Here is a 129,850-nt window from a genome sequence, read left to right as displayed (position 1 = left end):
AGACATCCTCCGAAAATAAGACCTACTTACAGGTTTTCTTCTGAGTGAAATATAAGGCATCCCCCTGAAAATAAGGCCCCCCTCGGCTAAACATGAGAGATTTGGTCCACTGATTCTGAAAGAAATGGAGTCACAAGAAATTCACCAGGAAATTTAGGAATTGGATTGTTATGATGATGTTCCAGAAGATGATGACACGATTGTCATTGAATAAATGAGTAAATTCTTGATAATGTAGGATTCACAGTTTGTCTGGTTTATGTTGACAACTACCATACTACCGTACCATATACAGGTAATGAATTTCCTTTATTTTCATTTAACAATAAATGTGTACCATATTCTTCTTCATGGAAAAATAAGACATCCCCTGAAAATAAGACCTAGCGCATCTTTGGGAGCAAAAATTTATATAAGACACTGTCTTATTTTTGGGGGAAACAGAGTAGATCAACACTTCAATAAACCTTCTATCTACTTCCTGCTGGTTACTTGCCTCAGGGCGGGCAATTTCAAAAGAACTTCTTTAGAAACTAGCTTTAATTTATCTCCCAGTTCATCTCCACCATCCTTAAAGCTCATTCTGTATACGGAAGAGTTAAGCCCAGCCCAAAACTATGCGCACTCGTTTTGAACCGGCCTTTCTGCCTTACATGAGTACAGAAATCTCCGATGCCTAAAAGATGGTGAGTATGAGGACTCTTCTCCCCTTCCCCACCTCCTACCTGCTCTGGGGGAAAGAGTCAGCAAATTACAAACAAAAGCAAACTCAAACCCTTACTTATACAAACATATAAACGGGGAACAAACAGACTGAGGGCCCCTAAGAACAGTCTTACGACAGCCTCATGCCGACTGGTGCCCCTCTGACAGTTAAAGCTGGCCACTCACTAGAACAACAAGTCTGCCATTGGCTCTTCTAGACCTCCACACTAACACAACAACCAACAAGAAAAGGGCGCCCAACATCAACGCCCCAACTCAAAACTAGACCTGGGAGAGGTTTCCACCCCTCTCCTGCCGGTGAGACTTCAGCCTGATGCCGCTTGCCTTGTCCTAGAAGGTCGGAATGTCTTCTGAACCCTCCGGCCCATGGTCTTCCAGCAATGCGCCCATCTACCGACACGAGGTGTTTGGGCACTACCAACACGAGGTGTTTCCTCATCCCTACAGAGCTCTCACACAAGCACACAGACACCACAGACTTACCGCGGCCAGTCACGCTCTTCGGATCGGGGTCCCTCAGGGTCTTGGGGATCCCAGACGAACCCCCAAATGTTACACCCAGATTTGTGATCCCTAAGGCCCACCAGAGAGCCGAGTTCAATGCAGTAGTAGAAAGTCTGAATTCCATGCTAGCATGGGCTCTGTCCCAATCTCGCCAACAGCATGGCAGAAGAGAGGACAAGCTTCAACAGGTCAAAGGTTTTATAGGGGTGGTGATGTCACTACTTTGGCTGATCCTGATTGGTTGGCTGAGGGCTAGGGTCCAGTTACAAAATGGAGGATAGCTCTGTCCTGCCCTACAGTACAAAATGGAGTCAGGAGTTAGCCTCACCTGGCCCTGTCCTCTCAAACTCATGCTAAATACAAATTCTGGATGTTTATAGAAAATAAACATAAAACTTTTAAAATGAAAAAAAAAAAAAGGATTATTGAGGAGAGAAACCAAGATGGTGGCATAGGTAAATGTCTAACCACAGCCTTGCACAACAAGTTAAAAAAATACAACTAAATTACAAAATGGACATTATCTAGAACTACAGGAAAGTTGACTGTCTGGAAATTCTACAACTAGAAGAAAAGAGAAAACCAGAAGGGAAATCAGAGAAGCTGTAAAAGCCTAAGGTACGGAGACAAGGTGCACTGGAGAGGATGGAGCTGGAGAGGAGGGGCAGCTGAGTGCCTGGCTGGCGTTCCCTAGTGGGAAGGAGATAAAAGCTCCAAACTGAGCTGAACCTCAGTTCCGACTGCACTGAACCCCAGTTCTGGGTGAAACCCTGGGGACCCAGGCTCATAGAGAGGGAATCTGGGCTATAAGGTGGAAACTCAGGAGAGCGGTGAAAGGCACAGCCCCAGAGTTGCACACGTTGCATCCAGAGGATGGACTGTTGACTGTGCTGCTGGATTTCCCTAGCAAGAAGACAAAAGCTCCAGACTGCACTGAACTCCACTTCCAACCCCACTTACAACAACACTGAACCCCAGTTCTGGGCTCACTGGGGGAGAGACTAGACTGTCTGATAGCAGGTGAAACTCGAGGGCTCCTTTCTCTCAGAGGTGCTTGCAGTAAGTACCGAAGCAGTGAGTACCGAAGGACACTGAAAAACCCTGAGACACAGGAACCTCATTGGATGGGGCTGACAGGAAGCCATGGCTGTAGGCTCCACCCTGAAACTCTGCCCCATCCAAGCCTAACACAGAGGCTTTTGCAATCTTCCAAGTCTAGTAGAATAAGGCTTTCTCCCAGCATAGACACAGCTGATCCACACAACCACTTGGCCTGGAGGTTAGTTCCTCCCAGTGATACCAACAACAATCAAGACTTAACTACAATAAGGCTGTACACACAGTCCACAAAGGGGTACACCAAGAGTGCCCACCTCAGGAAACTGGGAGGCTGACCCATAGAACCATATAGGATATCTTAACACACAAAGCCACCCTACCAACTCAGGGAAGCTGTGAAAATGCCGAGACAAGGAAACAGATTACAAACGAAAGAAATGGAGGACTAAAAGAGACTGGATATAGAATTCAAAACCACGGTTACAAGGTTTTTCAAGAATTTCCTAGAAAAGGCTGATAAAATAAATGAGACCTATGAGGATATGAAAAGGGATCAACTAGAAATAAAGAATACATTGTCTGAAATAAAAAATATTATACAGAGTCCTAAAAACAGAATGGTAGATCACAAGAATCAAGTCAAAGATTTGGAACACAAAGAGCCAGACGACACCCCTCCACAGAAGCAAGAAGGCAAGAGAATCCAGAAAGTTGAAGATAGTGTAAGAAACCTCTGGGACAACTTCAAGCTAACCAACATCAGAATTATGGGGGTCCCAGAAGAAGAGAGAGAGCAAGATACCGAAAACATATTGAAAGAAATAGTGATGGAAAACATTCCCCACCTGGTAAAAGAAATAGACTTGGAAGTCCAGGAAGTGCACAGAACCCCAAACAAAAGGAATCCAAAGAGGACCACACCAAGACACATCATAATTAAAATTCCAAGAGCAAAAGACAAAGAGAGAATATTAAAAGCAGCAAGAGAAAAGCAGGTAGTTACCTATAATATAAAGGAGCACCCATACGATTGTCAGCTGATTTCTCAACAGAAACCATGCAGGCCAGATGGGAATGGCAAGACATATTCAAGGTGATGAATAGCAAGAACCCACAGCCAAAAATACTCTACCCAGCAAAGCTATCACTCAGAATCGAAGGCCAGATAAAGAGCTTCAGTAATAAAAAAAAAAAGCTAAAGGAATTCATCACTGCCAAACCAGAATTATATGAATTGCTGAAGGGGGTTATTTAGGAAGAGGAAGAAGATAAAATAAAAATTATGAACAACAAATACATAACTATCAACAAATGAATCTAAAATCCAAGGGAATTAAAAAACCTGATGAACAATATTAACTGGTGAATATAATAGAATCAGAGGTATGGAAGGGGAGTGAACTGACGATTCTCGGGGAAAAGGGAAGTGGGGAATGGGGGAAGAGACTGAACATAAGCTGTGCACCTATGGATAAGGTCAATGGGGGGTGGGGAAAGGGCAGAGGGTGGGTGGGAATCTAATGGAGGGGAGCAATGGAGGGAAAAATGAGGAACATTTGTAATAATGAACAATAAAGATTTATTAAAGAGAGAGAGAGAGAGAGAGAGAGAGAGAGAGAGAGAGAGAGAGAGAGAGAGACTGGGAATAACAGCCTTTGGCAAAAGCAATGGCCCCACCCTGTTGAAAAACTCTCATCACACCTTGATGGTTGTCTGAGGACTATTCAAGACTGAACCCAACCAGTCTGCACGTTGAGGTAGTCTTTGGAGACTCTGAGTACTTGTTTGATCTAATTAGTAAAAAAGTGTTTGTTACTGTCCTGCACTAGAGATTGAGAGGTGTAGCAGAGTTACTTAATATATACCCTGCTTCCCCGAAAATAAGACAGTGTCTTATATTAATTTTTTCTCCCAAAGTTGTGCTAGGTCTTATTTTCGGAGGATGTGTTATTTTCAGGGAAACACGGTAGGCACAAACTCAAACAGGCAGCCAAAATGGGGAGACAAAAAACCAACCCCAAAATGAAAGAACAAGAGAATTATCCAGAAGAAGAGATAAATGAAATGGATATAAGAAATTTATGTAATATTGAGTTTAGAATAATGATGGTAAAGATTCTCAACAGCATGAGAAAAGATATAATAATAATGAAAACAGAAATAAAGAATGACAGCACAAATAAAGGACACATTGGAAGGAATACACAGCAGATTAGGGGAAGCTGAGGATTGCATAAGTGAACGATAAGACAAGGTAGAAAAAAAGTATGAAATATTCATGGTAATAAAAAGTAAGGTTTTAAAACCATGTTTACTATATCCAATAAGGCTAGCATTCAAAATGGTAAAATAGATCTTCCCAGACAAAAAAGGGCTAAAGGTGTTTATCACCACCAAAACACATTACAAGAAATGCTAGAGGGATTGCTGCAAGGAAAAGAAATAGAGAGAAACATAGGCATAAAGACCTAAAATGGCAAAAATAAGTACCTATCAATAATAACATTAAATGTAAATGGATTAAATTCTCCAATCAAAAGACACAGATACCTAAATAGATTAACATGACCCAATTACATGCTGTCTACAAGAAACAAATCTCAGCCAAACTGGTTTGGTTCAGTGAATAGAGCGTCAGAAAGGTCCCAGGTTCGATTCTGGTCAAGGGCATGTACATTGGTTGCGGGCACATCCCCAGTAGGGGGTGTGCAGGAGGCAGCTTGTCGATGATTCTCATTGATGTTTCTAACTATTTATCCCTCTTCCTTCCTTTCTGTGAAAAATCAATAAAATACATATATAAAAAAAGAGAAAAACGATTTAAAAAAAAAGAAACAAATCTATGAACAAAAGACTCACATAGGAAAACAGTGAAGGGATGGGAAAAAGTTTTCTATGCAAATGGAAACAAACAAAAAAGCTGGAGTAGAAATACTCATGTGACAAAATGCACTTCATAATGAAGGCCATCACAAGAGACAACAAAGGCCACTTCACAATACTAAATGGAGGAAGCCAACAAGAGGATATAAACCTAGTAAACATATAAGCACCCAAAATAGGAGTACCTAAATATGTAAAAACTTCTAGATGACTTTCATGGAGAGATTGACAGCAATACAGTCATGGTAGTGAGACAAAAAAATCAACAAGGAAACAGTGAATCTAAGAACACGCTGGATTAGATGGTTTTAATTTTCATTTATAAAACATTTCAACCCAAAGCTGCAGAATATACGTTTTTCATATGTGCACATGGGTGATTTACAAAGATAGACCACATTTAGGACACAAAACAAATCTCTACATGTTTAAAAAGAATGAAATCACATCAAGCATCTTCTCACATCACAATGAAATCAAATTAGAAATCAACTACAGTTAAAATACTAAAAAATATTCAAACAAATAGAGGCTAAATAGCATGTTATTATATAATGAATGGGTTACCAATGAGATCAAGAAAGAAATTTAAAAAAAACTTCCTGGAAACAAATTAAAATGAACACACAACAAAACCATGAACACAGTGAAAGCAGTCCTGGGAGAGAAGTTCATAGCACTACAGGCCTACCTCAAAAAAGAAGAAAAACTAATAATAAACTATTTAACCTTACAACTTAAAAAATTAGAAAGAGTACAACAATAAAATCCCAAAGTAAGTATAAGGAAGAAAATAATAAAGATAAGAACAGGCATAAATGACATAGAGGCTAAAAAACAAACAAACAAACAAAAAAACAAAAGGTCAATGAAACCAAGAGCTGGTTTTTTGAAAAGTTAAACAAGATTTATGAACTATTAGCTATACTCATCTAGAAACAAAGAGAGAGAATCCAAAAAATAAAATCAGAAATGAAAGTAGCAAAGTAATAACTGATACTACAGACATACAAAGGATTATAAGAAAATACTATGAACAACTATATGCCAACAAACTGGACAATGTGGACAATTTCCTACAAAAATATAACCTTCCAAATTGTCCAGGAAGAATTAGAAAACCTAATTAGGCCAATAACAACTGATGAAATAAAATCAATAGTCACAAAAGAACCAAGATGGTGGCATAGGTAAATGCCTATACTAGCTACCTCTCACAGCCACATCAAATTTACAACTAAAATACAGAACAACCATCATTCAGAACTTCCTGAAAGCTGGCTGAATGAAAGTCCTATGACAAGACAAGTAAAGAAGAAAGCACACTGAGACTGGTAGGAGAGGTAGAGGGGTGGAATGGGATGGTCTTATACCAACGTGTGCTGTTTGTTTGTTTTTTTAATCTTTTTTAAAAAATATATTTTATTGATTTTTTTTACAGAGAGTAATGGAGATAGTCAGAAACATGGATGAGAGAGAAACATCGACTAGCTGCCTCCCACACACCTCCCACCAGGAATGTACCTGCAACCAAGGTACATGCCCTTGACAGGAATTAAACCTGGGACTTCTTAGTCCACAGGCTGATGCTCTATCCACTGAGTCAAAGCAGTTAGGGCTGTTGTTTTTTTTTTTGTTTGTTTTGTTTTTAATTTGGAAGAAGATTGTTTCTGTGGAGGCCACCAATGAGGAGCAAGGTATCCCAGTCTCACACCAGACCCCCCAGTCCAGGATTCCAGAGTTGGGAAGAGAAGTCCTTGCAACTACAGACTGTAAAAACCAGTGGGGATTATGGCTGAGTGATATAGAGGCTGCTGGAGACCCAGGTCTTTCATCTAATGGGCCAACATATGTATTAACTTGGGCTCCCAGCACCAGGTTGCTTTGGGGAACCAGACACATACTTGAAGAACATGATTGTTTGGCATAGAGGCTGGAACTCAGGGGTGGCTTTCTTCCAGAGAGGGGTGCTCTTAGGGGTCTTGTTCCTGTGTTGGGATCTCCCACATTCTAGACCTGACTGGCAGCCATATCTGACTTTCCATCAGCCTGAAGCACACTGTTTGCCCCACCCTGGAGAGTCCCTGAGATCCAATTTGCAGCCCCACCCAAGCAGTTTGCAGCAGCTTTCCCATATGAATGGCTTGTTCTGGCTCATGCTTCAAACTTTGCTAAAATCTCTCAAACAAGCTGAAGCTCATGACAGCATGCCCCAAATCCTATATAATAAAAGCTCAATATATTCAGTGTCCAGTTGGTCATCCAACCAATCAAAGCGAATTATGATAGTGATATGCTAAGGCCACTCAACTGCTCACTATGACATGAACTGGCCACCAGGGGACAGACACTGACTGGTGGCTAGCTTGCTGCTGGGGTCTGGCTGATTGGGACTGAATGAGAAGAGCTGGACATGCCCTGAGACCCTCCTGTGTCCCTCCCTGGCTGGCCAATCTGCAATGTCTCTCCCTGTCCCTGATTGTGCACTGGTGGGGTCCCTTGGGCTGGCCTGCATGCTCTCACAATCTGGGTTCCCTCGGGAGATGTCGGAGAACCACTTTTGGCCCAACGCAGAACAATTGGTTGCTATGATGCACACTGACCACCAGGGAGTAGACACCCAACACAGGAGCTGACCCCTTGTGGTCAGTGTGCTCCCATAGGGGAAGCACCTCTCAGCCAGAAGCTGGGCTCATGACTGGGAAGTTCAGCGTCAGTGGCAGGAACCTCTCTCGCCTCCACAGCACTGCTAAGGATGTCAGACCACCGGCTTAGGCTCGCTCTGAGGACTCCTGGACAGGGAGAGGGCACGGCCAGGCTGAGGACCCCCCACACCCCGCAAGTGCATAAATTTCATGTACGAGGCCTCTAGTTTATGGATAAAAGGCCCAAGATCAGCACTAGCACCAGGCTTTTTCCTTCACAGCTGGGTCTCACCTGAGACCTCTAAGCCCAAAACAAATAGCAACAATAGTCATCTGCAGATCTCTCTGTATCTCCTGTGGGTGGCCACAGGCAGTGTTTGACATTGTACCTTTCTAGAGGCCGTAGAGCCAGAGCATCCAGTGGAAAGCTTCAGGCCATAACAGATTACAACTCTACACATCCACAAACAATCTACTTAAGAGGCAGACTTCAGTGAGCATGAAAACCCTACTGAAACAAATCCTGCTCTATAGAGGTGTTTCCTACATAGGAACTCTCCCACTGTAGTTTCAGCTAGTCCTCACAGCTAATTGGTTGGAGGTCAACTCCTCCGAGTGATGCCAACAGCAATTAAGGCTCAATTACAACAAGGCTGTACACACAGTGGCACATCTAGAGACTGGGGAGGCTGAATCACTGGGCCCTATAGGACACCTACTACACAAGGCCACTCTACCAATTCCAGGAGACATAGAAGCTCTACCCAATACATAGAAACAAACACAGAGATCATCCAAATTGCAGAGACAAAGAAACCTGTCACAAATGAAAGGAATGGAAGCAAGCAAACTAGTGGATACAGAGTTCAAAACCATGGTTATAAGTTACTCAAGGGTCTTCATGAGACTTTCAAGGATCATAGTGAGAATGCCAAAGACATGAAAAAAGACCAGTCAGAAATTAAGCATACACTAATTGAAATAAAGAATAATTTACAGGGATTCAATGGTAGAGTAGAGGATTTGGAATGAATATGAGGAAGCAAAACACAATTAGAAGAGCAAAATGAATAAAAAAAACAAAAACATGAATATAGTGTAAGGAGCCTCTGGGACAACTTCAAGGGTACCTTGCTCAAGAGAGAGAACAAGATATTGAAAACCTATTTGAAGAAATAATGACAGAAAGCCTCCCCTATTGGTGAAACAAATAGTCTTACAAGTACAAGAAGTGTAGAGTCCCAAATAAGAGGAACACAAAGAGTCTCACACCAAGGCACATCATAATTAAAATGCCAAGGTTAAAGCCAAAGAGAGAATCTTAAAAGCACTGGGTTCCAGCACTGGCTGTGGGTGCAAGTGGTGACTCCTGTGCCAGCAGTAGGTGCTAATGGGGCTGTCACTGGAAGCAGGTGCAAGAGGTGGCTGCTAGCCCCAATCACCCCTCAGGAGCAGGGGAAGGTGAAGCACTGAGGGGTTATTGGGGCTGGGCACTGGCAGCGGGTGTGAGCAGGGCCAGTGTTGGCAGCAGGTGCAAGTGCTGGGTGGGACCATGGCTCATGAGAGAAAATAATTTTCAGTAACCACCAGAGGCTAGCCCTGATGACAACTGGTGCTCCACCTTGGTCTGGTGCCCCTACTCACCTGCTCCACCATACTACCATGACTGAACACCTGCCATGTTCCATGTGCACACCTTGATGTCCCTACATATGTCATAGCGACTGGTTGTTTGGTTGTTCAGTTCCACCGTTGTCTATTTGCATATTAGCCTTTTATTATACAGGACTAGAGGTCCAGTGCATGAAATTTGTGTGTGTGTGTGTGTGTGTGTGTCAGCCCAGCCTGCATCCTCTCCAATCTGGGACATCCCTCTCACAATCCAGGACTGCTAGCTCCCAACTAGTCACCTGCTTGCCCCTAACCACTGCTGCCTGTCAGCCTGATCACTCCCTAACCACTCCCATGTCAGCCTAATTGATGCTTAATTGCTCCCCTGCCAGCCTGATTGCCCCTAACTGCCACCCCCTGCAGGCCTGGTCACCCCCAATTGCTTTTCCCTGCAGGCCTGGGTCCCCCCAACTACCCTTCCCTGCAGGCCTGGTCACACCCAACACCCCTCCTTTGCCAACCTGGTCACCCCTAACTGACCTCCCTGTTGGTCATCTTGTGGTGGCTGTCTTATGTCCACATTGGGGCAGCCATCTTTGACTGCATCGGGAAAGCCATCTTGTGTGTTGGAGTGATGATCAATTTGCATATTACTCTTTTATTAGATAAGATAGAGGCCTGGTGCACAGGTGGGCTCCTGCTGGTTTTCCTTGAAGGGTGCCCTGGATCAGGGTTGGGGTCCCCTTGGGGCATGTGGCAGCCTGGGTGAGTGGCCTGTGGTAGTTTGCAGGCTGGTCACACCACCCAGCGACTCAAGCAGAGGCCCTGGTATCTGGGATTTATTTATCCTCTATAATTGAAACTTTGTAGCCTTGAGTGGAGACCAAGGCAGGCCAGGGCTGCGGGAGCTTGGCTTCCTCCATCACTAGGGGCAACCCTAGCCTCCTCTCTCTCCAGCACTGTGGCTTCTGCCATTTTTGTTGGGATTTATTTATCTTCTATAATTGAAACTTTGTAGCTTTGAGGGGAGGCCAGAGCCAGCCAGGGCGGGCCAGATTGCTTCCTCCATTGCCAGGGAAACCCAAGCCTCCTGCTAGCTCTGTGACTTCAACCATCTTGGTTGGGTGAATTTGCATACTCGCTCCTAATTGGCTGGTAGGCAGAGCAGAGGTATGGTAAATTTGCATGTTTCTCTTTTATTAGTGTAGATTTTAAATACACTCTTACTTTCAATAAAATACACCTTAAATAAAGCACAAGACATTACATCAAAAGTTACAAATCCACTTTATAGACTTTCTGTAATAAAAAGCTAAAAAGCAGGTGAACTTAAAGTTATATAACAATTAATGTTTTATTTTAAAATATTTAAATGTTCAATAAGTTTTATTATTTAACCCAGCAATGCTTCAATTTTTTAAGTCACCAAAGACTTTGAAATCTATGTATAGGCTTATATAACCACCACTAAAAAACTATTAAAAATCCTTCACAGTGTTGATTTAAAAACACTGAAATTTCTAAAGAATTTTTGTGAGTTTATGTGAGCAAAACTGTCAACAATTGCTGGGAAGCAGTATCTCAACAGATTGGAATAGTACTCCAGAGAATGGCACACAGTTTCTCATCTATTTTTATGCATGACGATCAAAGGAGGGAATGTATATGGGAAAGTACAGGACTTGCTTGGAATGTTTGTAGGGAGTATTCTCTGAAAAGTTGGGGGTGTCTGAGGAGACCTTGTCAAAGGCAATAGCTCCTACCTTGACTTTTCCAAACAATTCCAATCCCCCGGAGTGTTTAGCTAGAATCTCTATGTTTAGTCTTTAAAGACCCATTCTTGCTTAAAGGATGCATGCATTTTCTCAAGAATGCTTACCCTGCTAATAGTATCTAATAGTTAAATTTAGCTCAAGTTGTTGACCAATAAAGGCCAAAGGAGGAAGGTGAACAGGGCTACTTGGTGGTGCTAGCCAAGTAGTGCTTTAGCCCTCTCTTTCACAGAAATGTGTGTTAGAGCAATCTGTTCATCCATCACTCAGGCAGATGTAGGTGGGTTACATGAAATCCACTGGTGATAGATTAAATAGGCAGGAGAAAGCAAAGGGGGATTGGATAAAAAGTAAAATGATAGACACATAGGTGGATGCAGGATAGTCAACAATTTACATGATAACAATAATAATGAAGCATCCTGGGGTCCAGAAAAAGGGAAGTTACAAGTTACCCAGACATTTCAAGGATATCCTATGTAATAGAAGCCTAATATGAGCAGCCAGGTAGGGAGTGGCCAGACCCGGAGCAGCCGGGCCCAGAACAGCTGGGTTGGGAGCCGCCAGGCTCAGAGCAGCAGCAGCCAGGCCCGGAGCAGCAGCAGCCAGGCCCTGAGCGGCCGGGCCCGGAGCAGCTGGTCCCAGAGCAGCTGGGTCGGGAGCAGCCAGGTGCAGAGCAGCAGCAGCCAGGCCCAGAGAAGCCAGGCCGGAAGCAGCCAGGCCCGGAGCAGCAGCAGCCAGGACCAGAGTGGCAACAGCTGGGCCTGGAGCAGCAGCGGCCAGGCCCAAAGCAGCCAGGCCAGGAGCGGCCAGGCCAGGAGCAGCAGCATCCAGACCCGGAGCAGCTGGTTATGGTGAAGATCAGAGCAACAGAGGCCAGGCCCGGAGCAGCCCAGCCTGAAACAGCTCACTCATCGCCTGCCCATGCCCCAGGGCTGCTTCTTGGACATGGCTGGAAACTTTTGGGGGAACTGGAGGGTCTGCTGGATCGGGTGATGAAGGCTTAGATCTGGGTGTGTTGAGTTGTTGTGGCGCTGGGGTGTTGATCTGTGGGTGCCTTGTGTGGGGTCTGGATGAGGTTGGTTGATCTATTTGGAAGTGTCTTTTGTGTGAAGTGTATCCTTGGGCATGTGGAGGTATTATTGATTTGAGAAAATGCTAAGTTACTGATTTACTATCTGAAAAATTTAAAGTTCTGACAGTTTAAGGTCTCTTGCCAAAAAGAGGTTTTAAAGCTAACACCTTAATTTTAATGAAGGGGAGGACAAGCCCTTCCCACCCAGAACAGGTAATCCAAATCCAGCCAGCAGCTATCTTTAAACAATATGTTCATTTACATTTGAATGGCTATGCCTTTTGATAGCCTAAGGGCAAGTTTACATGTAAACAAGTTTGCTTCTCAGTTCCCAGGGAAGAAAAAAGGTTTAAAATTATTAGATTTCAGGGTTTGTTCTTGGAAATATAAAAGTTTATTAATTAAAAAAACACACACAAAAAACCCAAACCAAAAACAAAAAACAAGGAAATTAAAAAAACTGATGAACAATATTAACTGTTGAATATAATAGAATCAGAGATAAGGGAGGAGAGTGGACTGACAATTCTTGGGGAAAAGAGGAGTGGTGGATGTGGGAAGAGACTGAACATAAACTGTGCAACTATGGATGAGGACAATGGGAGGTGGGGAAAGGGCAGAGGGTGGGGTGGGAACCTAGTGGAGGGAGGAAGAAATGAAGAACTTTTGTAATAATATGAACAATAAAGATTGATTTAAAAAAAAAAATAGAAGCCTAATATGAAAATCAAGTAAATGGCAGAACAACAGTTTACTATGATGAGTACTAACCACTAGCAGGCTGATACTCAATGGAGGAGCTGCCCCCTGATGGTCAGTGCACTCCCACAAGGGGAGTGCTGCTCATCCAGAAGCCAAGCTCATGGCTGGTGAGCATAGAGGCAGTGGTGGGAGCCTCTCCTGCCTCTGCAGCCCTAAGGATGTTCGACTACTGGATAAGGCCCACTCTCCAGGACTTGTACATCCCCTGAGGGCTCCTGTACTGTGAAAGGGCATAGGCTGGGCTGAGGGACCAACCCTGAGTGCAGGAATTTCATGCACCAGGCCTCTAGTGTTATCATAGATGCAAAAAAACAGATACGCTCAGTTAAGGTAAAGGTTGACTGTAAATATCTCTTTTCCACATCCAGTGCAGTTAGAGATTGGACTGGTCCCTGGATAGGGGAGGCTGGGGATTGAGAAAATGAAAGAAAAAGACAGCTACAGAGATGGAAGGAAAAAGATGGGGTCAGGTGGGACCACTGTTCTCTGAAGGAGTGACAGGGACCCAGACCCAATGCACCGTGTTTATTTTATACAGCAAAACCCAGGAAATTTTACTAAAGGTCAAGTCAAAGGAGATTATGTGCATTCTTTGGTAGGCCCAAGTTGTATTCATTCCTGGTGCTTGGATGGATTTAGATAATGAAACCCACTCCCTGGTGGTACCTGGTCTGAAGCTGGCAAGGTGTATTTCCAGGACATGGCTCTGCCAATGCCACTGGATTCAGCAACATAATTTAAAAAAAAGCCCTTGTCAGTGAAGATACAGGCTTAGGATGTAACTACTCACCATAATAGCTTTCAGTTAAAGTTTAATTTTAGAATATCCATTGTGGTTACTTTTATTTATTATATTTGTTAATTTATTTTTCCACAAGCCTTCCCTACCTCCTGTCGCATATCTTCCTCACCCCCACCCCCAGTGTCTGTGTCCATTGGTTGCACTTCTATGCATGCATACAAGTCCTTTGGTTGATCTCTTCCCTCTTCAGCCTTTCTGCTGTAATTTTACAGTCTGTTCAATGCTTTACTGCATTTGTATCTATCTTTTTGTTAATGAGGTTATAATGTTCTTCATTTTCCATAAACGAGTGAGACCATGTGGTATTTTTCTTTCATTGCCTAGCTTATTTCACTAAATATTCTCCAGTTCAATTTATGCTGCTGCAAATGGTAAGAATTCTTTTTTATAGCAGCATAATATTCCATTGTATAGATGTACCATAGTTTTCTAATCCAATCATAGGCTGTTTCCAAATCCTAGCTATAGTGAATTGTGCTGCTATGAACATAGAGGTACATATATCCTTTCTGATTGTTTTTAGTTCCTTGGGATATATTCCTAGAAGTGGGATTACTGGGTAAAATGGGAGTTCCATTTTTAAAATTTTGAGGAAATTCCATACTGTTCTCCACAGAGGCTGCACCAGTCTGCATTACCACCAGCAGTGCACAAGGGTTCCTTCTCTGCATCCTCTCCAGCTCTTGTTGTTTGATTTGTTGATGATAGCAACTCTGAGAGGTGTGAGAAGTGTCATTTTGATTTGCATCTCTTGGATAATTAGTGACTTTGAGCATGTTTTCATATGTCTCTTGGGCTTCCATCTGTCTTATTTTGAAAAGTACCTATTTAAAAAAAGGTCTGTGCCCCTCCCCCCCTTTTTTATAGGACATTTATCTTTCTTTTATTAAGTTGTATGAGTTCCCTGTAAATGTTAAAGATTTATCAGTGATAATACTGGCAAATATGTTCTCCCATTCAGTGGGTTTTCTTGTTGTTTTGTTGATGGTTTCTTTTGCTGTGAAAAAGCTTTTTGTTTTAATGTAGTCCCATTTGTTACTTTTCTCTTTAGTTTCCATTGCCCTAGGAGCGGTATAGAAGAAATTGCTTTGATGTATGTCTGAGATTTTGCTGCCTGTGGATTCCTCTAGTATTTTTATGGTTTCCCGTCTTATGTTTAAGTTCTTTATCCATTTTGTGTTTATTTTTGTGTATACTGTAAGTTGGTCTAGTTCCATCTTTTTTGCATGTATCTGTCCAATTTTCCCAACACCATTTATTGAAGAGAATATCTTGACTCCATTGTATGTTCATGCCTCCTTTGTCAAATATCAATTGAGCATAGTGGTTTGGGTTGTTATCTGGGTTCTCTATTCTATTCCATTGGTCTCTATGTCTGTTCTTGTGCCAGTACCAGGTTGTTTTGAGAAGAGTGGCTTTGTAATACAGCTTGAAATCTAGTATTGAGACCCACCTATTTTATACTTCTTTCTCAAGATTGCTTTGGCTATTGGGGGGTCTTTTTTTTTTTTTTCCCATATGAATTTTTGGAGAGTTATTTCTAGGTCTATGAAATATGTCATTGGTATTTTAATGGGGATTGTGTTGAATCTATAGATTGCTTTGGGTAGTATGGACATTTTAATGACGTTGATTCTACCAATCCATGAACATGGTATGTTCTTCCATTTGTTTACATCTTCCTCCATTTCTTTTTTCAGTGTCCTGTATTTTTCCATGATTAGGTAGGTCTTTTACTTACTCAGTTAATTCTATTTCTAAGTATCTTAATTTCTAGGTCTCTCTTTCTGTAAGTTCACTATTGGTGTATAGAAATGTCATAGATTTCTTGGTGTCAATTTTGTATTCTTCTACATTGCTAAATTCATTTATTAAGTCTAATAGTTTTTTGCTGGAATTTTTAGATTTTTTTTAATGTACAATATCATGTCACATGTGAATAAGGACAGTTTTACTTCTTTTCCAATTTGGATGCCTTTTATTTCTTCTTCTTGTCTGATTGCAATGGTTAGTACTTTCAGCACTATGTTGAACATGAGTGGTGAGAGTGGGCATCCCTGTCTTCATCCTGTTGTTAGGATAAATTGTTTTAGTTTTTACCCATTAAGTATGATGTTGGCTGTGGATTTGTCATATATGACTTTTATTATGTTGAAGTATGATCCTTCTATTCCCACCTTGCTGAGAGTTTTTATCAAGAAAGAGTAATGGATTTTTTTTCAGAAGCATTTTATGCATCAATTGATATGACTGTGATTTCTTTAAAAATATATTTTATTAATTTTTTTTTACAGAGAGAGGGATAGAAAGTTAGAAACATCGATGAGAGAGAATCAATCAGGGATGCTCCTGCAATCAAGGTACATGCCCTTGACTGGAATCGAACCTGGGACCTTTCAGTCTGCAGGCCGAGGCTCTATCCATTGATCCAAATTGGTTTTGGCAATGACTGTGATGTTTATTTCTCAATTTGTTTATATGATGTATCACATTTTTTGATTTGCAGATATTGTACCATTCTTGCATCCCTGGGATAAATCCTACTTGGTCATGGTGTATGATCTTTCTGATGTGCTGCTGGATCTGATTTGCTAGAATTTTGTTGAGGATTTTGGCACTTATGTTCATGAGGGATATTGGCCTGTTGGCCTGCCTGCCTGATTGCCCATAACTGCTTCTGCCTGCTAGCCTGATCAATCTCTAACCACTCCCCTACCAGCGTGATTAATACTTAACTGCTCCCCTGCCAGCCTGATTGCATCTGCCCTCCCCTGCAGGCCTGGTTCCTCACCCTCCACCCAACTGCCCTTCCTTGCAGGCCTGGTTGCCCCCAACTTCCCTCCTCTGCCATCCTGATCACCCCTAACTGCCCTCCCCTGCAGGCTTGATTGCCCTCAACTGACCTCACTTGCAGGCCTGGTCCCTCCCAACTGTCCTCCTCTGCTGGCCATGTTCTGTCCACATGGGGACAGCCATCTTATATTTGAGTGATGGTCAATTTGCATATTACTCTTTTATTAGATAGGACAGGAATTATATATAGCATTACTTATACATATTTACCGTAACTATGTCTTCTGTAATAACTATACTCCCAAATTTTACTCACCTATGTTCCTTCTTAACCTTTATGTCTCTTGTATGAATTCTCTGATGTTGGATTAGGTGTAAACTATGCCTAAAATTACTCTTTTAATCATGACAATTATAGGATTCCCTCCAAAAACATTGTGTAAGGTTTCAGACACAACTAAAGATCTTTCTACATTAATGATATTCATATATGCATGACTAATATTCTCACAATTATGACATAAGAATTTGATTTAATAGGAATTCTCCAGTTGAATGATTGCTAAAGACCTTCCTCCACATTGATTACAATCAGAGCTGTTACTTTTCAAAGTGCATCATTTCATGTTGAGAAAGGTCTGAGATATTTGACAGTGTCTATCATAAATTGAAAAAGCTTACATCTCCCTTTGGATGGGGTAATTCCAGTCTTAATATAAAACCACCAGAAATACACACATGCACAAAGAAATATACAATAATACTTATTATAGCATCTTTATTATAACACAAAATTATAAAAAATACAAATAACCATCAAAAGGATAAACAGCAGGATATTCTTAAAGTGGAATACTATACAAAATGAATATGAAAACACTTCTGCCACATACAATAATGTATTAATCTTCAGAATGTTGAGTGAAAAAAGACACAAAAGAATTCATGATGCATGATAAAATTAGGTAAAGACATGCAAAAACTATTTCATGATGTTATAAGCCAGGGAAGTGATAATCTTTGGGGAAGTAGTAACTATGGTTTTCTATTTCCACCAAATGCAATGAGAAATATAGTTCATATTTCATTTCTCTTATGGAAACTAATGCTTATAGCCATTTAAAAACCTTGCCCTCCATGTATAAGTTTTTAAAAAGTAAATTGAGTCAGCAGAACTTGAAAACAAAAATTAGATTCACTGCTGATAGTTCAGTAACAATGATCATACCTATTTTTATGCTACTAAACAGTACAAAAGTTATGCTGTATGATACTTTAAATTAATAACATGTGATTAAAATGACATTAGCATGATTTTAAAAACTAAAGTTTTACAATAACTTGGGAAGGCTTCCCAAAGAAATAACATTTTATTGCATGTCCATTTTTTCTCCCTTGTGAGTTCTCTGGTGGACAATGAGGTTTCTCTTATAACTAAAGGACTTACCACACTCATTACAAATATAGGGTTTCTCCCCTGAGTGAGTTCTCTGATGTACAATGAGATTTGTCTTTTGGCGAAAGCACTTTTCACATTCATTGCACTTGTATGGTTTCTCTCCTGTATGAGTTCTTTGATGATGAACGAGATATGACTTCCTGCTAAAGGCTTTCCCACACTGAGAACATTCATATGATTTCTGACCTGTATGTATTTTGTGATGTACAGTGAGGGTTGCTTTCTGGCGAAAGGACTTCCCACATTCATTACAAACATAGGGTTTTTCCCCTGTATGGATTCTCTGATGTAGATTGAGATTTGTCTTCTGACTGAAGGATTTACCACATTCATTACATTCATATGGTTTCTCTCCTGTGTGAGTTCTGTGATGATCAATGAGATATGACTTCATTCTAAAGGCCTTCCCACAGTGAGGGCATTCATAAGATTTTTCCCCAGTATGTGTTCTCTGATGTAATACAAGGGTTGTCTTCTGGCGGAAGGACTTTTCACATTCATTACAAATGTAGGGTTTCTCCTTATTATGAGTTTTCTCATGAAGAGCAAGAGTTGTCTTCTGGGAAAAGGATTTCCCACATTCATTACAAATATAAGGCTTTTCCCCTGTATGAGTTCTCTGATGTACAGTAAGGTTTGCCTTCTGGTGAAATGACTTCCCACATTCAACACAAATATAAGGCTTCTCACCTGTATGAATTCTCTGATGTAGAGAGAGGGTTGTCTTCTGGCGGAAAGACTTCCCACAGTCATTACACTCATATGGTTTCTCTCCTGTATGAGTTCTCTGATGACGGATGAGATGTGACTTCAATCTGAAGGCATTCCTACACTGTAGACATTCATATGATTTCTCCCCTGTATGTGTTCTTTGATGATCAGTGAGAGCTGTCTTTAAACGAAAGGACTTACCACATTCATTACAAACAAAGGGTTTCTCTCCTGTGTGTGTTCTCTGATGATCAGTGAGATATGACTTTCTTCTAAATGAACTTCCACACTGATGACATTGATAGGGTTTTTCCTCTGTGTGAATTCCCTGATGCAGAATCAATACTGACTTCCTGCAGAAGGACTTTCCACATTCAGTGCAAATATGTTTTTTTTCAATATTAGTTGCTCTTCTCCTTTTATTATATTCAGATGTGTTTTCTCTTATGTATGTTCTCTGATATGTAAGTAAGCTTTCCTTTTTAAGCAATAATTTCTCGCAGTCATTATATCCAAATGACTGAGCTGGAGTTTCCATCTTATGATATTGCATACAAACTTCATTATGACTGATAGCCCTACCATTTTGATTATGAGATTTGACTCCATTGTGAGCTGTCTCTGATTTAGCACTAAAAAGTGACTTCTCATATCCATCATACTCACTATGCCTCTTTCTTGCAGGACTTATATTACTGATGACTAATTCTGATACATTTTTAAAAATATTTCCATGATGGTTATATTCAGGAATTAGATTTTTTGAATCTATAGGGTTTTTGCTTAATGTAACTCTGTTGTCATATGCATTATTGTTCTCCTTAATCAGTTTTTTATGACTGATGAATACAGATGATCTAGAATACTTCTGTTGGTGTTTCTTGAATTTCACTAAAATGTCTTCGGCTTTCCATTTTTTTTCTAGAAAAGAATATAATTAGTAATAACTTGTGAATATTCACACATTTGCTATGAAAAGGAATTGAACTAGGGTCTATTATGTAAGGCAAAATAATACCTCAGACAAATTACTCACTGCATGGGACACAAAAGCTAAATAAAACATCTGCTTCAGTGTGGAAAAGAATAAAAAAAATAAGCAGTGAATGCCAATAACTCTTCCCATTTTCACTAGAACATCATACATAAAGTTGACCAAACAAAAGAAGCAGTGAAGAGGAAACAAAAATGGTGGAAGAGGAATTGATGTTTTGATAGGTAGGTTCATAGGCAACAAAGTGAAACTATCAAGGGCATTGAGCTTTTAGTAGGATGGACAAGATTAGTAGAAAAGCTTATTTAGGGAAACTATTAGAAAAAGGATTACTTCGGGAGGACTCAGATCAGAGGCTATACTTTTATTTATCACTTTTAGATTGCAAGGTAAAACACTTCCAGTTGTTCTGCCACTCCTGTCCTTGTAGCCATCAATAATTAAGAATTCTAAGCATCAATTAATTTCCTAGTGTTTAGAAAAACTAGCCTATAATCTAGGTCTAATTCTCCATATAGCTGAGAATCATATTCTTTTCTGAAACACACACACACACACACACACACACACACACACACAAAACAAAACAAAACAAAATTAAGCTGGGACCGGTTTGGCTCAGTGGATAGAGCGTCGGCCTGCGGACTGAAAGGCTCGAATCCGGGCAAGGGCATGTATCTTGGTTGCAGGCACATCCCCAGTAGGGGGTGTGCAAGAGGCAGCTGATCGATGATTCTCTCTCATCGATGTTTCTAACTTTTTATCTCTCTCTTCTTTTCTGTGAAAAATCAATAAAATATATTTAAAAAAACAAACAAACAAAAAAATAAAACAAAACAAAATTAAGAGAATACAACAGGAAATTTAAAACAGACTAGGGTTATACTCACTGGTGTATTCAGATTGCTGTACAATAATAAAAAAAAACCCCTCTCATAACCATAAATTATAAAAAAAATTCCTTTTTTAATAGCTGACTTACTTTTTCAGATGTAAAGAAACTGTTCAAGTCTTTCTCCAATTTACAGTAACATTCCCAACTCCAGATGAGATGGTTTATTCTGGTTCTAGTTTGTTCTTTAATTTTTACCTTCATTTCTTTTATAAGGTTACAGCTATATTTGACTTCTGCTACTTTGCTATCATCCAAATCTAGTGGGGCAATGCTAAACCTAGGCCTTGAGTCCATTACCATCAATACTAACATACAAGGAATTTTTCTATAAATAAAACTTTACATCCCTATAATCATTATTTATATCGATATTCAAATTTTAAGAGTTGTTCCTATATCTGACAAATCTCAGCCATAAAAAGTTTACATTGATGTTATGTGTCATAGGTAGTGTTTAGTAAAAATAAAACATTTCACTTAGAATGTATACTGCCATGGCCTAAACAGGTATATCCTGAAAGGAACTTATAAGTACAAGTAGTCCTCAGGTTATGTCGGACTCAATGTACGTTGTTTCATTGTTACATAGCCATCTCCTATTTATTTATAAAAAAGAGAAACTTCCATCATTTTGATGTATATACATGTGTGCTTTATGTTTTTTATTATTTATTTACCACAAATAAAGGTCAGGAATTGTTATCTTTCTTTAAAATTTTTTACTGTTTCAGTTCATTACTGCTATGTATGTGCTCCATGTGAATGACACAGGCGCTTATGTAGTTAGGTTCCAACTTACGACAAGAATCGCGTTAGGTCGCACTGTAGGAACAGATCTGAATAACCTGAGGGCCTACTGTACATGCTTTCTGAATGAGGGAAACAAGATATCTCCCCTGTACAGCTCCACAAACAGTTTATGAGGCAAATACTAAATACCTAACATGTTATATACTACAGCAAATTCTGAAACAAGGGATCTTATCTTTGAGGGAAAGAATTCTTAAGCATCAACCAAGTACAATCAGATATTACACTATATAATCATATACAACTACTATATATGTCATAATTCTTAAGTAGCAAGGGAATTCACTGAAAAAAACACAACAGTGGATATGAGGAGTGGGCAAGCAATAATTCATGGAGAAGAAATCTCATGACTGAATCATAAGATACACAGTTTGTGAAAGTGAGAATACAATACAATGAAAAACACAGATATGACAAATCCTACATTGTTGGAAAAAAGTTAATAGACTGGAATAAGTGGAAATTAGAAAGAGTTTCCAAGAGAGAAATAAATTTGAAAAGAACAGATTAAGACTTACTATGTTAGTCCTTGAATAATTAAGAATTTCAATTTCATATAAAAAACAAATAATAACAAGTGATAGATATCTTGTCACTAACTTCATAACCATTTAAACATTTCTTTTCCACTAGTTTCATTTGCCTGAGAGTCAGAAATTCACCTAAGTAGGTCTGACCTGTCAACGATGTCCATGGCTCTTCTCCTTGTTCCAACTTCAGGATCACATCAGGCTTGGTCATGTGACACCCTGATAAGGAAATATTTGGATTAAGTTGCTCAAGGTTCAATATACTTGGAAAAACTAGTAAGGTTTTTTTTTTTTTTTTAAATAAATCTTTATTGTTCAGATTATTACAAATGTGATCCTCTTCCCCCCCTCAATTGCTCCCCTTCACCACATTCCCACCCCACCCTCTGTCCTTTTCCCATCCCCCATTGTCCTCATCCATAGGTGCAATTTTTGTTCAGTCTCTTCCCGCACCCCCACTCCCCTTTTCCCTGAGAATCATCAGTCCACTCCCCTTCCATACCTCTGATTCTATTATATTCACCAGTTAATATTGTTCATCAGATTTTTAAATTCTCTTGGTTTTTAGATTCACTTGTTGATAGCTACGTATTTGTTGATCATAATTTTTATCTTTATCTTCTTCCTCTTCCTAAATAACCTCCTTCAGCAATTCATATAATTCTGGTTTGGTGGTGATGGACTCTTTTAGCTTTTTTTTATTTGTGAAGCTCTTTATCTGTCCTTTGATTCTGAGTGATAGCTTTGCTGGGTAGAGTATTTTTGGCTGTAGGTTCTTGTTATTCATCACCTTGAATATTTCTTGCCATTCCCGTCTGGCCTGCATGGTTTCTGTTGAGAAATCAGCTGACAATCTTATGGGTGCTCCTTTATAGGTCACTACCTGCTTTTCTCTTGCTGCTTTTAATATTCTCTGTCTTTTGCTCTTGGAATTTTAATTATAATATGTCTTGGTGTGGTCCTCCTTGGATTCCTTTTGTTTGGGGTTCTGCGGGCTTCCTGGACTTGTAAGTCTATTTCTTTCCCCAAGTGGGGGAAGTTTTCTGTTACTATTTCTTCTAGTACTCTTTCGGTATCTTGCTCTCTCTCTTCTGGAATCCCCATAATTCTAATGTTGGTTCGCTTGAAATTGTCCCAGAGGTTTCTTACACTATCTTCAACTTTCTGGATTCTCTTATCTTCGCCCTTCTGCAGAGGAGTGTCCTCTGGCTCTTTGTGTTCTAAATCTTTGTCTTGATTCTTGCGATCTTCTAGTCTGTTTTTAGGACTTTGAATAATATTTTTTATTTCAGACAATGTTTTCTTCATTTCTTGTTGATCCCTTATTATTTCTAGTTGCTCCCTTTTCATATCCTCATAGGTCTCATTTATTTTATTGGCCTTTTTTAGGATATTGTTGAATAACCTTAAACTGTAGTTTTGAACTCAATGTCCAATCTTTTCTTTTCCTCCATCTCCTTCCTTTGTGTCCTTCTTGTCTGCATTTTAGTTGTTTCCCTGATTTGATGGAATAGCTTTGTGTGCTAGGTGTTCTGGTAGAGCCAGTAGCACAGTCTTCCCAGTTACCTGCATTGGACAGTCTTGGTGTAGCCCTTTGTGGGCTGTGTGTGCAGTCTTGTTGTTAAGCCTTGCTTATTGTTGGTATCACTGGGAAGCGTTGATCTCCAAGCCAATTGGCTGTGAGGATCAGCAGTGTCTCAGCTAGGAGGATTTCCGTACTCTGCTTGAATAGGGCGGGGTCTCGGGGTGGCGCAGACAATCTTTGGTTCCCTGTCAGTCTCGCCTTAGAAAAGTCCTGTTCGTGGAGAGTTTTGGAAGATTGGTTGCAGGCGCGCGCACCTCTTTGGTAAAGGCGCAGACAAGCTTTGGATTCCTGCAAGTCCCTCCTTAGAGAGAGCCAGCCTCTGGGAGAGCTTCTGTGCTCAGCCACAGGTAGGGCGAAGTCTCGGGTTGGTGCAGACAAACTTTGTTTTCCCTTCGGCTCCTCCCCAAGTCCCGCAGTAATGGCCTCTGGCTTCACACACCTCCAAGAGATCTCTGCCCACTGCCTGACAGTCTGGCCTCTCCCTGTCTGGGGCCGTTTATCAGAGCAATAGGGTGATTCTGTTTTCCTCTTGGACAAGAAAGCCAGCCGCGTTAGCTGTTTGCCCTCTCCGCGCCAGGAGTAAGCCAGTAGCGAACTCAGCCCGGCCCGCCCTCTCTGCGTGCAGGGAGTAAGCCAGCAGCAATCTCGGTCCGGCCCTTCCTCTCTGCACCGGGATTAAGCCAGCGCCTTTTCGCGCACACAGTTCTCCGTACCTTCACAGTTCCTGAGGTTCAGCGTGCCTTCTCTCTCCTTCCCAGATGGCAGAGCCTCCTCTCAGCCAGCCGTCTGGCGCTTCAGGGCAATGCCTCCCCTGTTTTTCAGTTCTAAATTCAAATTTGTTGTGGTAGGCTGCATTCGGGTGTCTACCCTATGCCGCCATCTTGGTTTCTTTCTTTCTTTCTTTCTTTTTTTTAAATACTGCATATTAAGATACACCTTTGTGTAACAGTAAACTTAATACCTTGTACTGTGCAAGTGAAAGATACAATCATCCTTTCCATTGACCACAAAGGAATCATCATCTGTTATCTCTGAAATTCAAGATCACACATACTTTAGGCACTTTGAAAGAAAACACATGCTACTTAAAGTGTCAGAAAGGTTTTCTTACCCACAGAAATGAGGTGGCAATAGTTTTCCAACATCACATCCATGTATAGCATCTTCTGAGCAGGATCCAGGTGCTGCCATTCCTCCTGTGTGAAGTCCACAGTCACATCATTGAATGATACTAATTCCTGCAATGGATAGAAACTGTTATCACAAGTTGACTAGATATTAGGTACTAGTTTTGATCCTGTTTCTCTTTGTGGCATTCATAAGAAAACTTGTAAGAAAGCCTATTGTGAGGAAAACAAAATCAAAGTATAAGTACCTGCCACCAAATTTATTTAATAACTAATTTTAAACTATTTACTGTGAATTTACTTTGTACTTCACTGGGATACATTTGCTCACTGGGATGCTAAGACATACAAAACAGCTCAGCCAGTATGGCTCAGTGGTTGAGCATTGACCCATGAACCAATAGGACACTGGTTCGATTCCTGGTCAGGGCACATGCCTAGGTTGTGGGCTTTTCCCCCAATTAATGATGTTTCTCTCTTACTGATATTTCTATCTATCTCTTTCCTTTCATCTCTCTCTAAAAATCAATAAGAACATACTATAAAGAAGACATACAAAACACTGTCCCTGCTTACAAGATGTTACAGTCTCAAAACTTGTAATATATACCTTCAAAAAAGTATATGTAAACAAAAACCTGCAAGGTATTACAAATAGTACAACAAAAGTATGTATAAGACACAATATGTCATAACAGCAGAAAATTTCTCAGCCTTCAACGAAGAGGTTAATTCTCCACCCTTCAAGATTCCTATAAAGCGCAAGAAAAATATGGTTTCGAAATGTATGGGAGTGACTTCTGGCATGAAGGGATAAGTGAAATGGGCAGGAAAACAATCTCTCAGGTATTATATAATAAAAGACTGTTTGTTCAACCATTTGCTATGACACGCATTGACTACCTGGGGGCAGATGGCCCGGCCAGTAGGTTAGCTTGCTGCTGTGGTCCAGCCAATTGGGATTGGGGGAGACAGGCTGGACATGCCCTGGAGCCCTCCTGCGGTCCCTCCCCAGCCAGCCAACTTCCTGAGGTCCCTCCTTGGCCTTCTCTTAAGGTAGAAAATCCAAGAATACTTCTTCAAAAGTGGTACAGAATAGAACTGGATGGCAAACGAGCTGGAGATTAGGGATGAATTCTGAAAGTAAGAGAACTGTAGAACAGATGAGAACTAAAATCTGAGTCTAAATCCTGCCAGAACTCCAGATTGAGTTAAACTAAGCAATTGTTGTATAGATCACAGAGGGCTTAGGAAAAGCAGACATAAAGATATCAGAAAAGAGTTTTAAAAAATAAAAGTGTTCCTAATGAGATTGAAATTTCTGTATTTTTTATATCAGAATTTCACAACTTGTTGATAGCTCAAAGAGAAGAAAAAGTAATTCTTACAGGCTCAGGTTTTACAAATTGAGGCTGACAAAACAGTAAGATAGTATAAAGGGTAAATCCCTGGGAAAAAGAAAATAGTAGAAAGTAAGCCCCCAAATCTATGTAGAAGCACTCATCAATTCATTGCCTGAGAGCTAAAAAAACATGAGGAGGAGACCTACCTCTCCTTAGGGGGCCAGGGTAAAAAGCAGTAGCTGGAGTTTAAAAAACTAAGCTAATATATAAACTGCTTCATACTTGAAGTGGAAATTGAGGATGGGGGTCGGGGGGCACAGTAGGGCAGAATATGAAGCTTGAATCCAACTAAGTGAATCGTCTGCTAGAAAACACACACAATAATCATTAGAATAATAGATATAACTGATTTTTAATTACTATAAGTATTAACAAAGTAATTTTTTTAGAAAAAATTACTGGACATACAAAGAAAACAAAACAAAAATAAAGAAGGAAGAAAATGACCCATATTCAGAAAAAGACAGAGTGACTAAGTCATTAGTGTGCTATTATGTGGTATTTTGCCCAAAAAGACTTCGTATTTGTCTGAAATGTTTCAAAGAAATAATGGAAAAATTGGCATGGAGTGCCAGAATATAAACTATTAAAAAAGTACCAAATAAAATACTAGAATTAAAAGTATAATAACTCATATGAAAAATTCACCACATAGATTCAATAGCAGGTCAGAAATAGAAAAAAAGAATCAGCAACTTTTTAAACAGGTCAATAGAAAGTAAGCAATCTGAATAGAAATAATAAAGAATAAGGAAAAATTAATAGAATCAGAGATCTGAGTCAATTTCAAAATAACCCAACACAGATGTAATTAGTGTGCCACAAAGAGAGAAAAAAAGAGCTTAAAAAAATTTAAGTAATAATGCCTAGCACATTCATTGTTAGCAAAAACTTTAGCTTACGTACCAGTAAAGCATAATGAATCTCAAAAGGACAAAAATAAAAAACCACACCCTGGAAAACCCTAATCAAATTGTTAAAAGTCAAAGATAACGTCAACCAATGATATTTTCAGCAAAATTATCTATTAAAAAAAAGACAACATAAAGCTCTTGTCAAATAAATTCTGAGAGAATTCATCAATAACATTACTGAACCACGTAAAGGAAGTTTTTCAGATTAAAGATAAAAAATGTCACCCAATGTTAACTAAGATCTTTAGGAAGGAATGAAGAGGATAAAAAAATTTATATAAGCAAGACTATAAATATTAATTTCTTTTCTTTTCTTTTCTTTTCTTTTTTTTTTTTTTAAAGATCTCACACATTTATTACTGAACCATCCTACTGTTGCAGAAGGGAAAAAAAAATCAATAGAGCAAAATCACAAGTCCATTAATTCTCCAATTAAAATGCTCCAACAGTCCAGATGGTAGCATCTTTTCAATCATTTAAAGGTGTAGGCAACCTGGATACAGCATAAATATGTGAGTCATCTGTCATGAGTGAGTTCTCATAAGCCCAGTTTGGTTCTTCTCCAATGTCTCCGCTTCGAGTTGTACCTGATTTTATTTTATTTATTTTTTATTATTTTTATTTTATTATTATTTTTTTCTACATATTTTATTGATTTTTTTCACCCCTCCCTCCCTCCCTCCCACTAATCCCCTCCCTCCCCAGAGTTTTATGTCCATTGGTTGTATTTATATGCATGTATACAAGTCCTTCGGTTGATCTATTATCTCCCCCAGATCCTCCTCCCCTCCCCACTGTAATTTGACAGTCTGCTTGTTGCTTTACTGTCTCTATATCTATCTTTTGGTTCATCAGTTTATAATGATCTTTATTATCCACAAATGAGTGGGGTCATGTGGTGTTTCTCTTTCATTGATTGGCTTATTTCACTCAGCATGATGTTCTCCAATTCCATCCAGGTTGCTGCAAATAATGAGAATTCCTTCTTTTTTATGGCAACATAGTATTCCATTGTGTAGATGTACCATAGTTTTTGGATCCAATCATCTGCTGACGGGCACCTAGGCTGTTTCCAAATTCTGGCTATTGTAGATTGTGCTGCTATGAACATAGGGGTGCATATATCCTTTCTGATTGGTGTTTCTAGTTTCTTGGGATATATTCCTAGGAGTGGGATTACTGGGTCAAATGGGAGTTCCATTTTCAGTTTTTTGAGGAAACTCCACACTGTTCTCCACAGTGGTTGCACCAGTCTGCATTCCCACCAGCAGTGCACGAGGGTTCCTTTTTCTCTGCAACCTCGCCAACACTTGTCGTTTGTTGATTTGTTGATGTTGGCCATTCTGACAAGTGTGAGATGGTACTGCATTGTTGTTTTGATTTGCATCTCTCATATAATTAGTGACTTTGAGCATGTTTTCATGTGCTTTTTGGCCTTTCTTCTGTCTTCTTTTGAAAATATTCTATTTAGGTCCATTGCCCATTTCTTAATTGGATCATTCATCTTCCTTTTATTTAGTTGTATCAGCTGTCTGTAGATGTTGGAGATTAAACCTTTATCAGTGGTGTTATTTGCAAATATGTTCTCCCACACCGTGGGCTTTCTTGTTGTTGTTTTGTTGATGGTTTCTTTTGCAGTAAAAAAGCTTTTTATTTTGATGTAGTCCCATTTGTTTATTTTCTCTTTAGCTTCCATTGCCCTAGGGGCAGTATCAGTGAAGAAGTTCTTTTGGCATACGTCTGAGATTTTGCTGCCTGTGGATGCTTCTAGTATTTTTATGGTTTCCCGTCTGATGTTTAAGTCCTGTATCCATTTTGAGTTTATTTTTGTGTATGGTGTAAGTTGGTGATCTAGTTTCATTCTTTTGCATGTGTCTGCCCAATTTTCCCAACACCATTTATTGAAGAAACTGTCTTGACTCCATTGTATATTCGTGCCTCCTTTGTCAAAAATTAATTGAGCATAGTGATTTGGGTTGATATCTGGGTTCTCAATTCTATTCCATTGATCTATATGTCTGTTCTTGTGCCAGTACCAGGCTGTTTTGAGAACAGTGGCTTTGTAATACAGTTTGAAGTCTGGTATTGAGATCCCTCCTACTTTACCCTTCTTTCTCAGGATTGCTGTGGCTATTCGGGGTCTTTTATTGTTCCAAATAAACTTTTGGAGAGTTCTTTCTAGGTCAGTGAAATATGTCGTTGGTATTTTAATGGGGAGTGCATTGAACCTATAGATTGCTTTAGGAAGTATAGACATTTTGATGATGTTGATTCTACCAATCCATGAACATGGTATGTTCTTCCATCTCCTTACATCTTCCTCTATCTCTTTTTTCAGTGTCGTGTAGTATTCTGCATATAGGTCCTTTACTTCCTTAGTTAAATTTATTCCTAAGTATCTTAATTTTTTTGGTGCGATGGTAAATGGAATTGCTTTTTTAGTCTCTGTTTCTGTAGTTTCACTGTTGGTGTATAGAAATGCCATGGATTTCTTGGCGTTAATTTTGTATCCTGCTACATTGCCAAATTCATTTATTAAGTCAATTAGTTTTTTAATGGAGTCTTTTGGGTTTTTTATGTACAATATCATGTCATCTGCAAATAAGGATAACTTTACTTCTTCTTTTCCAATTTGGATGCCTTTTATTTCCTCTTCTTGTCTAATTGCAATGGCTAGCACCTCCAGTACTATGTCAACAGGAGTGGCGAGAGTGGGCATCCCTGCCTTGTTCCTGTTCTTAGAGGGAATGGTTTTAGTTTTTGCCCATTGAGTATAATGTTGGCTGTGGGTTTATCATATATAGCTTTTATTATGTTGAGGTATGATCCTTGTACTCCCACCTTGTTAAGAGTTTTTATCAGGAAACGGTGTTGGATTTTATCAAATGCTTTTTCTGCATCAATTGATACGACTATAATTTTTTATCTTTCAATTTGTTTATGTGATGTATCACGTTTTTTGATTTGCGGATATTGTACCATCCTTGCATTCCTGGAATAAGTCCTACTTGGTCATGGTGTATGATCTTTGTGATGTTCTTCTGGAGTCGATTTGCTAGAATTTTGTTGAGGATTTTGGCATCTATGTTCATGAGGGATATTGGCCTGTAATTCTCTTTCATTGAGTTGTCTTTATCTGGTTTTGGTATTAGGGTGATGCTGGCTTCATAAAAGGAGTTCGGAAGTGTTCCTTCCTCTTGAATTTTTTGGAATAGTCTGAGGAGGATAGGTTTTAGTTCTTCCTTGAATGTTTGGTAAAACTCTCCTGTGAAGCCATCTGGCCCTGGGCTTTTGTTTGCTGGAAGCTTTTGGATGACTGTTTTAATTTCTTCCCAAGTCACTGGTCTATTGAGATTTTTAGATTCTTCCTGATCGAGTTTTGGAAGTTTATATTTTTCTAGGAATATGTCCATTTCCTCCAGGTTGTTCAGTTTGTTGGAATAGAGTTGTTCGTGGTATTTTGTAACAATCCATTGTATTTCGGTAGGGTCTGTTGTTATTTCACCTCTTTCATTTCTGATTTTGTTTATTTGGGTCCTCTCTCTTTGTTTCTTGGTTAGCCTGGCTAGAGGTTCATCTATCTTGTTTATTCTTTCAAAGAACCAGCTCTTGGTTTTGTTGATCTTATGTATTGTTTTTTTGGTCTCTATGTCGTTTATCTGTGCTCTGATTTTTGTTATTTCATTCCTTCTGCTTACACTGGGCTTTTCTTGTTGCTCCTTTTCTAACTCTTTGAGTTGTAGAGTTAGATCATCTGTTACCCTTTTCCTAGTTTTTTGCAATAGGTTTGTAAGGATATGAACTTCCCTCTCAAAACTGCTTTTGCTGTGTCCCATAGATTTTGGATTGTTGTGTTTTCATTGTCATTTGTTTCCAGGATGTTTTTAATTTCTTCCTTGATTTCTCTGGCAACCCAGTCCTTGTTTAATAGCATGCTGTTTAGTCTCCATGTGTTTGATTTCTTTGGATTATTTTTATTGTAGTTAATTTCCAGTTTTATGCCTTTATGGTCTGAGAAGATACTTGATATGATTTCTATCTTCTTGAATTTGAAGAGACTTTGCCTATGTCCCAAAATTTGTTCTATTTTTGAGAATATCCCATGTGCACTTGAGAAGAATGTATATTCTGTGGCTTTGGGGTGGAGTGTTCTAAAGATGTCAATTAATTCCATGTGGTCTAGTGAGTCATTTAGCATTGATATTTCTTTGCTAATTTTTTGTTTAGATGATTTGTCCAGGGGTGACAGTGGGGTATTAAAATCTCCTACTATGATTGTAATGCTATTAATCTCTCTCTTAATGTCCTCCAGCAGTTTTTTTTTTTATGTATTTGGTTGCTCCTGTATATGGTTCATATATATTTACCAGGGTTATTTCTTCTTGTTGAATTGTTCCCTTTAGTATTATGAAGTGGCCTTCATTATCTCTTATTATGTCCTTCACTCTGAGATCTAATTTGTCAGATATAAGTATTGCTACCCCAGCTTTTTTTTCATTTCCATTTGCCTGGAAAACTTTTTTCCATCCCTTCACCCTCAGTCTGTGTGCATCTTTTTTCCTGAGGTGGGTTTCTTGTAGACAACAGATGTATGAGTCTTGTTTTCTTATCCAATCTGTTACCCTATGTCTTTTGATTGGAGTATTTACCGTATTTTTCGAACCATAAGACGCACCGGACCATAGGACGCAGCAGTTTTGAGAGAAGGGATATGAAGAAAAAAAGATTCTGAAACAAATAGTGTCCTAAAATATTTTATGTGCATTAAAACCCAACATCATAAACACATGTAATCAACCCTGTAAAGTAAACAGCAGCATTTAGAACCATTTTAGAGCCGGGCAAGCACACAGAGACCACACAGAGCCGGGGAAGTAAAAAAACTTTTTTTTTAAAGTATATGTGTAGGCTATATTTGGACCATAAGACGCAGGGACTTGTTCCCCCCAGTTCTGGGGGAAAAAAAGTGCGTCTTATGGTCTGAAAAATACGGTAATCCATTTACATTTAAGGTTATTATTGATAGGTACACATTTGACGCCATTTTTATTCTATACCTGTGTTCCTTCTTCACTTCCTATTTGTTTATTTTTACAGTAGACCCTTTAGCATTTCTTGCATTGCTGGTTTGGTGGAGATAAATTCCTTCAGTCTTTTTTTTGTCTGTGAAGCTCCTGATTTCCCCTTCAATTTTGATTGATAGCCTTGCTGGGTACAGTATTCTTGGATTCAGACCCTTCCTTTGCATGACTTTGTATATTTCATCCCATTCCCTTCTGACCTGATAAGTTTCTGTTGAGAAATCAGTTGCTAGTCTGATGGGGGTTCCTTTGTATGTAACTTTCTGTCTCTCTCTGACTGCTTTTAAGATTCTTACTTTGTCGTTGTTGTTTGCCGATTTGATTATAATGTGCCTTAGAGTCTGTCTGCTGGGATTCATTTTGCATGGGACTCTGTGAGCATCTTGGATTTGTGTGGGTTTTTTCTTCTCTATTTGAGGAAAGTTTTCTGTCATTATTTCTTGAAATACTTTTTCCATGTCTACCTCAGTTTCCTTTCCTTCTGGAACCCCTATTATTCGAATATGATTTTGTTTTGTATTGTCCCAAAGCTCCCGTAGGCTCTCCTCCAGCTTTTTAATCCTTTTTTCTAGAAGCTGCTCTACTTGGGTATTTTTTTCCATCTTATCTTCTAGCTCATTGATGCGGTCCTCTGCTTCATCTAGTCTACTCTTGATGCTTTCTATTGAGTTCTTCATGGTAGCGATGTCATTTTTCATTTCTTCTTGGTTCTTCTTCAATTCCTCATGGTTCTTCTTCAATTCCTCATGGTTCTTCCTCATTTCTTCTTGGTTATTGTCAATTTCTCTTCCATTCTTTTTAGCCATCCTATGATCATTATTCTGAATTCTTGCTATGGTAGGCTGCTTACCTCTGACTCATTTACTTCCTTTTCTGGTGATGCCTGCTTTTCTTTCACGTGCGGACTATGTTTTTGTCTCCCCATGGCCTCTCTTCTCAGGATGTCTGGTTATGTGGTGTTCCTTCTCCTGCGTTGATTTAAAGGTTCAAAATACAACACTACCAGGTACAACACAAGAGGCATTTAACAGGAATGTATTTACAATATTAATAACTTCTAATAAAGGTGACCACTAGAGAAAGGCAACTTAGGGGATAGGAGAGAAGGAAGAAAGGTAAAAATAAAATAAAGAAAAATTTAAAAAAGTAAAAATTAAAATTTTTAAAAAATTAAGTAAATAAAATAAAAAAAAGAGGGATAAAGAGATAGAAAAAGAGTGAAAAAAGTAATGACAAAATTAAGTTGGAAAACAGGGAAATAAAGAAGAGAGATAGAGAGAGAGAGAGAGAGAGAGAGAGAGAGAGAGAGAGAGAGAGAGAAGAAGCAAACTAAAAGAGAAATGGGAAACAAACTATATATATGTCGATAAAATTGCCATAGAACAACCACTGAACCCAGCCAATACCAGTAACAATACTTGGAGATTAATACAAACTACAATATCCCCTATTATTAAAAGTAAGGCTATGATATACAGAAGTAAAAGAAACAAACAAAAACAGAGGATTTTTTTTAAATACAAAGCAACAATAACAACACAGTAATAAGCATAACAATTTCACTAACAAGCATAAAAATTCACAATAATCAACCTTCACTCAAACAATGCGAAAAGGATAGAGGGGAGAACACTTTTTTTTTTTTTTTTTTTTTTTTTTAACTAGTTAATATAGTGCAGAGATTGGTATTTATACACTTGGATCAGGGGTTGGAACTTAGGTCTATAAGTATAGTGAGAGTTTTAGCAGGGGGTATACAGAAAGAATAGAGGAAAAACTAAAGCCGGAAAAGGATAGGATAAACCAGAGACTAAAAGGGTAAAATTTAGTAAGAGAGTGATGGTGTAAAGGTCGAGTTGAGATAGGGTTGAATGATGCTATAGTAGAGATTAAAATAGAATGAAGGTTACTCCCAATGTAAAATAAAAAAATAAAATAAAATGGTACTGGAGTGGAAAAAAGAAAAAAAGAAAAGAAAAAAAACGAAACAAAAATTGCAAAATAGCAGTAGTAATAGTGATGATAGAGATTGAAAAATGTAATAATTAAAAAGGTAAAATCAAGTAAGGAAAAAAGAAAAAAATTGTTTCTTAAGTAAAAGATATAAAAAATGAAAATTAAATAAAAGATATAAAAAATGAAAATAAAATAAAGAATAGTAAAATTAGCATAAAAATGTCCAGTAGTGGTCATTCACTTCCTCTGTTAATGTATTTGGCACTCCTGATTCTCGGCCCAGACAGTCTTGCAGATCCCAGCATTCCACTGCACCTCAGATTTGTAAGGTAATCCTTAATTTTAAGTAGGCTATATCTTAGTTATTTGTGTCCATTTATTTTTTATTAATTAAAAGATAAAAGAAAAGAAAAGAGAAAAAAAAAAAAGGCAGTTTGTAATTCAGTTCTTAGGTGTCAGTGTTACCGGTTTGACCTCCCAGTCTTTTTGGTTGCTCTGGCCTTCTTTCTCTATGGCTCTAGCTGGCAGGGTGCCAGCTGGCTCCCAGACTATCTCTTCTGGCTCAAATCCCTTGTTTCCAGGAAGGCAATTTCCCCCTGCAATTTCCCCGGATATGCCCAACTGGGCAGTCCTTCCCTAGTATTCAGAAGCAAGGGGGTGAAGGGAATCAGGCGCCAAGGTGTCCAGATGTTCCGCCCTTGGCGGGACAGCCGCAATTCTTAACACTCTGTCCAGTGTCCCCTGGCGTTTTAAAAAAGTCCCACTTCTGGGAAGGATTACGTCAAACCCAGCACTAGGTGTCGCTGCAGCCTTCTTTGGGTGCCGCTCGGCGGGCGGTAGTGCGTGCTCCCGGCTACAGTGGGGGAGGGGCCGGAGCTCCCCCGCTACCATAGCTGCCTGCACCGAGGGACCCCGATCCCCCAGGCTGTCCCCGCAAACTCTGATCTTTCCGTGGGTGACCGAAGAACTCCCCCAAATCCACGTGTTTGCGCTGATTCAGGCGTCTCAACTGCTCGACGGACTTCTCCACTGTGGGTTTTCCAGGCCTCAGAGAAGCTCCTCCTTTCCTGGTAAGATGGCGCAGCCTTCCCTCTGGGAGAGCTTGCCGGGAGAGCTCGCCGTGGCCGCGGCAGTGCTGGCCTCTTGGTCAGGAAATCCTGTCCAGCGGACCTTTCCTTACCTTCCTTGATAATTCCGCTGCCCCTTAGCTGCCAATCAACATTCCCTGAGCGATTCAGATGCTGCTTCTATCTGTTCTGGGACCAGAGTCAGAACAAGTCCGACTGTTCGGTCGCCATCTTCAAGCTCCGCCCCGAGTTGTACCTGATTTTATTACCAGTTTTCATCTGAATCCATTGGGGAATGGGCCGATTCTGCTTTTGTTTCTTGGCCAGGAACCTCTTGATCCTGAAAGTCTTGTGGGAAGACATGGTGAGGGAGAGGCAAGCGTGCACCTCGATGGCGGAGAAAGAGAGCTATAAATATTAATTTCTTTCCTTCTTTAAAAGACATGACTATGTTAAGCAGGTGTTGGTGAACATTTTCTGTTCTTTTAGCATAAAGGCAACCATAACAATATATAAAATGAATGAGCAAAGTTGTGTTTCAATAAAATTTCATGTATGGACACTAAATCTGAATTTCATAAAACTTTCATAGAACAGAAATATTTTACTTTTGCACTTTTCAAACATTTGTGAACTATAAAAACCATTCCTAACTTACAGTTTGTACAAAGGCAGATATCAGTTTGGATTTGGCTTGTGGGTTGTAGGTCTTCGATTTAAAATAAGCATTTGAAACTTATTTTTTCAAATTTTATTTATTTATTTTACAAACATAAATATCCCATACATGGCAAAACCAAGACCAAAACAAACCCAAAAAACAAAAGATGGGGATGTCAGGAAACATATCTATAATGTTATAAGATTGATTTATATTCCTTTAGTAATTCAGTATTATCTCTAAGTAAATCAAAATGAGTTAAAGATGCATGCTTTGCCTGGCCGGTGTGCTTAAGTGGGTGAGCATCGATCTATGAACCATTGGGTTGTGGGCTCAATCTCCAGCAAGGGATGTGCAAGAGGCAGCTGATCAATGATTCTCTCTCATCATTGATGTTTCTATCTTTCTCTCTCCTTTCCTCTCTGTAATAAATTTTTTTTTTTAAAGATGCATTTTGTATTCCTTAAAGCAATAACAAAATAATGCAGAGGTAACTAAAATGCCAATAGATAAATAAAAATATATTATTAAAATGTATTTGACACAAAATAAAAGAGAATTAGAAAAAGATGAACAAAAACATGTTAGAAGGAACCTTAATGAATATTATGAAGTGTAAGACATCAATCAAAGGCTACATACTTTATCATTTCAACTATACAAGGCAAAAGCAAATTTATTGAGACAGTAAAAAGATTAGAGGATGCCCGAGATTAGAGGAGAGGAAGTGATGAGTACGTAGAGTACAGAAGATTTTTAGGGCAGTAAAACTGTTCTGTACAATACTATATTGGTGGATAATAACGGTGGATATATGCCATCATACACTTTTCAATATGTATAGAACACACAACAGCAAGAATGAACACTAATGTAAACTATGAACTTTGGGAGATAATGATGTATCAGTGTGGGTTTCTTGATTGTAACAAAGGTATCACTCTGGTGAAAGATGTTAATAGTGGGAGATATTATGCATGTGTAGTAGAGTAGGGGTAAATTGCGACTCTCTCCTCATTTGTACTGTGAACCAAAAACTCCCCTATAATATAAAGCCTATTAAATTTTAAAAAAACCTCAACAGATTAGGCACACAGAAAACAAATACCAAAATGGCAGCCCAAAATCCAACAATACTTTTAAGTGTGTTAAATATAAATGAACTAAACATTGCAATGAAAAGGCAAAAATTATTAGAATGCTTAAAAATCAACATTCAAATATGTTCAGTCTATAAGAGACATATTTTAAATAACATAGTCACAAATAAACTATGAGAAAAAGGATGGAAAACATATAAACAATAACCATGGAAAAATTGATTTGGCTATAGTAAAAGCAAAAAGTCCATGATAAAAGTAAATAAACCATTATGTAGTAAAATATAACAATTACAAATGTATACGTATGAGTGCAGTTTCAAAATACATGAAATAAAAATTGGCAAAGTAAAATGAGACTTTAAAAAGTCCCAAATGAGATTCCAAGATGGTTGCAGAGAGTCTGGAAATGGCATCCACTTGCTCCCAGCCCCAAATCAGATTTATAGCTAAATTACAATTAACTTGAAAAACCACTTAAAGTATAGCTGATCTGGAATATTATAACAAAGGAGTATTGAAAAAGCCATAGAAACTGTTAAAAAGGACAGAGATGGGGAAGGGGAGTTTGCCCTCATGCAGGTGCAGGGGAAGCTGAAAAGCTCAAGGGATATATCACTGTTACATAGCTTCCGCTCCCTAAGAGCATGGGGTCTCAACCCTACACAGGATCCCTAACCCAGCCTGCATAGCATCAACAGTGAAAAAAATTAGTGAGAATTCCATCTGCTTTGGAGACTCTGACCACACCATCTCAGTGAAGGAGTGCTCCTATTGTTTTAGCAAGAGTCTGAAGAGTCTGGAGAGATTGCTCTGGTATCCAACTGCTGGAAAGCCCATGCTGTTGTAACTGGGTCCTGCAGAGGGATCTGTTGGCTAAACCTGGCAGTGACTTGAAGAGGCCCTCTATTTGTGGGTGGAGATCCAAATAGTGAGTGACTAAACTGTGTGGCTTGGGAAAGAACTGTCTTCCTCAACTTGTTGAGCTGCATGGCTGGCTCCAGTCCTGCTAGATTCAGTAGCACAGGGAAATGGTACAGGGCTGGGATATTAGGCCTGTTCTGCTGGGTTTAGAGGCCAAAAGCTGGAAATTTTAGCCCTGGCCTGCTGGGACCAACTTCACAGAGAGAGAGGAATGCTGCATGGGGCTGATTTTTCTCCCACTTCTGCTTGGTTAGGTGGTGAGGGGGTGCAGGAGAGTGATACCAGAGCTGGGATTTTCAGACTGTGTCTCATGAGGAAGCTTCTGTCTAGGAGCCAGATAGGTAAGTGGTGGCCTCTGAGGCTGCTTTGTTGGGAGGAGGGCAAGTTCAGATTCCCCTGTGAGTTTAGCCCATGCCAGCATGGGAAGAAGGAGTGCCATAACCCTCCTATCTGGCATACATAACCACCCCCAATGGTTGACTGTTTGGATGAGCCCTGCCAATACCAGATACTCCACTGGGTACAGTTCAGTGGGGGAATGGGAAAATGGCTCAGAGTGAAGTGTGAGATTCTCCCTGGCTATTGTTTCAGATCTGAGGAAAGTGACTGCCCCTTCCTGTGGGCTGGGCCAGCAACATCCTCAACAGGAGACTTTTGATTTAGCCCAGGGTGGCTGAACTTGCTCCTGCAGAGAATGTTGGCTATACACAACCCTAAACTGCAGTGATCCTTCCAAAGGCGGATTATAGTTGGAGACTACTTTCCCCTCATTGAGTGCCTGAATGCATGATCCCCAAGTAAGATGCCCACTACCTGTATGTGGATAACCTTACTTCATTTTACACTTCCTTGTTGGAAGGCTTTGGAGGAAGACCAGGAAACTCATGGGTGAGGTGGAGTAGCTAACAGGTGGAGAAGGCCCTCAGTGAGCCTCAATCCTGTCAAAATCTGCCACAAGCTGGAAGAAATTGACCCCACCCATGTAAATGCAGATATAGTAGATGCAGACACAATGAACAGTGTGATAGAGACAGGCAGCCCAAGGCCAGTTACATAGCACATCTGACAGCAACCCACACCTGAAGCCCACCCAAGAGCTAAATCCAACTATCTACATGAGTGGCACACCCTAAAGGGGATCCCGATAGGTATCAGACCCTGCTGGAAACAAACTTGCTTCAGGGGGCAGCCCCTGTATAGCATCTCATACACAGTGGTTTACTTATTTATTTATTTTTAAAAAATATATTTTATTGATTTTTTACAGAGAGGAAGGGAGAAGGATAGAGAGTTAGAAACATCGATGAAAGAGAAACATCGATCAGCTGCCTCCTGCACACTCCCCACTGGAGATGTGCCCCCAACCAAGGTACATGCCATTGGCTGGAATCGAACCTGGGACCTTTCAGTCCACAGGCCAATGCTCTATTCACTGAGCCAAACCGGTTTCGGCTATACGATGATTTGTTTATCCTTATATTCACCCAGCCTCTGAAAGGTTAACTGCAACCACAAAAAGGTTAATAGCAATCAAGCCTCAACTAAACAGGGGGTACACATAACTCACAAGAAACATTGCTGGAGTACAGTGCTCAGGTTGTCTGGAAGATGATGCCACAGAGACCAATAAGACATCTTGAGATTGCAGTGGCACAGCAGCCTGTACACGTGGTCAAAGTTAAGCCTGACTATTGTTCCCACCCATGAATGGGTCAATAGTAGTCAAGACCCAATTATACCAGGAGAGCCCACATAATCCACAAAAGGGACATTCCTAGAGAACTCAGCTCAGGAGACCAAGGAGAGCACTCCACTGGTCCGAAGACTCCAGACGGCATCCTTGAAACCATCCAGTGTCTCAAGCAAGGAAACATCAAAGTGTGGTACTCACAGGAGACAAGCAAGGTAGGTCCCAGGGCAGCCATCCCTAGCAGGGAGGGAAGGGAGATGGGTGGGAGGGAAGGGAGATGGATCCCAAGCATCACCACCAGCCTGTTCCACTTGTATGGGTTTAGCCCTGCTGCCCACCTTGTCCGGGATAGGGAGAAATAGGGTGATCAGAACTGGTGGGGGTCCCCCAGCACCTCCCTCAAATGGGTGGCCTTGTGTCAAGAACTGCTAGAGTATTTGGCCCTCATAGCAACACCATGAGTTGGAAACTGAGCAGCTGTGAGCCCCAGAATGCTGGTCCCAGGTGGTGCGAACGCTTGGACTCAAAGGAGCTCTCCACTGCACCACGGAAAGGTCAGATTTCACGGGGATAGGGTGAGTCCTGGCGGAAGACAGAAGCGTGTGCAGGGCACACAGAAGCTGGAGGACTGGGGAGGTGTTTGTTTACAAGGAGAAGCCCCGAGCTGTTGGGCTGGTGTGACCTGTGATTGTGAAAGGGGCTCCTAATAGGGGGAATCTCTAAAGAGCAACCCGTTTTATCTGATGTGGAGGGATAGCCGACGAGTTTCAGGGGAGTGCAGTTTGCTTGGACTTGTCCACCAACCTCCACAAACCAGTTGAGTGTCACAAAGAAAAAAAAAGCTAGAGAGGCCTTAGAGCCCTGGAAGTCAACCCAGAAACACTGCCACCCAGAGGCTGAATCACAAATTGACCCTAATGTAATAAAAAATAAAAGAACACCAGAAATTAAGGCAACGCCTGCTTAAAAATCAGGACTGGATTACAACCCTGAGGACCAGTGAAACGCAGGGAACTATAATACTGTCTGGACTGGGAAACAGGCATGCCAAACAGAACAATAGAGGAAGTGGATGATCTTTACTACTGCACATTTTATTTTACTTTTTTTAAATTTTAAATTTTTTTATTTTCATTATTTGCATCATTTACTCAAGACACTTTTTTTTTTCATTTTCCTCACTTGATTTTACCTTTTTAATTCTTACATTTTTATTTGTAATCAGCATTATTACTACTTCCATTTTATCTTTTTATTTTATTTACTTTTGTTTTTTTCATTATTATTATTTTAAAGTGTCATATTAGTTGCTCTTTATTTTACTTTGGGATTAGTGTTCTACAGTCTATTTTCACCTTTCCTTCACCATTGCTTTATTCTACCTCAACTCTACCTTTATGCCATCACTCTCTTCCTAACCTTTTCCCTTTTGGTGTCCTGTTTATCTTAACCTTTCCTGCTCTAGATTTTCTGTATTCTTTTGGTTTACTCCCTGCTAAAATTTCACCCTACTTATATATATCTAACTTCCAACCCCCTCTCCACACCTCCCTTTTTGCTGTCCTAAAAAAAAAAAAAAAAAAAAAAGCCGAAACCGGTTTGGTTCAGTGGTAGAGCGTCGGTCTGCGGACTGAGGGGTCCCAGGTTCGATTCCAGTCAAGGGCATGTACGTTGGTTGCGGGCACGTCCCCAGTGGGGGGTGTGCAAGAGGCAGCTGGTCGATGTTTCTCTCTCATTGATGTTTCTAGCTCTCTATTTCTCTCCCTTCCTCTCTGTAAAAAATCAATAAAATATATTTTAAAAAATGTTTTTCTCTGACCTTCTGAAGTTGTTTGTTGAATGTTAACTATATTGAAGTTTTATGCTTTTTTTTGTGAGATTGTTTTCCTTATTCTTTTTGTTTGATTGTATGTTTTTGTTAGCTGTGTTTTAGTTAGTTTTTCCTTCTGCTTTCCCTTTCCTCGCTTGATATTAGTTGGTGTTGTAAGTTGTATTAATCTCCAGATACTTGTTGTTGGCATTTGTTGTGATTAAGGGTTGTTCTATTGGAGTTTCCTTCCCATATATATAGTTAGTTCCTCGTTTCTCTCTTAGTATTGTTCTAGTTTCTCTCTCTCTCTCTTTTTTTCTTTCTCCTTCTCCCAATTTCATTTTGCCACTCTTTTTTTGTTTGTTTGTTTGTTTGTTTTTCTCTCCTATCTCTCCTACCTCCCGATTTGCCTTTCTCAAATGGTTACCTTTATTGGAGGTCATTAATATCGATATTACAAACACATTTCTGTTCAGTGCCTTGTGTGTTGTACCTGGTTGTATTGTATTTCGTGCCTTTAAATCAATGCAGGAGAGAACTACATAACCAGACATCCTGAAAAGAGAGATCCTGGGGAGACAAAGAAACAGCCTGCATATAAAAGAAAAGCAGGCATCACCAGAAAAGGAAGTATACAAGTTAGAAGCAAGCAACCTACCAGAGCTTGAATTCAGAGTAATGATCATAAGATGGCTAAAAAGAATGGAAGACAAATTTGACAATATGAGTAAGAACCAAAAGGAAATGAGCAAGAGCCCAAGAAGAAATGAAAAATGACATCACTGCTGTAAAGAATTCAATAGAAAACATCAAGAGTAGACTAAAATAAGGACCACATCAGTGAGCTAGAAGACAAGATGGGAAAAAATACCCAAGTAGAGCAGCTTCTAGAAAAAAATAAAAAAACAGAGGAGAGACTAAGGAAACTTTGGGACAACACAAAACAAAATAACATCTGCATAATAGAGGTTCCAGAAGGAAAGAAAACTAAGGCATAGAAAACCTGTTTCAAGAAATAATGACAGAAAACTTTCCTGACTTAGGGAAGAAAAACCCCACACAAATTTAAGAAGCTCATAGAGTTCCAAGCATAATGAATCCCAAAAGACTGACACCAACGCACATTATAATTAAATTGGCAAAAACCAACAATGAAGTAAGAATCTTAAAAGCGGCCAGAGCGAGACAGAAAGTTACATACAAAGGAACCACCATCAGACTAGCAACTGATTTCTCAACAGAAACTCATCAGACCAGAGGGAATGGAATGAAATATACAAATTCATGCAAAAGAAGGGTCTGAATCCAAGAATTCTGTAACCAACAAGGCTATCAATCAAAATTAAAGGTGAGGAAGCGCTCTGCCTGGGCAGGTGTGGCACTGCGGGTTGACTTCCGTCCCATGTACCAGCGGGTCACCAGTTCGACCCCTGGTGGCGGTCACATGCCCAGGCTTCGAGATCAAGTCACCATCAATGGAAAAAAATCATTCAAAACTAAAGGTGAAATTAGGAGCTTCCCAGACAAAAAAGGACTAAGGGAATTAATTTATCACCACCAAACCAGCAATGCAAGAAATGCTAAAAAGTCTGCTATAAATTAAAAAAAAAAAGAAAAAAAGAAAAAGAAATAGGAAGCAAAAAAGGAACACAGGGGTATAGAGTAAAAATGACCAAAATAAGTACCTACCTTGTTTCCCCGAAAATAAGACAGTGTCTTATATTAATTTTTGCTCCCAAAGATGCGCTAGGTCTTATTTTCAGGGGATGTGTTATTTTTCCATGAAGAATACACATTTATTGTTAAATGAAAATAAAGGAAATTTATTACCTGTATACGGTACGGAAGTACAATAGTTGTCAACACAAACCAGACAAACTGAATCCTACAGTATCAAGAATTTACTCATTTATTCAATGACAATCATGTCATCATCTTCTGGAACATCATCATAACAATCCAATTCTTGAATTTCCTGGTGAATTTCTTGTTACTCTATTTCTTTCAGAATCAGTGGACCAAATCTCTCATGTTTAGCCTAGAGGGGCCTTATTTTTGGGGGGATGCCTTATATTTCACTCAGAAGGAAACCTGTAAGTAGGTCTTATTTTCGGGGAAACACGGCATCAATAATAATTTTAAGCTGAAACCGGTTTGGCTCAGTGGATAGAGCGGCAGCCTGCAGACTGAAGGGTCCCAGGTTTGAGTCCGGTCAAGGGCATGTACCTTGGCTGCGGGCACATCACCAGTAGGGAGTGTGCAAGAGGCAGCTGATTGATGATTCTCTCTCATCAATGTTTCTGACTCTCTATCCCTCTCTCTTCCTCTCTATGAAAAATGAATGAAATATATTTAAAATAATAATAATAATTTTAAATGTAAATGGATTAAATGCCCCAATCAAAAGACACAGGTTAACAGATTGGATAAGAAAACAAGACCCATATATCTTCTGTCTACAAGAAAAAAAGACGCACACAGACTGAGGATGAAGAAATGGAAAATGGTTTCCCAGGCGAATGGCAATGAAAAAAAAAAAAAAAAGCTGTGGTGGCAATACTTATATCTGACAAATTAGATATCAAAGTGAAGGACATAACAAGAGATAAAGAAGACCACTCCATAATACTAAAGGAAGCAATCCAACAAGAAGAAATAACTCTGGTAAACATATATGCACCCAATACAGGAGCATCCAAATACATAAAAAAAAACAACAACAAAAAACAAAAAAACAAAAAACAAAAAACTCCTGGAGGATATCAAGGGAGAGATTAGCAGCAATACAATCATAATAGGAGACTTTAATACCCCACTATCACCAAAGGACAAATCCTCTAAACAAAAAATCAGCAAAGAAACATCAATCCTAAATGACTCACTAGATCAGATAGAATTAATTGACATCTTCAGAACATTTCACCCCAAAGCCACAGAATATACATTCTTCTCAAGTGCACATGGGTCATTTTCAAAGATAAACCACATGTTGGGACATAGGCAAACTCTCTTCAAATTTAAGAAGATAGAAAACATATCAAGCATCTTCTCAGATCGAAGTAGCATAAAACTGGAAATCAACTACAATAAAAACAATCCAAAGAAATCAAACACATGGACACTAAATAGCATGTTATTAAATAATGACTGGGTTACCATAGAGATCAAGGAAGAAATAAAAAACATCATGGAAACAAATAACAATGAAAACACAACAATCCAAAATCTATGGGACACAGCAAAGGAATCTTCAGAGAGAAGTTCATAGCTCTACAAGCCTACTGCAAAAACCAAGAAACAATGGTAATAAATTACCTAACCCTACAACCAAAGAGTTAGAAAGAGAGCAACAAGAAAAGCAAAGTGTAAACAGAAGGAAGGAAATAATTAAGACCAGAGCAGAAATAAAGAAGATAGAGACCAAAGAAACAATACAGCCAAAACTGGTTTGGCTCAATGGATAGAGCGTCGGCTTGGGGACTGAAAGGTCCCAGGTTCGATTCCGGTCAAGGGCATGTACCTTGGTTGCGGGCATATCCCTAGTAGGGGGTGTGCAAGAGGCAGCTGATCGATGATTCTCTCATTGATGTTTCAAACTCTGTATCTCTCTCCCTTCCTCTCTGTACAAAATCAATAAAATATATTAAAAAACAAAAAACAAAACAAAGAAACAATACAAAAGATCAACAAAACCAAGAGCTGGTTCTTTGAAAGGATAAATAAGATTGATGAACCTCTAGCCAGGCTCACCAAGAAGCAAAGAGGACCCAACTAAATAAAATCAGAAATGAAAGAGGTGAAATAACAACAGACCCTGATGAAATACAAAGGATTGTTACAAAATACTATGAACAACTCTATTCCAACAAACTGAACAACCTGGAGGAAATGGATAGATTCCTAGAAAAATATAACCTTCCAAAACTCAATAAGGAAGAATCCAAACAGCTCAATAGGCTAGTAACTATGGAAGAGATTGAAGTAGTCATCAAAAAGCTTCCGGCAAACAAAAGCCTGGGGACAGATGGCTTCACAGGAGAGTTTTACCAAACATTCAAGGAAGAACTAAAACCTATCCTCCTCAGACCATTCCAGAAAATTGACGAGAAAGGAACAATTCCAAGCTCCTTCTATGAAACTAGCATCACCCTAATATCAAAACCAGATAAAGACAACACAATGAAAGAGAATTACAGGCCAATATCCCTCATGAATATAAATGCCAAAATCATCAACAAAATTCTACCAAATGGGCTCCAGCAGTACATCAGAAAGATCAAACATCATGATCAAGTAGGATTTATCCCAGGAATGCAAGGATGGTACAATATCTGCAAATCAATAAACATGATACATCATATAAACAAACTGAGAGATAAAAACCACATAGTCATATCAATTGATGCAGAAAAAGCAGTTGACAAAATCCAACACCCCTTCTTGATAAAACCTCTCAACAAGGTGGGAATAGAAGGAACATACCTCAACATAATAAAAGGTACATATGATAAGCCCACAGCAAACATCATACTCAATGGGCAAAAACTAAAACCATTTCCCCTAAAAACAGAAACAAGACAGGGATGCCCACTCTCACCACTCCTGTTTGACATAGTACTGGAAGTATTAGCCATTGCAATTGGACAAGAAGAAGAAATAAAAGGCATCCAAATTGGAAAAGAAGTAAAACTGTCCTTATTTGCAGATGACATGATATTATACATAAAAAAACCCAAAAAAACTCCATAAAAAAACTAATAGACTTAATAAACGAATTTGGGTCGAAACTGGTTTGGCTCAGTGGATAGAGCTTCGGCCTGCGAAATGAAAGGTCCCAGGTTCAATTCCAGTTAAGGGCATGTACCTTAGTTGCGGGCACATCCCCAGTAGGGGGTGTGCAAGAGGCAGCTGATTGATGATTCTCTCATTGATGTTTCTAACTCTCTATCCCTCTCTCTTTCTCTCTGTAAAAAATCAATAAAATATATTTTAAAAAAAATGAATTCGGCAATGTAGCAGGATACAAAATTAACGCCAATAAATCTATGGCCTTTCTATGCACCAATTGTCAACTTACAAAAAGACTAAAAAAGCAATCTCATTTACCATTGCACCAAAAAAAAATTAAGATACCTAGGAATAAACTTAACTAAGGAGGTAAAAGACCTATATGCAGAAAACTACAGGACACTGAAAAAAGAGGTAGAAGATGACGTAAAAAGATGAAGAATATACCATGTTTGTGGTTTAGTAGAATCAATGTCATTAAAATGTCCATAATATCCAAAAACAATCTATAGATTCAATGCACTCCCCATTAAAATACCAATGGCATACTTCACAGACCTAGAAAGAACTCTCCAAAAATTCATCTGGAATAAAAAAAGACCCCGAATAGCCACAGCAATCCAGAGAAAGAACAAAGTAGGAGGGATCTCAATAACAGACTTCAAGCTGTATTACAAAACAACTGTCCTCAAAACAGCATGGTGCCTGCACAAAAAGACATATAGATCAATGGAATAGAATAGAGAATCCAGATATCAACCCAAATCACTATGCTCAATATTTGACAAAGGAGGCATGAACATACAATGGAGTCAAGACAGTCTCTTCAATAAATGGTGTTGGAAAAATTGGACAGATATATACAAAACAATGAAACTAGATCACCAACTTACACCATACACAAAAATAAACTCAAAATGGATACAGGACTTAAATACTTCTTCACTGATACTGCCCCTAGGGCAATGAAAGCTAAAGAGAAAATAAACAAATGGGACTACATCAAAGTAAAAAGCTTTTTCACAGCAAAAGAAACTGTCAATAAAACAACAAGAATTCCCACTGTATGGGAGAACATATTGTAATGTTAACAATGATAAAGGTTTAGTCCCAAACATGTACAGGCAGCTTATGCAACTTAGTTAAAAGAAGATAAATGATCTAATAAAGAAATTGGCAACAGACCTAAATAGAATCTTTTCAAAAGAAGACAGAAGGAAGGCCAAAAGGCACATGAAAACATGCTCAATTATCACTAATTATCTGAGATATGCAAATCAAAACCACAATGTGGTACCATATCACATCGGCCAGAATGGCTATCATCAACAAATCAACAAATGACAAGTGTTGGCGAGGATCCGAAGAAAAAGGAGTGTGCACTGCTGGTGGAAATTTAGACTGGTGCAGCCATTGTGGAGAACAGTATGGAGTTTTCTCAAAAAACTGATAATGGAACTCCCATTTGACCTAGTAATCCCACTCCTAGGAATATATCCTAAGAAACTAGAAACACCAATAAGAAAGGATATATGCACCCCTATGTTCATAGCAGCACAATTTATAATAGTCAACATTTGGAAACAGCCTAGGTGTCCATCAGCAGATGACTGGATCAGAAAACTATGGTACATCTACACAATGGAATACTATGTTGCCATAAAAAAGAAGGAATTCTCACCATTTGCAGCAACCTGGATGGAATTGGAGAGCATCATGCTGAGTAAAATAAGCCAGTCAATGAAAGAAAAATACCACATGATCTCACTCATTTAAGGATAATAAAGAAAATTATGAACTGCTGAACAAAATGATAGGTACAAAGACAGTAATGCATCAAACAGATTGTCAAATTACAGAGGGAAGGTTAGGGAGAGGTGGGGGAGATAAGAGATCAACCGAGGGACTTGTATGCATGCATATAAGCATAACCAATGGAAGAAACCAAGATGGCTGCATAAGGTAGACACCTGAATGCAGCCTATCACAACAAATTTGAATTTAGAACTGGAAAACAGGGGAAACATCGTCCTGAAGTGCTGGATGGCTGGCTGAGAGGAGGCTCTAACATCTGGGAAGGAGAGAGAAGGCACGCTGAACCTCAGGAACTGTGAAGGTGCGGAGAACTGTGCCCGCGAAAAGGCGGCTGCCAGACTTTGCTGCTAGCTTGCTTGCAGAGTGTGGAGAGGGCGGGCCGAATTCACTGCTGGCTTACTTCCTGCGCGCGGAGAGGATGGACAGCTAATGCAAAGCTGGCTTTCTTATGCGGGAGGAAAACAGAACCACCCTATTGCTCTGATAGATGGCCCCAGACAGGGAGAGGCCAGACTGTCAGGTAGTGGGCAGAGATCTCTCAGAGGTATGTGAAGCCAGTGGCCATTACTGCAGGACTCAAAAACCAGACCCTCGTAGGGAGAAGCTGACTAAAGCTTGTCTGCACCACCCCGAGACTCCACCCCATCCAAGCGAAGCATAGAAGCCCTTCCAGTGGCTAGCTTTCTTGTTCACGGGAATAGGACTCTCCTAGGGAGAGGCAGACAGGAATCTAAAGCTTGTCTGTGCCTATACCAAAGAGGTCTGCGTGCCTGCAACCAATCTTCGGGATTCACCAAAGCTTGGCTGTGCCACCCCGATACTCCACCCCATCCAAGCGGAATACAGAAACCCTCCTAGCTGAGACACTTCTGATCCTCATGGCCAACTGGCTTGGAGATCAACGCTTCCCAGTTATACCAACAACAAGCAAGGCTTAACAACAAGACTGCACACACAACCCACAAAAGGCTACACCAAGACTGTCCACCTCAGGTAACTGGGAGGCTGACCCACTCAACCATATAGAACACCTTAGCACAGAAAGCCACCCTACCAACTCAGGGAAGCTGTGAAAATGCCGAGACAAGGAAAAAAATCACAAACAAAAGAAATGGAGGACAAGAAGCGACTGGATATAGAGTTCAAAACCACACTTATAAGGTTTTTCAAGAGTTTCCTAGAAAAGGCCGATAAAATAAATGAGACTTATGAGGATATGAAAAGGGATCAACTAGAAATAAAGAATACATTGTCTGAAATAAAAAATATTATACAAGAGTCCTGAAAACAAAATGGAAGATCACAAGAATCAAATAAAAGATTTGGAACACAAAGAGCCAGAGGACACTCCTCCACAGAAGCAAGAAGACAAGAGAATCCAGAAAGTTGAAGATAGTGTAAGAAACCTCTGGGACAATTTTAAACGAACCAATATCAGAATAACGGGGGCCCCACAAGAAGAGAGAGAGCAAGATACCAAAAGAATACTGGAAGAAATAGTTACAGCCAAAACCGGTTTGGCTCAATGGATAGAATGTCAGCTTGGGGACTGAAGGGTCCCAGGTTCGATTCCGGTCAAGGGCATGTACCTTGGTTGCGGGCATATCCCCAGTAGGTGGTGTACAAGAGGCAACTGATCGATGACTCTCTCTCATCGATGTTTCTAACTCTGTATCTCTCTCCCTTCCTCTCTGTACAAAATCAATAAAATATATTTAAAAAAAGAAAAAGAAAATGAAATTGTTTCAGAAAACTTCCTCCTGGGGAAAGAATTAGACTTACAAGTCCAGGAAGCGCACAGAACCCCAAACAAAAGGAATCCAAAGAGGACCACATCAAAACACATCATAATTAAAATTCCAAGAGCAAAAGACAAAGAGAGAATATTAAAAGCAGCAAGAAAAAAGCAGGTAGTTACCTATGAAGGAACACTCATACGATTGTCAGCCAATTTCTCAACAGAAACCATGCAGGCCAGATGGGAATGGCAAGAAATATTCAAGGTGATGAATAGCAAGAACCCACAGCCAAAAATACTCTACCCAGCAAAGCTATCACTCAGAATAGAAGGCCAGATAAAGAGCTTCACAAATAAAAAAAAGCTAAAGGAGTTCATCACCACCAAACCAGAATTATATGAATTGCTGAAAGGGGTTCTTTAGGAAGAGGAAGAAGATATAGATAAAAGTTATGATCAACAAATACATAACTATCAACAAGTGAAACTAAAAGCCAAGGGAATTAAAAAACCTGATGAACAATATTAACGGGGAATATAATAGAATCAGAGGTATGGAAGGGGAATTAACTGACAATTCTCGGGGAAAAGGGGAGTGGGGGGATGCGAGAAGAGCCTGAACAAAAACTGTGCACCTATGGATGAGGATAATGGGGTGTGTGGAAAGGGGAGAGGGTGGGGTGGAAACCTGGTGGAGGGAAGCAATGGAGGGGTGGGGGGAATGAGGAACATTTGTAATAATATGAACAATAAAAATTTATTAAAAAAATATCATAACCAATGGACACAAAATTCTGGGGGATGAGGGCATGTATGGGAGTGGGGGGGCAATGGTAAGATATGTACACATATAGTACCTTCTATATATATATATATATTGATCTTTTACAGAGAGGAAAGCAGAGGGACAGAGAGCTAGAAACATCGATGAGAGAGATACATCGACTAGCTGCCTCCTGCATACCCCCCACAAGGGATGTGCCCACAACCAACGTACATGCCCTTGACTGTAATCGAACCTGGGACCCTTCAGTTCACAGGCCGATGCTCTCTTCACTGAGCCAAACCGGTTTCGGCACATATAATACCTTAATAAAAAATGAAAATGAAAAAAAAAAGGAAATGAACCAGTATGTACATATATAGAGGCTAACATCCTACTGAACACATTCGTGACAGCAGTTTCAGAACTATTATAGAAGTTCTATTTCTGTTCCAGGTGACTTTCTCTCCATTACACTATGAAAATCTAGACCAGCATTCCTTAATGCTTTTCAGATGAAGAAGAAAACAAAAGGAAATAACATGAAAAATAAAACTTTTTAAAAAGGAAGAAAAAACCTTAAATTCCTTACTGATTCAACTGCTCCTTTCATGCTGAGGATAGATTATCATGTTGGAGTTCAAAAGAACTAGATCAGAATCCTGGCTCTGCTTCTCAACTGCTGTGCGACTTTGAGAAAGTCACCTAAATTCTCTGAACTTCACCTTCTTCCTAATGATGTGAAGAGTAAGTGAAATAATGCACCTGGATACCCAGCAGAGTCTCTGATATATGTAAAAAGAAGTGCATGTTGTTATTCTAAAGCTTTTAAAGTAGAAAAGAAAACATTGGTATGAGTCCAGTAAAGTAGATAAAATATTATCTCGTGTAGGAAAAATGGAGTAGAAAATAAACTGAATATGACTCACTGAGTATTGCTGTTTCCTTAGATATGAGTGACTAGAGTACTGAGGTTTAGACATGCATCTCGTAGGGGTTAAAATGATCTCCCCACTGATTAAATGGTGTGTTTGTATTGTAACGACTTATCTCATTAAGACAGAATGCTAGAGAAGAAATGATGCTCCAGAACTTGGACCAAATTTTAGTCTTGACTTTACCATTTAAGGGCAAACTTTTACGTTATGTAACTTCAATGCTCCAATTACCTCAAGAAGAATCACACAGAGGGATAAAATCATTTCTAACGTAGCTTCAAGTTCGTTTTTCAAACAGCATACATAGTGACACCCTCTTGCTCTGGCCACATGGTATTAAGATCTGTTTCTGAAGTTTTTTTTTTTTTTAATCAATCTTTATTGTTCATATTATTACAAAGGTTCCTCTTTTCTTCCCCCTTCCACCAGGTTCCCACCCAACCCTCCGCCCCCTCCACATCCCCCATTGTCCTCATCCATAGGTGCAGTTTATGTTCAGTCTCTTCCTCCCTCCCTTTCCCCAATAGTAAATCCCTTTTCAGATAGTAAATCAGTTACTTAGCATTTTCTCATATCAATAATACCACCACATGCCCAATGATACATTTCACACAAAAGACATTTCCAAATAGGTCAACAAGCCTCATCCAGGCCCCATCCAAGGCACTCACAGATCAACACCCCAGCTCTATACTAACTCAACACATCCAGATCTAAGCCTTCATCACTTGATTCAGCAGACCCTCAAGTTCCCACAAAAGTTTCCAGTCATGTCTGAGAGGCAGCTGTGGGGCAGGGGCAGGAGAGGAGCAAGCTGTTCTGGGCCTGGCTGCTCCAGGCCTGGCCTCTGATGCTCTGGTTCGTTCCACAACCAGCTGCTCCGGGTCTGGTCACCGCCGCACCCGACCCGGCTGCTCCGGGCCCGGCTGCTCCGGGCCCGGCTGCTTCGGGCCCGGCCGCTCCGGGCCCGGCCGCTCCCAGCCTGGCAGCCGCTGCTCCGGGCCTGGCCGCACCAGACCCGGCTGCTCCGGGCATGGCCGCTAACAGCCTGGCAGCCGCTGCTCTGGGCCTGGCTGCACCAAACCCGGCTGCTCCGGAACTGGCCGGTCCCAGCCTGGCAGCTGCTGCTCCGGGCCTGGCAACACCCGACCCGGCTGCTCCAGGCCTGGCCGCTCCCAGCTTGGCAGCCGCTGCTCCGGGCCTGGCCGCACCCGACCCGGCTGCTCTGGGCCTGGCCGCTCCCAGCCTGGCAGCCACTACTCCGGGCATGGCCGCTCCCAGCCTGGCAGCTGCTGCTCCAGGCCTGGCTGCACCAGACCCGGCTGCTCCGGGCCTGGCGGCTCCCAGCCTGGCAGCCGCTGCTCCGGGCCTGGCCGCTCTCAACCTGGCAACCGCTGCTTTGGGCTTGGCCGCACCAAACCCAGCTGCTCCGGGCCTGGCCGCTCCCAACCTGGCAACCGCTGCTTTGGGCTTGGCCGCACCAAACCCAGCTGCTCCGGACCTGGCCGCTCCCAGACTGGCAGCCGCTGCTCCGGGCCTGGCCGCACCCGACCCGGCTGCTCCGGGCCTGGCCGCTCCCAGCCTGGCAGCTGCTGCTCCGAGCATGGCCACACCAGACCCGGCTGCTCCAGGCCTGGCCACTCCCAGCCTGGCAGACGCTGCTCCGGGCCTGGCTGCACCAGACCCGGCTGCTCTGGGCCCAGCTGCCCTAGGCCGGGCCGCTCCGAGTCTGGCCGCTCCCAGCCTGGATGCTCCGGGCTTGGCTACTGTTGTTCTGGGCCTGTCTGCTCCCAACCCGGCTGCTCTGGGCACAGCTTCTCCGGGCCCGGCCACTCCGGGTCTGGGTGTTCCTGGACTGGCCACCCTGGGCTTGGCTGCCTCAGCCTCAGGCCTGGCTGCCACTGCCCCAGGTCTGGCTGCTCCAGTGCTGGCTGTGGTTGCTCTGGTTCTGGCTGCTGTTGTTCTGGGGCCTGGCCGTTGCTACTCCGGGCTCGATTGCCACTGCTTTGTGCCTGGGCACTCTAGGCCTGGCCGCCGCTGTTCCAACATTCTGTCTTTTTTTAAAAAAAAAAACACGCATTTATGTTGCAATGTTGGCTGGTGAGTTGAGTTCTGACTTAATCTTTGATTTTTCAAGATCTTCTTTGTATTCTTTCTTAAGTAATTTTACTATCTTTTGCTCTCACTTGATTTCTTCACATTGAGAACTTTGGTTTCTTCCTCCTTGTCCTGGGAGCTCAGCAGGTTGGCCTGTGGCACCCCTTTGTTCTCCGAGGGCTCCTGCGCTGCTTCGGCCTGTTGCCCGGGTAGGCGCCGCCCAGGAAGCAGCCCCCGGCCTTGGCTCCGTTGCCCGTGCTCAGAGGTGGAAGGCTCAGGGGCACCCCCCCCTGGGGGCCCCATCGCCCGGCTCCCTGCCGGGGCCCGGCTGGCTGGTGTCCTGCAGGGGCTCCTGCTCCCTGTCGCATTCCTCCAGTCCGGAGTTTTTTTTTTTTTTTCCTCCTTCCTGCTAGGGGAGTCTAGGATCAGAGTCAACAGACTGTCCTGTGCGAGCAGTGCGCGCGACTCTGGGGGCTCCGCTTTTCGCCACTCCTCTGGGATTCCGCCTCACAGCCCCGTCTCCCCCTGCCCGAGCCTGGGTCCCCAGGGTCTGATCCAGGACTGGGGTTCAGAGCAGTTTGGACTGAGGCTCAGTGCCGCCGGAGGCTTTGTTTCTTCAGGCTAGGGTAATCCAGCATCAGAGTCAACATTCAGTCCTCTGCGCACAATGTGCGCGCAACTCCGGGGGCCCTGCTTTTTGCTGCTCGCTTGGGGTTCTGCCTCACAGCCCCGTCTCCCCCTGCCAGAGCCTGGGTCCCCAGGGTCCGGCTCATATCTGGGGCTCAGCGCTGCCGGTTCGGGGGTTCAGCCCAGGCTGGGGGTTTATTTCCTTCCTGCTAGGGAACGCCAGGCAGCACCCAGCCCTCTCCTCCTCTCCGGCTGCGACCTCTCCGCGCGCAAGCGCGCAGCATGTCTCCGTACCTTAGGCTTTTTTTCAGCTCCTCTGATTTTCCTTCTGGTTTTCTCTTTCCTTCTTGTTGTAGAATTTTCAGTCAGTCGACTACCTGTAGCTCTGAGCGATGTCCACTCTACATTTTAGTTGTATTCCATTGAAATTGTTGTGTGCTGCTGCAGTTAGGTGTCTACCCGAGCAGCCATCTTGGATCCTCCTGTTTCTGCAGTTTTTAATGCAACAAAAACACACCCAGAAAATTTAAAGCACTGGGGGAAGGATGTTTAAAGTACATAAGGCTGAATAATGATTTTAAATGTCAATCATATAAAGTGTAACCAGGAAAACAATGTTGAATAATTATTCTCCATTTTCATAATTTCAAAATACAACTATTTAAATGTCTTCAAATGTTTGGATGCACATAAACTTGCTGTTGTAAAAGTATTAAACAGTACAATAATTTATAACCTCTTCATACTCAAATGTTATAAAATAATGCTAGATTACTATCATTGTTAACTTATTTGACTAATCTAAAGGATTAAAAAGCATAAAGTCATGTCATGTGTGTTTAACAGACACATGAATTACCTATTGGTTTTTTTTCTTTAATCTTTTATGGAAATTTATTTAATGCAACAGCTATTTTAATATCACCAATAAAATTTAAACAGGTATATCTCAAACGAGAGTTATATAGAGTGGACATACATTGGTAGTCTGTACAATGTAACATTACATTAGAAATGGAATCTCCTTTAGCTCACACTCCATATATTTAAATTTTGGGACAGGACTCCAGACTTACTTGGGCTGATTTTAGCATGGTAAACAGATGTTATGATAATTACTAAAATACCTTAAGTTAAAAAAAAAAAATCTATCAAGCAACTTCTCTAAACATAATGGTATGAAATTAGAAAACAACTAAAATAGAGATAATAACATTCAAACACATGAAACCTAAGTAGCATGTTATCTATATATAATATATAAAAGGCTAACATGCAAAGTGTCCCCTTGGGAGTTCGACTGGGAAACCAGGAATTCGATCGCTCATTATGATGTATGCTGACCACCAGGGGGTGGCACAGAACAAAGGCAGGCCCCGGCCAGCAGCTAAGGAAGGAAGGCCCCAGCTGGCAGCTGGAAGGCCCCAATTAGCCCTGATTGCCAGCCAGGCTGAGGACCTTATCCTGTGCATGAATTTCATGCACCAGGCCTCTAGTTAAACAAAATAGGTTACTAATAAAATCAAGAAAGAAAGAAAAAATAACCTAGCCCTAACCAGTTTGGCTCAGTGGATAGAGCATTGGCCTGCAGACTGAAGGGTCCCTTGTTCAATTCCAGTCAGGAGCATGTACCTTGGTTGTGGGCACATCCCCAGTTGGGAGTGTGCAGGAGGCAGCTGATGGATGTTTCTCTCTCTTCAATGTTTCTAACTCTGTCTCCCCTCCTCTCTGTAAAAAATCAATAAAATAAAATATATTTAAAAAAATAACAAAATAACCTGGAAACAAATGAAAATGAACACACAACAACCCCAAATCTGTACATACAGCGAAGGCAGTTATGAGAGGGAATTATCATATAAGCCTACCACAAGAAGAAAAATAAAAATAAAGTAAGTATTCTAACACTACACATTAGAAAAAACACCTAGGAAAGAAAAGGCAATATGAGGCTAGGGTAAATAGAAGCAATTAAATAATAAAGATAAGAAATTTAATAAATGACAGAAAAAAATACAAAAATGAATAAAACCAAGAGCTGGTTCTTTTAAAAGGTATAGAAGATTGATGAATATTTAACAAAACTTATTGAAAAACAAAGAAAGAACATCCAAATCATAAAATCAGAAGTGAAAAGATGAAGTAAAAACTTATATCACAGAAATACAAAAGGATTGTAAGAAAATATTATGAACAACTATTGTGCCAACAAATTGGACAACCTGGGAGAAATGAAAAAATTCCTAGAAACATCTTCTAGAACAGAATCAGGAAGACACGAATAAACAGATAACCACTAATGAAATTTAACAAACATTCCAAGAAAAACTAACATTCAAAGAAAAACAAATACCTATCCTCAAAACTACTGCAAAATTTTCAATTGGACAGATGCCTTCCAAGTTGTTTGTACAAAGCCAGCATTATTCTATTTCCAAAACCAGATGAAGACACTACAAACAAAGAAAATTATAGGACAATATCCCTAGTGAACATAGATGCTAGCACCCTCAACAAAATGTTAGTAAATCGAACCCAGCATTACATTAAAAACATCATACACCATTACAAAATAGGATGTATGCTAGGAATGCAAAGATAGTGTAATATTTGCAAATCAAAAAATTAAATAGATCCATAAACAAAATGAAAGATAAAAATCATATAATCATCAATACATGCAGAAAAAGCATTCAATAAAATCCAGCACCCATTTATGATAAAACCTCTCAGCAAAGTGGAAATAGAAGAACCATACCTCAACATAATGAAGGCCATATATAACAAACCTAGAGTCAACATCATACTCAATGGGCTAAAACTAAAAACATATTCCTGAAGATCAGAATAAATAAGAGGATATCCACTTTCAGCATTCTTATTCAACATAGCAGTGGAAGTACTAGCCACAGTAATCAGATGAGAATAAAAGACATCCAAATTGGAAAGACAAGTAAAACTTCCAATATTTGCAGATAACATATTGAACATAGAAAACCCTAAAGAGTCCACCAAAAAACTACTAGATTTAAAAAACCAATCTGACAAAATAGGATACAAAAATCAACACATAGAAATTAATGGCATTTTTATACACCAATAATAAACTCTTAAGAAAGAGAAACTAAGAAAAGGATCACATTTAAAATTGCAACAACAACAAAAATAAGGTAGTAGACATTTACATAATCAAGGAGATAAATGGCCTGTACTTCAGAAAACGATACGACACTGAAGAATGAGAGGAAGATACAAAAATGTGGAAGAATATACCATGTTCAAGGGGTTGGAGGACTTAGCATAATTAAAATGTCCATACTACCAAAAGCAATCTATAGATTGAATGAAATCCCTAGTACAATACTAATGGCATATTTCAAAGGCCTATAACAAAAATTTATATGAAAACAAAAATGATCTCAAGTAGCTGCAGTAATTTTAAGAAAGAAGAACAAAATTGGAGGGATCACAATACCTGATATAAAACTATACTACAATGCCACTGTAATTAAAATATTATAGCCTGATACTGGCACAAGAACAGGTAGATAGATCAATGGAACAATACAAAGAGCATAAGTGAACTCATGCCTTTATGGTCAATTGATATTTGACAAAGGAGGCAACAACACACAATGGAGTAAAGACAGTCTCAACAAATGGTGTTGGGAAATTGAACAGGTACATGCAAAAAAATGAAATTAGACCACCAATTTGCACCATATATAAGAATAAAAAAAAGACTTAAATGTAAGTAATGAAACCATAAGAATCCTAAAAGAAAACTTTGGCAGTAAAATCTTAGACATATTTTTTGCCAATATGTCTCTGAGGGTGAGGGAAACACAGAAAAAAATAAAGAAATGGTACTATACCAAACTAAAAAGCAAAAGAAACCATCAACAAACAAAAAGGAACCCAACTTATGGGAGAACATATTTGCCAATGATTCATCTGAAAAAAGGTTAATTTTCAAATTTATAAATATAAAGAAATTATACAAATAAAAACCAGAAAGGCAAACAATCCAATTAAAAAATGGACAAAGGACTTGAATAAACACTATTCCAAGGAGGACATATAGCAAATAGACATATAAAAAAAATACTCAAGGACCTTAGTCATCAGGGAAATGCAAATTAAAACTAAAATGATATATCACCTCACACCTGTCAGAATAACTACCAATAAATCAATAAACAACAAGTGATGGCGAAGATGTGTAGAAAATGGAACTGTACTTTTGATGGGAATAGAGACTGAAGAAGCTACTGTGGTATACACTGTGGAGTTTCCTCAAAACATTAAAAATGGAACTGTCTTTTGACCCAGTGATCCTACTTCTGGGAACAGTATGTAGGAAATAGGCCTCTGTGATACAACTTCAGCATAGTCAACTTAAAAAAAAAAAATCTTTATTGTTCATATTATTACAAATGTTCCTCATTCCCCCCTAACCCCCATTGCTACCCTCCACCAGGTTCCCACCCCAACCTCTGCCCTTTCCCCACCTCCCATTGTCCTCATCCATAGGTGCACAGTTTATGTTCAGGTTCTTCCCACACAACCCCCCTTCCCCTTTCCCCCGAGAATCGTCAGTTCACTCCCCTTCCATACCTCTGATTCTATTATATTCACCAGTTAATATTGTTCACCAGATTTTTTAATTCCCTTGGTTTTTAGATTCAGTTGTTGTTAGTTATGTATTTGTTGTTCATAATTTTTATTTTCTTCCTCTTCCTAAATAACCCCCTTCAGCAATTCATATAATTCTGGTTTGGCGGTGATAAACTCCTTTAGCTTTTTTTTATTATTATTACTGAAGCTCTTTATCTGGCCTTCGATTCTGAGTGATAGCTTTGCTGGGTAGAGTATTTCTGGCTATAGGTTCTTGCTATTCATCACCTTGAATATTTCTTGTCATTCCCGTCTGGCCTGCATGGTTTCTGTTGAGAAATCAGCTGACAATTGTATGGGTGCTCCTTTATAGGTAACTACCTGTTTTTTTCTTGCTGCTTTTAATATTTCTCTTTGTCTTTTGCTCTTGGCATTTTAATTATGATGTGTCTTGGTGTGGTCCTCTTTGGATTCCTTTTGTTTGGGGTTCTGTGTGCTTCCTGGATTTGTAAGTATAATTCTTTCACCAGGTGGGGGAAGTTTTCTGTCACTATTTCTTCCAGTATGTTTTTGGTATCTTGCTCTCTCTCATCTTCTGGGACCCCCATAATTCTGATGTTGGTTAACTTAAAGTTGTCCCAGAGGTTTCTTACATTATCTTCAACTTTCTGGATTCTCTTGTCTTCTTGCTTCTGCGGAGTGTCTTCTGGCACTTTATGTTCCAAATCTTTGACTTGATTCTTGTGATCTTCCATTATGTTTTTAGGACTCTGTATAATATTTTTTTTTTTCAGGCAATGTATTCTTTATTTCTAGTTGATCCTCTTTCATATCCTCATAGGTCTCGTTTATTTTATCGGTCTTTTCTAGGAAATTCTTGAAAAACTTTATAACCATGGTTTTGAACTCTATATCCAGTCGCTTTTTGTCCTCCATTTTTTTTGTTTGTGATCTGTTTCCTTGTATCGGCATTTTCTCTGCTCCCTTGAATTGGTAGGGTGGCTTTGTGTGCTAAGGTGTCCTATATGGTTGAGTGGGTCAGTCTCCCAGTTACCTGAGGTGGACACTCTTGGTGCCCCCTTTTGTGGATTGTGTGTACAGCCTGTTGTAGTTAAGTCTTGATTGTTGTTGGTATCACTGGGAGGAACTGACCTCCAGGCCAATTGGCTGTGAAGATCAGCTGTGTCTATGCCAGGAGACAGCCTTATTTGACTAGACTTGGAAATTTGCAAAAGCCTCTGTGCTCAGCTATGATAGGGTGGAATTTCCGGGTGGAGCCTACAGCCTTGGCTTCCGTCAGCCCCGCCCTATGAGGTTCCAGAGTCTCAGTGTCCTTCGGTACTCGCTGCAAGCACCTCTGAGAGAAAGGTGCCCTCGAGTTTTGCCCCCTACCAAATAGTCTAGGCTCTCCCCTAATGAGCCCAGAACTGGGGTTCAGTGCAGTTTGAAGTGGGGTTGAAAGTGGGGCTCAGAGCAGTCTGGAGCTTTTGTCTCCTTCCCCCTAGCGAACACGCCTCTGGGACTGCTTTTCACCGCTCTGCCTTTCAGCCCAGATTCCTTCTATATGAGCCTGGGTCCCCAGGGGCTGGCCTAGAACTGGGGTTCAGTGCAGTTGGAACTGGAGCTCAGCACAGTACAGAGCTTTTGTCTCCTTCCCACTAGGGCAATCCAGCAGCAGAGTCAACAGTCTGTCCTCCACGTGTAAAGTGCACGCCTCTGGGACAGCCTTTCGCTGCTCCCCTGAGTTTCCACCTTACAGCCCAGACTCCGTCCGTATGGACCTGGGTCCCCAGGGTCTCACCCAGAACTGGGGTTCAGTGCTGTCGGAACTGGGGTTCAGCACAGCCCGGAGCTTTCATCTCCTTCCCCCTAGGGAACACCAGCCAGGCACTCAGCCTCCCCCTCCTTTCCGGCTCCGTCTTCTCCTCGAGCATACACCTTGTCTCCGTACCTTAGGCTTTTACAGCTCCTCTGATTTTCCTTCTGGTTTTCAATTTCCTTCTAGGTGTAGAATTTCCAGTCAGTCAACTTTCCTGTAGTTCTGGATAATGTCCATTTTGTATTTTAGTTGTATTTTTTTGAAATTTTTATGTGAGGCTGCAGTTAGGCATTTACATATGCCTCCATCTTGGTTTCTCCCCCAGAACCAGCATAGTCAACTTTTAATGGAAATGGTTGTTTTCTAATTTCCTGACATTATGGAAACAGAATGAAGGGAGGAAGGAAGAAAATGTAAGAGCAATGAGGTGTGGGTGTGGGCTAGCATCATGGTGAAAACATCTCAACTAGACTGCGGGAGGTGGAGGCAACTAGAAAAAGACTTAGTCTAACTTTTTAAAATAGCCCCATGGAAGACAATAAGACCTAGGTAACGTATGAGTAAACAGTACTCAGCCAATGAGGAACCAGAGGGAGGACTGAATAAATGGACTGTGTTCGCTGCCCCACGTTATGCCTGCACAACCAGTTGGACACCCACTCTCAAAGATGTTTAAAAAGTCTTGTTTTCACCCTATCTGGTTTAGCTCAGTGGATAAAGTGTTGGCCTGCGGACTGAAAGGTCCCAGGTTTGATTCTGGTCAAGGGCATGTACCTGGGTTGCAGGCACATTCCCAGTAGTAGGTGTGCAGGAGGCAGCTGATGAATGTTTCTCTCTCATCAATGTTTCTAACTCTCTATCCCTATGTCTTCCTCTCTGTAAAAAATCAATAAAATATACCTTTTAAAAAGTCTCATTTTTGCCATACTTTTGTCTCTGTGTCTGTTATTTGAATTCAGACAGGTGAGCATTTCTCACACTGTCTTAGAGTCCTGAAACACCAATCAGAGAGAATATATGTACCCCTATGTTCATAGAAGAGTTATTTACAACAGTGAGGATCTGGAAAGAGCACAAATTCCCTATCAGTAGATGAGTTGATAAAAATACTGTGGTATAGGGGGCCAAGATGACTGCAGGATAAAAGGAATCTCCAACTGCTTACTCCCAACACTGATGGATATGTGGCTGAAGTTCAGAGAAAGAGGTATGAAAAATCATTTCAGGTAAAGCTGATCTGAAATACTATGAAGAGGGAATGCAGAGAAAAGACTCAGATGCGAAGATCAGTCAACTCGCACAGGTGGGCAGGTGGGAAAACGGAGAGAGATTGTGGCAGCAGAGGCCCTGCCTGCCTGGTAATGCTGGGTCTCAGCACCACCCAGATTACTAATTCAGAAAAATAGAGAAGGGAAGGGTAATTGGTGTTGACCTAGGTGGAAGGAAGCAGTGGAGATTTAGTACTCTTTGGAAGTTCAAACCACAACATCCAGGTAAAGAGCATTCCCTTTGTTGTAGCTTTAGGGATAATCCATTTGACCTGGAATGAGGTAGGGGACATGCTAAAAAGCTCCACATGCAGAACTTGTCTGTGAGGTACACTCGGCAGTGACTCTGAGGACCTCCATCTCCTCATAGAATATTGGGAATAGAGCCAGAGGGCTGATCTATGTGCCTAGAGAGAAATTCACTTCAACTGCAAGTGCACTGACAGCATCCTGCCCATAACTGGGAATTTGGTAAATATGTTATGTTCTGCTGTGATCTGAGCCAAAGGAAACAGTGCAGAGCTAGAAACAGTATAGGGCTTAGTCTGACAATACAAGGGACATGGACATTTCACCGGTTGGATCGCAGGTAGAGGCTCTGCCCAAGGACTGCCAGCAGTGCAGAAAGACTGAAGTGCCAAGAAGGGCTGATTTTTATGTTTGCTTTTTATCCTCCCCTACCTTTTTTGTTGTTGTTGTTGTTGTTTTTTGTTTAAAATATATATATATATATTTTATTGATTTTTTACAGAGATGAAGAGAGAGGGAGAGTTAGAAACATCAATGAGAGAGAATCATCAATCAGCTGCCTCTTGTACACCCCCTACTGTGGATGTGCCCGCAACCAAGGTTGCCCTTGACCGGAATCGAACCCAGGACCTTTCAGTCTGCAGGCTGACACTCTATCCACTGACTGAGCCAAACCGGTTTCAGCTATCCTCCCCTACTTTGAATGGCATCAAGGGGGTGCCATGGAACCAGGTAGAACCAACAGTGTCTGCCCAGTGGATTTCTGTCTGGGAGACAGAGAGGCATCTGCTGGGCCCGTCAGCAGCATTACAGGGAAGGAGATCCAAGCCCCCATGAGAGTACAGCCAGCCCAGCCCTATGAAAGAGGAAATGCCCACCCTCCCCACTACAGATTATAAGCACTACCTCCAACATGAATCTGTTGAAACCACTAGCGCCAGGTCCTGACAGTCTCACAGAGCAAAAATCCATGGGGGAAGGGAGAGCAACTCAGAGCAGCAACATTCAAGGAGCAAGACTTAGGCAGATCCAGTCTCTGGGCATCAGAGGACCCATCCACTGCCTTGGGGCTCTGCCTTGACAAGTGTCAAGACTGTTGGCTGAAAACCAGGCAGAGATAGTGATTCACATTGATTTAATCACAGACCCTACCAGGAGCCTGTGACAGACACACCAAGGGGCCAGTCTTGGACCACAGCAGAGAAACATTCAGCAAGCTCCACAAATAACTGATCCAAAGAATGAATGCAATAAACAGTAGGCACTGAAATCTGGGAAGCTGATCTCCACTTTTTTTTCTTTATTGTTTTTTATATAATGTTCTTTGTATTTTTTTTCACTTGTTTTTGCTTCTCTTTCTCTCTCTCTTATATCCCTATTTCTCTTTCCTTTTCTCTATCTAGTTTTTTTCTTTAATTTTTTTCTTGTTTTTTTCTCTTCCTATTTCCTGTATTCTTTTATTTACTTTTATTACATTCTTTATTACTAGTCCATATACATATGTATATTTTGCTTTCTCTTTTGTATTCTTTTTTCCCTTTCTTTTTCTTCATCTTCTTTCCTTTCACATTCACTTCTTTCATTTCTTTATGCTAGTTCTTCTGGTCTCTTGTATTATAGTATTCCTTCCCCCCCTTCTCTTTTCTCTTTTTTTTTTTTTTTTTAATATATTTTTATTGATTTTACACAGAGAGGAATTGAGAGGGACAGAGAGTTAGAAACGTCGATGAGAGAGAAACATCGACCAGCTGCCTCTTGCACACCCCCCACTGGGGATGTGCCCGCAACCAAGGTACATGCCCTTGACCGGAATCGAACCCGGGACCTTTCAGTCCGCAGGCCGATGCTCTATCCACTGAGCCAAACCGGTCCCGGCTCTCTTTTCTTATTTCTTGTAGTTGGAGAGGTTGTTTTTGTTCTTGTTATCAGTTTTTATTGATTTTTATTGAGAGAGAGTGGAAGGGAGTATGCAGGCTGACATTCTAACCACTAAGCAATGTCAGCCAAGGCTGTATGTGTGTTCTTTTCACTTTGTTCTGTCAACACCTGTATATCAGCTGCCATGACGTGATTGTGATTGAGCCTCAGTCAGCCAGCAAGTCCACCCATGAAAGGGACAACGGCAATCAAGAGCCAATTATAATAGAAGGGTCCACATAACCCACAGAAGGGATATTTCTTTTTTTAAAAATATATTTTATTGATTTTTTACAGAGAGGAAGGGAGAGGGATAGAAAGCTAGAAACATCAATGAGAGAGAAACATCGACCAGCTGCCTCCTGCACACCCACCACTGGGAATGTGCCCGCAACCAAGGTACATGCCCTTGACCGGAATCGAACCCGGGACCTTTCAGTCCGCAGGCTGATGCTCTCTCCACTGAGCCAAACCAGTTTCAGCAGAAGGGATATTTCTAGAGCACCCAGCTCAGAAGATCAAGGAAATGAACACCCAAGACACCTACTACAGAAAACACACTAACAGTAGTTTAAGTCATAGATAACCTGCTTAATAAATAGAAAAAAAAAAAAAAGGCATGAAAAGGCAACCAAAAAGAGGAGACAAAGAAATAGGCCCTATATGAAAGAGCAAGAGAATTCTCCAGAAGAAGAGTTAAATGAAAGGGAGATAAGCATTTTAACAGATATAGAATTAACAGTAATGGTTATAAGGATGCTCAACACCATGAAAGAAGACATAGAAACTATGAAGTTTGAAGAATGACATAGCAGAAATAAAGAATACACTGAGAAGATTAAACAGTAGAGGAAACTGAAAATCAAATCAATGAATTAAAAGAAAGTGTATAGAAAATTCACTCAATCGGAGAAGCAAAGTGAAATAAATAATGAAAAAGCTGGACCACAATGTAAGGGAACTTTGGGACAATACCAAATATAACAAAATCTGTATCATAGGAAAACCAGAAGGATAAGAAAGTGACAAAACCTATTTGAAGAAATAATGGCAGAAAACGTCCCCAACATGGTAAAGGCTAGCAAGGCTATCATTAAAAATAGAAGGTGAAATAAAAGAGCTTCCAAGACCAAAAAAGGGACTAAAGTAGTCATGTACCACCAAACCAGCATTCTAACAAATGTTAAAGGGACTTCGGAAAGAAGAATATATATAGAAACATAGGCATAAAGAATAAAAATGGCACTCAGCTGGCGTGGCTCAGTGGTTGAGTGTCAACCTATGAACCAGGAGATTGTAAGAGAGTGAGAATGTTGGAGCATGCTTCCAGAGAGGCCATGGACTATAGATATAGAGTTACCAGTCCAGGCCTTGAGATACAGTCTCATGGCCCCTTCCTAGCAGGTAGGCCTTCTTTCAAGGGCAGAGCAGGACTGACTCCGTTTTGTACTGTGTAATTGTCTGATATAACTATGTCTCTGACATAACCCCTTTCTGAGAAAGACCACAAAATGTATCAATTACCCAACCCACCCTTAAATCAGCCAATAGAAATACAGAGGGGAGTAACCCAGTGTAACTGGACCCTGGCCCTCACCCCACCAATCAGAACTAGCCAACTCAGTGGTCCAAGCATCACCCCACCACCCAACCCTAAAACCTATAAAAAGACCACACTTTCAGAGCCCGGGGCTCTTTGCATTGTGCCGCTGCGTCGGTAGAGACAGGGAGACCAGACTCGAGTTTGAATAAAGGCTCTTTTGTTTTTACATCGGACTCGGCTCCCTGGTGGTCCTTGGGGATCTTGAAATCTAGGCATAACAGAGGTCACAGTTCAATTATCAGTCAGGGCACATGTTGGAGTCTCAGGCTTGATCTCCAGTAGAGGGTATGCAGGAGACAGCCAGTCAATGACTCTCTTTCATCACTGATGTTTCTCTCTCTCTCTCTCTCTCTCTCTCTCTCTCTCTCTCTCTCTCTCTCTCTCTCTCTCTTTCCCTTCCTCTCTGAAATCAATAAAAAAATTTTTTAATGATAAAAATGGCAATAAATAAGTATCTATTCTACATTATAAAAGAGTAATATGTAAATTAGCCATCACTCTGCTCCACAAGTCAGGCCCACAACCACACCCACCAACCAATCAGAGCAAATATGCAAATAAACCCAACCAAAATGGCTACAGCCACAGAAAGCATGAGGGAGGCGTTTCCCCGGCAACAGAGGAAGCCAAGCTTTCCGCCTGCCCTTGCTGGCATACCTGTCCACTCAAGACTACAAAGTTTCAATTATAGAAGGCACATAAGTCCCAACAGAAATGGCTGCCGCCACGGAGCAAGCAGAAGGCTTGGCTCCGCTCCAGGCTACAAAGTTTCAATTGTAGAAGATAAATAAACCCCAGATACTAGGGCCTCTGCTTGGGTCAATAGGGGGCATTGCTGGCCTGCAAACCACCACAGGCCTCTTGCCCAGGCCACTCCATTCCCCAAGGGAACCCCCAATCTGATCCAGGACACCCTTCAGGGAAAACCAGCTGGCCCCCACCTGTGCACCAGGCCTCTATCCTATCCTATTTAATAAAAGAGTAATATGCAGATTGACCATCACTCCAACACACAATATGGCTGCCCCCATGTGGTCAAAGATTCTGCTCCCATGTGGACACAAGCTGGCCACCACAAGATGGCCAGCAGGAGAGGGCAGTTGGGAAGGACCAGGCCTGCAAGGGAGGGCAGTTGTGGGCGATCAGGCCTGCAGGGGAGGGCAGTTAGGGGTGACCAGGCCTGCAGGGGAGGGCAATTAGGGGCAAACAGGCAGGCAGGGGAGCAGTTATGCATCAATCAGGCTGGTAGGGGTGTGATTAGGGGATGATCAGGCTGGCAGGCAGAAGCAGTTAGGGGCAATCAGGAAAGCAGGCAGGCGAGCAGTTGGGAGCCAGCAGTCCTGGATTGTGAGAGGGATGTCCAACTGCCAGTTTAGTTGGACATCCCTCAAGAGGTCCCAGATTGGAGAGGGTGCAGGCTAGGCTGAGGGACACCCCCCCTTGTATGAATTTCGTGCACCGGGCCTCTAGTAACTAGATAAATCAGACCACCAGCATGGTTCTGTGGGAGGTCACAGCTCGATTTCTGGTCTCAGCATATTCCCAGGTTGTGGGCTCGATCCACAGTGTGAGGTGTGCAGGAGACAGCAGATTAATGATTCTCTCCCTCTCCCTGTCCCTTTCTCTCTGAAATTAATTTAAAAATACATTAAAAATGAGGAACTTCAATTCTACCTTACAAGCATACAAAAGGATTAAGTTGAGAGTTTTTAAAAATATATATTTTATTGATTTTGTACAGAGAGGAAGGGAGAGAGAGAGAGAGAGTTAGAAACATCGATGAGAGAGAATCATCGATCAGCTGCCTCTTGCACACTCCCTACTGGGGATATGCCCACAACCAAGGTACATGCCCTTGACCAGAATCGAACCTGGGACCTTTCAGTCCCCAAGCCGATGCTCTATCCATTGAGCCAAACCGGTTTCGGCCCAAAAGGTTTAAGTTGAAATAGATTATACACTTAAAAGAAAAATCTAAAAGCATGAATCATAAAATTAAAAAAAAAAAACAAACTTGTTAAACTGGGCTTCGTTAAAATTAAAAACTTCAGCTCTGAAAGACACCACTAAGAAAATAAAAAAATCAAATCATAGACTAAGAAAAGATATTCAGAGTTCTTTTATCAGACAAAAGACTTGTATAAAGAACTCTGAAAACAGAAGAATAAGAAAACAACCAATCCACTCAAAAGTTGCAAAAGTTCTGAACTCAGATTATATAAATAACAGAAAAATGCTCACCATTTTCATCATATCAGGGAAATGAAAATTAAAACAATAATGAAACACCATTACACATTTACAAGGATGACTAATAAAGTTATGAAGTGGCCATACCATGTGTTGGTGAGGCTATGAAGCTACTGTAAATCTCATATATCACTGGTGGGAATGTGAAGTATCACAACCTTGCATAACAATTTAACAGTTTCTTATAAAGATAAACATACATTTGTCATACAACTCACTAATTCCACAACTAGGTATTTACCCAAAAGAAATGGAAATATAGTCCATGCAAAGAATATCTTTGCAAATGTTCATAGAAGTGTCATTCATTATAGTAAAAAAGTGGGGAAAATATGTCTACCAAAAAGTGAGTGGAATAAACAAATTGTGGTATATTATTCATTCATATACTGGAATTCAGCAATACAAGGAATATTCTCATATACACAACAAATGAATGAATTTGAAAAACATTATGTTGAGTTAAATAGGCCAATCCCTCGAAAAGCACATAATCTATTATTCCAATTATATGAAATTTGAGAAGAGACAAAACTAATTTATGGCAGAAGCAGATATAGGATTACTGAAGCCTTGGATGGCAGTGGAGCAACTGGATGTATTGGGGCATGAGGAAACTTTTTGGAGTAATGGGAATGTTGTAATCTTGACTATTGTAGTGATTATATTGATCTATATATTTTTCTAAATTCACGAACTCTACACTTAAAATGGTGATTTTCATTGTATGTGAATTATATCTCAATAAAGTTGAATAAAAAAATAAGGGTTGGTTTCCAGGTCTGCTCGGAGAAGCACAAAATAGCTCTTATTTGACTGTTATTGAAGATAAACTCAAACTCCAAGTTAAAAAATGAAAAACTTTAACACCATATCAACATCAGTAAATAGATCTTTCAGACAGACTACCAACAAGCTGCCTTAAATGACACGTTAGACCAGGTAGATTTAATTGATATTTAAATATTTCACCCCAAAGCAGCAAAATATACATTCTTTTTAAGTGCACTTGGAACATACTATGCCACAAAACAAGATTCAACAAATTTAAGAAGACTGAAATCATATAAAGCATCTTTAAAAAAAGATATATATATATATATATATATATATATATATATATATATATATATATATATATTATTGATTCTTTACAGAGAGAGGGATAAAGAGTTATAAACATCAATTAGCTGCCTCTTACACACCCCCTATTGGGGATATGCCCACAACCAAGGTACATGTCCCTGACTGGAATCGAACCTGGGACTCTTCAGTCTGCAGGCTGATGCTCTATCCACTGAGCCAAACTAGTCAGGGCTAAAGCATCTTTTATGACAATGGTATGAAACTAGAAATTAATTTCAGGAAAACAACAACAACAACCACACACACACACACACACACACACACACACAAACACGTGATGGTTAAATAACATGCTACTAAGCAACAAATAACAATGAGATCCTGGAAGATATTAAAAGATACCTTTAGACAAGTGAAAATGAAAACACAAAAACCCCAAATCTCTGGGACACAGCAAAAGCAATCCTAAGAGGGAATTTCCTAGCAAGTCAGGCCTACCTCAAGAAACAAGAAACATCTCAAGTAAATAATCTAACCTTACACCTAAAAGAACTAGGAAAAAACTGTAACAAATAAGGCTCCAAGTGAGCAGAAAGAAGGAAATAATAAAGATCAGAATGGAAATAAAATGAAATATGTAGTTTAAAAAACAAACAAAACCAAGAGCTGGTTCTTTGAAAACATATTTCAAGAGTTAACAATTCCAGTTTGAAAAGATCCACAAGACTAATAAACCTTTAGCTAGACTCATCAAAACAAAAAGAAGAGGATCCCAATACATATAGTCAGAAATGAAAGAAAAGTGACAGCTTAAAACACAGGAATACAAAGGATTATAAGAAAACCCTAGCCAACATAATTATATGCCAACAAACTGGACAATCTGGAAGCTATGAATAAGTTCCTAGAAACATAGAATCTTTTAAGACTGAAGAGAAAATTTGAACAGACTGATTATGACCAACAAAATCAAATTAGCAATTTAAAAAAAAGTCTCAACAAACAAAGCCCTGGACTGGCTTTTACCAAACATTCAAAGAATAATTAACACCTATTGTTCCCAAGGTAATCAAAAAAATTCAAGAGGAGAAAAGGCACCTAAACTCATTTTATGAGGCTAGCATCACCCTGATTCTAAATCCAGACGAAGACATTACAAAAAAAAAAAGAAAAAAAAAAAAAAGAAAAGTTATAGGCCAATATATAATACTGATGAACATAGATGCAAAAATCTTCAACAAAATATTAACAATACATTAAGAAGATAATACAGCATGATTAAGTGGGATATATTCTGGGGATGCAGGGATGGTTCAAAATCTGCAAATCAGTCAACGTGATTAGCCACATAAACAAACTCAGTTAACATAATAAAACACATAAACAAAATCATATTAATATGAATAGATGCAGAAAAAGCATTAGACAAAATCCAGCATCCATTTCTGGACAAAAACTCTCAGCAAAGGGGGAATAGAGGGAATGGAGCTCAACATAATAAATGCCACATATGACAAATCCACAGCTAACATTATTCTCAACAGGGAAAAGCTAAAAGTATTTTCCTTAAGATCAAGAACAAGACAGGAATGTCCAGTTTACCACTGTTATTCAACATAGTATTAGAAATCCTAGCCACAGCAATCAGGCCAGAAAAAATAAATAAAAGGCATCAAATGAGAAAGAAAGACATAAAGATACTATACAGAGAGGATTTTAAGGATTCCACTATAAAACTACTAGAACTGATAAATGAATTCAGTAAAGTAGCAGGATACAAAATTAATATTCAGAAATCAGTTGAATTTTATATGGCAATAATAAACTATCAAAAAGAAAAATGAAAAACAATTCCATTTACAATTGCATCAAAACATAAAATACCTAGCAATACATCTATATGCATAAAGTTATAAGACATTGAAGGAAGAAACTGAAGATATACATCTCATGGAAAGAAAAAGTAACATGGGTTAAATGTCCATATTATCCAAAGCAATCTATAGATTCAATGCAAAGACTATAAAAATACCAATGCATTTTTTAAAGAACTAGAACAAATTCATATGGAACCAAAAATGACACCTCAGTAATCTTAAGAAAGAAGAACAAATTTGGGTATATCAGGCTACCTAATATAAACTATTCTACAAGACTATAGTAATCAAAATGGCATGGTACTGCTATAAAACCAGATACATAGATCAATGGAAAGAATAAAGAGCTCAGAAATAAATCCATATGTATATGGTAGGTTAAGCTATGACAAAGAAGTCTAGACTATACAATGGGGTAATAAAGACAGTCTCTTTAGTAATCAGTTTTGGGAAATTGGACAAATACCTGCAAAAAAAAAAAGAAATATCACCTTCTTACACAATATTAAGAATGAACTCAAAATTATATAATTTTCTAAGCATTATGCTGTACACCTAAAACTAATATAAAATAATATTGAACATCAATTGTAATTAATAAAATAAAAATTTTAAAAAGTTCTGGATATAGTGGTGCTGGCTATACATCAATGTGAATTAATGGCACTGAGTTATACATTTAAAATGGTAATTTTATGGTTTGTCACAATGAAAAAAAAAAGTTAAACACAAAGATTTGTGAGTACTGTAATGAGAGCTTAAAAGACTGGAGAAGGAGCAAAGGTGTTAAATGGAAAGACAAGTGACTGCTATGAAAGAGGCACCCAAATAAATATACATCAATGGTAATCCTATCCTATATAATAAAAGCCAAATATGCTAAGTGTCCAGTTGTCCAGTTCAACCAATCAAAGCATAATATGCTAATGATATGCTAAGGCTGCTCAACTGCTTGCTGTGATGTGCATTGACCACCAGGGGGCAGACAGCTGACCCATCAACCAGTCGCTATTATGTGCCCTGACCACCAGGGGGCAGATGCTCTGACCTGTAGGTTAGCTTGCTGCTAGGGTCCAGCCAATCAGGACTGAGTGAGATGGGCTGGACATGCCCTGGAACCAACCCTCTGCCCCTCCCCAGCTGGCCAACCTCCTGCATCCCTCCCTGGGTCCAATTATGCACCATGTACCGGTGGGGTCCCTTGGCCTGGCCTGTGCCCTCTCGCAATCCAGGAGCCCTCAGAGTATGTGAGAGAGCTGGTTTCAGCCTGATCCTGCAGGCCAGGATAAGGGACCCCATTGGTGCATGAATTCGTGCACCGGGCTTCTAGTGAAGGAATAAGATTCAACATTAAATGGTTTTGCAGTAGAAGTGATACATCTAATTCAAGTTAGCTGTATTAGTAGGTGGGCTGGTGCCATAAGCAGACTAGGCGAGAAACAAAATAGAATGGGCAGGAGTTAATAAATAAATCTTGGGTATGTGCCTAAAGTATATGTGGTACATGCAGGTAATGGTGATATCTATTTGGAGATTGAATATAGTTTTGACACTCAGAATAGCAGTTTTCAATGGAAATTAATTGAGCATCATTAGAGTAACAGTAGTGGATTGTGACTAGGGACAGAGAACTGTAAAGAAAAGCGAACCAATACAGAATCTGGGCAACACTAGTATTTACTAGATCCACATAAAAAGATAAATGTTCTGAAAGAAAACAACAAGACTATTCTCTTTGAAATTAAGGGCAGACTATGTCAAGAGTTACAATTCCAGTTCAGTAGGTGACCTAATCACATACAATTACCTCTCCTTCATCTGCATATATCTAGAAATAGAAGAAATTTTAAAATAGAAATAAATCTATAACATCATTAACATCCTGGGGAGTATTTTTGGCAGGCCACACATTTTAGGAATTGTTAGCACCCATAAGCAAACTTCAAGGATCAACGAGCAGAAATACAGGAAACTCAATTCTGTATATAATTTGTCAAGCACAGATTCTCAAAGCCTCAAGATAGGATTTCCTGTCATTTAATAATCACAATCAATTCCATATCCATCTTGACTGTCTTATCTAAGCAAGACAGGTTGTGCAGTAATATATTCTCACTTACTTATTTATTCAAGGCCCAGTGCATAAAATTCATGTATGGGTGCAGTCTCTAGGCCTGGATGGCAATCGAAGCGGGAGTGTCTGGCATGGAAGGGCAGGTCCCAGTTGACCTCTGAGCCCTCAGGCCTCCATGTGCCCCCCTCTGCCTGAGTATAATATACCCAAGTATATTTTGTCCATTGCTTTTTAGAGAGAATGGAAAGGTGGGAGGAAAAGAGGAAGAGAGGGAGGGAGATAGGGAGAGGGAGAGAGAAACATCAATGTGAGATATACAGATTGGCTGCCTTCTGCATGCTCTCTAGCCCAGGTGCTCTCTGACCTGGGCCTGGATAGAACCTTCAACCCAGATATGTGTCCTTGACCAGGAATCAAACTCATGACCCTTTGGCATGTGGGCAATACTCTATCCATTTAGCAACCCCGGCAAGGGTTATTCTCATTTAATTTGAGGAATTGCATTTTAGTCCCAGCAATGCTTCTGGGTGAAGACTGAGAAAGATGTTGAATGATATACCTTCTTAATGTATAATCACTGGTTAAAATTAGAAGAAGCACTTGTAGAAGATAAATGTTTATCTGGCCAATATGGAAAGAATTGAGAAACACTTCTCTTAAGGGAGAGACAGGCAGAAGGATTTAAAACAAAACAAACAAAAAATCCCACACAGGCTCAAATATCCTTCAAACACAAAACAAAAAAAACTACTTCAGAGAGAAACCATCATCTCACCTGAGCCATGGTTTTCAGATTTGCAAGAGAAACCTGTCTTCCTTTGGGATCCGCTTTGGAAAAGGGGTGGTTCCTAAGAAGGCAAAGCCAAGATGAAAAGATGCCATATTTCACCACACACATACTTACAGCTAAATTAAAATTGCCTCCATTTCCCTTGTTTGGCCCTTGTCAACTGAGAACATCCCACATAAACAGTATGGGGGTGGAGAGATGAGCTAGACAACTCTTATTTTACCCCCAAAGTCAGAGATACAGGCTATTGCGCAACAGGCTAAATTTTGGGAAAGCTCCCCTCCCCTCCAGCACCTTCTTTTCTCGCCTAAGTAGCCTACTGAATATTAACTACTTCCAAGCTGCTCTCCATTAAGGCTCTACCATTTACTGTCACCAGCAATATATGAGAATATGTTACCCCTGATGAATACTGCTGATACAAACTTCTTAATGCTTGCCTATCTAACAGATATAAATTGTGCTTCTAGTTTTTATTTTTCTTACTATGAGAGAAGGTTAAAATTCTTTTCATAAGTTTAAAACCATCTTTAGTTTCTTCTTTCTCAAAATTCTTTCACTTTTCTATTAGATCATTTTTATTTTCTAGATTGATATTAGATCTCTTTTAAAAGATGGAAATTAATTCTGCATTTAGTTAAAGTAATTTTTTATACTTTCTCACTCGACTTTGTGTTTTTCCCACACAAAAATAACTTAAAAAGAAAAAAAAAAAAAGACTATGGACCATTTGGTTATATAATAACCTGTATTTCCTCCACTCACTGAAAACTGCCATCTTTATCATATACTTTATTGCTTTTATGTATGTGACTAGATCTAGAGTTTATATTTAGTTCCACTGATGTGTTCATAATTGCCAAGATCACTCTGCAGTTATTACAATTTTAAAACACATTTAAATACTTCCCTCTTCATTATTTTTCTCTTTCAGAATTTCTGAAAGTTCAAAATTTTAGAAAGTTCAAAATTTTACTGAAATTTTAATGGAGCTGCATGAAATGTTTGGGAGTTTGGACATTTTATCATATGTGTCTTCCTGTGCTTTTACTTGTCTTATTTTTAAGTCTCTTAGGAATATTTTTTAAAAATTTGAACACCTCATGCAATCCTTTATATCTCATATTTTTGATAGCCACTTGTCACTTTCATGTTTTCAGATATATCTATATCTATTATATGTCTATGCAGCTACACACACACACACACACACACACACACACATCTATGCCTTGCTAATGTTTCTTCCCCACAGTAAGCCTCCGAGTTTTCTAATTGTTGTCAGTGTTAATTTTTAACAGGATGGTAATTCAGAAATCTTCTTCCTCAGCTTCAGCGGATGCCCCAAAGATGGTGAGTGAAACAAGTATCCCTCATTCTAAAATACTGTCTTGTAAAGCAGCTGACTATAGTTTTTCTACCATTAATTTAACCCTACTTCAACTGGCTGGAAAAGCTGGGATAAGGGAGTAAATTATTTTTAGAACAGTTTTCCAGGGGGAAGAAAAGTGGGTGTTTCTCCCTTCCTGATAACATACAAAGGGGCCTCTCACATCCTGATGCTACTGGGAACCAAAGTGATGAGAAAATGTGCAGGGAACTTGTTCATGTTTCCAGGATTTAGGAGGGCAAAGTGACTAACGTAGCTAATTCTCACCTGAGCTCTAGGTAAGGAACCCATGCACGAGCCTGCCTGTATTGGTTTGGATCCTCTATCCAAGAGGACTGACTGGAGAGACAAGCCCCACCAGAGCAGATGGGCCACTGCATATCCAGAGGAGATTAATGGGGAGGCAGCTGAAGAAGTGGCTGTGCACATGAGAATAAAAGTATATCTGGAAGTTCCCAGCAGTGGGTTCTCCCAGAAGGTAAGAGATGACTTACACTAAATTACCGTATTTTCCGGCGTATAAGACGACCCCCTAATTTTACAGTTAAAACATAGGTTTAGGCCTATATTCGCTGTATAAGACTACCCCCCACTTCCGAGGCAACACCAGTTCTTTTTTTAATAGACTGCCTCTCTGACTCTGGCCAATCTGAGCAGGCTTTTTACTAGAACACAGTGTCGTCTTATACGCCGGAAAATACGGTTTAACATAACAGGTACCAGCTTCTTCCTGACCCTACTTGTGACTTCGCTTCCCTTTTCCAGCTTCCAATCCATTCTAACTGGAGACTAACCACCTAGAAGGAGTAAAGAGGAGACAAAATAGAGGTTGAGGAATTAGAGAAGATTGCAGGTTTCCAGCAGGAGGGACAGTTTTCTGCTTTTAAAACAAGTTTTGAAGTATTAATTTCTGCAATGAATGTTTTACTTAGCTAAATGACTATTGTAAGATGGGACTGATGCTTAAACAGATTTTTTATTGTCTTCAGAATGACTGAAGAAATTATTAAATCTTCCCAGGAATTCATCCAGCAGCAGCAACAGCAGGAAGGGGGGGGAAAAACAAAAAAACACCCAAATGGAAATTCTGAGAGTGTCAGTTCTGGGTCTACTCATCTATCTACATATATAAAAGTCTAAGCCACCAATCTACATCTCCATCGGTAGCTATGGCGCACACTGACCACTAGGGGGTAGAGGCTGGGAAGGGTAGGTTAGCTTGCTGCTGGGGTCCTGCGGATTGGGACTCAGCCAGACACTGGTCCCTACTCCCCAGATGATGGGGAGGGGTGGTGGAATTTGGGATTGTGAGAGGGTGCAGGCCAGGCCCAGGGACTCCACTGGTGCACTAATTGGTGTAACCAGCCTCTGGTTTCAACATATTAGTCATCAGTCAATACAGGGTTTCCCAATATACTATCCTGCCATCTGAAAATTATTTTATCTCATCTCTCCATTTAAAAAAATCTCTATTTTTTTTTCACTTGTTTAAATTCCAGAGTCAAATTCTACAGGCATATAAAATAACCAATATTCGGATAATCTAAACAATACATATTTAACTATAATCATGCACCCAATTCTCAAGCGTCCCATCTAGTTACACTATAAGCCACATTCATATTAGCCGCGATCTGTGCACACAAAATACTTCAAAAAGTAGACATACGTACAGTTATAGCACTTACTACAATATCACAGATACGTCATGCATAATCTCAGGGTTATTCACAAAGTAGCAAAATCTCACAAGCCCTTTACTGTCGTCTTTCCAAAATCGCATACAGTCTTAAAACACAAATCGACTCGCACCTATTTTAAAAATTAGACAGAGAACCTCTCACTTTCGCAACCAATCGGTGTCACAACGTCACCGAAGTAACACTTGCCCAAATACACACACGGACGGGAACAAAAAACTACACAAACGGAACCCCCGCGTGTGCCGGGCCGCGCGCTCTCTGGGGATTCCTCATACGCGGGTGGGGGGTGGGGGGTGACGGACAAACACAGTTCCCGCCCACGCTGAGCTCAGACCCGCCTGGGCTTCCAGTTCCCTCTTCGGCGCTCTCCCGCCTGGACCGCGGCCGGGCGAGCTCCCGGTTCCCTCCTCGGCGTTCCTGGCCTTGGCTCCCGGTTCCTTCCTCTGCCTAGATTCTCGCTTCCACTCTCGCTCTCTCAAGGGCCAGGACTCGCGCTTTCTTTCCCGGCTTTCTTGGCCTAGGTTCCCTTTTCCTTTCCCGCTTTCCCCAGCCCAGGTTCCCACCCGCCGCCTGGCGTTACCGTGCCAGCCACCACCCGCCGCCTCCGGCCCGCGGGCACCGCCGTCACCTCCGACCGCCAGTCTGCGCCTGCGCACTCTGCCCCCTAGCGCCCTGCGGAGCGGCGCGCTCCCGCCTCAGCGCGCCTCCTGCCCCGTGGTGCCTTTACAGCTTTGAACTACATTTCCCACCGGCCCCGCTGGATGCTTTGGGAAAGAACTTTGATCTCGGTTCAATACTGGTGTCCCTCCAGGAGTCCTCAAATACCTCCTTCTCCTAGTGGTAACCTAGGAATCTGGCCCTCCAGGCGCTCGCGGTGTGCGCGCGCAGTACGAGGGTCGGGAAGGGTGCGGGATTGGTTTGTGTCTTTGTGTCTGTCTCCCCCTTCTCCTCCCCGCACCCCCCAAAAAAAGCGGGACCTTTGGGATGGCCGTAGTTGGCTGTCATGTGGAGTATGTGGCAAGGTGGGGTTTGAGACCATTTATTTTAAAACAGTGCTGCCCTTACTTCGTGTCTTGCGAGAGGCTTTTGACCTTGATCTGTTCATTTCGCTTCTGTCACCGGAATGGAGCTTCATTCCTGCAGTTCTGGCTTTAACAGTTGGGACTGAGAAGTTCTGCTGAAGATCTCTCTGTGGAGGAAATGAGCCACATGCTAGTCTGACAAGCTCAGGGGAGGCCTGCGTGGCAGTCTTGCAAACTCAGAGACCTAAAATAACCACAAAAGATGGTCTGTAAATTAAATATTTAACTACAAACAGGTTTTAATGGATAGTCATGTCCTAGGCTGATATTTTCCCTGACAAAGATAAACTTAGATCTTTCCTGAGCCCATTTGCCTTTTCGCTTCTAAGATAACATATCTGTGAGATGTCTGGTTAACTTGTAACATCCCTTTTTCTGGAGCCTTTTTGGCACAATCAGATGTGGTGGGCACCAGGACAGATCCCCCAAATTTCTTCATTATGTTAATTGTTCCTGTAGCCACCTAAGTATGTATCCATCATTTTACTTTTTATCCAATCCCAGGGGTTTCCCACCATTTGCTTTCTCCCGCCTCCTTAACCCATCACCAATGAATTTCATGTAACCCACCTATGTCCCTCCTTTGATGGCAATGTATAAATAGAAATGTAACCCGCCATTCTTCGGAGCATTATCTGAGTTCATTGAGGTTCTGCTTCCTGGCATATGTTGACAGTTTGGCGCAAATAAACTCACAAAATCCTTTACAGGTTTCAATGTGTTTTCCCCCCTCCCCCCCTCCCCCCTTTCCCCCCGCTGTTAACATCCCTGAGAGTATATCTGACCCTGAAAATGTGGAGGGTGTGTGTGTGTGTGTGTGTGTGTGTGTGTGTGTGTGTGTGAGAGAGAGAGAGAGAGAGAGAGAGAGAGAGAGAGAGAGAGAGAGAGAGAGAGAGAGAGACAAGAGAGAAAGAGAATGTAGTGTCCCCTACCAGGGGCCAATTTTAGCTTCTGTCCTTCGTTAGGATCTGTATTTCCGGGTTTCCTTTTGCTTCCTTTTCTCCCACTTCTCCCAGAATAATGAAGTAATCAATGTCTCTTTGTCTGCATCCACAAACTTTTGCGGTGCTTACACAGCAATAGGTAACTGAAATAGGTGTTTAACTGTAGTCTTTTTTAAATCACCTTATATTGATATAATTATAATGGTCAACCTGTTTTGTAAAATGACTTTTTTGCTGATATTGTATCTTTAAAATATTCTATATCCTTCATTATTTTCTACAACTTTGCATTTGCATATTACAAAGTTATTTTGTAATTTATTTAACCAATAACTTTCGTGAGCAACTCTTTCTCTTTGCTGTTCAGCTCCAATGTCTTCACCAAACTTTACATTTTCTTCCAGGACGTTACGGTGTGTGTGTGTGTGTGTGTGTGTGTGTGTGTGTGTGTGTGTGATGGGTTCCTGCCATTATAGGGGTCTGTAGACTTCAGAGTGTGGCATTGACTTCTGCTGAGTGGAATATTAGATGACTTACCCCACTCAGAGGAATTTGTTCAATGTTGTGTGATATAGAACCTATGCACATTTATTTAACTGATCAATTGGGTCTCCCTGATTACAATAACTTTTTCCTTTTCCAACTCAAAATCTGCATTCTGGAGGCATCTTACTTTTTTTACTGGACTCATTGGAGAATGCAACTCTTTAGAATGCTTAGGTAACTTTCTGAAGGATTGGTTTAAAATTCCCAGAGGTGGAAATGAGCATCTCTACTGTGTTATTTCTAAACTAGAGGCCTGGTGCACAAAATTTGTGCATGGGTACGGTCCCTAGGCCTGGCCTGCCATCAGGATCATCTTCCCTGGCTGCTGGTAACTGGCCCCACCACCCACAGCCACCTACCTCTAGTTACCCATTTGCTTTTGGGCAATCGGAGCCTGCTGGCTGAGGGGAGGAACCAAGAGGTTGGCTGTTCCCACCCACTCACTGGTCCCACACACAGAGGGCGACCCACAGTAGGAGCCTTGGCCTGCCACTGCCCATGGCCCCTGCCACCCACCTCTGGTTCCCCATTCACTATTGGACGATGAGAGCCTGCCAGCCAGGGAAAGGAACTGAGAGGTAGTCAGTGTGCCTCATAGTGACTGGTAAGTGGTCTTTCTGGTTATTGTGCCATTAGGGTCAATTTGCATATTACCCTTTTATTATATAGGATGTCACCATCCCAATCCTTCATATTACTTTTTCAACTTTCTTTCCTGCCTGCGACCAAGGGAATGGTCTGAATTTCTGCATATTCACATCAGTCCTAAGTCCCATCTATAAGAGTCATCCATATTGTTGTACTTAGCAGAAGTTTATAGTTTGACATCGTTATATAGTATATCTTTGTCTGAATATACTATATCCGTTCTCCTGTTGATGGGATATTTGGGTGTTTTCAGTTTTTGGCCAATGTGAGGAAAACTGCTATGAGCATTCTTGTAACAGTCTTTTGGTATACATATGAAATCAGAATTTCTGGGTGGAGAGTACACATATATTTATCTTTAATAGATACTATTAGTATTTGAAGGTAATTGTTCCATTTTATATTCCCACCTACAATGTGGGACATACAGGGATAGATACACCAGGAATTCCAATGTATGAGAATTCCAGTTGTTCCACATAATTGGCATTATTATTATCAGTCTTTTGAATTAAAAAAAAAAATATTGTATTGATTTTTTACAGAGAGGAAAGGAGAGGGATAGAGAGCCAGAAACATCGATGAGAGAAAAACATCGATCAGCTGCCTCTTCCACACCCCCTACTGGGGATGTGCCTGCAACCAAGGTACGTGCCCTTGACCGGAAGCGAACCTGGGACCTATCAGTCCGCAAGCTGAAGCTCTATCCACTGAGCCAAACCGGTTTCGACATCGAATAATTATTTCAGCCACAGAGCTGGAATGAACAAAATGGAAATAAGTGACATTTCACATGTAACCCAGCAAGTGCAGTCTTGGCAGTTTATCCCAGAGAAGTGAAAACTTGTGTTTATACAAATGCCTATAAATGAGTGTTCATAGCAACTTTATTTATAATAACCAAAAAACTGGAAACAACCCAAATATCCTTTAATAGGTAACTGGTTAAATGAAGTAGGGCATATACCATGGAAAAACACTCATCAGTAAAAAGGGGTGAGCCATCGAACCACAACTTAAGTGGATATCAAGTGAATTATGCTGTGTAAGAAAGCAAATCTCATAAAATTACAAACTTAATGATTCCATTTATATTATGTTCTTAATATGACAAAAATACAGAGATGGAGAACGGGAATGAAGAGGAGATGGTATGACTATAAAAGGGTAGCACAAGGGATCCTTGTGAATCATGTTCTGAAGTGATGGAGGTGGTCATGTGATTCTACACATGTAATAAAACTGCATAAAATTAAATATACACAGACATACAAAAATGGGTGCATCTAAAACTGGGAAAATGTGAATAAGGTTTGTAGATTGTATCAATATCACTGTCTTGGGTTATGACATTGTACTATAGTTTTACAAGAAATTAGCATGAAGGAAAATGGATAAAGGTGATCTGGGACTCTCTAGATTATTCCTTTTTTATTCAATTAAAAAAATTCTCACACAAGGATATTTTTTCCATTGATTTTTAGAGAGAATAGAAGGGAGGGAGGAAGGGGAGAGCGAGAGCGTGTGTGCAAGAAAGGGAGAGAGAAACATTGATTTGTTGCCTCCTGCATGCCAGGTGTAGAACCTGCAAACAAAGTACGTACCCTTGATTGGGAATTGAACCTGTAACCTTTTGGTCTACAAGCGGATGCTCTAACCACTGAGCAAGCTGGCCAGGGCTCTATATTATTTCTTTCAACAGCATATAGATTTACAATGATATCAAAATAAAAAGTTAAAATATAAGCAGAAAAATGGAAAAAGTGGTTTGGCATTTGGAAAAATATAAAATTATATCCAGAACTCACATCACACTAAAAGAATAAATTCCAAATAGATCAGGTATATAAACATAAAAAATGAAATCATATAGGAAATCATGGGTGAATTTCTGTTTTAACTTCAGTTTAACATAGTTAGAACTCCCTAACTATGACCCCAAAAATGGACACCATAAAAGAGAATTTTGAAATATTCAAAAGTTTTACTACATTGAAAAACTAAAGTCAAAAGATAAGTTACATATTGGGAGAAAATATTTGTTAAATATGTCATAGATAAAGGGCTAATATTTCAGTATTAGTTTCCTAGGACCGCCATAACAAAAATAACATAGACTAGGTGGTTTAAACAACAGAAATTAATTTTTTTAAGTCTCAGAGGCTGGAAGTCCAAGATGAAGGCATCAATAGGTTTGGCATCTCCTGAGGTCTTATCTCCTTTACTTGAAATAGCTGTTTTCTGTGTCCTCTTATGGCTTTTTATTATTAAAAGGAATCCCGGGTGTATCTCTCCCTGTACATCCTAATCTCTTAGAAAGACAGTACTTAGATTGGAAAAGGCTCTCCCTAACAATCTCATTTTAACTTCATTACCCTTCAAAAGGCCTTATCTCTAGATATAGTCAATCTAAGGTACTGAGATTAGAGCCTCAACATATGAACTTGGAAAGTGGGGGACATAATTTAGTACATCAAATTTCTAATATCAAAAGAACCTTTGTTTCACCATATATACAAATATTGAATCATTATGTCGTACATATGAAACTAATATAATGTCATGTCAATTATACCTCAACTAGAGGCCCGGTGATGAAATTCATGCATGGGGCTGGTGGTGAGGGGGAGGTTGTCTCTCAGCCCAGCCTGCACTCTCTCCAATCTGGGACCCCTCCAGGGATGTCTGACTCCCCGTTAAACTGGCAGTTGGACATCCCTCTCACAATCCAGGACTATTGGCTCCCAACTGCTCGCCTGCCTGCCTTCCTGATTGCCCCTAACCACTTCTGTCTGCCAGCCTGATCACTCCCTAACCACTCCCATGCCAGCCTGACTGATATCTAACTGCTTCCCTGCTAGCCTGTTTGCCCCCAAATTCCCTCCTCTGCCACCTGGTCACCCCTAACTGCCCTCTCCTGCAGGGTTGATCATCTCCAACTGCCCTTCTTTGCAGGCCTGGTCCCTCCTAGCTGCCCTCCCCTGCTGGCCATCTTGTGGTGGCCATCTTGTGTCCACATGGGGGCAGCTATTGTGTGTTGGAGTGATGGTCAATCTGCATACCACTCTTTTATTAGATAGGATAAAAGCTTGGTGCATGGGTGGGGGCCAGCTGGTTTACCCTGAAGGATGTCCCTAATAAGGATGGGGGTTTCCTTGGGGTGTGGGGCAACCTGAAGGAGGGGTCTGTGGTGGTTTGCAGGCCAGCCATGCCCCCTGGTGATCCAAGCTGAGGCCCTGGTATCTGGAATTTATTTACCTTCCACAATTAAAACTTTGTAGCCTGGAGCGGAGCCAAGCCTCCTGCTTATTGTGTGGCTAGCAGCCATTTCTGTTTGGATTTGTTTACCTTCTATAATTAAAACTTTGTAGCCTTGAGTGGAGGCTTAGGCCAGCCAGGGTGTACAGAAAGCTTTGCTTCTTCCATTGCCTGGGAAACTCAAGCCTCCCTCCTACTCTCTGTGGCTGTAACCATCTTGGTTGGGTTTATTTGGATACTCACTCTGATTGGCTGGTGGGTGTGGCTTGGGGTGTAGCAGAGTGATGGTTAATTTGCGTATTGCTCTTTTATTAGGTAGGATTAAAATAAAAAATCCTCTTAAAATTGATGGAAAGATCAAAAACAAACAAACAAACAAAAAACCTCAACAGAAAAAAATGGATAAAAGGCAATTCACAAAATAATATATGAAAGTGGCCCTTAAAATGTATGAAAAGAGAAATGTATATTAATATGATCCTGAAACTGTTTATACTTATTACAATGTCAAAAATTAAAAAATTGAACATTAAAATTAATTAAAAATTAAAACATTCTGTTGGTAAGATGGTATAAAGGGCAGAACAGCAACTTCAAAAAAGATATGTCCATATCCTAATCGCTGGAACTTGTGAATGGTACTTTATTTGAGAAAATGGTCTTTATGAATGTACTTAAGGATCCTGAGGTGAGGAATTCAACCTGGGTTGACTGGGTGGACCTAAATCCAATGACAGGTGTCCTTGTAAGAGTGAGGCAGAGAGAGATTTGATAAAAGGAAACAATGTGATCATGGAGGCTGAAATTGGAGTTATGGGCCCTGGCCAGGTAGTTCAGTTGGTTAGAGCAGTGGTTGGCAAACTGTGGCTCACGAGCTGTGGTTTGTCGCTCTGTTGATTAATGAGTTTGCCTACCACTGGGATAGGGGCTTAATCACAAGGAATACCAACCTGTAATTATTGGAATCGAGAATCTAGGTCAGTGGTTGGGAAACTCAGTCAATGAAACGGCAAATCACAGCTTGCGAGCTGCATGGGGCTCATGAGCCACAATTTGCTGACCACTGGGTTAGAGCATTGTCCTATTTCACTAAGGTTGTGGGTTCGATCCTTGATCAGGGCACATACAATTACCAACCAATGTATGCATGAGAGGGTGGAACAAATTGATGTCTTTGTCTCTCTTCCTCTTTCTCTCTCTAAGCTTCAAATTTTTTTTTAAAAAGGTTAACTTCTATGCTAAAACATGATTTAAAAACATTGGAATTATGGGGCCACAGGTCAAGGAATATGAGGAGCTGGAAGAGATTCTCCCCTAGAGTCTCTCAAGGGAATGAGGCCCTGCTGACATCTTGATTTTGGACTGCTGGCCCCAGAACTGTAAGAGATAATAAATATCTATTGTTTTAGGAGAATCCAAGATGGCTGCTCAGGTAAACACCTAGCTGCAGCCGCACACAACAATTTCAATAAAATACAACTAAAATATAAAATGGACATTACCCAGAACTACAGGAAAGTCGACTGACTGGAAATTCTACAATGAGAAGAAAGGAGTAAACCAGAAGGAAGAGCGGAGGATCTGTAAAAGCCTAAGTACGGAAACAAGAGGCGCGCGCGGAGAGGACGGAGCCAGAGAGGAGGGTGGCTGAGTGCCTGGCTGCCGTTCCCTAGCAGGAAGGAGATAAAAGCTCCGACTGTGTTGGGCCTCAGTTCTGACTGCTCTGAACCCCAGTTCTAGGCCAGACCCCGGGGACCCAGGCTCATCCATAGGGAGCTGGGCTGTAAGGCGGAACCCCGGGGAAGCGGCGAAAGGCAATCCCAGCAGAGTGCACATTGCGCGCAGAGAAGGGACGGTTGGCTGTGCCCCGGAATTGCCCTGGTGAATAGGAGACAGGGGCTCCAGACTGCTCTGAACGCCACCTCCAACTCCACTTCCAACTGAACTGAACCCCAATACAGGGCTCATTGGGGGAAAGCCTAGACTGTTTGGTAGCAGGTGAAAATCGAGGGCACCTTTCTCTCAGAGGCTCTTGCAGCGAGTACTGAAGGACCCTGAGACCCAGGAACAGCATAGGGCGGGGCTGACGGAAGCCAAGGCTGTAGGCTCCACCCTGAAACCCCTCCCCATCTGTAGCTGCAAAATGTGACAACGAAATAGATCACAAACGAAAGAAATGGAGGACAAAAAGCGACTGGATATAGAGTTCAAATTAACGCTTATAAGGTTTTTCAAGAATTTCCTAGAAAAGATGGATAAGACCTATGAGGATATGAAACTCTTTTAATAGAATTAATAAGGAATCAACAAGAAATGATAAGGGATCAACAAAAAATAAAGAATACATTGTCTGAAATAAAAAATATTATACAGAGTCCTAAAGACAGAATGGAAGATAACAAGAATCAAGTCAAAGATTTGGAACATAAAGAGCCAGAAGATACTCCTCCACAGAAGCTAGAAGGCAAGAGAATCCAGAAAATTGAAGCTAATGTAAGAAACCTCTGGGACAACTTCAAGCGAACCAACATCAGAATTATGGGGGTCCCAGAAGATGAGAGAGGGCAAGATACCGAAAACATACTGAAAGAAATAGTGACAGAAAACTTCCCCCACCTGGTGAAAGAATTAGACTTACAAGTCCAGGAAGCATACAGAACTCCAAACAAAAGGAATCCAAAGAGGACCACACCAAGACAAATCATAATTAAAATTCCAAGAGCAAAAGACAAAGAGAGAATATTAAAAGCAGCAAGAGCAAAGAAGGTAGTTACCTATAAAGAAGCACCTATACGATTGTCAGCTGATTTCTCAACAGAAACCATACAGGCCAGATGGGAATGGCAAGAAATATTCAAGGTGATGAATATTAAGAACCTACAGCCAAAGATAATCTATCCAGCAAAGCTATCACTCAGAATCGAAGGTCAGATAAAGAGCTTCACAAATAAAAAAAAGCTAAAGGAGTTCATCAACACCAAACCAGAATTAAATGAATTGCTGAAGGGGGTTCTTTCAGAAGGGAAAGTAAATAAAGATAAAAATTATGAACAACAAATATGTAACTATCAACAAGTGAATCTAAAAACCAAGACAATTTAAAAAAAATCTGATGAACAATATTAACTGTTGAAAATAATAGAATCAGAGGTATGGAAGGGGAGTGAACTGACGATTCTTGGGGAAAAGGGGAGAGGGGGATGTGGGAAGAGACTGAACATAAACTGTGCACCTATGGGTGAGGACAATGGGGAGTGGGGAAAGGGCAGAGGGTGGGGTGGGAACCTGGTGGAGGAGACCAATGGTGGCGGGGGGGGAAAGGAACATTTGTAATAATATGAACAATAAAAATTTATTTTTTAAAAAATATATCTATTGTTTTAAACTACCCACTTTCAGGGGAAGACCTGAAAAAGAGAAAGCCTGAGTTTATAAAGGCAAAAACCAATTTTTCCTATTGGCTATTTAGCTGGATATGATGACTAGTTCAAAAAGGATTGATCAGGCCACTGGGTGAGACTCTGAGGTAAGCCTCTGCATGATAGGGAGGCGAGTTCCAAGATGAGCTTCTATGGCAACACAAAAGTCCAAACCTCATCTGGGTGTAGATGTGTCTGAACCTGACTTTCCTAATGATGTCCTGAGTCCAATTTAGGGCCCCCTGACACCGCTGATTCCATTTTCAGATGATTCTTTTCAGCATGGAGACCAGTTTTTGGGAATTCAGGCTCAAGGGATCTCAGTTCTCTATTCTAGTCTCTGAGAAGAAAGCTGCATAAACATCTTAAACTTTTGACTCTCCACACCAGCTGAATTGCAATGGCTTTCCTCTTCTTGGAGCTTGTCTAGTCATTGCTCTTGCCACTATTCAGAGCTGTCTCCTGCAATGAGGAAATCACATGACTTAGAGATATAAACTCCTGTATATAGAAGAAATTGTCACCCAGCTAACTTTTAGAAAACCCTGCTCTTCCTGAATACTGAAACTATATCATAAGCTGTGCTTGCTTACAGGTGAACTTCTGATAGTTAACCACAACACCTACAAACAGCTCAGACCCAGAGCCAGCCAGATCCAGATCAATGAAGATGGTGTTCAGAACCTGCTAGCCCCACAAGCTCCACTGACCTCCAGTGAACTTGTCCTCATATGCATATTAAAAATCACACCCAGGGAGAAGAAATGGACATTGCTAGGCACAATTAGTCCGTTGTATAAGGGACACATAGCCTAGCTCTCCTTGTACTGCCTAACCAACCCACCTCTACCTTTACCATAGAGAAGATACCTTTCCAACATGAGCTCATTCTGCTCCATTCCTTAACCAAAGAAAAAAAGTTTTTTCTCTGCTTTATTGAACTTGGTCTCTTTCTATTATTAGTATGAATGGTGCTTGGCAGAAGGACCTTGGATTGTGTCCCCAAGAGGGTCAGCAAAAAAATGAGACTGGGCTCTGCTGTGATGATGTCTATCGGGGAAGAGGAATAAAAGGGCCAGAGGAAGACCAAGTCACCTTAGGTGTCAAGCAAAAGAAGCCTCAGTAATGTTAAAATATTGGCACTAATTCAAAGTCAACAAGGGGTGTGACAAAGAAGGAAACTTTATTCAGTGCAAAACAGCTTAATTGTGATATAGTTTGGCTGTGCAAACAGCACAGCTGTAGAACAGCTCTGGGGCCAGCTTAGCTCTGCTCCTCCATGGTCTGCTCAGCTCTGCTCCATGACAATCTGCTATGCTGGTCTGCTCCATTCATGATGGTCTGCTTCATTCATGATGGTCTGCTTCACTCTGCTCCACTTTGTTCTGGTGAGACATCTTTGGTGACTCAGCTCAGCCAGGGGAATTCAGTCTTCATTCATTCAGAGAGAAGTTAGCTGGGCAGAAGTCCCTGTTGGTCTGTCCTCATGCAAATGAGGACTACAAATTTCACAGTTTGACTGGTCCAAAGGCATTGTACTAATTGGTCAGAATAGAACCGCTCTAATTGATAGGAGCAGCGCAACTTGATTGGATGTGGAAACCCTCTGTCCTATTGTTTGAAATAGGACTCCAGGAACTCCTTTCTAAAAGTTAGCTCAGATGGCAGAAACACTGTGCAAGCAGACAGTCCAACAGCAGGTGTAGGCAGGTTAGTGTAGAAGTTTCTCTATGAAGTGCAGTTTGCATGAGAGGCCCTGTGCAGAAAAGGCTGCTAGGCTCTGTTTTAAAAAATTTGAGCCAAGGTCTGGACAGGTGACTCAGTTGGTTGGAGTGTCATCCTGTATACCAAAAAAGTTGTGATTTAGTTCAGCTGGTTGGAGCATCAGCCTGTACACCAAAAGGTTGTGGTTTTGATTCCCAGTCAGGGCACATACCTAGGCTGTGGGTTCAGTCTAGTTGGGGTGCATATAGAAAGCAACCACTGATATTTCTCACTCACATTGATGTTTCTCTCCCCCTTCCTCCCTTTCTAAAGCATCAATAAAAAGCATATATATAGAGCCCAGTTAGCCACCATCCCTTCTCAGTACGTCTTTTTACCCTCCTCAGGGTTCACAGTAATAACAAAATGCAGTTCTTTGTTTCCAGTTATACAAATGTCCAATCAGTTCTTGAAAGACTCTTGAGAGATTCATAATAAAGGAAAATACTTTCAGCAGGAAGATTATCAATAATGAGGTAAAATATTGTTAATTGGCCAAACCAGGATCCAATATCACATCTTCATAGTTACATCCCTCTGAGTAGGGTTCCAGTATTCACTCTCTACCTGGGAGAACTTGATGGACATCCTTGGAAGTGACAGTCCTGTAAATGATAAAAAACACTTCAACTCTACAAAGTTTATTCTCATATGATCCTGGGGAAAAGGGGAGGGTGGGCCAGCCATGGGAACTAGACATCATATAGAAAAGCATTTCTCTGATATGGTTAAGCATTTCTGAGTCAGGCAAAAATATAGTTGCTCCTCGAGTTATTGTCTCCCAATCAGCCCATTGTCAGTTGAAAATGCAACTTGAATACTCTCCCAGCCTACTGAACATCATAGTTTAAGCTAACCTACCTTAAACATGCTCAGAACAATTATATTAGCCTATAGTTGGACAAAATAATCTAACACAGAACCTATTTAATAAAAAAGTGTTGAATATCTCATGTAATTTATTGAATACTAGAGGCCCAATGCTAAAAATTCATGTAAGGGGCTTGGTCCTTGCAGCTCCGGCCAGCCCTTGCAGCTCTGGCTTCATCCAGAAGGTTGTTCGAAAAGACATCCATAAGGTTGTTCAGCTGTTTGGTCTAATTAGCATATTATCTCTTTATTATATAGGATTGTATTGAAAGTGAAAAATAGACTGGTTGTATGCGTATGACTATTGCACCATTGTAAAGTCGAGACATCACAAGTGTACACATCTGTACACTATAAGAAATTCCAGAACCTCCTTGTAATGTGATATTAAGTTGTCATTAAAAATTAGGGAAAAAACCAAGATGGCAGCATAGGTAAACACTTAACTGCAGCCTCACACAACAATTTCTTTTCTTTAAAAAAAAAATATATATTTTATTGATTTTGTACAGAGAGGAAGGGAGAGAGAGAGTTAGAAACATCGATGAGAGTCATCGATCAGCTGCCTCTTGCACACCCCGTACCGGGGATATGCCTGCAACCAAGGTACATGCCCTTGACTGGAATCGAACCCAGGACCCTTCAGTCCCCAAGCCGATGCTCTATCCACTGAGCCAAACCAGTCCCAGCTCACACAACAATTTCAAAAAATACAACTAAATTACAAAATGGACATTGTCCAGAACTACAAAGTTGACTGACTGGAAGGAAAGAGAAAACCAGAAGGAAAATAAGAGGAGCTGTAAAAGCCTAAGGTATGGAAAAAAGGTACACACAGGGAGAGGAAGGAGCCGGAGAGGGGGGGAGGCTGAGTGCCAGACTGGCGTTCCCTAGTGGGAAGGAGATAAAAGCTCCAGACTGTGCTGAATTGCAGTTTCGACAGCACTGAACCCCAGTTCTGGGCGAGACCCTGGGGACCCAGGCTCATATGGAGGGAGACTGGGCTGTAAGGAAACTCAGAGGAGCAGCAAAAGGCAATCCTGGAGGCATGCACATTTTGCGCAGAGAATGGACTGTTGACTCTGCCGCTAGATTACCCTACCGGGAAGGAGACAAAAGTTCCAGACTGCTCTGAACACCACTCCCAACCCCACTTCAAACTGCACTGAACCCCAGTTCTGGGCTCACTGGGGGAGAGCCTAGACTGTTTGGTAGCGGGCAAAACTTGAGGGCACCTTTCTCTCAGAGGTGCTTGCAGCGAGTACCGAAGGACACTGAGGAACACTGAGACTCAGTAACCTCATAGGGTGGGGCTGACGGTAAGCCAAGGCTGTAGGCTCCACCCTGAAACTCTGCTCCATCCAAGCTTTGCAATTTTCCAAGTCTAGTCAAATAAGGCTGTCTCCTGGCATAGACACTGCTGATCCTCACAGCCAATTGGCCTGGAGGTCAGTTCCTCCCAGTGATACCAATAATAATCAAGACTTAGCTACAACAAGGCTGTACACAAAGTCCACAAAAGGGGGCACCAAGAGTGTCCACCTCAGGTAACTGGGAGACTGACCCACTGAACCACATAGGACACCTTAGCACACAAAGGCACCCTACCAACTCAGGGAAGCAGCAAAAATTCTGAGACAAGAAAACAGACACAAATGAAAGAAATGGAAGACAAAAAGGGACTGGATATAGAGTTCACGCTTATAAGGTTTTTCAAGAATTTCCTAGAAAAGGCCGATAAAATAAACGAGACCTAAGAGGATATGAAAAGGACTCAACTAGAAATAAAAAGGGATCAATTAGAAATAAAGAATACATTGTCTGAAATTAAAAAATATTATACAGAGTCCTAAAAACAGAATGGTAGATCACAAGAATCAAGTCAAAGATTTGGAACATAAAGTGCCAGAAGACATTCCTCCGCAGAAGCAAGAAGACAAGAGAATCTAGAAAGTTGAAGATAACATAAGAAACCTCTGAGACAACTTCAAGCGAACCAACATCAAAATTATGGGGGTCCCAGAAGAAGAGAGAGAGCAAGATACCAAAAACATACTGGAAGAAATAGTGACAGAAAACTTCCCCCACCAGGTGAAAGAATTCGACTTACAAGTCCAGGAAGCACACAGAACCCCAAACAAAAGGAATCCAAAGAGGACCACACCAAGACACATCATATTTAAAATGCCAAGAGCAAGGATACATTTTCGAGGATCCAAGATGGCTGCACACGTAAACACCTAACCGCAGCCACACACAACAATTTCAATAAAATACAACTAAAATATCAAATGGACATTGCCCAGTGCTACAAGAAGTCGACTGACTGAAAATTCTACAAGAAGAAGGAAAGAGAAAACCAGAAGGAAAATCAGAGGAGCTGTAAAAGCCTAAGGTACAGAGACACGCTGCACGTGCGCACGGAGAGGATGGAGCCAGAGAGGAGGGGGAGGCTGAGTACCTGGCTGGCATTCCCTAGTGGGAAGGAAATAAAAGCTCTGGACTGGGCTGAACCCCAGTCCAACAGCTCTGAACCCCAGTTCTAGGCCAGACCCTGGGGACCCAGGCTCAAACAGAGGGAGCTGGGGCTGTGAGGAGGAATCCAAGGGGAGCAGCGAAGGGCAGAGCCCCCGGAGTCACGCACATTGAGGACGGACTGTTGACTCTGATGCTAGACTGCCCTGGTGGGAAGGAGACAAAGGCTCTAGGCTGGGAGGAGCGTGATGAGGAGCAGGAGCCGCTGCAGGGCGCCTGCAAGTCGGGCGTCGGCAAAGAGCTGGGCGACAGGGCCCCTTGGGGGGGAGGTGCTTCTGGGCCCTCGACTGCTGATCGCCGGCCACGGAGTCCAGGCCGGGGACTGCTTCCTGGGTGGCACAGACCCCGGCAACAGGCTGAAGCCGAGCAGGAGGCCAAGGAGAACAAAAGCAGCATCCAGCCCCGGAGCGGCAGCAACCGGGCCCCAATCAGCAGCGGCCAGACCCAGAACAGCTGGTTGTGGAGCGGCCCAGAGCAACAGAGGCCAGGCCCGGAGCAGCTGGGCCCGGAACAGCTCGCTCCTCGCCTGCCCATGCCCCAGGGGTGCTTCTCAGACATGGCTGGAAACATTTGGGGGAACTTGAGGGTCTGCTGAATCAAGTGATGAAGGCTTAGATCTAGATGTGTTGAGTTGTTGTAGCGCTGGGGTGTTGATCTGTGGGTGCCTTGTGTGGGGTCTGGATGAGGTTGGTTGATCTATTTGGAAGTGTCTTTTGTGTGAAGTGTATCCTTGGGCATGTGGAGATATTATTGATTTGAGAAAATGCTAAGTAATTGATTTACTACCTGAAAAATTTAAAATTCTGAAAGTTTAAGGTCTCTTGCTACAAAGAGGTTTTAAAGCTAACACCTTAATTTTAATGGAGAAAGGGGAGGACAAGCCCTTTCCACCCAGAACAGATAATCCAATTCCAGCCAGCAGCTATCTTTAAACAATGTGTTCATTTACTTTTGAATGGCTATGCCTTTTGATAGCCTAAGGGCAAGTTTACATGTAAACAAGTTTGCTTCTCAGTTCCCAGGGCAGAAAAAACAAGGTTTAAAATTATTAGATTTTAAAATTTATTCTTAAACATATAAAAGTTTATTAAAACAAACAAACAAAAAAACAATTTAACAAACCTGATGAACAATATTAACTGCTGATTATAATAGAATCAGAGATACAGGAGGGGAGTGGACTGACAATTCTCGGAGAAAAGGGGAGTGGTGGATGCGGAAGAGATTGAACATAAACTGTGCACCTATGGATGAGGACAATGGGGGGTGGGGAAAGGGCAGAGGGTAGGGTGGGAACCTGGTGGAGGGGGGAAGAAATGAGGAACCTTTATAATAATATGAACAATAAAGATTGATTAAAAAAAAATAAAATGCCAAGAGCAAAAGACAAAGCGAGAATATTAAAAGCAGCAAGAGAAAAGCAGGTAGTTACCTATAAAGAAGCACCCATACTATTGTCACCTGATTTCTCATCAGAAACCATTCAGGCCAGATGGGAATGGCAAGAAATATTCAAGGTGATGAATAGCAAGAACCTACAGCCAAAAATACTCTACCCAGCAAAGCTATCACTCAGAATTGAAGGCCAGATAAAGAGCTTCACAAATAAAAAAAAGCTTAAAGAGTTCATCACTACCAAACCAGAATTATATGAATTGCTGAAGGGGGTTTTTTAGGAAGAGGAAAAAGATAAAGATAAAAATTATGAACAACAAATATGTAACTATCAACAAGTGAATCTAAAAACCAAGGGAATTAAAAAATCTGATGAACAATATTAACTGTTGAATATAATAGAATCAGTGGTATGGAAGGGGAGTGAACTGATGATTCTCGGGGAAAAGGGGAGTTTGGGGTGGTGCGGGAAGAGACTGAACATAAACTGTGCACCTATTGATGAGGACAATGGGAGATGAGGAAAGGGCAGAGGTTGGGGTGGAAACCTGGTGGAGGGGCGCAATGGAGGGGGAAAAATGAGGAACATTTGTAATAATATGAACAATAAAGATTTATTAAAAAATATTAGTATGTAGCTGGGACCGGTTTGGCTCAATGGATAGAGTGTTGGCTTGGGAACTGAAGGGTCCCGGGTTCGATTCCAGTCAAGGGCATGTACCTTGGTTGTGGGCATATCCCCAGTAGGGGGTTTGCAGGAGGCAGCTAATTGATGACTCTCTCTCATCAACATTTCTAACTCTCTATCTCTCTCCCTTCCTCTCTGTACAAAATCAATAAAATACAATATATTAAAAAAATATTAGTATGTAGAATAACCAAAAAATATAGAAAAATTCAAAATATACTAATAATGACTAAAGCAGGTTGCTACACATCTATACTAATAAAAGAGTAATATACTAATTAGACTGGGAGACCTTCCATAGACCCTCTGGGCATCCTTCTGGACAAAGCCGGGGGCTTGGCTGGCCTGCAAACCACCCCCAAATAGCTCTCAGCCCCTCACAAAGGCCAGACATACCCCTCAGTGGGGACCCTCAACCTGATGGGGGTGTGGCCAGCCTTCAAATGGCCTTTAGCCCTTGCCCAGGGTGGCTACACCCCCCAGTGGGACCCCTATACTAATCTGGGACTCCCTTCAGGGCAGACCAACCTGCTCAAAAGGGTAATATGCTATTAGGCCGATGTCCTTCTGGACAAAACCATGGTGGCAGAGGCAATTAGGGGTGCTCATGTTGGCAGGAAGAGCAGTTAGGGGGATCAGGCTGGCAGGAGAGAGCAGTTAGGGGGATCGCTGGCAGGGGAGAGCAGTTAGGTAGATCAGGTTGGCAGGGGAAGACAGGGGCAATCAGGTAGGCAGGCATGTGAGAAGTTAGGAGCTAATGGTCCCAGATTGTAAGTTGGGCATCCCCAAGGGGTCTTGGATTGGCTGCCGGGGCAGGGCAGTTAAAGGGATCAGGCTGGCAGGGAGAGCCTTTAGGGGGTTCAGGCCAGCAGGGGAGGGCAGTTAGGGGTGATCAGGCTGGCATAGCAGGGCAGTTAGGGGCAATTAGGCAGGCAGGAATGTGAGCAGTTAGGAGTCAGAAGTCCCAGATTGCAAGTTGGACATCCCCCAAGGGGTCCTGGATTGGCCGGCAGGGGAGAGCAGTTAGGAGGATCAGGCTGGCAGGCAGGTGAGCAGTTAAGAGCCAATGGTCCTGGATTGCGAAAGGGATGACATTCCCTCGAGGGATCCCATGTTAGAGAGGGTGCAGGCTGGGCTGAGGAGCACTCTCCTCTTGTGTACGAATTTAATGCACTGGGCCTCTAGTATAGACATACAACTACCCCATTAATCAAAATTTATATATGTCATTACAGGTAAAATGGCAGACAGCAGCAATAAAAAGAAAAAATATCTGGATTTACATATTTAAATATATTTTAAAAATATATATTTTATTGATTTTTTACAGAGAGAAGGAGAGAGGGAGAGAGAGTTAGAAACATTGGTCAGCTGCCTCATCCACATCACCTACTAGGGATGTGCCCGCAACCAGGGTACATGCCCTTGTCCAGAATAGAACCTGTGACCCTTCAGTCCTAAGGCCGGCACTCTATTCATTAAGCCAAACCAGTTAGGGCTATCAATTTAAATATTAACATTGGTGATTTCTAGGCTGTGATACCGATTTTTTGTTTCAGTATATTTCCATAAATTTAAATTTAATGTATAGTTTCTGTTATCTTTATACGAACCATGAATGGATTATCCTAACTAATAAAAGAGCAATATGCAAGTTGACTGTCTCTCCAACACACAAGATGGCTGCCCCCGTGTGGTCAAATATGGCTGCCCCCATGTGGACATAAGATGGCTGGCAGGCGAGTGCAGTTGTGGGCAATCTGGACTATAGGGGAGGGTAGTTAGGGGTGATCAGGCCAGCAGGGGAGGGTAGTTAAAGGTTACTGGGCTAGCAGGGGAGGACAGTGGGGGTGACCAGGCTGGCAGGGGAGGGCAGTTAGGGGCAGTCGGGCTAGCAGTGGAGCAGTTAGGTGTCAATCAGGATGGTAGGGGAGTGGTTAGGGGGTGATCAGGCTGGCAGGCAAAAGCAGTTAGGGGAAATCAGGCAGGCAGGCAAGTGAGCAGTGTGGAACCAGCAATCAGACATCCCTGAAGGGGTCCCAAATTGGAGAGGGTGCAGGCTAGGCTGAGGGACACACCCTGCCTCTGGTGCACGGATTTCATGCACCGGACCTCTAGTATTGTAGAATATATTTTTAAGGTATTTTATTAAAGAGAAGTTCTTAAGAAAATAGGTAAAAAACTTGCTGTAATTTAACAGTTCAGCATGTTCTAAATACAGTTAGCTATAAGTGATTTCTTTTATAATGTCTTCTAACAAACTATTGGCTTCCAAGCATGTCTGTAAGTGTTATGTCTACAGAAGAAGAGTGAAGAGATTCAAACCTTGGTTTTGCTACTTTGTTTTATATCTTCATGATAGAAGTATTTATTTCATTTCTGAAACATTAGCCATAATACCTTGCAAGCAGTGAGAAAATCACCTTGCCCCATTAGTTTCCCTTTAGGACTAATATCAACAGAATCAAAACTATAGAGCATAAAGTTGTCTAGAGAAAATTCATTCATACCCAGAGTTTTTGTGAATTCCCAATAATTGAGACATTTGCTATAGTTTGAATTCTTTATCAACTCCCACAGTTTATCATCTGTACTTCTCTGGAAGTCTTTGTCATGCTCTGGATTTGACCTATTTTTATTTCTCCTGTTGAATAAGAACAACTACAGAAAGGAACCAATTATACTTATTAATCTGTTTCTTCCAAGTACACATGCATAAATTCTTATATATTGCAAGCATGCCCAATGTCTTATACAGAAATACCATTTCTAGGACACTTTGTCTTAGGAAGAAATAGAAATGAGCAAAAAATTATTACAAGGATGTACATTGAAAAATTCTAGATAATAAGCATAAAAATGTTCTATAATAATGTATTAAATAAAATATGACAAACTACCTTATAATTATGATTTTGGTTCCAAATTAATTATCAAAGAAATACTCATCAGGAGTGGCTTAGTGAAACAGCAGGATACAGAGTAGAAGGCATAGAGTTGGAAAGTTAAAAAATAGAATCTAGTTAAAGAATGAGGTCTTGGAATACAGATTCTGATTTCATTTCAGGTACTCTGCGACACTTCACTAGTTATTCCAGCTCTCTGTGTCTCACTTGACTAATCAGTTTACTGGGTAATAACACTTCCCTCACAAGGTTATCATGAGGACTAATGAGACAATAAATTTAAAATATTTATTTATTTATTTATTTATTTATTTATTTATTACCAGGTTTGAAACCCTGGATTTTTTTTTTAAATAAATCTTTATTGCTCAAATTATTACAATTGTTCCTCCTTCCCCCCCGCCCCCCCATAGCTCCCCTCCACTGGTTCCCGCCCCACCCTCTGCCCTTACCTCCCTCTGCCATTGTCTTCATCCATAGGTATACAATTTTAATCCAGTCTCTTCCTGCACCCCCACACCCCTTTTCCCCTGATAATTATCAATCAACTCCCTTTCTTTGCCCCTGATTCTATTATATTCACCAGTTTATTCTGTTCCTCAGATTTTTAATTCACTTGATTTTTAGATTCACTTGTTGATATATATGTATTTGCTGATCATAATTTTTATCTTTTTTCTTCTTCTCCAAGAATACCTTTCAGCATTTTATATAATACTAGTTTGGTGGTGATGAATTCCTTTAGCTTTTTCTTATCTGTGAAGCTCTTTATCTGCCCTTCAATTCTGAATGATAACTTTCCCCTCCCGCCAGCTAGGCACTCCACTGCCCTTTCTCTCTGCTCGCACATCTCCCCACCTCAGCGCTTTTCGGCTCCCCTGATCCAACCCAAACTGGCTAAGGCTGGGCCCATCTTTCTTGACTCCATCCTACTGGATTTCCTCCTTGTTTTGAATAAAGTTGGTATTGTCCAGCTTTCCTCTAATTTTAAAAAAAATATATATATTTTATTGATTTTTTTTTTTTTTTTTTTTTTTTTTTTTTTTTTTTTTTTTTTTTTTTTTACAGAGGGGAAAAGAGAGAGATAGAGAGTTAGAAACATTGATGAGAGAGAATCATCGATCAGCTGCCTCTTGCACACCCCCTACTGGGGATATGCCCGCAACCAAGGTACATGCCCCTGACAGGAATCGAACCCGGGACTTTTCAGTCACAGGCCAATGCTCTATCCACTGAGCGAAACCAGCTTTGGCATTTCCTCTCATTTTTTATGTATGTGTGATTGGGGCCAGGGAGTAGGAGACATGAAAGGGTAAGAAAAATATCATTCTGAAGTAACACTTTGGAAGCTTAGAGTCAAGATCAACTCATGTTTTTATTTTTTCTGAACTTCTATAATACAAGTACACTATGGAACCAAGACTCCAGCTCATTTAGCTCAGTGGATAGAGTGTCAGCCTGTGGAATGAAGGGTCCCGGTTTGATTCTGGTCAAGAACACATAATTTGGCTGCAGGTTCCCTGGCCCTGATTGGGATGTGTGCAGGAGGCAAACAATCAATGTGTCTAATAGTGATGTTTCTTCTAGGATTATTATGGTTTTGTGACTTACATTTAAGTCCTCTACCAATGTTGAGTTTATTTTTGTGTGTGCTGTAAGTTAGGGTCTAGTCTCAGTTTTTGCATGTACCGGTCCATTTTTTCCAACACTATTTATTGAGGAGACTGTCTTTACTCTCTTGCCATGTTTGTCAAATATTAATTGACCATTCTGGGCTCTCTGTTCTGTTCCATTGATCTAGCTGCCTATTCTTATGCCAGTACCAGGCTGTTTTGATTATAGTGACTTTGTGGTATAGCTTGATATCAAGTATTGTGACACCTCAAACTTTGATCTTATTTTTCCCCCCAATATTTCTGAGGCTATTGTGGTCTTTTTTGGTTTCATATAAATCTTTAGAATATTTCTTGATCTGTGAAATATGCCTTTAGTTTTTTAATAGGAATTGTGTTGAATCTATAGATTGCTTTGCATGGTATGGACATTTCAATATGACAGGCACTCAACTAAGTAACTAGGGCTAGAACAGTAAGTATGGTGAAATGAGACACATACAAAGCATGCTTGTGGAATTTAACTTGTAGTGAGAGAGATAAAATAAATATGTAAATATATAGTGCAAGACAACACAAGAAACAATGATATATATACATATACACACACACATATATATACATACATATAAATATATGCATATATCGATATATAAAATGAACAAAATAATTACATGGTAAACCTAAGACCAATGAGCAAATATGTGCCTTAGGAATAAATGTATATGAGCTTTAGCTCACCTATTAAAAGAAAAAGACTTTCAGATTGAGTCACAAATAAAACTCAACTTTCTATCTGACATTTAAGTGATTCTGTAACTTAGAAATGTTACTTAAAAGCATGGATAAATCATATCAGGTAAATAGAAAGTAAAAAAAAAGCAGAGTAAAATTCAGGCAACATCACATCCTTAAACAAGGCAAAGAAGGAACACTATATAATTCTAAGATTTAAATTTCAAAATGAAGAAATATAGTTATGAATACATATATCCCATCTAATAAACGAGTAATATACAAATTAACCATCACTCCGCTCAACAAGCCACGCCCATCAGAGTGAGTATGCAAGTAAACCCAACCAAAATGGCTATAGCCACAGAGAGCAGGAGGGAGGTGTTTCCCCGGCAATGGAGGAAATTAAGCTTTCCACCTGCCCGAGACAACCTAAGCCTCCACTCAAAGCTACAAAGTTTCAATTTAGAAGATAAACAAGCAGGGACTCAGTGGATAGAGCGTCAGCCTGCGGACTGTTCGATTCCGGGCAAGGGCATGTACCTGGTTGCGGGCACATCCCCAGTAGGGGGTGTGCAAGAGGCAGCTGATCGATGATTCTTTTTCATCGATGTTTCTAACTCTCTATCCCTCTCTTGTCCTCTCTGTGAATAAATCAATAATATATATTAAAAAAAAAAAAAGAAGGTAAACAAATCCAACAGAAATGGCTGAGTGAACAGGAGGCTTGGCTCCGCTACAGGCTACAAAAGTTTCAATTGTAGAAAGTAAATATATCCCAGATACCAGGACCTCTGCTTGGGTCGCTGCAGGGCATGGCAGGCCTAAAAACCACCACAGGCCCCTTGCTCAGGCTGCCCCATGCCCCAAGGGAACTTTCACCCTGATCTGGGACACCCTTCAGGGCAAACCTGCTGGCCCCCACCCGTGCACCAGGCCTCTATCCTATCCTATTTAAAGTAATATGCAGATTGACCATCACTCCAACACACATATGGCTGCCCCCATATGGTCAAAGATCCTGCCCCTATGTGGACACAAGATAGCCAATGGGGGAGGGCAGTTAGGGATGACCAGGCCAGAAGAGGGAGGAAGGAAGTTGGGGCAAACGGGCTGGCAGGGGATTAGTTAGACATCAATCAGGCTGGTATGGGAGTGGTTAGAGAGTGATCATGCTGGCAGGCAAAAGTGATTAGGGGCAGTCAGGAAGGCAGGCAGGCTAACAATTGGGAGCCAGCAGTCCTGGATTGTGAGAGGGATGTCTGATTGCCTGTTTAGGCCCTATCCCACTGGGCAGTCGGACATCCCTCAAGAGGTCCCAGATTGGAGAGGGTGCAGGCTGGGCTGAGGGACAACCACCCTTGCCCCCGTGCATGAATTTTGTGCACCGGGCCTCTAGTATTAAATATTATAGGAACAATTTTCTAAAAGTAAATGGACAGACATGCAGAAGAAAAAATAGATACTTGTCAGCATTAGGCAACATTAATTCACTCAGTCAAAGTTTAGTGAGAATGTAGAAGTCCTAAATTACATACTTCCTGAAATATCCCTTATTAATGTCGATTAAATTCTGTATCCTATTAACAGTGAATATCCATTATTTTCAAGTGTCATGGACCATTCCAACAAACACACACACACAAAACAAACATTAGGCCACAGTAAAGTCCAAGACTAGAAATGATAAATAATGTTCTTTGAACACAGTGAAATAGAGGTGAATTTAATAGAAAAATCAGAAAAATAAAGTTACTTTTAGCAACAGTTTGTAAAATCTGTCTTAATCATTCCTGGATCAAAGAAGAAATATAACATAAAAACAAAGAATTACAGCACTAGCACTACATATTGGCACACATAGGACTTAGTTAAAGCAGGTCTCTAACAGAAAGGTCATAGCTTTAAATGCTTTGCACAAAAATATGAAAATATGTAAGTAAGAACTAGAAGGAAATATGGAAGGACTTCACAAAGTTAAAAAATATATACATTCGAAAACAGGTAAAAATTATAATAATATAATAAATCAATAGGAGAAACCATCAACCCTCGAATCAGGAAAGAAAAGAGAGAGCACACATATAAAAAAGAAAGGAAAAGGGGAAAATAAACAAAAAGGAAATTAAAAAGAATATTGGAAAAATACTTTATTTGATTATTTGCAAATACATTTTGTTTATCCACATATATACAATTTTCATGAACATGTCTGCATCATACCATAATCTATGTAGTAAGTCATAAAATGCACCCCCTTCTCTTTTTACTAGTGAAGTCATCTGTGGAAGAGAGAATTATGAGCATCCCCTGCCCTCTCATAATATATATCTACATGCTAATCCTGGAATCTGTTCATGTATTACCTTACATAGCAAAAGAGATTTTGCAGAGATGATTAACAGCTTCGAGGTGGGGAGATTATCTTGGGTTATCTGAAGAGTTAGGGTCAGAGGGAGATGTAAGTATGGAATACGCATACTCCTATTAGAGAAATGCAACATTGCTGAATTTGAGATGGAGGAAAGGAATCACCAGCCAAGAAATGTTACGAGGCCTCTATAACCTAGAGATTCCTTGATTTAGTCTAGAAAAACCCTTGTTGGACTTCTATAGCACAGTAAAACATTTGCTGTTTTAAGCTATGATATTTGTGGTGATTTGTTTCAGCTGCAGGAGAAAACTTATATAACATCTGAGTTTTGAGTTTTCTTTTTTTCATTTTTTAATTAAGATATAATATGTGTACATATCTTACCATTGCCCCCCACTCCCATACATACCCTCATCCCCCAGAGTTTTGTGTCCATTAGTTATGCTTATATGCATGCATACGTCCTTCGGTTGATCTCTTATCTCCCCCATATCTCCCTACCTTTCCCACTGTAATTTGACAGTCTGTTTGTTGCTTTACTGTCTCTGTATCCTTTTATTCATCAGTTTATAATGTTCTTTATTATTCATAAATGAATGAGATCATGTGGTGTTTTTCTTTTATTGACTGGTTTATTTCACTCAATGTAATGTCCAGTTCCATCCAGGTTACTGCAAATGATAAGAATTCCTTCTTTCTAATGGCAGCATAGTATTCCATTGTATAGATATACCATAGTTTTCTGATCCAATCATCTGCTGACTGGCCCCTAAGCTGTTTCCAAATCTTAGCTATTGTAAATTGTGCTGCTATGAACATAGGTGTGCATATATCCTTTTTGATTGATGTTTCTCGTTTCTTAGGATATATTCCTAGGAGTGGGATTACTAGGTCAAATGGAGTTCCATTTTCAGTTTTTTGAGGAAACTCCATACTGTTCTCCACAGTGGTTGCACCAATCTGCATTACCACCAGCATTGCCGAGGGTTCCTTTTTCTTCAAATCCTTGCCAAATCTTGTCATTTGTTGATTTGTTGATGATAGCCATTCTGACAGGTGTGAGATGATACTGCATTGTCATTTTGATTTGCATCTTTCAGATAATTAGTGACTTTGAGCATGTTTTCATGTGTCTCTTGGCCTTCCTTCTGTCTTCTTTTGAAAAGATTCTATTTAGGCCAATTACCCATTTTTAAATTGGGTCATCTATCTTCCTTTTATTAAGTTGTATAAGCTGTCTATAGATGTTGGAGATTGAACCTTTATCAGTGATAACATTTGCAAATATGTTCTCCCATACAGTGGGCTTTCTTGTTGTTTTGTTGTTGGTTTCTTTTGCTGTAAGAAAGCTTTTTATTTTGATGTAGTCCCATTTGTTTATTTTCTCTTTAGATTCCATTGCCCTAGGAGTGGTATCGGTGAAGAAGTTCTTTTGGCATATGTCTGAGATTTTGCTGCCTGTGGATGCCTCTAGTATTTTTATGGTTTCCTATCTTATGTTTAAGTCCTGTATCCATTTTGAGTTTATTTTTGTGTATTATGTAAGTTGGTGATCTAGTTTCATTTTTTTGCATGTATCTGTCCAATTTTCCCAACACCATTTATTGAAGAGTCTGGCTTTACTCCATTGTATGTTAATGCCTCCTTTGTCAAATATTAATTGATTATAGTAGTTGGGTCGCTATCTGGATACTCTATTCTATTCCATTGATCTATATGTCTGTTCTTGTGCCAGTACAAGGTTGTTTTGAGAACAGTGGCTTTGTAATACAGCTTGAAATCTGGTATTAAGATCCCTCCTATTTTATTCTTCTTTCTCAGGATTGCTGTGGCTATTTGGGGTCTTTTTTTTATTCCATATAAATTTTTAGAGAGTTATTTCTATGTCTATGAAATATTCCATTGGTATTTTAATGGGGAGTGCATTGAATCTATAGATTGCTTTGGGTAGTATGGAAATTTTAATGATGTTGATTCTACCAATCCACAAACATGGTATGTTCTTCCATTTGTTTATGTCTTCCTCTTTCTCTTTTCAGTGTCCTGTAGTTTTCTGCAGGAGGTCTTTTACCTCCTTAGTTAAGTTTATTCCTAGGTATCTTAATTTTTTTTGGTATGATTGTAAATGGAATTTCTTTTTTATTCTCTCTTTCTGTAAGTTCACTATTGGTGTATAGAAAGGCCATAGATTTATTGGCATTAATTTTGTATCCTGCTACATTGCTGAATTCATTTAGTAAGTCTATTAATTTTTTTATGGAGTCATTTGTTTTTTGTGTATACAATATCATGTCATCTGCAAATAAGGACAGCTTTACTTCTTTTCCAATTTGGATGCCTTTCATTTCTTCTTCTTGTCTAATTGCAATGGCTAGTACTTCAAGTACTATGTCAAACAGGAGTGGTGAGAGTGGGCATCCCTGTTTTGTTCCTGTTTTTAGGGGAAATGGTTTTAGTTTTTGCCCATTGAGTATGATGTTTGCTGTGGGTTTATCATATATACCTTTTATTATGGTGAGGTATGATCCTTCTATTCCCACTTTCTTGAGAGTTTTCTTATCAGGAAAGGGTGTTGGATTTTTTCTGCATCAATTGATATGACTATGAGGTTTTTATCCCTCAATTTGTTTATGTGATGTATCACTTTTATTGGTTTGCAGATATTGTACCATCCTTGTATACTCAGGATAAATCTTACTTGATCATGGTGTATGATCTTTCTGATGTACTGCTGGAGCCGATTTGCTAGAACTTTGTTGAGGATTTTGGCACTTATGTTCATGAGGGATATTGGCCTGTAATTCTCTTTCATTGTGTTGTCTTTATCTGGTTCTGATATTAGGGTGATGCTGGCTTCATAGAAGATACTTGGAAGTGTTCTTCCCTCGTCAATTTTTTGGAATAGTCTGAGGAGGATAGGTTTTAGTTCTTCCTTGAATGTTTGGTAAAACTCTCCTGTGAAGCCATCTGGCCCTGGGCTTTTGTTTGCTGGAAGCTTTTGGATGACTGTTTCAATTTCTTCCCACGTCACTGGTCTATTGAGATTTTTAGATTCTTCCTGATTGAGTTTTGGAAGGTTGTATTTTTCCAGTAATCTATCCATTTCCTCCAGGTTGTTCAGTTTGTTGGAATAGAGTTGTTCATAGTATATATTTTTTTAAACAATCCTTTGTATTTCAGCAGGGTCTGTTGTTATTTCACCTCTTTCATTTCTGATTTTGTTTATTTGGGTCCTCTCTCTTTGCTTTTTGGTGAGCCTGGCTAGAGGTTCATCAATCTTGCTTACCCTTTCAAAGAACAAGCTCTTGGTTTTGAAGATCTTCTGCATTGTTTCTTTGGTCTCTATGTCGTTTATTTCCACTCTGATTTTTATTATTTCTTTCTTTCTGCTTATACTGGGATTTTCTTGTTGCTCTCTTTCTAACTCTTTGGTAATTTATTACCATTGTTTCTTGGTTTTTGCAGTAGGCTTGTAGAGCTATGAACTTCCCTCTGAAGACTGCTTTTGCTGTGTCCCATAGGTTTTGGATTGTTGTGTTTTCATTGTCATTTGTTCCCATGATACTTTTTATTTCTTCCTTGATCTCTATGGTAACTCAGTCATTGTTTAATAGCATGCTATTTAGTGTCCATGTGTTTGATTTCTTTGGATTGTTTTTATTGTAGTTGATTTCCAGTTTTATGCCATCGTGATCTGAGAAGATGCTTGATATGATTTCTATCTTCTTGAATTTGAAGAGAGTTTGCCTATGTCCCAACATGTGGTCTATCTTTGAAAATGACCCATGTGCACTTGAGAAGAATGTATATTCTGTGGCTTTGGGGTGAAATATTATGAAGATGTCAATTAATTCCATCTGATCTAGTGTGTTATTTAGGATTGATGTTTCCTTCCTGATTCCACAGTGTTTCCCAAACTTTTGACATATGTGTACCCCTTCTATAATTTTCGTAATGCTGAGTACCCCTCGTGCTCATGAGAATGTAGAATTAGGTGCAGCTAAGCACAGTGCAGTCCATATTCCCACCAAACTCCGGTGCAACTCGTACCCCCACCAAACACTTCCCATAACCCTGGGGGTACTCATACCACACTTTGGGAAACACTGGTTTAGAGGATTTGTTCGTTGGTGATAGTGGGGTATTAAAGTCTCCTATTATGATTGTATTGCTGTTAATCTCTCCCTTTATATCCTCCAGGAGGTTTTTTTTTGTTTTGTTTTTAAAAAAATATATTTGGATGCTCCTCTATTGGGTGCATATATGTTTACCAGAGTTATTTCTTCTTGTTGGATTGCTTCCTTTAGTATTATGGAGTGGCCTTCCTTATCTCTTTTTATGTCCTTCACTTTGACATCTAATTTGTCAGATATAAGTATTGTTACCCTGGTTTCTTTTTCATTTCTATTCTCCTGGAAAACCTTTTCCCATCCGTTCACCCTCAGTCTGTGTGCATCTTTTTTTTTTTCTGAAATGGGTTTCTTGTAGACGGCAGATGTATGAGTCTTATTTTCTTATCCAATCCATTACCCCATGTCTTTTGATTGGGGCATTTAACCTATTTACATTTAAAGTTATTACTGATATGTACTTATTTGTCCCAATTTTTACTGTATACTCCTGTGTTCCTTCTTTGCTTCCTATTTTTTTCCTTTTTTTTGAGCAGATTCTTTAGAATTTCTTACATTGCTGATTTGGTGGTGATAAATTAATTCCCTTAGTCCTTTTTTGTGTGGGAAGCTCATGATTTCACCTTCAATTTTGATTGATAGCCTTGCTGGATACAGTATTCTTGGATTCAGACCCGTCATTTGCATGACTTGGTATATTTCATTCCATTCCCTTCTGGCCAGATGAGCTTCTGTTGAGAAATCAGTTGCTAGTGTGATGGGGTTCCTTTGTATGTAACTTTCTTTCTCTCTCTGGCTGCTTTTAAGATTCTTACTTTGTCATTGGTGTTTGCCAATTTAATTATAATGTACCTTGGCATCAGTCTTTTGGGGTTCATTTTGCTTGGGACTCTGTGAGCTTCTTGGATTTGTGTGGGTTTTTTCTTTCCTATATTAGTAAAGCTTTCTGTTATTATTTCTTCAAACAGGTTTTTTATTCCTTGCTCAGTTTTCTTTCCTTCTGGAACACCTATTATGCGAATATTGTTATGTTTCGTATTGTCCCAAAGTTCCCTTAGGCTCTCCTGCTTTTTAATTTTTTTCTACAAGCTGCTCTAATTGGGTATTTCTTTCCATCTTGTCTTCTAGCTCGCTTATGTGGTCCTCTGCTTCTTCTGGTGCTTTCTATTAAGTTCTTCTCAGTAGCAATGTCATTTTTCATTTCCTTTTGCTTATTACTCATATTGTCAAATTTGTCTTCCATTCTTTTCAGCCACCTTATGACCATTTCTGTGAATTCTTGCTCTGATAGGTTGCTTGCCTCTAATTTGTTTACTTCCTTTTCTGGTGATGCCTATTTTTCTTTAATATGGGGGTTGTTTCTTTGTCTCCCCATGGTCTCTGTTTTCAGGATGTCTGGTTATGTAGTTCTTTCTCTCCTGTGATGATTAAAGGCACAAAATGCAACACAACCAAGTACAACAAACAAGGCACTGAACAGAAATGTATTTGTGATATTAATAACCTGCAATAAAGGTGACCACCAGAGAAAGGCAAATTAGGGGATAGGGGAGAAAGAAGAAGAGTAAAAAGAAAAAAAAGGAGTGTCAAAATGAAATTGGGAAGCAGGAAAAAAAGTAAAAGAGACAACAATGAGACTAAGAGTGAAAAGAGCAACAAAGTATATGTATGGGGAGAAAATTCCAATGGAACAACCACTAATCCCAGTAAATGCCAGCAACATAACTTGGAGATTAATACAAACTACAACATTAATTAATACCAACTGAAGCAAGGGAAAACAGAAATTATATATATATATATATATATATATATATATATATATATGCACAATATATATAATCAAATAAAAAATCCAAACAACAACAAAAAAGAATAAGCAAAACAATCTCACCAAAAAGCATAAAAATTCAATATAATAAACATTCAAGCAAATAACAACAAAAGGACAGAGAGAAAAACAATTTTTAAAAAAATACTTAAGACAGTGAAGGAGTGATGTGTATGCACTTGGAGCAGGGGATTGGAAATTAGATATATAAATAGGGTGAAATTTTAGCAGTGGGTATACCAAAAAAATAGGGAAAATCTAAAGCAGGAAAGGGTTAAGATAAACAGGACACCAAAAGGGTAAAGGTTAGGACGAGCATGATGGCATAAAGATTGTGTTGAGATAGGGTAAAACTAAAGGAAAGATGAAAATAGAATGTAGACCCTTAATCCCAATGTAAAATAAAGAGAAAATGAAATGACATTTTAAAAAAAGAAAAAGAAAAAAGGGTAATATAACAGTAGTAATAATGCTGATTGAAAATAAAAATGTAATAAATAAAAAGGTAAATTCAAGTGAAAAAAAGAAAAAAATTGTTTCTTAAGTAAAAGATGCAAAAAAAATGAAAATAAAAATAATAGAATAAAATATGTGCATTAGTGAAGGTTATTCACTTTCTCTATTATTCTATTTGGCACACCTGTTTCTCAGTCTGGACAGTATTGCAGTTCCCTGCATTCCACTGCTCCTCAGTGCTGTAATCCAGTCCTTATTTTTAAGTAGGCAGTGTCTTAATTTCTTTCATTCATTTATTTTATTATTATAATTATTTTAATATAATAAATCTTTATTGTTCAGATTATTACAGGTGTTCCTCTCTCCCTCCCATAGCTCTCCTCCACCTGATCTCCCCCACACACCATTCCCTTACCCCCCACCACTGTCTTCATCCATAGGTATAATATTTTTGTCCAATCTCTTCCCGCACCCCTCAGACCCCTTTCCCCCTGAGAATTGTCAGTCCACTCCCTTTCTATGTCCCTGATTCGATTATATTCACCAGTCCATTCTGTTCTTCAGATATTTTATTCACTTGATTTTTAGATTCACTTGTTGGTAGGTATGCATTTGGTGTCTTTTTTTTATATAAAAAATCTTTATTGTTCAGATTATTATAGGTGTTCCTCTCACTGCCTCCCTATATCTCCCCTCTACCTGATTCCCAACCCCACCCCACTCCCTTACCCCCGCCACTGTCTTCATCCATAGGTGTAAGATTTTTGTCCAATCTCTTTCCACACCACTCAGACCCCTTTCCCCCTGTGAATTGTTAGTCCAACCCCTTTCTATGTCCCTGATTCTATTGTATTCACCAGTCCATTTTATTCTTCAGATTTTTTTTTATTCTCTTGATATTTAGATTCACTTGGGTTTTTTTAAAAAAATATATTTTATTGATTTTGTACAGAGAGGAAGAGAGAGGGATAGAGAGTTAGAAACATCGATGAGAGAGAGTCATCAATCAGCTGCCTCTTGCACAGCCCCTACCGGGGATATGCCTGCAACTAAGGTACATGCCCTTGACCGGAATTGAACCCGGGACCTTTCAGTCCCCAAGCCAACGCTCTATCCATTGAGCCAAACCGGTTTCGGCAAGATTCACTTGGTTTTTAGATTCATTTGGTTTTTAGATTCACTTGGTAGGTATGTATTTGATGCCTTTTTGTTATTCATAATTTTGTATCTTTACCTTTTTCTTCTTCTTTCTCTTCTTAAAGAGTACCCTTCAACATTTCATGTAATCCTGGTTTGGTGGTTATGAATTCCTCTAACCTTTTCTTGCCTGTGAAGCTCTTTATCTGACCTTCAATTATGAATGATAGCTTTGCTGGGTAGAGTAATCTTGGTTGTAGGTTCTTGCTATTCATCATTTTGAATATTTCTTGCCACTCCCTTCTGGCCTCTGTAGTTTCTGTTGAGAAATCAGCTGACAGTAGTATGGGTACTCCCTTGTAGGTAACTAACTCTTGCTGCTTGTAAGATTTTCTCTTTGTCTTTTGCCCTTTGCATTTTAATTATGATGTGTCTTGGTGTGGTCCTCTTTGGATTTTTCTTGTTTGGGGTTCTGTGCACTTTCTGAACTTGTAGGTCTATTTCTTTCACCAGGTAGGGAAAGTTTTCTATCATTATTTCTTCCAATAAGCCTTCAATATCCTGCTCTCTCTCTTCTTCTGGCACCCCAAAAATCCGGATGTTGGTATACTTTAAGCTGACCTGGAGGCTTCTTACACTATCCTCACACTTTTGGATTCTTCTTTCTTTTTGTCTTTCTGTTTAGGTAATTTTTGCTTCCTTATATTGCAGATTTTTGGTTTGATTCTTGGGGCATGTTGATCTATAATTTAGTTTCTGTATATTCTTTATTTCAGACTTTGTATGCTTAATTTCTGGCTAGTCCTTTTCCATTTTCTTTTGTATTCTCATTAAGGTCCTTGAAGGTCTCAGAAAGCTTCTTGGAGGTCTCATCAAGTTTCTCAAAGGTTTTTAGAAGATTCTTGTGTAATTTTATAAATGTGATTCTGAACTCTGTGTCATTGAGTAGTTTACTCTCCTCCATGTCTCCCATTCATGTAATGCTTCTGTGTCTTCTCATTTTGGCTGCCATCTGTATTGATGAAGTGACTTTGTGTGGTCGGTGACCTATAGGGGCCAGTAGCTCAGCTTCCCCAAACACCTGAGGTGGTCCCTTTTGCAATATCCCTCTGTGGGCTTAGTGCAAAGTCTTGGTGTAGTTAAGCCTTGATTGCTGTTAGTACTGGGAGGAATTGACCTCCAGGCCAATTGTCTGTGAGGACCTGCTGTGTCTATAAAGGAAGAACTACTGCACTGGAGACACATCTTGTTTCAGTGGGGCTTTGGTGCTCTCTGAGACCGCCTCCCGAATGTGTCACTTATGGATGTGAGGGATTGAAACTGAGCACTAGAACTCTGGTTTCTGGGTCTCAATGAGGTACAGTTCAGCTACTTTCTGAGACCAGTATGTCACAGGAGCTACAGCGTGAACCACAGTCCTGTCCTCCTTGGATCTGTTTGCCCCAGGTTGCAATTTTGCTAAACTGCAACAGAGAGGGCCATTCATATGCAAAAGCCGCTGCTTGGAGCTTGTGTGTGTTTGTAGGTTTTGCAGGGTGGGGTCTCAGGGTGTCACTAGGCTGGGGCATGGCCAAAAGCCATGGCTTCCTGTCTGCCACCTCTCCGATGGCTTCTCGGCATCCCTGCGTCTCCCACGTCTCACATAGCAAACAATCTCAGCTCTGCAAGCAAGCCAGCCTCACTTTCCGACCTGATGGAAGACAGTCTAGTCTCTCCCCAGAAACTGGATTTCAGAGATATCGGGAGCTTGTCTCAATTCAGGTTGAAGAAAGCATCACCCTCTGCCAGCCGGGATCTGCTGCCAGCCCTATCATGTCCGCGCCCCTTTACCTCAGTTTTTCAGTGCTTATGCCCTGGATTCTCCTCTTTCTCTTTCAGTCTAGTTGTAGGGCTTCCTCTCAGCCAGCTTTCCCTTGGTTTTTGGGAGACAGACGTTTGTTTTATAGTTGTTGTTTTTTTTGAAATTGTTGTGCATGGCAGTCGTTTAGGAGTGTTTACCTACGCCGTCATCTTTGTTCTCTCCTCTGATGTCTTTTTGTTGTTTGTAGTTTTTACCTTTACCTTTTTCTTCTTCTTCCTCTTAAAGAATACCCTTCAGCATTTCATGTAATCCTGGTTTGGTGGTGATGAACTCCTTTAGCTTTTTCTTGTCTGTGAAGCTCTTTATCTGACCTTTAATTCTGAATGATAACTTTGCTGAATACAGTAATCTTGGTTGTAGCTTCTTGCTATTAATCATTTTGAATATTTCTTGCCACTCCCTCTGGCCTACATAGTTTCTGTTGAGAAATCAGCTGACAGTAATATGGGTACTCCCTTGGGGGTAACTGTTTTTCTCTGGCTGCTTTCAAGATTCTCTCTTTGTCTTTTGTTCTTGGCATTTTAATTATGATGTGTCTTGGTGTGGTCCTCTTTGGATTCCTTTTTGCTTGGGGTTCTCTGCATTTCCTGGACTTGTAAGTCTATTTCTTTCACCAGGTAGGGAAAGTTTTCTGTCATTATTTCTTCCAATAAGCCTTCAATATCCTGCTCTCTTTGTTCTTCTGGCACCCCAAAAATCTGGATATTAGTATGCTTAAAGTTGTCCCAGAGGCTCCTTACACTTTCCTCACATTTTTGGATTCTTCTTTCTTTCTGCCTCTCTGGTTGGGTGTTTTTTGTTTCCTCATATTCCAGATCTCTGGTTTGACTCTTGGGGTACGTTGATCTACAGTTGAGTTCCTGTATATTCTTTATTTTAGACAGTGTATGCTAATTTATGACTGGTCTCATTAAGGTCCTTGAAGGTGTCTTCAAGTTTCTCAGTGTTTTTTAGAAGATTCTTGAGTACCGGTAACCTTATAAATGTGATTCTGAACTCTGTGTCGTTCAGTAGTTTACTTTCCTCCATCTCCCATTCGTGACATGCTTCTGTGTCTTCACATTTTGATTCCCTCCCTGTGTTGATGGAGTGGCTTTGTGTGGTAGATAACCTATTGGGGCCAGTAGCTCAGCTTCCCCAGTCACTTGAGGTTGTTGCTCTTGGTACACCCATTTGTGGGCTGAGTGCAAAGTCTTGGTGTAGTTAAGCCTCGATTGTTGTTGGTACACTGGGAGGAATTGACCTCCAGGCCAATTGGCTGTTAGGACCCTCTGAGTCTATAATGGAAGAACTGCTGAACTGGAGACATGCTTATGGTACAGGCCTTGTTTCAGTGGGGCTTTGGTGATCACTGAGTCTGCCTCCTAATGTGTCATTTATAAATGTTAGGAGTTGAAATCTGGTGTCTCACACTGGCCACTAGGTACACTGGCTTCTGGATCTCCAATGGCTTGCAATTCAGCTATTGTCTGAGGCCACCCTGCGAGAGCTACAGCAAGAGCCTTTCTGCTTGGAGCTTGGAAGCTTTGGAGCTGTCTGCACCAGGTTGCAAGTTTGCTAAGTTAAGCTGCAATAGAGAAGGCCATTCATATGCAAAAGCCACTGCTTGGAGCTTGGGTGTGTTTGTAGATTGTGCGGGGCAGAGTTTCAGGTCGTCACTACACTAGGGCGTGGCAAACAACGATGGCTGCCGGTCAGTTGTCTCTGCCTCTGTCTGCATCCCTGTGTCTTGTGCCCCAGCACAGCAAACAATTATTCTTGTGTGCAGCTCTGCAAGCAAGCCACCCTCACTTTCTGACCCAATGGCAGACAGACTAGCTTCTCCCCAGAAACTGGATTTCAGAGAGATTGGGAGATTGTCTCTCTTTGGGTTGAAGAAAGCAACGCCATCCACCAGCCAGGATCCACCACCATCCCATATCGCTCATGCACCCCCATACCTCAGTTTTTCAGCACTTGTGCCCTGAATGCTCTTTTCTCTTTCAATCTAGTTGTAATGCTTCCTTTCAGCCAGCTTTCTGGGTGATAGAAGTTTTGTCTTTAAGTTTTAGTTTTGAAATTATTGTGCAAGGCAGCAGTATAGGTGTGTTTACCTAAGCCACCATCGTGGATCTTCTCCTATTCCTTTATTTTTGATTAAAAAAAAAAAAAAAAAAAAAAAAGTCAGTTTGTAATTCAACCCCTAGATGGCAGTGTTTCTGGATTGACTTCCCAGTCTCTTTGGCTGCTCTAGCCTTCTTTCTCTGTGGCCCTCAATACAGGTTTGTGGAGGTGGGCTGCCTTAGAGCTGACTCTCTGATGGTCTCTCCCCGCTCTGATCCCCAGTTTCCAGAATAGCAACTTCTCCATGCAGTTTCCCAGGGTATGCCAAACTGGGTGATCCTTGCTTAGTAATCAGAAGCAAGAGAATGAAGAGGAAAAAGTCCAGGTGTGCAAATGATAGGTCTGCATGCAAGTTTAAGCAGCCTGTACACCTTTCAAATTCTTATGCTCTCCCTCCGTGTCAGATCGGAATGGGTTGCTTTTTAGAGATCCCTTCTGTTAGCAGCTTTGAGGATCCATTTCCACATTCACAGATCACACCAGCCCCAACAGCCGAGGTCTTTTCTAGGCACAGATTTCCGTGGTCCTCCAGGTCCCGCAGTGTGTGCACGCATTTCTCTCTCTCCCACCACCACCACCACAGCCGGGACCCAGATACCTTACCTTATCCCTGGCGAAATCTGACCTTTCCGTGGTGGAGTGAAGAGCTCCCTTGATTCTGCATGTTTGCACTGATTGGGGGCTCTCAGTTGTTCAGTGGTCATCACAGTTGTGGGTTTTCAGGCTTCTGATAAGTTCCACTTTCCCTTGCAAGACGGAGTAGTTTTCCATCTGAACCCATAGTTCTGGGAGAAGTCCCAGCCGCAGTGCAGGATGCTTAGTCAGGGAACCCTGTCTATCAGTCCCCCACCTTCTCTTAGAGTTTTTCTGTCCCTTATCTTGCCAACAAACACTCCTTGTGCAACCCTCAGCTGCTCCTTCTATCTGCTCCGGGACAAGGCTTGGAAGACATCTATCTATTCTGTCACCATTTTCTCCTCTCTCTTGAGTTTTCTTCATGGGAGGTCTCAATTCCCTTAATTTAGAGCTTTTGGTTTTTTTTATTTCTTCTTGAATCAGTGCAGTAAATTGTGTTTTTCAAGGAATATATTTATCTCAATTTAGATATCAAATTTATTGGCATAAAGTTGTTCATAATTTAATTTATTTCACTTAATTTATTTTTTAAAAATAATCCTCACCAAAGCATATTTTTTCCATTAATTTTCAGACATAGTGGAAGGGAGAGTAGGGAGGTGTGGAGAGAGAGAGAGAGAGAGAGAGAGAGAGAGAGAGAGAGAGAGAGAGAGAGAAACATCAATGTGAGAGACTCATCCATTGGTTGCCTCAGGTATGTGCACTGATGGGGCAAAACCGAGGATTGTGCCCTTGATGGGGAATCAAATCCCCAAATTCTACTGTCCATGGGCTGGCATTCAGCAAAACCAGCCAGGGCTCCCTTATTTTCTTCCTTTAAAAAATATTTTTATTGATTTCAGAGAGGAAGGGAGAGGGAGAGAGAAATAGAAACATCAGTGATGAGAGAGAATCATTGACTGGCTGCTTCTTGTATGCTCCCTAATGGGCATGAAGCCAACAACCTGGGCATGTGCCCTTGATCAGAATCAAACCTGGGACCCTTCAGTCTGCCGGCTGTCACTGTATCACTGAGCCAAACCAGCTAGGGCCCTTATTTATTTATTTATTTATTTATTTATTTATTTATTTATTTGGTGACAGATATATATTGATGCTCCCTTTTGAATTCTTGATATTTATAAAGATTTTTCTCTCTAGTTTGCCTTTGCTATTTTATGGATCACTGGTCTTATTTATTCTCTTCTTCCTTCTGAATAATTTAGATTTAACTTTTTAAAAATTTTTTTCTAACTTAAAAATTCCCTTCTTTTACCCATGTGTTATTTAAAAGAGTGTTATTTAACTTGCAAATTTTTTAGGACTTTTTCAGATCTTTCTGATGTTCCATTTTTAATTTAATTGCTTTGTTGTTAGCGAACATACTCTGTAACTTCAATCCTTTTAGATTTGTCAATGTTTGTTTTATAGACTGTCTTGGTGAATATTCCCTGTGCACTTAGAAAAAATTGAGTATTATACTGTTTGCAAGTAGAGTGTTTGTTAGTTATGTCAATTTGTTTTTAGTGCTGATCAACTCTTCTATACCTTTACTGTTTTATTTTTTTTGGTCACTTGGCCTAACAAGTATTAATTGACTATTCTGGGCTCTCCTGAGAGAGGACTGCTGAAATCTCCAAATACAATTGTGGATCCATCTGTTATAGTTGTGTCAATTTTTACTTTATATATTTTGAAGCTCTGTTATTAGGTGCATGCATATTTAGGATAATTACACCCTCTTTTAAAAATATATATATTTTATTGATTTTGTACAGAGAGGAAGGGAGAGAGATAGAGAGCTAGAAACATCGATGAGAGAGAGTCATCGATAAGTTGCCTCTTGCACACCCTCTACTGGGGATATGCCCACAACTAAGGTACATGCCCTTGACCGGAATCGAACCCGGGACCCTTCAGTCCCCAAGCTGATGCTCTATCCATTGAGCCAAACCGGTTTTGGCAATTACACCCTCTTGATTAATAGACCCTTTATCATGAAATGTTCCTTTTGGCAATATTCTTTTTCTTAGATTCTCTTCTCTTTATTAATGTAGCTTTTGCTTTCTGTTACAGTTATTTCATGGTATATTCCCCCACCCCATCCTTTTATTTTAAGCTATTTTAATATTTTATCATATAGTTAGCTCTACTTAAAAAAACAAACAAACACAAAACACAAAATTCAGTTAGGCCATTTCTGCCTTCAAATCTCTAGACCACGAGTTGGCTATCTATGACATGCAGGCCAAATCCAGCCTATAGCCTGTTTTTTCTATGGCCTTTAAACTAAGAATGATTTTCCATTTATAAATAAAACAAAGAAGAATATGTGATAGGGTCTGTATGTGACCCACAGAGTCTAAAATATTTACTATCTGACCCTTTTCAGAAAAGTTTGTTGACCCCTATTCGGACCATTTAAATTTAATGTAACTATTAGGTTTTAATTTATCATCTTGTGATTTATTCTTTTTTTGTTGGTTTTGCATGCTATCCTTTAGGACTAATTTGCATTTTTAGTATTCCATTTATCTCCACTATTTCTTAGTATTCCATTATTCAGTTATTAGTCATACTATTTTGCTGTTTTAGGGGTTGTGTATAATGTTTACTAGAGACCTGGTGCACGAATTCATTCACCAGTGGGGTCCCTCAGCCTGGCCTGTGGGATAGGGCCAAAACCTTTCTCCGACATCACGGAGGGGTCCCCGATTGTGAGAGGATGCAGGCCAGGCTGAGGGTCCCCACTGGTACATGACTGGGGCTGGGAGTGATGCAGGAGGTTGGCCAGCCAGGGAGGGACCATGGGAAGTCTCCAGGGCATTTCTGGCCAGTCTTGCTCAGTCTCAATTGGCCAGATCCCAGCTGCAAGCTAAGCTACTGGTCAGAGCGTCTGCCCTCTGGTGGTCAGTGTAGATCATTGCAAGCAGTTGAGCAGTCTTAACATGTTTTGACTAGAGGTCCATTACAGGAAGATTCCTGCAAGAATAGGGTTTCATTGTGCCTATTCCTCAGGTCTGTTCCTGCAAGGATAGGGCTTCCTGTGGCCTGAGTGAAGCAGAGAAGGGAGCGAAGCCAACTGAGGTGGGTTTTTCTCCTGCCGCCGATGATGCACAACGCTTTCTGCTTTCCACTTTCCCACCCTCTTCCTTGTATACTGTCTTCAGTCTTCGCTCGTGCCTATGTATGCAAATTAATCACTCACACTGATTGGCTGGTGGACGTAGCTGAGTGATGTTTAATTTGCATGTTTCCCTCTTATTAGTGTAGATTGGTTGAACGGCTGACAAGTTGACCAGACACTTAGCATATTAGGTTTTTATTATGTAGGATAATGTGCTTAAATAAAACTTATTAGAGATTTCCAATAATTGTTATGTAACTTCAAGATATAATGCAAAAATATTATAACTGAATATTTCCATTTCCATTTTTGTTATAGTCATATATTTTATTTCTAAATATTTTTAATCCACACATGTTTTTTTCCCTTTTTTAAATGTATTTTTTATTGTTGATAGTATTACAGACACCTCTTGTTTTCTTCCCTTGCCATCTCCTTCCACTTCCTTTCCACTCTCCAAAGTCTTCTCTACTCTATTGCCCGTGTCCATGGGCTATGTATATAAGTATGTAAGTACTTTGGTTTATCTCTTCAAGGTATGTCAGGCTATTCCATGCTTCCTTGCTTCGGGTCTTATTTTGTTGTTCAATTCATTTTTTCATTAGATCCCATAAATAAGTGAGATCAGGTGGTATTTGTCTTTCTCATTTTGGCTTATTTCCCTTAGCATTATTTTTTGCAGGTCCATCCATTCTGTTCCTAAGGGTAAGAGATCCCTCTTTTTTTTTTTTTTTTTTTTTTTTACAGCTGCATAGTATCCCATAGTGTAAATGCCCCACATCATTTTTATCCTTTCATCTACTGATGGGCACTTGGGCTGTTTCCAAATCTTAGCTATTGTAAATAATGCTGCTATGAACATAGGGGTGCATGTATTCTTTATGATTGGTGTTTTGGGGTTATTAAGATATATCCCCAGAAATGGGATCATTGGGTCAAATAAAAGTTACATTTTTAATTTTTAGAGAAACTCCATACTGTTTTCCATAGTGGCTGCACAAATACGCACTCCCTCTAGTACTGAATTAGTGTTCCCTTTTCTCCATATCCTCACAAGCACTTGTTGTTTATTATTTATTGATGTTAGCCATTCTGATAGATATGAGGTGATATCTCATTGTGGTTTTAATTTGCACTTCTCTGATGATTAGTGAGTTTGAGCATTTTTTCATGTGTCTCTTGGCCATTTGTATGTCCTCTTTGGAGAAGTGTCTATTCAGGTCTTCTTCCCATTTTTAAATTGGATTGTCTTCCTTTTGTTGAGTTGTGTGAGTACTTTATATATTTTGGATATATTATTGGCAAATGTGTTCTTCCATACAGTGGATTCCCTTTTCATTTTGATGGTGATTTCTTTTGCTGTGCAGAAGCTTTTTATTTTGATGTAGTCCCATTTGTTTATTTCTCTTTAGTTTCCTTTGCTCTAGGAGATGTATCCATAAATAAATTGCTACCTGAGATTTTACTGCTTATGTTCTCCTCTAAGATTTTTTATGGTGTGACTGTAGTATAGCTTGATATCTGGTATTGTGACCCCTCCAACATTGTTCTTTTTTTCTCAAGATTTCTGTAGCTATTCAGAGTCTTTCTTAAAATTCCAGGTGAATTTTTGGAGAATTTGTTCTAGGTCTTTAAAGTATGCCATTGGTATTTTAAATGGGGATTGTGTTGAATTTAAATTGCTTTGAGTAATATGGGCATTATAATGATGTTGATTCTACCAATCCATGAACATGGTATGTTATTTCATTTGTTTATGTCTTCCTAATAAATTTAAGTACCCTAAATTTTGTGAGAATAGGATCTTTGTTTCCTTGGTTAAATTTATTCCTAGCTATCTTAGCTTTTTTGTTGCAATGATAAATGGGATTGCTTTTTTTATTTTTTATTTCTCTTTCTGTGAGTTTATTATTGGTGTATAGAAAAGCCATAGACTTCTGGGTGTTACCGTATTTTCCGGTGTATAAGACGACTTTTGAAACGAAAAAAAGTCAACCGAAAATTGGGGGTCGTTTTATACGCTGAGTATATCCTGAAAAACGTCTGGATATGCCGCTAAACGAATTTTCCAACTCGATCCCACACCAATCACTGCAAGGCTGCTCAGATCATCTTTCTAAAGCCAATCCAAACAGGCTTTTTATGCATGCAAATTATACATGTTCTGTACCCGAAGCTACACTGTGTTCTAGTAAAAAGCCTGCTCAGATTGGCCAGAGTCAGAGAGGCGGTCTATTAAAAAAAGAACTGGTGTTGCCTCGGAAGTGGGGGGTGGTCTTATACAGCGAATATAGGCCTAAACCTATGTTATTTATTTATTTATTTATTTTTACATATTTTATTAATTTTTTTTGCCCCCCTCCTTCCCTCCCACACATCCCCTCCCTCCCCAGAGTTTTGTGTCCATTGGTTGTACTTATATGCATGTATACAAGTCCTTCGGTTGATCTATTATCTCCTCCAGATCTTCCTCCCCTCCCCACTGTTATTTGACAGTCTGCCTGTTCCTTTACTTTCTCTATATCTGTCTCTTGGTTCATCAGTTTATAATGATCTTTATCATCCACCAATGAGTGAGGTCATATAGTGTTTCTCCTTCATTGATTGGCTTATTTCACTCAGCATGATGTTCTCCAATTCCATCCAGGTTGCTGCAAATGATGAGAATTCCTTCTTTTTTATGGCAGCATAGTATTCCATTGTGTAGATGTACCATAGTTTTTGGATCCAATCATCTGCTGACGGGCACCTAGGCTGTTTCCAAATTCTGGCTATTGTAGATTGTGCTGTTATGAACATAGGGGTGCTAATATCCTTTCTGATTGGTGTTTCTAGTTTCTCAGGATATATTCCTAGGAGTGGGATTACTGGGTCAAATGGGAGTTCCATTTTCAGTTTTTTGAGGAAACTCCACACTGTTCTCCACAGTGGTTGCACCAGTCTGCATTCCCACCAGCAGTGCACGAGGGTTCCTTTTTCTCCGCAACCTCGCCAACACTTGTCGTTTGTTGATTTGTTGATGTTGGCCATTCTGACAGGTGTGAGATGGTATCGCATTGTTGTTTTGATTTGCACCTCTTGGACAATTAGTGACTTTGAGCATGTTTTCATGTGCTTTTTGGCTTTCCTTCTGTCTTCTTTTAAAATATTCTATTTAGGTCCATTGCCCATTTTTTAATTGGATCATTCATCTTTCTTTTATTTATTTGTATAAGCTGTCTGTAAATGTTGGAGATTAAACCTTTATCAGTGGTATTATTTGCAAATATGTTCTCCCACACCGTGGGCTTTCTTGTTGTTGTTTGTTGATGGTTTCTTTTGCTGTAAAAAAGCTTTTTATTTTGATGAAGTCCCATTTGTTTCTTTTCTCTTTAGCTTCCATTGCCCTAGGGGCAGTATCGGTGAAGAAGTTCTTTTGGCATACGTCTGAGATTTTGCTGCCTGTGGATGCTTCTAGTATTTTTATGGTTTCCCGTCTGTTGTTTAAGTCCTGTATCCATTTTGAGGTTATTTTTGTGAATGGTGTAAGTTGGTGATCTAGTTTCATTCTTTTGCATGTGTCTGTCCAATTTTCCCAACACCATTTATTGAAGAAACTGTCTTGACTCCATTGTATATTCGTGCCTCCTTTGTCGAATATTAATTGAGCATAGTGATTTGGGTTGATATCTGGGTTCTCGATTCCATTCCATTGATCTATATGTCTGTTCTTGTGCCAGTACCAGGCTGTTTTGAGAACACTGGCTTTGTAATATAGTTTGAAGTCTGGTATAGAGATCCCTCCTACTTTACTCTTCTTTCTCAGGATTGCTGTGGCTATTCGGGGTCTTCTATTGTTCCAAATGAACTTTTGGAGAGTTCTTTCTAGGTCAGTGAAATATGTCGTTGGTATTTTAATAGGGAGTACATTGAACCTATAGATTGCTTTAGGAAGTATGGACATTTTTATGATGTTGATTCTACCAATCCATGAACATGGTATGTACTTCCATCTCCTTACATCTTCCTCTATCTCTTTTTTCAGTGTCTTGTAGTTTTCCACAAATAGATCCTTTACTTCCTTTGTTAAATTTATTCCTAGGTATCTTAATTTTATTGGTGCGATGGTAAAGGGAATTGCTTTTTTAGCCTCTGTTTCTGTAGTTTCACTGTTGGTGTATAGAAATGCCATGGATTTCTTGGCATTAATTTTGAATCCTGCTACGTTGCCAAATTCATTTATTAAGTCAATTAGTTTTTTAATGGAGTCTTTTGGTTTTTTTATGTACAATATCATGTCATCTGCAAATAAGGATAACTTTACTTCTTCTTTTCCAATTTGGATGCCTTTTATTTCCTCTTCTTGTCTAATTGCAATGGCTAGCACTTCCAGTAGTATGTCAACAGGAGTGGCGAGAGTGGGCATCCCTGCCTTGTTCCTGTTCTTAGAGGGAATGGTTTTAGTTTTTGCCCATTGAGTATAATGTTGGCTGTGGGTTTATCATATATAGCTTTTATTATTTTGAGGTATGATCCTTGTACTCCCATCTTGTTAAGAGTTTTTATCAGGAAAGGGTGTTGGATTTTATCAAATGCTTTTTCTGCATCAATTGATATGACTATATGATTTTTATCTTTCAATTTGTTAATGTGATGTATCACGTTTATTGATTTGCGGATATTGTACCATCCTTGCATTCCTGGAATAAATTCTACTTGGTCATGGTGTATGATCTTTGTGATGTTCTTCTGGAGTCGATTTGCTAGAATTTTGTTGAGGATTTTGGCATTTATGTTCATGGGGGATATTGGCCTGTAATTCTCTTTCATTGAGTTGTCTTTATCTGGTTTGGTATTAGGGTGATGCTGGCTTCATAGAAGGAGTTTGGAAGTGCTCCCTCCTCTTGGATTTTATGGAATAGTCTGAGGAGGATAGGTTTTAGTTCTTCCTTGAATGTTTGGTAAAACTCTCCTGTGAAGCCATCTGGCCCTGGGCTTTTGTTTGCTGGAAGCTTTTGGATGACTGTTTCAATTTCTTCCCACGTCACTGGTCTATTGAGATTTTTAGATTCTTCCTGATTGAGTTTTGGCAGTTTGTATTTTTCTAGGAATATGTCCATTTCCTCCAGGTTGTTCCCTTTGTTGGAATAGAGTCTTTCGTAGTATTTTGTAACAATCCGTTGTATTTCGGTGGGGTCTGTTGTTATTTCACCTCTTTCATTTCTGATTTTGTTTATTTGGGTCCACTCTCTTTGTTTCTTGGTTAGCCTGGCTAGAGGTCCATCTATCTTGTTTATCCTTTCAAAGAACCAGCTCTAGGTTTTGTTGATCTTATGTATTGTTTCTTTGGTCTCTATGTCGTTTATCTGTGCTCTGATTTTTGTTATTTCCTTCCTTCTGCTTACACTGGGCTTTTCTTGTTGCTCTTTTTCTAACTCTTTGAGTTGTAGAGTTAGATCATCTGTTACCATTTTTTCTAGTTTTTTGCAATAGGCTTGTAAGGATATGAACTTCCCTCTCAAAACTGCTTTTGCTGTGTCCCATAGATTTTGGATTGTTGTGTTTCCATTGTCATTTGTTGCCAGGATGTTTTTAATTTCTTCCTTGATTTCTCTGGTAACCTAGTCCTTGTTTAATAGCATGTTGTTCAGTCTCCATGTGTTTGATTTCTTTGGATTATTTTTATTGTAGTTAATTTCCAGTTTTATGCCATTATGATCTGAGAAGATGCTTGATATGATTTATATCTTCTTGAATTTGAAGACACTTTGCCTATGTCCCAAAATGTGGTCTATCTTTGAGAATGTCCCATGTGCACTTGAGCGCAGAATGTATATTCTGTGGCTTTGGGGTAGAATGTTCTGAAGATGTCAATTAATTCCATCTGGTCTAGTGAGTCGTTTAGGATTGATATTTCTTTGCTGATTTTTTGTTTAGATGATTTGTCAAAGGGTGACAGTGGGGTATTAAAATCTCCTACTATGATTGTATTGCTATTAATCTCTCCCTTAATGTCCTCCAGCAGTTTTTTAAATGTATTTGGGTGCTCCTGTATTGGGTGCATATATATTTACCAGGATTATTTCTTCTTGTTGGATTGTTCCCTTTAGTATTATGAAGTGGCCTTCATTATCTCTTGTTATGTCCTTCACTCTGAGATCTAATTTGTCAGATATAAGTATTGCTACCCCAGCTTTTTTTTTTTAATTTCCATTTGCCTGGACAACTTTTTTCCATCCCTTCACCCTCAGTCTGTGTGCATCTTTTTTTCTGAGGTGGGTTTCTTGTAGACAACAGATGTATGGGTCTTGTTTTCTTATGCAGTCTGACACCCTATGTCTTTTGATTGGAGCATTTAATCCATTTACATTTAAGGTTATTTTTGATAGGTACTCATTTGACGCCATTTTTATTCTATACCAGTGTTCCTTCTTCACTTCCTATTTCTTTATTTTTACAATAGACCCTTTGCCGTTTCTTGCATTGCTGGTTTGGTGGAGATAAATTCCTTCAGTCTTTTTTTGTCTGTGAAGCTCCTGATTTCCCCTTCAATTTTGATTGATAGCCTTGCTGGGTACAGTATTCTTGGATTCAGACCCTTCCTTTGCATGACTTTGTATATTTCATCCCATTCCCTTCTTGCCTGATATGTTTCTGTAGAGAAATCAGTTGCTAGTCTGATGGGGGTTCCTTTGTATGTAACTTTCTGTTTCTCTCTGGCTACTTTTAAGATTCTTACTTTGTCGCTGTTGTTTGCCACTTTAATTATAATGTGCCTTGGCATCTGTCTTTTGGGATTCATTTTGCTTGGGACTCTGTGAGCATCTTGGATTTGTGTGGGTTTTTTCTTCTCTATCTCAGGAAAGCTTTCTGTCATTATTTCTTGAAATACTTTTTCCATGTCTACCTCAGTTTCCTTTCCTTCTGGAACCCCTATTATTCGAATATTATTTTGTTTTGTATTGTCCCAAAGCTCCCGTAGGCTCTCCTCCTGCTTTTTAATCTTTTTTTCTAGAAGCTGCTCTAATTGGGTATTTTTTCCATCTTGTCTTCTAGCTCACTGCTGTGGTCCTCCACTTCATCTAGTTTACTCTTGATGCTTTCTATTGAGTTCTTCATGGTAGCAATGTCATTTTTCATTTCTTCTTGGTTCTTCTTCAATTCCTCATGGTTCTTCAGTTCCTCATGGTTCTTCCTCATTTCTTCTTGGTTATTGTCAAATTTATCTTCCATTCTTTTTAGCCAACCTATAATCATTATTCTGAACTGTTGCTCTGGTAGGCTGCTTGCCTCTGACTCGTTTACTTCCTTTTCTGGTGATGCCTGCTTTTCTTTCATGTGCGGGGTACTTTTTTGTCTGGTTATGTGGTGTTCCTTCTCTTGCGTTGATTTAAAGGTGCAAAATACAACACTACCAGGTACAACACAAGAGGCACTTAACAGGAATGTATTTACAATATTAATAACCTCTAATAAAGGTGACCACTAGAGAAAGGCAAATTAGGGGATAGGAGAGAAGGAAGGAAGGTAAAAATAAAGTAAGGAAAAATTGAAAATAATAATAATAATAATAATAAAAATAAATAAGTAAATAAAAAAGATGGATAAAGAGATAGTCAAAGAAAAAAAAAGTAATGACAAAATGAAGGTGGAAAACAGGGAAAAAAAGAAGAGAGAGAGAGAGAGACACACACACAGAGAAAAGAAGCAAACTAAAAGAGAGATGGGAAACAAACTATATATATGTGGAGAAAATTGCCATAGAACAACCACTGATCCCAGCCAATGCGAGTAACAATACTTGGAGGTTAATACAAACTACAATATCCACTATTATTAAGTAAGGCTATGATATACAGAAGTAAAAGAAACAAACAAAAACAGAGGATTTTTTTTGTTTAAAAAATACAAAGCAACAATAACAACACAGGAATAAGCATAACAATTTCACTAAAAAGCATAAAAATTCACAATAATCAACCTTTACACAAACCATGAGAAAAGGATAGAAAGTAGAACAGTTTTTTTTTTAAACTAGTTAATATATTGCAGAGATTGGTATTTATACACTTGGATCAGGGGTTGGAACTTAGGTCTATAAGTATAGTGAGAGCTTTAGCAGGGGGTATACAGAAAGAATAGAGGAAAAACTAAGGCCGGAAAGGGATAGGATAAACTGGAGACTAAAAGGTTAAAGTTTAGTAAGAGAGTGATGGTGAAAAGGTCGAGTTGAGATAAGGTTGAATGATGCTATAGTAGGGATTAAAATAGAATTAAGGTTACCCCCAATGTAAAATAAAGAAGAAATAAAATGGTACTGGAGAGGAAAAGAAAAAAAAAAACAAAAACTGCAAAATAGCAGTAGTAATAGTGATGCTAGAGATTGAAAAATGTAATAATTGAAAAGGTAAAATCAAGTAAGGAATAAAGAAAAAAATTCGTTTCTTAAGTAAAAGATGGAAAAAATGAAAATTAAATAAAAGATGTAAAAAATGAAAGTAAAATAAAGAATAGTAAAATTAGCATAAAAATGTCCAGTAGTGGTCATTCACTTCCTCTGTTGTTGTATTGTATTTGGCACACCTGATTCTTGGACCAGAGAATCTTGTAGTTCCCAGCATTCCACTGAATCTCAGTTTTGTAAGGTAGTCCTTAATTTTAGGTAGGCTATATCTTAGTTATTTGTGTCCATTTATTTTTGATTAATTAAAAGAAAAAGAAAGAAAGAAAAAAGAAAAGAAAAGAAAAAAAAGGCAGTTTGTAACTCAGCCCTTAGGTGTCAGTGTTTCCGGTTTGACCTCCCAGTCTTTTGGTTGCTCTGGCCTTCTTTCTCTATGGCTCTAGCTGGCAGAGTGCCAGCTGGCTCCCAGACTATCTCCTCCGGCTCCTATCCCTTGTTTCCAGGAAGGCAATTTCCCCCTGCGATTTCCCAGATATGCCCAACTGGGCAGTCCTTCCCTAGTATTCAGAAGCAAGGGGGTGAACGGGATCAGGTGCCGATGTGTCCAGGTGTTCTGCCCTTGGCTGGACAGCCACGATTCTTAACAATCTGTCCCGTGTCCCCCTGGCATTTTAGAAAAAGTCCCGCTTCTGGGGATGATTACGCCAAACCCCGGACTGGGTGTTGCCAGACAGGTTTCTCGCTGCGGCCTTCTTTGGGCGCAGCTCTGGCGCGGCTGCCGAGGTGCTCCAGGCCCGCACTGGGGGCCGGGCCTTGCCTCGCTCCAGGCTACAATAGAGGTGGGGCCGCGGAGCTCTGGGGCCTCACTGGGGCGGGGCCTTGCAGCGCTCTGGGGCTACAATAGAGGTGGGGCCGCGGAGCTCTGGGGCCTCACTGGGGCGGGGCCTTGCAGCGCTCTGGGGCTACAATAGAGGTGGGGCGGTATCGCTCCTGGGCCGCTCTGGGGGCGGGGCCTTGCGGGAGCTCCTGGGCTATCGCTGCCTGCGCCGCCAGACCCTCAGGCTATCCCCGCAAACTCTGACCTTTCCGTGGGTAGCCGATGAACTCCGTTGAATCCACGCGTTTGCGCTGATTGGGGCATCACAGATGTTCAATGGACTCCTCCCCTGTGGGCTCTCCAGGCCTCAGAGATGCTCCTCCTTTCCTGGTAGGGTGGTGCAGCCTTCCCACCGAGGCTGGAGCTCCAGGAAAAGTCGGCAGTGCTGGCCACTTGGTCAGGAAATCCTGTGCAGCGGACCCTTCCTTACTTTCCTAGAGATATCCGCTGCCCTTTAGGTGCTAATCAACATTCCCTGAGCGACTCAGTCTCTGCCTTTATCTGTTTTGGGACCGGAGTCAGAACAAGTCCATCTGTTTGGTTGCCATCTTCAAGCTCCGCCCTCTAAACCTATGTTTTAACTGTAAAATTAGGGGGTCGTCTTATACACCGGAAAATACGGTAATTTTGTATCCTGCTACATTGCCAAATTCAGTTATTAAGTCTAATAGTTTTTTGATGGAGTCTTTGGTGTATTCTATGTACAATATCATGTCATCTGCAAATAAGGACAGTTTTACTTCTTCTTTTCCAACTTGAATGCCTTTTATTTCTTCTTCTTGTCCAATTGCAATGGCTAATACTTCCAGTACTATGTCAAACAGGGGTGGTCAGAGTGGGCATCCCTATCTTGTTTCTGTTCTTAGGAGAAATGGTTTTAGTTTTGTCCATTAAGTATGATGTTGACTGTGGGTTTGTCATATATAGCTTTGATTATGTTGAGGTATGATCCATCTATTCCCATCTTCTTGAGAGTTTTTATCAAGAAAGGGTGCTGGATTTTGTCAAATGCTTTTTCTTTATTAATTGATATGACTATGTGGTTTTTATCTCTCAATTTGTTTATGTGATGTATTACGCTTATTGATTTGCTGATGTTGTACCATTCTTGCAAGCTCGGAATAAATCTTACTTGATCATGATGTATGATCTTTCTGATGTAATGTGGGAGCCGATTTGCTAGAATTTTGTTGAGGATTTTGGCGTCTATGTTCATGAGGAATATTGGCTTATAATTCTCTTTCTTTGTATTGTCTTTATCTAGTTTTGGGATTAGGATAATGTGGCTTTGTAAAAAGAGCCTGGGAGTGTTCCTTTCTCTTGAATTTTTTGGAATATTTTAAAGAAGATAGATGTTAGTTCTTAGGATGTTTGGTAAAATTCACCTGGTTCAGGACTTTTTGCTGCAAGTTTTTTATTTTTATTTTTTATTTTATTACTGCTTCAATTTCATCAGTTGTTATTGGCCTATTCAGATTTTCTGATTTTTCCTCTTTGAGTTCAGGAAGATTGTATTTTATGTAAATCTGTCTGCTTCACCCAGGTTGTTTAGTTGTTGGCATATAGTTGTTCATATTTACATATAATTCTTTGTTTTTCTGTGGCGTCCATTGTTATATCACCTATATTTTATCTGATTTTACTAATCTGGGTCCTTTCTCTTTGTTTCTTGATGAGTCTGGCTAAGAGTTCATCAATCTTGTTTATCTTTTCAAAGAACCAGCTCTTGGATTTATGATCTTTTGTACTGTTTGTTTCTTTTAGTCTCTGTGTCATTTATTTCCACTCTGACCTTTATTATTTCCTTCTTTCTACTTACTCTGGGATTTTCTTGCTGTTCTCTCTTTAATTCATTTAGTTTTAGGATTAGTTTATTAGTTTTTTTCCTTGTTTCTTATAATAGACCTGTAGAGCTATGAACTTCTCTCTCAGGACTGCTTTTGTTATGTCCCATAGGTTTTGAGTGGTGGTTTGTTTATTTTCATTCATTTCCAAGAACTTTTCACTTTCATTTTTTCCCCCTGATTAGTTCATAATAATAATTTTTAATTCTTTATTGTTAAAAGTTTTATATATGTTTCCTTTCCCCCACATTGACCTCTCCCCATCTGCTCTCACCCCCCCAGCATATGCCTCCATACACCTATTGTCTGTGTCCATTGGTCATGCTCATCTGCATGCATAGAAATCCTTTGGTTAATCTCTTACCTCCTGAGAAGTGAAAAATTACTGACCTTGCCTGGAGGGTAGAAAGTTACTACTCCCTCCCCCTCCTGGACCTGAAGACCAAATCAACAGTCTGGGTTAGTCAAGGCTGAAGGCCAAATCAGCAGTCTGGGATAGTCAAGGCTAAGATAGCAGAACAAACCAAGGAGGGAGATTAGGCCATCTGGCTGATGCATGCAATCACAAGGTTAAGACCCCCCCCCCCCCACCTCTTGTTTGGAATGTGCTTGTTTGAAGAATGCTTAAAAAGAGAGAGACCGCTTTGTAACCGCTGCTGCTTCTGGCCGCGCCATTGCCACGGCGGCAGCCCAGATTCGAATCTGCAATAAAATTTGTAATTAGACTGATTGGCTAGTTGGAGTTATTTCCCGGGTAGGGGTCTCTGCCTCTTGGGTGGTCTCTTCTCCATTCAACATTTGGGGGCTCGTCCGGGATTAGAGACCCCCAGACGGGCAGACGCCCCATTCTTGTCGTCCGGACTACTTGAACGGCGCCGGTAAGTAGAGGCCTCATTTGTTTCTTGTACTTGGTTGCTCGCGAGCGCTTGGGATCAGAGAACGGCGGGACGCTGCCAGAAGTTCTCAGATCCGGCCGGAGTGGGGGACGCCCCATCTGCGGTCCTGGTTTCTTGTTGTTTGAGTAGGTGAAACTGAGAGAATGTTGTGGTATGTTTGGTTGTTGGTACTTCTAGGAATGCTGTTTGTTATTATTGCTGTTGTGTGTGAATTGCGCCGCGACTCTCGGTTGGTCCCTGGGGGACGCCTGTCCTTCCCCTGCTGGGACCCCGAAAGGCAGTGAAGATTGCCTTTGCGCCCGTGACCGCGCTTGCATGGGAACGCTGACCTTCGTTGGGTCTCTGGTCACTGGAATCCTAATTGTCCTCTCCCTCACGGCCAAGATGGGACAGGACAATTCAAAGGGCCCCTTGAGCCCTCTTGAATGTATGATTAAAAATTTTTTCTGACTTCAGAAAAGGGTGAAGGCTATAGTGTTTCTGTAGATGCCTTCACTCTCTGGAGACTCTGTAAGTTGGAGTGGCCAAGATTTGGGGTTGATTGGCCTTCAACAGGGACCCTAGAAATGGGGCCCTGCACGGGAGTCTGGCGGATAGTCTATGGAAGCCCCGGGCATCCGAACCAAATTCCCTACATTGATATTTGGATTGATGTTCTTTTTGATAACCCCAAATGGCTGAAGGAGTGTGGTTGTCTCCCTGACAAAGGAAAATTGGGAAAGAAACCTTTAATTTGTTTAAAGCTGAGTGCTCTGATGGCTAGCAAACTGCCCCGAGTGGCCACTGGGATTCCTTTTTCCCAGGGGTGCTTTGCTTTCTATCAGAGGGGAATCGGCCCGCCTAACAATATTTATGTCTGTGTTTATTGATTGGAAGGTATGAAATTGTAACAATTGTGGTACAAAAAAAAAAAATTAAAAGCAGAGACCAAATTCTAAAGTTAACTATTTACAAGAAGGAAGCTTGAGCTGGCAAAGTCACCAAGTCTGCCCAGCAAGCTCAACAACTACAATAAATGAATCTTATTTCAGACACCTGCCTCCACAAAGTCTTCA

General features: G+C 40.4%; 2 protein-coding genes across 5 annotated transcripts; both read right to left on the bottom strand.

The window, feature by feature from the left end:
• Positions 1-17,685: 17,685 nt before the first annotated feature.
• Positions 17,686-77,415, bottom strand: ZNF567 (zinc finger protein 567). Of its 4 annotated transcripts, XM_045582493.1 has the most exons (7): positions 77,037-77,327; positions 75,769-75,855; positions 75,553-75,561; positions 73,654-73,726; positions 24,731-24,857; positions 22,182-22,253; positions 17,686-19,723 (listed from the first exon to the last, which is right to left on the bottom strand). In XM_045582493.1, the coding sequence occupies exons 4-7, from the start codon at positions 73,660-73,662 to the stop codon at positions 18,003-18,005; spliced, it is 1,929 nt and encodes a 642-aa protein (XP_045438449.1). In that variant the 5' UTR covers positions 73,663-73,726; positions 75,553-75,561; positions 75,769-75,855; positions 77,037-77,327; the 3' UTR covers positions 17,686-18,002. The 4 variants fall into 4 exon arrangements, with proteins under 4 accessions (XP_045438449.1, XP_045438448.1, XP_045438450.1 ...); XM_045582492.1 differs by lacking the exons at positions 75,553-75,561; positions 75,769-75,855; positions 77,037-77,327 and adding an exon at positions 77,342-77,415 and having other exon boundaries at positions 22,167-22,253; XM_045582494.1 differs by lacking the exons at positions 73,654-73,726; positions 75,553-75,561; positions 75,769-75,855; positions 77,037-77,327 and adding an exon at positions 77,342-77,408 and having other exon boundaries at positions 22,167-22,253.
• On the bottom strand, positions 27,368-35,571 carry LOC118720454 (60S ribosomal protein L39-like). The gene is made up of 2 exons (XM_036440365.2): positions 35,424-35,571; positions 27,368-27,650 (listed from the first exon to the last, which is right to left on the bottom strand). The coding sequence occupies exons 1-2, from the start codon at positions 35,528-35,530 to the stop codon at positions 27,602-27,604; spliced, it is 156 nt and encodes a 51-aa protein (XP_036296258.1). The 5' UTR covers positions 35,531-35,571; the 3' UTR covers positions 27,368-27,601.
• Positions 77,416-129,850: the final 52,435 nt, after the last annotated feature.

The sequence above is a fragment of the Pipistrellus kuhlii genome, unplaced genomic scaffold, assembly GCF_014108245.1.
Source record: "Pipistrellus kuhlii isolate mPipKuh1 unplaced genomic scaffold, mPipKuh1.p scaffold_m20_p_17, whole genome shotgun sequence".
Classification (NCBI taxonomy): domain Eukaryota; kingdom Metazoa; phylum Chordata; class Mammalia; order Chiroptera; family Vespertilionidae; genus Pipistrellus; species Pipistrellus kuhlii.
This window is presented reverse-complemented; position numbering and strand designations above follow the sequence as displayed.

Bases quoted from the DNA above. Each gene is read 5' to 3' on its own strand.
- LOC118720454 (XM_036440365.2), bottom strand. From the start codon at position 35,530: ATGTCTTCCCACAAGACTTTCAGGATCAAGAGGTTCCTGGCCAAGAAA. The intron at 27,651-35,423 runs GTACAACTCGGG...AAATAAAATCAG, and splicing joins AAAACTGGTAATAAAATCAG to GTACAACTCGAAGCGGAGAC.
- ZNF567 (XM_045582492.1), bottom strand. The intron at 22,254-24,730 runs GTAAGAAAACCT...TTTCCTTATCAG, and splicing joins TTGCCACCTCATTTCTGTGG to GGTGTCACATGACCAAGCCT. The intron at 19,724-22,166 runs GTGAATTTCTGA...ATTCTTTTCTAG, and splicing joins GACAGGTCAGACCTACTTAG to AAAAAAAATGGAAAGCCGAA.